Below are 144,179 nucleotides of genomic sequence, written 5' to 3'. Positions count from 1 at the left end.
GGCGTTTCTAGATATCCGATCCATTGACATACAGATTAAGTGTGAGGCAGCCACTACGGCTATGAGACTTAAGGCGATGGGAGAATGGATTGAGGTTGGGAGCTGCTCATACCATCGCGGTATAATCGAGGCGACGATAGGAAACCTGGAAGGAAGGGAAGAAGTTTCCGATCGGATACCTGAAATGATCCTTAAAGTCGAGGCTCTGCTGCCATCGGCACAGTCTTGGATTTACGGAACCCTAGTATTGCCATCTGGAAGACTATGTTACACGGTTGGATCAAAGCTAGAGGACAGAGTGGGCCTGGGGGCTTACATTTAGAACTCAGGGACTGAGATCTGTTTTAGACTGCCTGACCATAATACGGTCTTACAGGCGGAGATCCGGCGATCACGGAATGCGTGAAGTGGTGTGGTGCTTACGCGAGGACGTCGAGTGTGAACATCTTTACCGACAGCAAAATTGCCATAAGGGCAATAACAACCAGGACGGTAAGGTCACGAACAGTCTTACAGTGTAAGAAGGAGATTAACACCATCTCTGAGGATGGCAAAATCCGCATCGTTTGGATGACGAGCCATAACGGAGAAGAGGGAAATGAAAGGGCAGACGATTTGGCGGTGAAGGCCAGAGGACTGCCGTCAATAAACTTGGTTAACCCGAAGCCTTTCGGGTCGACACAGACCGATTTAAGGGAGGGGCGACGAATGCGTATAACATTATATATAACATGGGGGGGTCCAGATCGTGAGAAGACGAATCTATTACTGAAAGGAAGCAAGAAGGAGGTCAGTATAGCTATTGGTCTCATAAGTGATAGCATGTTTAGGGCATGTGGGGAAGGTGATGAGACGTTGGAGCATATCTTTTGTCATTGCCCGGCTTTCGCGTCTAACAGATACCGGTACTTAGGTGGAGACACAATATCAGACATGAACCAACTTAGAGGAGTGGTATTGAAAACAATTAAGGATTTTGTAGGTAGCACGGAATTCCTAACTTAACAATTTTCTTTTTAGAGGTTACTTTCTAGTTTTTAGAGCGCACAACAAGTCGATTTCTGGCTTAGGTGTATGTCCATAGTGGCATGGTGCGGATTAATATCCGCTCTCTCTTTTCAACCTAACCTAACCTAACCTAATCATTCAAAGAATTGCTCAGCAAAGATTTTTCAAAAGTAAGGCAAAATGAATGATGTTATTTCAAAGCATCTGACCGGCTATCTGTATCACGATTTATGTTTCGCCAAGAATCTCCATCAGCACAATTAGTCAAATGGATCATGGTGCTTTACATACCAACCCTACTAGAGTAGGTTGCAAAACACACATCTAAATTTGAACAGGCCTCTTAAAGCCGAACTTATTTTTTCTCCGAAATTCTGAATAAAGTTTTTTGTTTCGTCTTCCAACAACTATGTCAAGTATAGTGCTCTCATATTAAACGATCTCCCGATTCTTATCCGATTTTGCTCAAATTATAACCTGATATAGCTTTATTACTATGACAATTTGTATCTATTATCCTGTGCTTGACAAATGCGATCCATGGTGGAGGTATATAAGATTCGGCCCGGCCAAACATAGCACTATTTTTTACCGGTTTATTGTTGTGTTCGTTTGATATGGTAAATGTTTTTTAATCGATTTACAAAATGGCGGTAGTAAAATTGGAACAATGAGTGCAGTTCGATTCAAGTTTAAGTGCAATGATAAGTGGCCTCCTTTTTATAGACGAGTCCGAACGGCGTGCCGCAGTGCGACAACTTTTTGGAGAGAAGTTTTACATGGCATAGTACCTCACAAATGGTGCCAGCATTAGGAGGGGAAAACCAGCGCTGAACATTTTTATACCCACCACGGAAGGATGGGGGGATATTCATTTTATCATTCCGTTTGCAACACATCAAAATATCCATTTCCGACCCTATAAAGTATATTGATCAGGGTAAAAGTCTAAGACGATCCATCCGTCTGTCTGTTGAAATCACGCTACAGTCTTTAAAAGTAGAGATATTAAGTTGAAACTTTGCACAGATTCTTTTTTTTTTTTTTTTTGTCTATAAACAGATTAAGTTCGAAGATGGGCTATATAGGACTATATCTTCATTTAGCCCCCATATAGACCCATCCGCCGATTTAGGGTCTTAGGCCCATAAAACTCACATTTATTATCCGATTCTGCTGAAATTTGGGACAGTGAGTTATGTTAGGCTCCTCGACATTCTTCTTTAATTTGGCTCAGATCGGTCCAGATTTGGATATAGCTGCCATATAACCGATCCTCCGATTTAGGGTCTTAGGCCCATAAAAGCCACATTTATTATCCGATTTTGCTGAAATTTGGGACAGTGAGTTGTCTTAGGCTCTTCGACACATTTCTTGTCCGATGTCGTCGAAATTTGGGACATTGAGCTAGGTTAAGCCCCTTGACATTTTTCTGCAACTTGGCCCAAATCGGTCTAGATTTGGATATAGCTGGCAAATAGACCGATCTCTCGGTTTAAGGTTTTGGGTCCATAAAATTCGGATTTATTGTCCGATTTCGCCGAAATTAGGTTCTTCGACATTTTTCTAAAACTTGACCCAAATCAGTCCATTTGGAAATAGCTGCCGATATCTTGATTTTAAGTCCTGGCCTCATAAAAGGCGCATTTATAATCAGATTTCACTGAAATTTGACACAGTGGATTATGTTAGGCTTTTCGACATCTGTGTCGTATATGGTTCAGATCGGTTTATTTTTATATATAGCTAGTTAAAATACCAATATTTTTTTATACGCAACTGAACAATGACTTGTAATTACAAGTATTTGGGCATTCTATAGAGCTGCTATGGGGCATAAGGAATGCATTTCTCACCTGATTTTGACGAAAGGTGGTTTACATAAAGGGTGATTTTTTTGAGGTTAGGATTTTCATGCATTAGTATTTGACAGATCACGTGGGATTTCAGACATGGTGTCAAAGAGAAAGATGCTCAGTATGCTTTGACATTTCATCATGAATAGACTTACTAACGAGCAACGCTTGCAAATCATTGAATTTTATTACCAAAATCAGTGTTCGGTTCGAAATGTGTTCATTCACCGTAACGTTGCGTCCAACAGCATCTTTGAAAAAATACGGTCCAATGATTCCACCAGCGTACAAACCACACCAAACAGTGCATTTTTCGGGATGCATGGGCAGTTCTTGAACGGCTTCTGGTTGCTCTTCACTCCAAATGCGGCAATTTTGCTTATTTACGTAGCCATTCAACCAGAAATGAGCCTCATCGCTGAACGGTGAATGAACACATTTCGAACCGAACACTGATTTTGGTAATAAAATTCAATGATTTGCAAGCGTTGCTCGTTAGTAAGTCTATTCATGATGAAATGTCAAAGCATACTGAGCATCTTTCTCTTTGACACCATGTCTGAAATCCCACGTGATCTGTCAAATACTAATGCATGAAAATCCTAACCTCAAAAAAATCACCCTTTATATAGCCGAGGTGGTGGGTATCCAAAGTTCGGCCCGGCCGAACTTTATGCCTTTTCACTTGATTTCTTATGGTCTCGCCAGGATTCGAATCCAGGCGTTCAGCGTCATAGGAGGACATGCTAACTTCTGCGCCGCGGTGGCCTCAGGCGGTAGTACGCACCATAAAGTCGGCATAGAAAAAAATTACCAAAGAAACTACAACTGACCAAAAATTCAGCAAGAGTATGGTAAAACCCCTTTTAAGCACCTAACTCAAATAACCAAAAATTGTGAATAGAACATACAACACTCAATCAAGGGTTTGTCGATTTGAAACTACAAAAAATACGATCCATTCATGATTGCTCCATTCTGTGTTCCATAAAAGCACTTAAACTTGGCTTATTCAATGCTATTCTACGTTATTTCTCAAGATGTAGAAATAGAATAAACTTTAAAAGTGCATAAAATGCTGTTCCATTTGAATAACTTCCATTTTATTTTGCTGTTAAACTTTCTTACATTAGTATTGACGTCTAGAAACTCCAACTCCTTCATGATTGACATCGGTTTTACATTATTGAAATCACATTCCATATCAATAAATGCTACCATTGTGTTTTCCTTGACAACGAGAGAACCCTCCATGCAGACGACCAGGTCTTGAAAGGCTTTTTCAGTCGTCTTGCCCTTACGATATGAAGGCTGTTGCCGGGACAGGAGATCTCCAGGGATCTTCGCTCTTTGATGTAAAGGATGACAGACTAATAGGAAGAAAATCTTTCGTCTTAGTGTGGTGAGGTATTCCTGCCTGGTAAGGTATTCCTGCTTCCTGGTAAGGTATTCGTCTTAGTCTGGTAAGGTATACGACTTGCAAGAGGGGGTACCCTACGATGAACATTTTTTCTTAAGTTCTTGCTAGGATTCGAACCCAGGGGTTCAGCGTAATAGGCGGACATGCTAAACTCTGCTCTACAGTGGCCGCCCTCTTGTAAAATTTCAAAATTCATAAATAAATCAGTCAGTTACGAATATACATTTATTATGAAGTAAGCTACATGCATAATAAATGTATATGACCGTTTGGGCCCAGTATAAATAATTTCCTCCTCACTTCATGTTCAACGCAATTGGTTGTAAGCTCGCTAGATGTTCCTTTGCACAAGTGTACACCACACCCCATCATTATCACTTTCACCACAATCACAAATTCTTAATTAATGCACGTCCAACAAGTCCAACGTTAGAAAGCGTGTACTTCACATATGCACGAGTCTTTCTTGTTGATGAGTGTGGGAATAGCACCCTTAATGTGAGTGAACGAATTAGTTTTCTGTTGACGCGTGATAAATGAAACGAATTACAAAATTCATATAAACATTTTTCGTTTATATGTCTGTGCATATATTCTCATCCATTTTCCTTCAAATGCCAAGCTGCAGGCCCACTTTTCAGAAAGCCACATTGATTCATTCACTCGAACATTATCTGATAATGTTGCTTCATTTGTGGTAAATCCCTTATGCCCTAATCCGACAATGGGGGATTTTCGGTAGTAAATTTGAAACGGATTAATTCTCTCCGATAGACGCAGCCAAGAGCCGAATGGGCGATGAATTTGTGGAAAAAATTGAGCAATTATCAAAACGTTTTGTTATGATCTTTGTGGCATTTCGTCAATACGGGGATTACATCTCGGCCGTAATGAAAGCAAATGGACCACAATCTGCCAACACATATGCATGCTCAACGACGATGATGACGGCATTTGCTAATGTTTCCCATTTCTTCCTTCCTTCAAGGAAGCAATCAATTATTGTTGATGCTGTTGAAGGTTTAATGTTTGAGGGGGGGGATAAAAGAAAATACATTTCCGATGGATCAAATATTACAAAAAGGATTTATAAGACGTGACATGCATCCTTGGATGTTGTGAATAATTTCCAATGCGTTTTGTGTACATAATCTGTCATTATTCGTAATAGGAAAGAGTAAAACACAAAAACAGAAATGTGTCTTGGCTTTAAAAACATTAAAATCGAATAGATTCATTTCTATTCTTGCTATTCGGGTTTCATATTGCTTGGATGTTAAAGGTCCGTCATTGAAAGAGTTTGTACCCCACTCCAAAAATTAAAGCTTCTAGGAACCGAATAACGATAATCGCGGGACCGGTTTACACGGGAGCAATACCCAGTTGTAGACTGATTTGGAACGTATTTGGCACAGTTGTTGGAAGTCAAATCGGACAAAAATTGCGGCTTGTAAGGACTCAAGAAATCAAATTGGGATATTGGTTTCTATGGGAGCTGTATCAGGTTATAGACCGATTTGGAACGTTCTTGGCACAGTTATTGGAAGTCATTACAAAATACTACTTGCAAAATTTCAGCCAAATCGGACGTGTAAGGGCTCAAAAACTCAAATCGGGATATCGGTTTATATGGGAGCTATATCTAAATCTGAACCGATTTGGCTCATTTGCAAATTCCACGACCTACATAAATATTAAGTATCTGTGCAAAATTTCAAGCTGCTAGCTTTACACGTTCGACCGCTATCGTGATTTCGACAAGCTGACGGACGGACATAGCTAGATCGACTTAGAATGTGGAGACGATCAAGAATATATAAATTTTATATAGTCTTAGATGAATATTTCGAGGTAGTACAAATGGAATGACCTCCACCATCCTATGGTGGTGGGAAAGTTTTGTCATTATTGAATATTACTCTGATATTTTGTCTTTGTCATTAAAATTTGTTTAGAAAAATTTTTATTACCATTTTGTTTTTACTAAAAATTTCATAACAATTGTCCTTAGAAAAAAATTTAAGGCGGCCCTGGCCTAAGCAAAATATTGTCTTTGAAGAATATTACGTGCTGAGCTTTAAAAAATGCCAACCAAGCTTTGTCGCCTAAAAGGTATAAACATCTTTCCTCTGTGGGATCTAGCGAACTTGATTATTTTAAAGTTTTTTTTAGTTGTAATTCCATGAAGAATGTCGTCTCTTCTTTCTCGACGTCCTCACAGTCGTTATTGGGCAACCTTCAGCCCGTCAGCATGTTTTCCGCTCAGACAGTGACCAGTCATGACGGACACAATGACTGAGACTTTTGGTCTAGCTAGCAACAGCAAAGCGGTAGACCTCTTCAAGTCTAGATTAGGCCACATAGTTTTGGAATGTTTACAACCTCCCTTTGTGATCATCTGTCATTCGTTGCCCTTCCTGAAAACTTAGCTTAAGTCTTCATGATCAGGCTAACGGCATACCCACATCGCTAAGGCATACCCACAGATTCCAGTTCCCCTGGAATGTGTTTCTAGTCTTGCTCTACAACTTCCTGGGATATCTCTGTGCCCCGGCGCCCAAAACACGTGAATTTTGAAATGTACAGCCATCCCGTTGAGAGATCTGCGACAGTCGAGAGCGGTTTTTGTGTTCGGAAATACGTTCTCGGGGGATTTAATGGTTGCCTGGCCATCTGAGAAGATATTTATGACAATCGTCGTTATGACATTATATCTTAGCCATTCCACCACTTCCGTAATTGCAAGGATCTCCGCCTGATACACACTGCAATGGTCGGGTAATTTCTCGATATGGCCATTTCTAGATCTTTAGTGTACACCACAAAGCGCACCTGGTCGTTTAGTTTGGACATCTATGTAACTTCTATTACCAAAGATATCGTAGTTCCAATCGATTCTATCAGGAATATTGGTACAGTACTTTTTATCACAAAGTAGCTCAGGTAGGGAATAATCCATACTGCCTGGAAAATCGGATATTGTATCAAGGATAACACATTGTCAGTAGCCGCTCTATTAGCCTCGCGGCAGTGGTAGCTGCAATTTGTCTAGCAACAATGTTCAGAAGCATTAGATTTTGCATTAATTTCAGTGCATCAGATGGTGCACCATATAGCATTATAGGTCTGACAACTGCAGTAGATATCCAATGCATGACCCGCGTTCTAAGCCCCCAACTTTTGCCAATGGTTCTCTTGCAGGTGTATAGGGCAAGAGTCGCCTTTCTTGCCCTTTCCAAAATGTTGGATTTGAAGTTCAATTTCGTGTCCAGCCAAACACCCAAATACTTTGCGCTTTCTGTAAATGAAACATTCTCTCCTCCCAGGGAGACAGATGTCATTGCAGGTAACTTGTATCTTTTGATGAAGAGAATTACTTCTGTCTTGCACGGATTTATACCTAGAGCACTTTCGGTAGCCCACTTTGCTGTTGCACGTAGAGCTTCCTGAAGTATATTTCTTAGAGTGCTGAGAGACTTTCCCCTAACCGCAATTGCCATGTCATCAGCATACGCGACCACTTTTACGACTTTTTCTTCCAGAGACAATAATATATTGTTAATGGCTATATTCCAAAGTAGAGGAGACAGTACACCTCCTTGAGGTGTTCCTCTGCTAACCCATCTTTGACCCAAATCTCAAGCCTAACGTAATGCATCTTTAAGTAAGTGAGTTATTAATAAACTTTCTTAAGGTAGAGTTGATGCCTAAAAACTTCAACTCCTTCATGATTGACGTCGGTTTTACATTATTGAAAGCACCTTCAACGTTAAGAAATGCTATCATTTTATATTCCTTGACAGCGAGAGAACCCTCTATGTAGCCGACTAGGTCGTGATGGGCTGTTTCAGTGGATTTGCCTTTACTATTTGCATGCTGCTGCCGCGACAGGCTATCCCCAGGGATCTTTGCCCTAAGATATGTTTTTATCAACCTCTCAAGAGACTTCCGCATAAAGGAAGACAGACTATATAAGATGAAAATCTTTCGCCTTCGTGTGGTAAGGTTTTCCTGCTTTGGGAAAGAAAATGACCTTCGTATCCCTCAGGTATATATGACATGCTGATACAAGCAGAATATATCTCCCAAAGCCAAAGAACCAGTTTATCAGACAGAGCTTGTAATTCAACCGGTGATCCGTCATCAAGACCGGTGATCCGTCATCAAGATTTGAAGTTCAATTTCGTGTCCAGCCAAACACCCAGATACTTTGCGCTTTCTGTAAATGAAACATTCTCTCCTCCCAGGGAGACAGATGTCATTGCAGGTAACTTGTATCTTTTGATGAAGAGAATTACTTCTGTCTTGCACGGATTTATACCTAGAGCACTTTCGGTAGCCCACTTTGCTGTTGCACGTAGAGCTTCCTGAAGTATATTTCTTAGGGTGCTGAGAGACTTTCCCCTAACCGCAATTGCCATGTCATCAGCATACGCGACCACTTTTACGACTTTTTCTTCCAGAGACAATAATATATTGTTAATGGCTATATTCCAAAGTAGAGGAGACAGTACACCTCCTTGAGGTGTTCCTCTGCTAACCCATCTTTGACCCAAATCTCAAGCCTAACGTAATGCATCTTTAAGTAAATGAGTTATTAATAAACTTTCTTAAGGTAGAGTTGATGCCTAAAAACTTCAACTCCTTCATGATTGACGTCGGTTTTACATTATTGAAAGCACCTTCAATGTTAAGAAATGCTATCATTTTATATTCCTTGACAGCGAAAGAACCCTCTATGTAGCCGACTAGGTCGTGATGGGCTGTTTCAGTGGATTTGCCTTTACTATTTGCATGCTGCTGCCGCGACAGGCTATCCCCAGGGATCTTTGCCCTAAGATATGTTTCTATCAACCTCTCAAGAGACTTCCGCATAAAGGAAGACAGACTATATAAGATGAAAATCTTTCGCCTTCATGTGGTAAGGTTTTCCTGCTTTGGGAAAGAAAATGACCTTCGTATCCCACAGGTATATATGACATGCTGATACAAGCAGAATATATCTCCCAAAGCCAAAGAACCAGTCTATCAGACAGAGCTTGTAATTCAACCGGTGATCCGTCATCAAGACCTGGCGACTTAAAGGAGTCGAAGCTCTTTTTGGCCCAAAAGATGTTTGAATCAGATACAAATTCCTCAACAACCTCCGACGAATACATACCAATGACAACCTCTTCTGGCGCCAAGTTGTCCATTGGACAATTTCCCGGGAAATGTGTATCAACGAGTAGTTCAAGTGTTTCCTTACTAGCCATTGTAACGGGTTGCTTCATACGAGTATATGCATTCAAATATGAATTTAATGGTTGAAATTTATTGCTCCCATATTCGAGACGTATGCTAAATGCTCATGGAAGAAGCCGTTGTACAAAATTTCAGCCAAATCGGATAATATTGCGGCCTTTAGAAGCTCAAGAAGTCAAGATCCCATATCGGTTTATTTGGCAGCTACATCAGGTTATGGATCGATTTGAACTATTCTTAGCATAGTTGTTGAAAGTCATAATAAAATACCTCATGCAAAATTTCAACTAAATCGGATAATAATTGCGCCCTCTAGTGGTTCAAGATGTCAAGACCCCAGATCGGTTTATATGGTAGCTATATCAGGTTATGGACCGATATAAACCATTATTAATACAGTTGTTGGAAGTCACAACAAAACACCTCATGCAAAATTTCAGCTAAGTCGGATAATAATTGTGCCCTCGAGTGACTCAAGAAGTCAGCACCCCAGATCGGATTATATGGCAGCTATATCAAAACGTGGAACGATTTGAATTATTCTTAGCACAGTTGTTGAAAGTCATATTTCAGCCAAAGCGGAGAGGAATTGCTCCCTGTAGAGGCTCAAGAAATCAAGACCCCAAATCGGTTTATATGACAGCTATATCAGAACGTGGACCGATTTGAACTATTCTTTGCACAGTTGTTGGAAGTCATAGCAAAACACCTCATGTAAAATTTCAGCCAAATGGGATAATAATTGCGCCCTCTAGTGGCTCAAAAAAGTCAGGATCCCCGATCGGTTTATATGGCAGCTATATAAAAATGTGAACCGATATAGCCCAACAATCCCAACTGACCTACACTAATAACAAGTATATGTGCAAAATTTTAAGCGGCTAGCTTTACTCCTTCGAATGTTAGCGTGCTTTCGACAGACAGACGGACGGACGGACATGGCTAGATCGACATAAAATGTCACGACGATCACAAATATATACACTTTATGGGGTCCTAGACGAATATTTCGAGTAGTTACAAACAGAATGACGAAATTTGTATACCCCTATCTTATGGTGGAGGGTATAAAAAGGATAAAAGAAAAGATTTGCTCCGCTATTGGAGCGATATCAATATATGATCCAGTTCGAACCACAATTAAATTATATGTTGGAGACCTGTGTAAAATGTCAGTCAATTTGAGTAAGAATTGCGCCCTTTGGGGGCGCAAAAAGTAAAATAGAGAGATCGATTAATATGGGAGCTGTATTAAGCTATCGACCGATTCAGACTATAATAAACACGAATGTTGATGGTCATGAGATGATCCGTCGTACAAAATTTCAGGAAAATCGGATAATAATTGCGACATTTAGAGGCTCAAAAGCTCAAGGTTATGAACCGATTTGAACCTTATTTGACACAGTTGTTGAATAAAAGAAAATAAAATACGTCTTAAAAAATTTCAGCCAAATCAGATAATAATTGCGCCCTCTAGAAGCTCAAGAAGTCAAGTCCCCAGATCTGTTTATATGACAGCTATATCAGTTTATAGACCGATTTGAACTATACTTGGCACAGTTGTTTGATACCATAACAAAACACGTCGTGCAAAATTTCATTTAAATCGGATAAGAATTGCGCCTTCTAATGGCTCAAGAAGTCAAGATCTAAAATCGGTTTATATGGCAGCTATATCAGGTTATTAACCGATGTGGCCCATTTACAATCCCATCCGACCTGCACTAACAAGAAGTATTTGTACAAAATTTCAAGCGGCTACCTTTACTCCTTCGAATGTTAGCGTGCTTCGACAACCAGACGGACGGACGGACAGACGAACGGACGGACAGACGAATGGACGGACAGACGAACGGACGGACGGACATGGCTAGATCGACATAAAATGTCACGACGATCAAGAATATATATACTTTATGGGGTCTCAGACGAATCTTTCGAGTAGTTACAAACAGAATGACGAAATTAGTATACCCCCATCCTATGGTATAAAAAATTAGTTAATATCAATTTGCTGAAACGTGTACTCATCAATATGACTTTCTTACTACAATACAGATTTTTCCAGAATATAATAAATACTACTCAAGTAGAACTTAATGAAATTCCAAATATACCTCTAAGAAAGCACCTGAGGGTGATTCGAATCATTTTTTCCCTAATCTTACGTAAATAGTTAAAGAGCATTTTAGTTAAAAATTAACTAAACCACAAAAATTAACGCCTCTAAGGGATAACTACCACTTTTGCTTTAGACTAAATGATACGTCGAGTTAGCGGGCGAGTGAATAAAATGCATACTAACATGATACACAAGCATTATTTGACTGGGTATACTTGAAAACACATCAGTCAACAGCAAGGCGGTGGCACCCATGTAACTGTCGCTCATGGTGCTGCATGTAGTGTTACTGTGCTTGCTTAATCACCACTGGCTGACCAACGAACCGAAATCCCTTGGGGTGGTCACTGAAGCGTTTAGTTACCGAAAAACGTTAAATGTTCATTTCAACCTGGGATCTTTAGACTTTAAATTCACCTGTCAAAAATCTACCAAAAATTCATTTGTCTTAAGGGACTGACTGTCCCATCACATACTGGCGCACGTAAATCATCCACACAAAGAAAGAGTTCGTCAATTCTCCAAACTCACTTTCTCCCAAGGGTGAGGAAGTTGACATACGTATGTAAGTAACCCACAAAGAGAAAATAATCAAAAAGACTGGTCAGCACAGTCACAGTGTCACCTGTCACATTCCTCTGGTGTCGTTGGGCATTCCGTTCCTTTTTTTAATGTTAAATGTGCTAATGAACTGCTCGAAAATATCTAACGAAGTTATGAAAACTGTTTTTTAATTAGGCCAAGGGAAATAAAGGAAAAACTATTCGAATTATACATTTCGGTAGGCAGCCAGCCGGTGGCACTCTTATCACGGATTTCTTACTAAATTGCCCACAAAATTTATATATAATTTAATTGCTTTTGGAGAAAATTTTATGAATTGTTATTCAGTTATGACAGAAGAAGACCATAACATGTTTATAATAAGCGCATTAGTTAGTGGCTTTAAGCCATATACTTTAGGAAAATATAGGTATGCAGTGTTACCAGATGAATAGACGAAAATTCGTTAAGACTGTTTTGCATTTCTTTTTTTACATACATACTTCCCAAGCCTGGGAGGGGTGTATACTGTAAAATCCCGACAGTTTGTTGTGGCAAGTGAACTCAATTTGTAATGATTTCGATATAAGCGGATACAGTAAGAAACAAGTAAAAAGGCGTTAAATTCGGCCGGGCCGAACTTTAGATACCCACCACCTCGGGTATCTATGTAAAGCACTTTTCATCAAAATCCAGTGAAATTTGCAAACGTTTTGTCCTATAGCAGTTATATCGAAATATGATCCGATTTGGACTAAATACTAATAAGTACAAGTCAATGCTTAATTATGTATAACAAAATATTCGTCTTTTTAGTAGCTATATCTAAAAATAAACCGATCTGAACCATATACAACATGGATGTCGAAAAGCCTAATATAAGTCAACGTGTCAAATTTCAGTTAAATCGGATTATAATGCGTCTTTTTTGGGACCAAGACTTTAAATCGAGATATCGGTCTATATGGCAGCTATATCCAAATATTGATCAGTCTGAGTGAAATTGAAAAAGGATTTCGAAGGGCCCAACACAACTCACTGTCCCAAATTGAGGCGACATCGGACAATAAATGCGCTTTTTCTGGCCCCAAAACCTAAAACCGAGAGATCGGTCTATATGGCAACTATATCCAAATCTTGACCGATCTGTGCCATAATGTAGAACTATGTCAAGCGATTTAACCTAACTCAATGTCCCAAATTCCGGCAACATCGGATAATAAATGCCCCTTGTATGGGCCTAAGACCCTCAATCTGAGGATCGGTCTATATGGCAGTTACATCCAAATCTGGACCGATCTGGACCAAATTTACGAAGGATGTCGAGGAGCATAACACTACTCCATGTCTTAAATTTCAGCAAAATCGGATAATAAATGTGGCTTTTATGGGCCTAAGACCCTAAATCGGAGGATCGGTCTATATGGCAGCTATATCCAAATCTGGACCGATCTAGGCGAAATTGACGGAGGATGTCGAAGGGCCTAGCAAAACTCACTGTCCCAAATTTAAGCAAAATCGGATAATAAATGTGGCTTTTATGGGCCAAAGACCCTAAATCGGCGGATCGGTCTATATGGGGGCTATATCAAGATATAGTCCGATATCATCTTCGAACTTAACCTTCTTAGGGACAAAAAAAGACTCTGTGCAAAATTTCAGCTCAATATCTCTATTTTTGAAGACTGTAGCGTGATTTCAACAGACGGACGGACATGTCTAGATCGTCTTAGATTCTTACGCTGATCACGAATATATATACTTTATAGGGTCGGAAAAGGATATTTCGATGTGTTGCAAACGGAATGACAAAATGAATTTACCCCCATCCTTCGGTGGTGGGTATAAAAAATAGACTCAAAGGAACCGACACCCTGTGAGCGAAATGGTTGATTTAGTACCTCTAAACTTGTAGCTCATAGGGTCCTTCTTCTGTTTAACATATGATTTTTTTTTTTTTTTGGTTGAGAATAGATTAAACCATAATAAAAACAAAATTGTATTTAAATTTTTATACCCACCACCATAGGTATACTAATCTCATTCCGGTTGTAACACCTCGAAATATTGATCTAGGATTAAGAACCAGCCATGTCTGTCCGTCCGTCTGTCAAAATCACGATAGAGGTCGAACGCGTAAAGCTAGCAGCTTGAAAATTTGCACAGATACTTAATATTGAAGTAGGTCGTTGAGCATTTCAAATTGGCCACATCAGTTCAGACGTAGCTCAAACATAAACCGAGTCCCGATTTGATTTGAATTCTTGATCCCCCGGAAGAAGCAATTCTTGTCCGATTTGGATGAAATTTTGCACGAAATGTTCTGTTATGACTCTCAATAACTGTGCCAAGTACGGTCCAAATCGGTCAAGAACATGATATAGCTCCCATATAAACCAATCTTCCGATTTGATTTCTTGAGGCCTTGCAAACCTTGATTTTTATACGATCAAGAACAAGAACGGTCAAGAACATGATATAGCTCCCATATAAACCAATCTTCCGATTTGATTTCTTGAGGCCTTGCAAGCCGTGATTTTTATACGATTTCACTGGAAATTTGCATAAAGTACTCTGTTTTGACTCTTAACAACTATCCCAAGTACGGTTCATGTCGGTCTATAAGCAGATATAGTGACAGTGATATATCTGTATTAAGTTCCTTCCCCTTGAATTTCTAGCAAAACTCAGTCTATTGTAAAACTATGTTGGCTTATGTGTCTGAATTTATTTTATGTAAAACTATCACAGACTTATATATAGTACTTTTAAAGTAGCATTTTTAGTACTTTTAAGGCGAAATAGGATACTCTGTCAAATGTTTTCAACCCATTATATAGCGTATTGCGTTATTAAATGTAGTCTGGATCTTTTTTTTTCAGATGATTTCCAACCCGTGAAGATTTCTGTGGCATAAAGAAGAGTCGGCAGAACATAGCCTTTAACAGGTAGTATACGGACTTTCAAAGGTGTTAAGTATTGAGTATCCCATAGAAATCGAAGTATGGAATATACTTTGCCGCAAGTGGAAGTTATATGATCTGACCAGTTGAAAAGCTTATTGAATATTACACAAAGAATCTTCACTTTTCAACAATTTCCATTGGTGTTGTTCCAATGCGCTGGAAAATCTCGTCTCTAATGTGAGTATTTCTATTGCGAATTATAATCGCCTTAAACTTGCTGGGGTTTAATAACAAAACGTTTTTTGTAGCCCACATCTGAATTATGGAAAGATCAGCATTAATATTCGACACACTGCACGTGGTCGGCATACATTTGAACGTTAACAAATTTGACCTGATCTGGAAAATCATTGGAGTATTTTGAGTAGAGGAGAGATCCAAGAATAGAGCCCTGTGGAATCCCCGGTTGTAGTAGCAGTAAAAATGATTCATGAATTCCATCGAAGGTATATTGCGATCGTCGCGTTAGATATGGTGTTATGAGCCGTGTGGTAGTGGCACAAAAATTTAGGTTTTTCCTCAGTTTGGCGCAGAGTGTTGTGTGAAGAACACAGTCGAACGCTTTCGAGTGGTCAAGAAGAATCAGGAAGAGATTTTCGCTATTATCGAGGCCTGCACGTATTATTTCAACTACATCAGTAAGGTAGCAGCGGTTTGATCTAAACCCAAATTGTCATGAAGTTAAAAGCTGATTTTCTGATATATAGTTTTAAAATTGAATATACAGGAATTTCTCGAAAACTTTAGACGCAAACGGCAATATTCGCCATTGCTTGTGAAATGACTATAGCAATTTTCTATGCCTATGGATAGGAACTGGTCACAATAATGGTCAAATATATTGTAGTACGAGGGTTGCCTTTTATATTTCGGGAATGTACAACCCTTAGTCAAGTGCAGGCGAAACACACTGAAGCAAAAAAACTTGCCTTTATGTAATACGAGGGTTGCCTTTTATATTTCAGGATTGGACAACCTTTGTGTTGCAATCTGTCAACTGACAGCTCTATCGTAAAGCTTGACATTTTTGAGGTTATGCGTACTCAGAACGTTTTGAGATACGAGCGCTATATGTGTTGTTTACTGTAACTTGAAAGATTCATCTCGCCCAAAAAATGGAATTAAATCGTTAACATTTTCGTGAGATTATTTTTACAACTTTCGACGTGGATTAACTCAACAACAGTACATCGATGAACTTAAATCAATTTTTGGCGATGGAGCTCCATCAAGGACCAGTGTTTATAGATGGTATGGTGAATTCAACCGAGGTCGTAGATCACTCCAAGACGAATTTCGTGAAGGTCGTCCAAAATCGGCAATTGTTCCAAAAGCTATGGATACTGTGCCCCAACTGATATTGCAAGACCGTCATGTGACCTATGGTCAGATTGAAACAACCTTAGGCATTAGTGGGACCAGCATACATTCAACATTGCATGAACATTTGACGGTCCAAAAAATTTGTTCCCGCTGGATCCCACACAATTTGTCAATCGCTCAAAAAAAGGCTCGAGTCGATTGGTCAAAAGAAGTGCTCCAAAAATACGAAACAACTGCATTTTTGAGCAATAACAAGTAAAAGCGTGCTAAGTTCGGCCGGGCCGAATCTTATATACCCTCCACCATGGATCGCATTTGTCGAGTTCTTTTCCCGGCATCTCTTCTTAGGCAAAAAGGGATATAAGAAAAGAGTTGCTCTGCTATTTAAACGATATCAAGATATGGTCCAGTTCGGACCACAATTAAATTATATGTTGGAGACCTGTGTAAAATTTCAGCCAATTCGTATAAGAATTGGTCCCATTGGGGCTCATGAAGTAAAATAGAGAGAACGATTTATATGGGATCTGTATCGGGCTATAGACCGATTCAGACCATAATAAACACGTTTGTTGATGGTCATGAGAGGATCCGTCGTACAAAAGTTCAGGCATATCGGAAAATAATGGCGACCTCTAGGGGTCTAGAAGCCAAGATCCCAGATCGGTTTATATAGCAGCTATATCAGGTTATGAACCGATTTGAACCTTATTTGACACAGTTGTTGAAAGAAAAAATAAAATACGTCATGCAAAATTTCAGCCAAATCGGATAGGAATTGCGCCCTCTAAAAGCTCAAGAAGTCAAATCCCCAGATCTGTTTATATGACAGCTATATCAGGTTATGGACCGATTTGAACCATACTTGGCACAGTTGTTGGATATCATAACGAAATACTTCGTGCAAAAATTCATTCAAATCGGATAAGAATTGTGCCCTCTAGAGGCTCAAGAAGTCAAGACCCAAGATCGGTTTATATGACAGCTATATCAGGTTATAGACCGATTTAAACCATACTTGGCACAGTTGTTGGATATAATAACAAAACACGTCGTGCAAAATTTCATTCCAATCGGATAAGAATTGCGCACTCTAGAGGCTCAAGAAGTCAAGACCCAAGATCGGTTTATATGGCAGCTATATCAGGTTATAAACCGATTTGAACCATACTTGGCACAGTTGTTAGATATAATAACAAAACACGTCGTGCAAAATTTCATTCCAATCGGATAAGAATTGCGCACTTTAGAGGCTCAAGAAGTCAAGACCCAAGATCGGTTTATATGGCAGCTATATCAAAACATGGACCGATATGGCCCATTTACAATACCAACCGACCTACACTAATAAGAAGTATTTGTGCAAAATTTCAAGCGGCTAGCTTTACTCCTTCGGAAGTTAGCGTGCTTTCGACAGACAGACGGACGGACGGACGGACGGACGGACGGACAGACGGACGGACATGGCTAGATCGACATAAAATGTCACGACGATCAAGAATATATATACTTTATGGGGTCTCAGACGAATATTTCGAGTAGTTACAAACAGAATGACGAAATTAGTATACCCCCCATCTTATGGTGGAGGGTATAAAAACATCGATTTGATGAGTCATCAGCCCTATAGTATAGCCCGAATGACTTCTTTTAATTCCTGTACGTAAAAAATAAAATGAGATGTCAGATCCTAGCCAAAATTGGTTCAAAATTAGGTTTGTGTCCATATAATGACATCGCCCGATTTACACTTATAGGGTAGGAATAGGCTAACCATGGGTACTATGAAATTGAGTACCAAATATGCTGATATCATAAACTCAGCCTTTAAACCAGATTTAATGTAAACATGCGACAAATTATGTCATCGCATGAGTAGTTGGTAACAAATAAAATATTGTCTATAATAATTGAATAAAGTGATACCATAAATTATGTCCACAAAAGAAAAACACAAAACAAAAGTGAGGATTATTTTCATTACACACATTATCAAAGAAAACTTTCCCATTTCCCAACTTGTATAATGCATAGGAAAATTATATTCTATTACCTTTATAGGAAAGTTGAAGTAATTAAATCCCATTAACTAGTGTATATGTGTCTACTTGGGGACGCATATCATCAAAAAACTACCAACACAAAATTGTGTGGTTTTATTGAACTAACTCATCAATTACTTGTATAGAACAATTAATAGCTTTAATAAATATCATTAAGTTGTGCAAACTCCGATGGGGTAGAGAACTAGACATTTTGTCATAATATCGAAATAGAACTTTTAATTGATAACCGTATTTGGTCTAAGTCACTAATTGTGTAGTCATAGAACCCAGCAGTCATAGTAGCATTGAAGTTATATAAAAATAGTAAGTTTTTGTCGATTACGTTATTAAATATTAAGTGAACATTTAATAGTTTCATTATTTTTGTTACGCAGCGTAAAAGAAAAGCAATGCTGCATTGGAATGACTTCTGAACCTCTGCACAAGACAATTTAATGATATTTAATGACTTAAGTTTTTGGAAGTGACCGCACAAACGTCATCTGTGAAAGTGAAAAGTTTGCAGTATACTCTGTCATTTCATAATGGAGAAATTCACAAACAAACAATGACATCAAAGCATTGAATTTTTTTATCCAAATTCGTGATTTGTGGCTAGTTCGACTTATAATGTCATGACGATCAAGAATATATATACTTTATTGGGTTTTAGACGCATATTTCGAGGTGTTACAAACAGAATGACGAAATTAGTATACCCCCATCGCATGGTGGAGGGTATAAAAATAGAAACAGTGAGCTGAAACTTTGCACCGATTCTTTTTTTGTTCATAAGCAGGTTAAGTTCGAAGATGGGCCATATCGGACTATATCTTGATATAGCCCCCATTTAGACCGATCCGCCAATTTAGGGTCTCAGGCTCACAAAAGCCACATTTATTATCCAATTTTGCTGAAATTTGGGACGCTGCGTTGTTTTAGGCCTGTTTGACCCTGATCCGTCCAGGTTTGGATACAGCTGCCATATAGACCGATCTTAGGCCCATAAGAGACACACTTATTATCCGATTTTGCTGAAATTTGGGACAGTGAGTTGTGTTAGGCCCTTCGACGTCCTTCTTCAAGTTGGTTCAGATCAGTCCAGATTCGGATATAGCTGCCATATAGACCGATCACTCAATTTAAGGTTTTGGGCCCATAAAACTCGCATTTTTTATCCGATGTCGCCGAAATTTGGGACAATGAGTTGTGTTAGGTCCTCCGACATTCTTTTTTAATTTGGCCCAGATCGGTCCAGATTTAGATATAGCTGCCATATAGACCGATCTCTCTATTTAAGGTTTTGGGCCTATAAAACTCGCATTTTTTATCCGATGTCGCCGAAATTTGGGATAATGAGTTGTGTTAGGCCCTCCGACATTCTTTTTTAATTTGGCCCAGATCAGTCCAGATTTAGATATAGCTGCCATATAGACCGATCTCTCAATTTAAGGTTTTGGGCCCATAAAACTCGCATTTTTTATCCGATGTCGCCGAAATTTGGGACAATGAGTTGTGTTAGACCTTCCGACATTCTTTTTTAATTTGGCCCAGATCGGTCCAGATTTGGATATAGCTGCCATATAGACGATCTCACGATTTAAGGTTTTGGTCCATAAAAGGCGCATTTATTGCCCGATTTTTCCGAAATTTTGGGACAGTGAGTTGTGCTAGGCCCTTTGACGTCCATCTTCAATTTGGCCCAAATCGGTCCAGATTTTGATATAGCTGCCATATAGACCGATCCGACGATTTAGGGTCTAAGGCCCATAAAAGCCGCATTTATTATCCGATTTTGCTGAAATTTTGGACAGGGAGTTGTGGGAGGCCCTTCAAAATCCTTCACCAATTTGGTTCAGATCGGTCTAGATTTGGATATAGCTGCCATATAGACCGATTTCTCGATTTAAAGTCTTGGGCCCAAAAGGCGCATTTATTGTCCGATTCCGCCGAAATTTGGTACCGTGAGTTGCGCTAGGCTTATCGACATCTTTCTGCAATCTGTACCAGATCAGTTTAGATTTGGATATAGCTACCATATAGACGCATCTCTCGATGTAAAATCTTGGCCCCATAAAAGGCACAGTGACTTATGTTAGGCTTTTCGACATTCGTGTTGTGTATGGTTGAAATCGGTCTATATTTAGATATAGCTACCAAAAAGACCAATATTTTGTTCTACAAAATTGAACAATGACTTGTACTTATTAGACCACTCAATGTTCGCGCCGAATTTGGTTCATATAGCTGCTGTGGAGTCATTAATTATGCATTTTTCACCGGATTATGATGAAAGGTGGTTTACACATATACCCGAGGTGGTGATATCCAAAGTTCGGCCGGGCCGAACTTAACTCCTTTTTACTTGTTTTTTCATTCAACAGGATTGGTTGTGAATGAAATAGAATGTGACCATGCCTTTCTTAGAATCTTTGCACACCAAGGTGGATTTAAAAAGGTGGTCTCACGCGAACAGCTGTTAACAGCAGGCCAGGTTTAACGGTAATAAGATGACAGATTTTTGTTTGCATTCTCTTTGTTGTTATCTTTCTTGCATATTCTCCGCTCATGCACGCACACGTATACACACACGCATATAAATTTGATTGCGTGTGTTGACAAAACGACGATCAGCTTGATGGCAAAATGGCGGATTGCACCATATGATTTGTGGTTGTTGTAAATACAAATGAGACCAACTTTTATTGTTTCGCCATGGATTATGCCGTTTTTAGTATAATGAAATGATTTATTCCTACCAAACTGTTTCTGATAAAATACACAGCCTCAAAATGTTGCCAAAAGATAAACCCATTTTACACGAATTATAAAAATAAAACAATTAATGGATTAATTTAGTTGGTTCTTTTCCGATATATAGTTGTAATATATATATATTTTTCTTTATTTATAAAATATGAAACATTTATTACCTTTTCTTATTCATTGTTGTTTTCTAATTCTAGAGATCTTTTTGGTAAATAAGTGTTAGATGAAATGTTAAGTGTTAGTTTTCTTTCGAAATTTTATTTGTCTCATACTTATTGCATTGTTTCTCACTTTTGGTGTGTGTGCTTTTGTTTTTGTCATTAATTCTAAATTGTTATTATTTATAATAACCAACATCTTAATTGTTCCTACACGCGTTTTTTGATTCAATATGATGTCTAGCAGAGTGTTTCTTATCCTTCTTCGAGATGTCACAAAAGGTGGTTTAAGTTAAGAAACATTGACTTATAAGGCTGTCAATGCAGGAGTGTTCTTTGAACTTTGAATTGAATTATTTCTCAAAATTAATGTTGAACTAACATAAGAAGAAAGTTAAAGCAACATTTCCTAGCTTTATTGTAATTTCTCAAATGAACTTCATTAAGATCTTAGCTCGTATGCTAGCACGAAAATGAGCAGGATTGTAATAACAGCCAATTGAGGAGTCAATGTCAATACCATTTGATAGCAAAATATCATTAGTTTTCTTTCCAGTTAGAACTTCAATCACTGAATAAGGTATATATCGCCTGCAGCCAATTCTGAAAATTCTTTAAATCTTTACTGTTGAATTTCCATTAACATAGATAGATACATAAAATAAAATATTTGGTCAAATTTAATTTCGATTGTAAGTGAAATGAAATTTAAATAATAGATAATTATCAAAATAATTTACATTTTGTCATCATTACTTCAAATTCACATAATACGTACTTCTAAGAGAAACTTCAGATTTGTTTTCCACCAAATTATAGTGACCAACGTCGATAATTGCACATATTGCACAAAAAATACATTCCTTGTTTTATTAAAAGCTTCATCTATTGCTCTTTCTTTATTTCAATGATTCGAATTAATATCATCTTCTTCTTCAACGGCGACATTAATGAGGTACTATGTCATGAGATGGGTTTATATGGTCCAATTTAGATCATATTTGGTACTGATACCGGATGACAAAAGATAATAATTGCATCCTCAAGAGGCACAAGAAACAAAATGGGGAGATACAATTATTTGAGAGCTATATCAAAACATATGCATAAGTCAGTGGTTGTTTTTATACCCTCCACCATAGGATGGGGTATACTAATTTCGTCATTCTGTTTGTAACAACTCGAAATTTGCGCCTGAGACCCCATAAAGTATCTATATTCTTAATCGTCATATCATTTAAAGTCGATGTAGCCATGTCCGCACGTCCGTCTGTCTGTCGAAAGCACGCTAACTTTCGAAGGAGTAAAGCAAGGCTCCTGAAATCTTTTGATATAGCTGCCATATTAACCGATCTTGGGTCTTGACTTCTTGAGCCTCTAGAGGGCGCAGTTCTAGTCCGATTTGACTGAAATTATGCACGTGGTATTTTGGTATCACTTCCAACAACTGTATTAAGTATGATCCAAATCTTAATCTTAATCTTAATCTTAACTTCTGAGCCTCTAAAGGACGCAATTATCATCCGATTTGGCAGAAATTTTGTACAAAGGCTTCTCTCATGACCTTCAATATACGTGTCTAATATGGTCTGAAACGATCAAAAGCTTGATACAGCTCCCATATAAACCTATCTCCCGATTTTGTTTCTTGAGCCCCTTCAAGGCGCATATCTTATCCGAATGAACTGAAATATTACACAATGACTTCTACAGTGTTCAGCATTCATTTATGGTCCGAATCGGACTATAGCACAACAGTTCTTATTCCATATTCTTTGTTTGCCCAAAAAGAGATACCGCGCATAAAACTCGACAAATGCGATGCTTGATGGAGGGTATATAAGACTCGGCCCGACCGAACTTAGCACGCTCTTACTTGTTCTCTTTTAAATCGCCCGGCACTAATAATGTTTCATCGGTTGCAGGCCGTGTCCTTTGGACTGGCTCCTTAACGTAAGGAGATAACTTCTGCTTGCATCAGCATGTCATATATATCTGTGGTATGGAGAGACACAGATCATTTTCATTCCAAAGCAGGAAAACCTCACCACACATAGACAAAAGATTTTTGTCCTATTTGCCTGTCATCCTATCGACTCTAGAGAGGTTGATAGAACTATATCTTAAGGCAACAACATGCATAGACTAGTCCACTGAAACAGCCCTTGCAGAGAGGGATATCTCGCCGTCAAAGCATATACTCGTGCAATGGCCATCATTGATATTAAGGATCCTTTCAATAATGTACAACTGATGTCAAAAGAGAGAGAGCTGGAGGCTATTGGCATCAATGATTAGGTTAGGTTTAAGTGGCAGTTTGCCATCAATCTCACGTGGACGTCTTCTTCCATTACAAACCTCTGGAACAAGATAAGGAAAATGCCTTCTGGTTTCTACCGCTGAAACATCCAGATCGCTTAAAAAAAGCCCAACAACTTGCGAATGTTCACATCCGTTAATTCAGCCAAGTTCTGAAAGTAATGAGAACCTAAAGTGGAACTCCTTCTGCCTGCCAGTGCGGGATACACATCCAGCAGATGTACTATAGTCTCCCATTTCTCAATGTCTTTATAGTTTTTGCAGAAATCGTTACTTCCAACCTTCAGTCTGTCAGCAAGCTTACTGATTAGACAGTGACCTGTCATGACGGGCACAGGGCACAGCCTGCGACAGCAAAGCGACATACCTCTTAAAGTCTGGATTGGGCCACATTATTTTAGAGTGCTCACAACCACCATTTTGTGATCATCTCTCATTCGTTACCCTTTGGATCTTATCCTGAAGACTTAGCTTGCATGACGCTAGAGGAATACCCACATATTCCAGTTCCCTGAAATTTGAAAAGTAGTTCCTAGTGTCGCAAGCTTGTATGCTTTACAATATCCTGTAATTTCAACAGCGTCCAACTGATCAATATCTCTCATCTGGACTACGTCTGTTTATCCACTTTACAAATAAAGTTTTAAATAAAACAAGTAAAAAGGAGTTAAGTTCAGCCGGGCCGAACTTTAGATACCCACCACCTCGGGTATATATCTTAACCACCTTTCGTCAAAATCCCGCGAAAAATGCATACCTAATGCCCCATAGCAAAAATGCAAATTTTGCCCATGAACATTCCACTAAGGAACAGGGGCAAACTTCTCACCTGCCAATGAGTGCAGTCCGATTCGAGTTTAAGCACAATGATAAGGGGCCAGAATTAGGAGGGGAAAGCCACCGCTGAAAATTTTTTCTGATGGTCCCGCTAGGATTCGAACCCAGGCGCTAGGTCCCCTTCATTTGCCCCATAGCAGCTATATCGAAATATGTTCCGATCTGGACAAACTACTAATAAATAAAAATTTTTTCCAAAATTTGGGACAGTGAGTTGTGTTAGGTTCTTCGACATTCTTCTTCAATTTGGCTCAGATCGGTCCAGATTTTGACATAGCTGCCATATAGACCGATCTCTCGATTTAAGGTTTTGGGCCCATAAAAGGCCGATTTCGCGAACTTAACGCCTTTTACTTGTTTGTTTTCAAATTTCTTCATATTCACAGGCAATGGGACAAGTTATATAGTAATTTTGTCATTACATTTATAACACCAAGCAATTTTCAACTCCGATATTCTTGTTCTTGATCGCCGTCTATATTGGACTATATCTTTATAAAACGCCCATATAAACCGATCTACCGCATAGATTTCATGAACATCAAGAGGACGTAATTGTCATCCGATTTCTTTTATGACTTCCAACATTCGTGTCAAGTGTAGTCTCAATTGGTCCATAACAGTATATAACTCCTATATATACCGATCTCCCGATTGCACTCTTTAAGCCCCTATGGATACACACCACCATGGATTTATTTATTATCCTATTTTATTATAAAACTACTACAATATATCTACATCAATGTCTACGTATAGGCCGATTTTGATCATATTCGGTTCAGGCGCCGAGAAGCCTTATACAAGTCACAGTTTCTAATTTCAGATCAAAATCATAGATCGGTCCATTTGGCAACTATATACAAATATGGTCTGATATGGACCGTAAGCGGTTCGGATACCGGATGGCCTAGTGCAACTCCATATTCCAAATTTATATCAAAATATGGTCTGATCTGGAACAAATTTTGTTCGGCCAAATAAGAAAATTAGTCCAGCTCACTGTTCTAAATTTCAATACTGCTATTTATGATATTAACACCCTAAATCGGACTATGTTCAGTCCGGACAACAAATGGCATAGACCAATTCACTGCCTCAAATTTCAACGAAATCGCGTAATAAATGGTGCTTTTGTGGGCTTAAAAACCTGATTCAGCAAATCTTATATAACAACTATATCCTAACATGTACCGATCTGGACCATATTCGGTTTGGATGTCAATGGTCATAATAAAACTCACTGTTGCAAATTTTATCGAAACCTGGTAATAAATGGGCTTAAGACCTATAAAAACAGTCCGATATGGACCATACTCGTTCCGTACGTCGATAGGACAAATAAAACTCACTGCTCTAAATTTTAATAAAATCGGGTGGTAAGCGCGTCTATTAAGGACTTAAGATCCAAAATCACTAGCTCGGTCTATATGGCAGCTGTATCTAAAAATGGCCCGATATGGGCCATATTCCGTTCATTTATCGGCGGGCCTAGTGCAACTCGCGGTCTCAAATTTCAGCGAAATCGGACAATAAAAGCGGCTTCTTTGTGCTTAAGACCCATAACCAGGATATCGGTTAAAAGTCCACCTACTCTTCAATACTCGGCTGGATTTAAAGGATGACTTATTTGTGCATCATACATAGAATTTGATGTTACACCTAAAGCATCTGGACATTAAAGGTAGACAAATTGCTGCCACCACTGTTACGAGGCTATGGAAACAATCATTCTGGTCATGCGGCAGCTATGGACACTGTGTTATATTTAATACAATGCTCAATGTTGCAGGTAGTGTAGATACACAATGTCTGAGCCGATATTTGATACGAATTACTTTACCTGATGGAACCGCTTGGAACTACAATAGCCCTGGTAGTAGAAGTTATATAGACTTCTATATGAATTGTTCCAAACTGACCGTCTAGTTTCGGCTTTGGGGTATACTCTGAAAAACTAGGGCTGGTCAGGTTACGCGTCCACTGTAGTGTGTATCAAGTGGAGATCCTTGCAATTATAGAAGTGATGGAATGGCTAAGATATAAGATCATAACTGCTATTGGCATAAATATCTTCTCAGACTGCCAGACAGCCATTTAATCTCTGAGTAACATATTTCTGAATTCAAAAACCTCCCTCGACTGTCTGAGGTCTCTCAACGAAATGGCTGAACTCTAAATTCACCTGTCCTGAGTGACGGGCTACAAAGATATCCCAGGGAATTATAAAGGAGATAAGGAGATCTACCTTACACATTCCAGGGGAACTGGAATTTGTCTTATGTCAGACCCATAGGGCAACGAATGACAGATGGCCACAAAGTGCTGGTTGAAAACACTTCAAAATTTTGTGGCCCATTATGGACTTGAGGAAGTCTACCACCTTGTTTTCGTTGGCAGAAACTATGTCACACAGTGAAATAGAATCGAAACAAGTAAAAGCGTGCTAAGTTCGGCCGGGCCGAATCAGGCAAATCGGATAATAATTGCGACCTCTAGAGTCTCAAGAAGTCAAGATCCCAGATCGGTTTATATGTCAGCTATATCAGATTATGGACCGATTTGAACCATACTTAGCACAGTTTTTGGATATCATAACATGGACCTATATAGCCCATTTACAATACCAACAAACCTAACAAGAAGTATATGTGCAAAATTTCAAGCGGCTAGCTTTACTCCTTCGGAAGTTAGCGTGCTTTCGACAGACAGACGGACGGACATGGCTAGATCGACATAAAATGTCACGACGATCAAGAATATATATACTTTATGGGGTCTCAGACGAATATTTCGAGTAGTTACAAACAGAATGACGAAATTAGTATACCCCCCATCTTATGGTGGAAGGTATAAAAAGGTAGTAAAAATGTGCCGTTTGAAAAGTGGTAGAGATATCTCTTTGAGATATTCTCAAGCAAGCTATCGATATTCACTCCATTCGATAGTTTCGATATATTTTTTATAACTATCGATACTAAAGGGTGACTTTTTAGCTTTACCTTTTTGGTAACAATGGTTTAAGCAGCTCACGCACGTATCGTGATTTGTTTCACTGTCAAACATTTTCAGTTTGGTCTATAACTTAACCAAGAATCGTCTTACAAACGAATAAGGCTACCAAATTATTGAATTTTATTATCAAAATGCTTGCTCTATGAAGAAAGTTAATCGCGCGAAGCTAATTTTTGGCTCGATGGATATGTAAATAAGCAGAATTGTCGATTTTGGAGTAAAGATAAGACAGAAGCATTGCAAAAGCTACCTATGCACCCGGTGCGGTTTACGGTCTGGTGGCATCATTGGACCGTACTATTTCAAAGAAGATGCGAATTATTCAACTTCCAACTTTTTTTTGCCCAAAATGCAAGAACTTGACCATGCAGGTCAGGAGACGTGGTTTCAACAAGATGGTGCCACATGCCACACAGCACGCGTAACAATGGACTTATTGAGAGGCGAGAGGTGAACACTTTATATCACGTTCGTGACCGGTCAATTGGCCAGATCGTGTGATTTAACGCCTTTAGACTTTTTTTTGTGGGGCTATGTTAAAGCTTATGTCTATACAGACTATCTCGCTTCAATTGACGCATTGGAAGACAACATTGAAGAATTTTTCGTGGGATACTGGACGAAATATTTTAAAGAGTATGCCAAAATTGGACTAAGCGGATGGACCATTTGAGACGCACTGTCAACATTTGCATGAAATAATTTTCAAACTTGAAATTATATGGACCGTACTATCGATTTAGATAAAAATTTCATGAATTTTTCTGAATTTCATGTGTTTTTTTAACTTTCCTATAGCTTTTAAAAAAAGTCACTCTTTATTTATATTATCGAAAAACTTGTTTAATACGCATATTTTCAAAGAAACCACGAAATAACGTGTAAATCCAAACATACAAAATTGTATTATATTGCAGTATTCAACATATCGAGTGTTTTCATACCCACCACCATGAGATGGGGGTATACTAATCTAGTCATTCCGTTTGTAACACCTCGAAATATTGATCTGTGACCCCCTAAAGTATATACATTCTGGATCCTCTCGACATTCTGATGCGATCTGACCATGCCCGTCCATCCATCCGTCCGACTGTCAAAATCACGATAGCGGTCGAACGCGTAAAGCTAGCCGCTTGAAATTACTTAATATTGATATAGATCGTTGGGGATTGCAAATGGGTCATATCGGTTCAGCTTTGTATATAGCTCCCATATAAACAGATCTACCGGTTTCACATCTTAAACCTCTGCAAGCCGCAATTGTTATTCGATTTGGCTGAAATTTTGCACATAGCATTCTGTTATGACCTCCAACATCTGTGTCGAGTACGGTCCAAATCGGTTTATAACCTAATATAGCTCCCATATAAATCGGTCTCTCGATTATCCTTGTTCGGTTCCTCGTAGCTTTAATTTTGCTGGTTTAGCACAAGATTGGTATGTAGAATAAAATTATGGCCTTCAACTAAATTTAGTTTGTATAAATTTTTAGCGGAATCCATGGTGGTGGGTCCTCCGGTTTCGGTCTGGCCGAACTTAGCACGCTTTTACTTGTTTTATATTCCGCTGAAGTTGAAATATCGACGAATGCCACAAAATGAGCAAATATAGTACAATTTCGTGTCATATTGTAATTTTGTCTTAATTTTGAAGACTTTCTATTAATCCAATAATTTTTTATCAAAAAGAGGCACATTTCAACAAAATAAATAAATTTTACTGATAACTTCGATGGTGTTATCAAGTGAAAAGGCCGGGCCGATTTTTTGATACCCACCACTTTAGATATATATATTTTACCCCCTTTCGTCGTAATACGATGAAAAATAAATTATTTATAAACCAATTTGGACCAAACTCGGCGCGGACATCGTGGGATCTAATACAAAAAAATCACTGTTCAAACGGTAAAACATCGATAGTGTTATCGATAGTTTCTCAGCTCTAGCCCGGACCACCTAGGGCCTTAATATTTTGCACATGATCTCGGTAACAGCTCAGCTGTAAAGCTAACACCTTAACTTTAAAATTTCAAACGGCAGGTGTTTTACTTGTTTTTTCGATTCTGCTTCACAGTGCGTCAATCATTGTGTCGTTCATGATAGGTGACAGTCTTTGCGGAAAACAGTCTGATAGACTTTAGGACGCATGTAACGTTTTCTGCTGAAGATGTGCGAACGTCTACGAAAAGGAGGATATAGGACATCTGATGTGTATAAGTACGCACAGGTAAACAGAAGGAGTTCCACTTTAGGTTCCCATTTCTTTAAGGACTTGTCTGAATTAACGGATTTAAACATTCGCAAGCTGGCAATCGGTTAAAAGCTATCTGAATGGTTCAACGGTGGGAAGTACATGTCTGTATCCTTATTATAACTTCAAAACACAAATCTGATTAAATTTTGGTTCAAGTACCTGGGTGAAACGACCCACCAAGAAGGACAAATGTGATCCTCCACCATGGATTGCATTTGTCGAGCTCTTTTCCCGGTATCTCTTTTTAGGAAAACAAAGCTTAAAAGAAATGAATTGCTATGTTATGGGAAAAATATCAAGTTATGGATCATTTCGGACCATAATTGAATTGAATTTTAGAGACCATAGTAGAAGTCATTTTGTAAAATTTCAGTCAAATCTAGTAAGAATTATGCTCTTTAGGGGCTGAAAAAGTAAAATAGAGAGATCGGTTTATAGGGGAGCTGTATAAACCGATTGAGACCATATTCGACACGTATATTGAAGGTCTTGGGAGAAGCCGTTGTACAAAATTTCAGCCAATTAATAATTGCTCCCTTTAGAGGCTCAAGAAGTCAAAATTCCAGATCGGTTTATATGACAGCTATATCAGGTAATGGGCTGTCTTGAATCATACTTAGCACATCTGTTTAAAGTCATAGCAAAACATCTCATGCAAACTTTCAGCTAAATCGGATAATAATTGTGCCCTCCAGTGGCTCAAGAAGTCAAGACCCCAGATCGGTTTATAGGGCAACCATATCACCGGCCGATTTGAACTATTCTCAATACAGTTGTTGGAAGTCATAACAAAACACGTCATGCAAAATTTCAGCCAAATCGGATAAGAATTGAGCCTTCTAGTGGCACAAGTAGTCAAGACCCAAGATCGGTTTATATGGCAGCCATATCAAGCTAGCTTTACTCCTTCGAAAGTTAGCTTGCTTTCGACAGACAGACGGATATGGCTAGATCGATTTAAAATGTCACGACGATCAAGAATATATATGCTTAATGGTGTCTTAGACGAATATTTCGAGGAGTTACAAACAGAAAGACGAAATTAGTATACCCCCATCCTATGGTGGAGGGTATAGAAACATTCAAACGGTCATATATACCGATCGGTACAATATGGGACTTATATTAAAAGTACTTGGGAGAAGAGTACGACTTTGATAACAAAATTAAAAGACAAGTGTTAAAACCTATCTGAACGGCCATATCTAAGATCAGATCCATATGGATCTCAAATAGAAGATATGCACAAAGGAATACGAATCTGATATTTATATATATTTTGAAGTATCAGGGGGAGCCCATAACCCCGAAAATTAACCCAAGTGGACGTATATAGATCAATTAGAACTATAAATTTTCGTCGTCATTCTTGTCTTGGAACACTTTACTACTCCGCCAACATATTTCCGCAAGTAAAATTGTAACACTCGGTGACTTTTTTGCTTTATATGTACCTCGTTTCAAATGGCATAACAACTTAATGATATCATTGGACTTGTTTACCTGATTCAGTGGCCAATTGTTTACTGAAGAAGTCCAGATTATGATGCAAATAAAAGATTTTTAGAAATATGTGGACACCAATTTTCGAGAATAATATTAACATCCCATCGACATATATACTGTAGAACTACATTTTCCCAACAATAAAATATAAATGATTCTTGCCAACTTTACTGAATTGCAAAACACATACTATCTTTTTCACCAAATTTAATGAAGCCTTAAAATAGGTTTATTTGACAATTCTATAAAGGAAATCTGTCAAATAAACATATTTCAAATTTACATTAAGTTTTGTGGAAAAGGCCGTTGAATTTGAAAGTGTACTTTTATTCATATCTACAATTTCCTGTGCCCCAGATCATGACCTTGAAATTGTTGCAGAGTATAATGGTTTCAATAATACAATAATTAATTGGTCTTTCTATAATTTCAACTTTTTAAAACATTTGTTGAAGTCATATTCTTGATCATCTTAATCGGTGTTTAAACACAGTTTCCTTATTGGTTTACAGGTGTTTCAAAAAATTTACTTACTTTCTATCAGAAAAAAATAATAAAAGAAACATCATTTCCAGAAAATAATAAAATATATGCTAATTCAATTTTTTACAAATGTTTTTTTTTATTATATGTTGCTAATAAAACATTTCTGCATAAAATTTAACAGAATAATTACTCATATTTGTAATAGAATCATTTTGTCTGACACTCGATTCAATGGATATATCGACATACATACATTAGAATAATCACAAAAAATCGTAATCCTCATGGCCACCGCAGGGATGGTCCATGAGATAGTTTCTGCCAATATTTGCACTACTTCATCTAAATATGCAACAAGTGGCAATAGGTAACGCACTGGGCTTAGTAAATTGGTTTGGAGTATATGCGCACACATGTGGATATATAGTGGATGTGGATGAATGCAAGTGGAAGTCATTGCCTATGTACGACTCGTACTTCGTTTCACTTTGCTTTATTAGTTCATTTGTTACAATTGTTTATTATCACTGTTTATATGTTTGTTTTTCTGTTTTATTTATAAATACTTCATATTATTATTCATGATCAATTGGTTTTGTTAGGATTAAAAGTATATAATTTTCTTTTTAAATAATACAAAAATTAGTTATTATTAAAATACTACAAAAAAATAATATTGTTTTAGATATCTTTTGGGTTTTCTTTTGTTTGTTACTAAAAAATAAGTTCAAAAAGATCGTTTTTGTTTTCCTCCTCCGGTCCTATTGTCCGTAGTGTAAAGTCAAAGTCAATGTCAAGAATGGTCGAATAAAATGGTCTCATTACTAGGTCACTAGGTGTTTGTTTTTTGTTTTTTTTTCCTTTTTCTTTAAATTTTACATAATTATAAATAGTATTTGTTATGTGTTACATTATTATTGTTGTTGTTATAAATATAGTCGTATTGTTATATATATATGTATATGTACGTAGGTATAATTTGGTTTCGGGGATTTTGTTATGTTTCGTTTTGCTCCTGTCTAGTAAGGATATAGACATTTGCGTTTAAGTTCCATATCAAGGTCAGCCAATTGTTGTAAGAAACCATCATTGGGATGAATGTCACGGTGCATGCGCACCTTGCGTATGGCATCAACAGCTGACATTTTTCGACAGATCATCAGATAGGCCAGCACACATGTGGCCGAACGGGACATGCCCACCAAACAATGTACCAATACTTTACCTAGGAAACAGATGAACAGAAAATTTTTAATTAACATTACTTTAACGATTAATAAATGAAACAATAAATTAAAATTTAAGAAGATGCACAACTTTGATAGACTTTTTCGCTTGCATATGTACTTGGAAAACTAAGCTCATTCAAAATTAAACTAAACGCAAACAAACTCAATCAATTACACATCTTTGAGATAAGACATGTGTACCAATATAAAACAAAACAAGTAAAAAGGAGATAAGTTCGGCCAAGCCGAACTTTGGATACCCACCACCTCGGGTATATATGTAAACCACCATTCTTCAAAATCCGGTGAAAAAAGCATACCTTATGCCGCATAGCAGTTATAATAAAATATGTACCGATTTGAGGTTTGGATTTTCATGCATTAGTATTTGACAGATCACGTGGGATTTCAGACATGGTGTCGAAGAGAAAGATGCTCAGTAAGCTTTGACATTTCATCATGAATAGACTTACTAACGAGCAACGCTTGCAAATCATTGAATTTTATTACCAAAATCAGTGTTCGGTTCGAAATGTGTTCAAATTTTGACAAATTTTGTTCAGCGAATATCTGTCAAATACTAATGCATGAAAATCCTAACCTCAAAAAAATCACCCTTTATAAGTCTAAGTCATTGTTCAATTGTGTATAACAAAATATTGATCTTTTTAGTAGCTATATCTAAAAATAAACCGATCTGAACCATATACCACATGGATGTCGAAAAGCCTAACATAGACAATGTCTCAAATTTCAGTGAAATCGGATTATAAATGCGCCTTTTATGGGGCCAAACTTTAAAGCGAGATATCGGTCTATATGGCAGCTATATCCAAATCTTGACCGATCTGAGCCAAATTGAAGAAGAATGGCGAAGGGCCAAACACAACTCACTGTCCCAAAATTCCGACGACATCGGACAATAAATGCGCCTCTTATGGGCCCAAAACTTTAAATCGAGAGATCGGTCTTCATGGCAGCTATATCCAAATCTGGACCGATCTGAGCCAAATTGCAGAAGTATGTCAAGGAGCTTAACTTAACTCACAGTCCCAATTCTCGGTGACATCGGACAATAATTGCGCCATTTATAGACGCAAAACCTTAAATCGAGAGATCGGTCTATATGGCAACTATATCCAAATCTGGACCGATTTTGGCGAAATTTACAAAAGATGTCGTACGGCCTAACATAACTCACTGTCTTAATTTCGGCGATATCGGAGAATAAATGTGGCTTTTATGGGCCTAAGACCCTAAATCGGCGGATCGGTCTTTATGGCAGCTATATCCAAATCTGGACTGATCTGGGCCAAATTGCAAAAGTATGTCGAAAGGCCTAACACAACTCAGTGTCCCAAATTTCAGCAAAATTGGACAATAATTGCGCCATTTATAGACGCAAGACCTTAAATCGAGAGATAGGTCTATATGGCAGCTATACCCAAATCTGGATCGATCTGGGCCAAATTGATGAAAGATGTCGTAGAGCCTAACGCAACTCACCCAAATTTCAGCAAAATCGGATAATAAATGGGGCTTTTATGGGCCTAAGACCGTAAAACGTCGGATCGGTCTACATGGCAGCTATATCCAAATCTGAATCGATCTGGACCAAATTAAAGAAAAATGTCGAGTGGTTTAACATAACTCACTGTCAAAATTTAAGCAAAATCGGATAATAAATGTGGCTTTTATTGGCCTAAGACCTCAAATCGGCTGATCGGTCTATATGGCAGCTATATCAAGATATAGTCCGATATAGCCCATCTTCGAATTTAACCTGTTTATGGATAAAAAAAGATCATTTTCCCCGCATGCCCTACACATGCTATCACTTGTCGCACTGATTTTACATAAGTGAGCTTGAGTCCTATGTGTCCCATTATGATACCAATAGCTATACTGTCCTCCTTCTTGCTTCCTTTCAGTAATAGCCTCGTCTTCTCACGATCTGTTTCTCCCCATATGATTTTCGCCGTCCTACCGACCGTTTCGCTGTTCCACAATGTTGCATGCGCATTCGTCGCCCACTCCCTTAACTCGCATTGCGTCGACCCGAAAGGCTTCGTGTTAACCAAGTTTATTGATGGCAACCTTCTGGCCTTCACCGCCAAATCGTCTGCCCTTTCCTTTCCCCTTACTCCGTTATGGCCCGTCACCCAAACGATGCGGATTTTGCCATCCTCGGAGAAGGCGTAATCTCCATCTTACTCTGAAAGACTGTTCGTGACCTTGCCATCCTGGTTGTTATTGCCCTTATGGCAATTTTACTGGCGATAAAGATGTTCACACTCGACGTCCTCGCGTTAGCACCACACCACTTCACGCATTCCGTGATCGCCCGGATCTCCGCCTGCAGGATCGTATTATGGTCAGGCAGCCTAAAACAGATCTCAGTCCCTTAGTTCTCAATGTAGATTCGCTGGCCCACTCTGTCTTCTAGCTTTGATCCATCCGTGTAACATGATCTTCCAGATGGCAATACTAGGGTTCCGTCAATCCAAGACTGTGCCGATGCCAGCAATGCCTCGCACTCGACTTCAAGGTTCATCTCAGGTACCGATCGAACACATCTTCCCTTCCTTCCAGGTTTCCTATCGCCGCCTCGATTATACCGCGATGGTATGAGCTGCTCCCATCCTCAATCCATTCTCCCATCGCCATAAGTCTCATAGCCGCCGTGGCTGCCTCACACTTAATCTATATGTCAATGGGTCGTATATCTCCAGTGCCCTATTGGGCGTGGTCCTCATCGCTCCGCCTATGCCAAGACAACATGCTTTCTGAACCTGTTGTATGATTCTTATGTTGCACTTTTTCTCCTTAGCAGTCCACCAAACTACTGAGGCGTGAGTAAGTATTGGTCTAATCACGCTCTTGTAAAGCCAGTGGGCTATCCTAGGATTCAGGCCCCATTTTGAGCCAACGGCCCGTCTACATAGTGCCCAACATCTGTGAGCCTTTTCTCCTGAATATGACACTTCCAATTCAGTTTCCTGTCCAAGATCACAACTAAATATTTGCCTTGTAAGCTCAATGATAAGGGTCTCCTATTTATAGCCGAATCCAAGACACCTCTTTGGGAGAAGTTTTTTCATGGTATAGTACCTAACAAAAGTCCCCAATATTCTGAGAGGAAAACCACCGATGAAAATTTTTTATGATGGCCTCGGCAGGATTCGAACACAAGCGTTCAGCGTCATAGGAGGACATGCTAAACTCTGCGTTACCGTAAAAGAAGTTTCCCTTCTATTTCTTAAGGGAATGTTCATGGGCAAATTAACTATTTTATGTACGAATTTCGTATATCCTTCATCATTTAGGTAACGGTAAGAAACCACATTCAAATTTCGTTTTTGATTTCAATAACATCACAATATTATACTCCAAATTCAAATTGATCCGCTATACTAAACTTAACAAGACAAAGCGTGCTAAGTTCGGCCGGGCCGAATCTTGGGAACCCACCCCCATGGATTCTCCTAAAAATGTATTCAAAATTTATTTAGTTGTAGGGCACAATTTTATTCTACATACCAAACTTATGTTAAACCAGCAAATATTAAAGCTTCTAGGAACCGAACAAGGATGATCGAGAGACCGGTTTACATGGGAGCTGTATGAGGTTATATAAGTCGTAACAGAACACCGCATGCAAAATTTCAGCCAAATTCGATAAAAATTGCTGCTTGTATGGGCTCAAGAAGTCAAATCGGAAGATCGGTATGTATGGGAGCTATATCAGGTTATAGACCGATTTGGCATACTTGGCACAGAGTTTGAAAGTCATAAGAGAACACCATGTGCAAAATTTCAGCCAAATAGAATAGGGGCTCAAGAAGTCAAATCGGAAGATCGGCTTATATGGAAGGCTATATATGAGGTTATAGACCGATTCGAACAGTTGTTGGAAGTCATAAGAGAACACCATGTGCAAAATTTCAGCCAAATAGAACAAAAATTGCGGCTTCCTGGGTCCAAGAAGTTAAATTGAGAGATCGGTTTATATGGGAGCTATATCAAGTTGTGGACCGATTTGAACCATATCTGGCACAGTGTTTGAAAGTCATAAGACAAATATTGCGGCTTTTAGGGGCTCAGGAAGTCAATCGGGAGATCGGCTTACATGGACGTACATGGTTCAGTTGTTGGAAGTCATAGCAGAACACTATGTGCAAAATTTCAGCCAAATCGGACCAAAATTGCGGCTTCCAGGGACTCAAGAAGTAAAATCGGGAGATCGGTTTATATGAGAGCTGTATATAAATCTAAACCGATATGGTCCATTTGCAATCCCCAATGACCTATATCGATATTTAATTTCTGTGCAAAATTTCTAGCGACTAGCTTTACCCGTTCGACCGCTTTCGTGATTTCGACAGACGGACGAACGGACACGGTTAGATCGAATCAGAATGACGAGACGATACAGAATATATATACTTTATGGGGTCGCAGATCAATATTTCGAGCTGTTACAAACGGAATGACTAGGTGGTGAGTAGTAAAACTTATTTTTAGAATAAATTCTATGGTGATGGGTAGTAAAACTTATTTTTAGAATACAGCTATTAATATTTGCGCATATCTCTTTAAAATTATTTTTATCCATACAACTACTGAGAATGGGGTTTAAATTATGCGTCTATCCACGAAACGTAAGATTTTGTAGACTCTTCTGCTGAACACGTTTATTGTTATAACAATGCGATAGCTAATTAAAGCCTCTTGATTAAAGAGGCTTTGTATGGACGCCATGCCATATGTATATAAAAAATATTTCAAAAAATTTGATTTTATATAAAAATGAGAAACACTCAGTAAAAAACTCAAATCAATGTCTATCTCCTAAGATCAAAAAGAGCTTTATAATGCCAACTATTGTACATATCATTTTATGTGGTGATATAGAAAATATTTTCAAATTTTTATACAATACCATTAATGTATATAAGAAATTAAACATATGTATATTTATTACCTCCGCTGCTAATGGCACTATCGATGAATTTGGCAGCCACATAGAAATAACGCGAAATATCTGTTGTGGGAGCATCAACCATTGGAAAGCCCATGTATCTGAAATAAGTAGTTTTGTTGTCTCTTCCGCTGTCACATTTTTTAACACACATATAATTTTCAAAATGATTTCTCGCACCAGATGTTAAAGTGTAATTTGGAGCAAAATTTTGAAAGTGTGATATTGACAAGGCATGATGGAATAAATAAAATGCCAAGCAAAAAATCATAATGAATAGCTCGGAATGGTGAAAATTGTGCCGATGGTAATGGTGGTGTTGGTGGTGGTGGTGGTAGTGGTAAGCGGCCGCAGAAAATTGTTGTTTTTAAACGAAGGATAAATTTAAAAATAAATTATTAAAACAAAATGATAAATAAATGACACCAGTTTGCAAGCATTTATTGATGCAGTTTTGTTATCACAAAAGTTATAAGTCAAACTTCAACAATATATGTTTGTTTGGAAAGTATGTTTAGGACTGTGAATTCGTAGAGGTGGTACCACTACGAATTATATAAATTCACTAATACGCAAATCCCTCGAATCACTCTTCACTATTACTAAACTTTCAAAGATTCTTTCTGTTCTCAATCCTCCATAAAGTGAAGCATTAAAATTAAATTTTACGTTTCAAGCCAACTAATGTAGATATATCGATTTGAATAGAATTTGGCAGAAATAAACAGATGAATAAAAAAACGAGTCATACCATAATTCATTCTGATCGGTTGAATAGTTTGATATGTGGGGCTTTATAAGTGCAAATCTAGCAATGAATTAATATATTTATTTAATATAATATATACATCTTACACGAAATTGGATTTCCCTAAAATCAATAGCAGTCGCTCTTAAATTAAAAGATGGGTGTCCAATTAAATATTATTAGTCAACATATTCGATCAATACCTTCACTACAGATAGACAGAAAGACACCAATTAATCGAATCAGGAAGTAATTTTTAACCGATCTGTTTATTTTAAAGTGGGTGTACCTTGATACTATACTAGCCGAACTCAGCCCGCTCCGCTGCGCCTTCTTTATCTCTCTAATATCATTTTAGAATGAGGAGCCTTCGCCCTGAATGCGGATATCGAATTCGTGCCATTGTAGCCTATGATGCTGAACTTGTTCGAATCCTGGCGAGAACATCGGATAAAGCAGTGTTTATCCCTTCTTATTGTTAGCGACATTTGCGAGGTACAATGCCATGCATGGTCATTTAAAAAATTTTCCCCAAAAAGGTGTCGCACTGCGGGACGCCGTTCGGACTAGGCTATGAAAAAAGGTCCCTTATCATTGAGTTTAAACTTGAATCGGAAAGCACTCAATGATGTGTAAGAATTTGCCCCTTCTCGGTTCCTGGTGATAATGTTCTTCCTAGGGTAATGTTCTCAGACATTTCGATTCAAATATGGATATCAAATTCGCGCTTCACTTCCAATTACCTTTAATTTGAGCCCCATATTGTCATGGCTGGTAAATATGAACCGTTTGGAGGGTGTTTTGGGGCTGGGGCGGCCCGATGGGCACTTAGACTCAAATTTTAATACAATATTCATATTCTACTCTCCAATACCTTTCATTTGATACCTATATTGTCCCGATCGGTTCACTTTTGATTTTGGGTTATGTTTTTGGCATAAGGGGGAGGGTCCGTTCTCCTTCCGATACCGAAAATTTATATAACCTATGTTTCCTTCCAAACCAACCTACACAATATGCGAAAATTTCGAGAAAATCGGTTCGCCGTTTTTAAGTCTATACGGAACAAACAAACCGAGTCCCATGTATCCGTAATTGGCCAATGTGCCCATTTTGGGCGTTTTTGTGGGGGTGGGGTGACCCCCTATACTTCGACAGGAATTTGAAGTCTACTTCCGCATACTTTTCATTTGATACCCATATTGTTCTTATCGGTCCACTTTTGATTTTCGGTGGTGTTTTTGGGGTAACGGTGGAGGGTCCGCCCCCTTCCCCTAACAATAAATTCTTGACCATATTAGTAATCTACTCCCGAATACCTTTCATTTGAGTCCCATATTGTCATGATCGTCAAATAACCCCATTTTAAGGGGTTTTGGGGCTGGGGCGGTCCCCATGTACTTGGACCCAACTTTTATTATGAAATTCGTACTCTACTCTTGAACACCTTTGATTTGAATCCCATACTATCCCGATCGGTCCACTTTTATTTTTGGGTAGTACTTTTGGGGTAAGGGGGAGGGTCTGCCCCCCTCCCGATATTTAAAAAATTATATAGCCTATGTTTCCTTCCAGACCAACCTACACAATCTGTGAAAATTTCAAAGTAATCGGTTCAGCCGTTTTTGAGTCTATGGGGTACAAACAAACAAACACAAATTGAATTTTATTGTCTACATAAGTAAACAACTTTACATTCATAATCTACTTCGACTAAATAACTTTATTCATAAAAAAATAACGTTGTAAACTGGTGTATATAATTAAAATAAAATAATTATGAAAATTTAATTTTGTCAAATGTTGATTAAAATGAATCTGAATTAATGATATGTGATGAGGTATGGTTTCTTAATGTTATTAGGAACTTCAATTTAAACTAACCTTATGCTTGGCATATCACGATAATAACTATGACCCGTATCCACCTGGCCATATCGACAGCCTTCGGCTGCATTCAAGACATGTGTAATACCTTTCATGCGCAGGAAAGTCTTATTTTTCGCTGATGCTCTATAGATTGAGAATGGATATTAAATCATATGTCTGTCCAAAATGTATATTTTTAGGAACTTATAACTTACGCATCACCAATGTAAATTCCTGGATAAACTTCATCGCAATCCACTTCGTGCAGAGCACATTCCGATCTCAAAACGCCGGCCATGCATGGTGTCATCGAATAATGCAATACCCGCTGCAACTGACGTCCTGTGGTATGTTCGCTAGAGGTACCGGCCGCTGATTCCAGACGACTGGGCGACTATAAAGACAAAACAAGGTATACCATATAGTGAAAAATTTGATATATTTATATTTTGTGTTATTATTCAAAGATTTTTGCAAATGGGCTGTTAACTGTACACTTAAAAAAAAAAACTTTCTAACACAACACAAAAGTTCACTATATTTACAGACATGCGACAAAAAATATACCCACTTACTCGGTATTGCATTATCAGCACATTATCAAATTGAACAATAAAACAAGTAAGAGAGTGCTAAGTATGGCCGGGCCGAATCTTATATATCCTCCACCATGGGTCGCATTTGGTGAGTTCTTGGCGCGGTATTTCTTTTTAGTCAAACAAAGAATAATGCATAACAATTGTTATGCTATTGGAGCTATATCAAGTTATAGTCTGGTTCGGACCATAAATGAATTGAATGTTGAAAACCATAGTCGAAGTCATTGGGTAATATTTCAGTCCATTCGGATATGAATTGCGCATTGTAGAGGCTCAAGGATCATAATCGGGAGATCGGTCTATATGGGAGCTGTATCAGGCTATGTTGTATGTATGTGTTGAAGGTCATGGAAAAAGCCGTTTTACAAAATGTATGCCAAATCGGATAAGAAATGCGCCCTCTAGAGGCTTAAGTAGTCAAAATCCCAGATGGGTTTGTGTGGCAGCTATATCAGGATATAGACCGATTTAAACCATACTTAGCACAGTTGTTGAAAGTCATAAAAAACCACCACATGCCATGGATTCAGCTAAAATATGGGCGATATATCTGGTTATAGACCCATTTGGACCGTACTTGACACAGTTATTGAAAGTCATAACAGAACACTATATGCAAAATTTCAACCAAATCATATAAAAATCGAGGCTTGTTAGGGAGGTATATCAGGCTAGAGACCGATTTGAACCAAACTTAGCACAGTTATTAGAAGTCATAACAAAACGCAATATGCAAAATTTCAGCCAAATTTGATGAAAACTGCGGTTTTCAAGAGCTCAAGAAGTCAAATCCGGAGATCGGTTTATATGGGAGCTATATCAGGTTCTTGACCGATTTAAATTGCATTTGGCATAGTTGTTGGAAGTCATTCAGTTGAATAATTGAAGCTTCCAAGGGCGCAAGAAGTCAAATAGGGAGATCTGTTTATATGGGAGCTATATATAAACCGATTTAGACAGTACTTGGCACACTTCTTCAGCCTCTAGATTTTGGTATCGGAAGTGCACTTATGCCCGTTAGCGTAACCAGTTCTTTTTTCTACTTTACTTAATTTACTTTAATTGGATATTACAGAATATTTGTTCCACTAGCCGCACGTTCGAGGTGTCTCCCTCAACTTGATCTTTCCATCGGGCTTTTGGTCTTCCCGGTTTGCGTGTACCACCGTGTTTGCCTTCAAAAGACTTCTTTGCTTTGCCATTCTGACAACATGACCTAGCCAACGCAGTCGTTGTATTTTGATGCGTGTAACTATGCTATCGTCGTCATACACTTCATACAGCTCGTGGTTCATACGTCGCCTATATTCTCCGTTAACGCAAACTGGTCCATATATTTTACGAAGAATCTTTCTCTCAAATACTCCAAGCACTGCCTCATCTGCTTTCACAAGTACCCATGCTTCAGAACCTTATTTTTTTCCTTCCTCCTTTTTCTATGTGACTCAAACCTTTTGAGAAGCAATGAAACTACCAAATTTTGTCTAAAACTATGTAGTTTTCCAAGTTCTAGGGGAGGAGTTAAAACTATTCCGGAAGGTACTTAGCCCACATCTCAGATGCTTTTTTCTACGATTATGCCTTTCAGCATCAATATCAAATAAATTCCAGATAAGACCTTAAGTAAGAATATGCTCCAAACAAACGAAAATTGGACAAAGTACATGCAGCAGGCAATATGACGACATATTCTTTAGTCAAAATAATAATTCATAGATTCTCTCCCCTTTCTCCTCTGCCTACGATGCCAACACATTCAAGCGAGTGAATGCAAAAAGATTTCCCAATTCGCCACATGCAACACTAAAGACTAAACAGCCTTGTCCCTCACACATGACACTGCGACATGGACATTGGGACGACGAAGCTTTAGGTTTCCGGCCAAACAATAGCAAAATGAAAGCATTTCAGCATTTCATGTACAAAGATTTAGTGGCAATGACAGTGACTGTCATTGAAAAGGCAATTATAAATAATTTTGAGAGAAATATCAATAATTACAGAGAGATTTATGACGCACATAAAGATGAGATGTTGGAAGTTTGTAACATAAATTTGTTCTGGATGCAGCACAGTTTTTGTATAATATATACATCTATTGAGAACTCTGAAGACAAACCATAACTACAAATTCTCGAAGTAGAACAGAATGAAACTTAATTTTATTGCTAAAGTAGTGATAAATGTTGTTGCCCCATCAAGAAAATCATCACAGTCAATGTTGCACGAAGAAGTAGAAAACTTCGGTCCAAAAATAAGTTAGGGAAGACTTCTCAAAACTTCATGTGAAGAAGGAGCTAAAATAAGGTTTGGTCCAGGCAATGTTGTCTAGACATTGACTGAATCATAATTGGATTAAAAGCACTGTGCCACTATACCTAATAGGACCCATTGCAGTTACAATATACCTGTTAATAAATGGTGCACAGACTTCTATACGGCCCCAGACTAGATGATCATGATTCGAGGTGTACTCTGGAGTACCTGGCCAGACTATATCAAAAAGGTCACTAAATAGCTGTAGTTTGTATTATGCGGAGAACCTAGCAATAAAAGCAACGGAGGAATGGCTAAGATATAATGTATTAACGATAGTTGGCATATGTATCTTCTCAGATAGTTGACATAAATGAATTCAGAAGATTCAAAGCCTATCTCGAATGTTGTAGACCTCTCACCGAGATATCTGAACAGTTCAAAATTTACCTGCTCTGTGTGGTGAACCACAGAGATTTCAAATGTAATTGTAGAGCAGACAAGCTTGCAAGGCCAGAGACTTACTTACAAATCCCTGGGAAACTTTTAATTGTAGGTATGCCTCTACCGACACTTATGCTTATTCTTTGAGATGAGGCCCAAAGAACAACGGATAACAGTAGCTCACGAATTAGAGGCTGTGAATGCAGCAAAATTAGTTAGTCCAATCTAAAGTTTAAAAGGGTACGGTTTCGCTGGTGTTGGCCAGAAGAGAAGTCTCACCCATGGTGTCCATCATGGCAGGTCACCGTCTAATTGAAAATATAATGTTAGAATGAAGATTGCAAGTAACGATTTCTGCTGAAGCTGTGAAGACGTCGAAGAAGCAGAAACAAAGAACATCTAGTGTGAGCCCGCCCTGAACTGCCAAGAAGAAGAATTTCCAGTTTAAGTTCTTATTTTATTGACGACTTGTCTGAACTAGCGGAAGAACAAATGTATTGTACAAGGTTTTTTAAGCAATCTCGCTGGTTTAACAGTTGGAACAATGATGCATTCTTCTGCTCCTGTGGTATCATGACTAAGTGAGTCTGGTCGAACCTAAGATAGAGTTCGGCTAGAGAAATAAACAAGTAAAAGTGTGCATAAATATAAGGAGAAAATGGCACAAGGCACTCCACAGGGGGGTATTTTATCGCCACTCCTATGGGTGACCACCATTAGTGACCTATTACGGATGCTGACTGAGGAGGGATTTGATCCCGTCTGCTAGGCAGACGATGCTATGATACTTCTAAGGGGTAAGGATCCGAACCAGCTATGCAAAAGGGCCGAAAGGGTCTTGCATATGGCATATGACTGGACTACACCCAGAGGTCTCAATGTTAACCCAGAGAAGACTGAAATATGCCTGTTCACGAGGAAGACAAAGGTGGGCCAATTTAACGCACCACGTTTCCTCAATAAGACGATTTCGATATCTGACAAGGTCAAATACTTAAGTGTGTTCTTGGACAAAAAAATGAATTGGAAGTGTCACATTCAGGAGCGAACTTAGAAGGCTCATAGATGTTGGGCACTATGAAGACCGGTCGTAGGCTCGAAATGGGGCCTGAGTCCGAGGATAGTCCACTGGCTTTACAGGGGCGTGATTAGATCAATACTTACTTACGCCTCAGTAGTTTGATGGACTGCTATGGAGAAAAAGTGCAACATAAGAACCATACAACAGGTACAGAGAACATGTTGTCTAGGCATAGGCGGAGCGATGAGGACCACGCCCACTAGGGCACTGGAGACTATTTTAGATATCCGACCCATTGACATACAGATTAAGTGTGAGGCAGCGACAGCGGCTATGAGACTTATGGCGATGGGGAATGGATTGAGGATGGGAGCAGCTCATACCATCGCGGTATAATCGTGGCGGCGATACGAAAGCTGGAAGGAAGGGAAGAAGTGTCCGATCGGATACCTGAGATGAACCTTGAAGTCGAGTGCGAGTGAACCCTAGTATTGCCATCTGGAAGATCATGTTACACAGATGGATCAAAGTTACAGGACAGAGTCGGTCTGGGAGTCTACTTTGAGAACCCAGGGTCTGAGATTTGTTTTAGACTGCCTGACCATAATACGATCCTGCAGGCAGAGATCCGGGCGATTACGGAATGCGTGAAGTGGTGTAGTGCTTACGCGAGGACGTCGATTGTGAACATCTTTACCGACAGTAAAATTGCCATAAGGTTATAAACAGATTTGGACTGTACTTATCACAGTTGTTGGAAATCGTAACAGAACAACGCATGCAAAATTTCAGTCGAATCGAAAAAATATTGAGGCTTGTAAGGACTCAGGAATTCAAATCGGGTGATCAGTTTGTATGGGAGCTATATCAGGTTATAGACCGATTTGGACCGTATTTGGCACACTTGTTGGAAATCGAAACAGAACATCGCATGCAAATTTTCAGCCAAATAGAACAAAAATTGCGGTTTGTAAGTACTCAGAAAGTAAAATCGGGAGATCGTTTTATATGGAAGCTACATCAGGTTAAAGACCGATTTGGACCGTACTTACCACAGTTGTTGGAAGTCATAACAGAACTCTAAATTCAAAATTTCAGCCTATTTGGACAAAAATTGCTGCTTTCAAGGACTCAAGAAGTCAAATCAGGAGGTCGGTTTATATGGAAACTATATCAGGTTATAGACCGATTCAGACAGTGCTTGGCAATGTTGTTGGAAGTCATAACAAAACACTACATGCTAAAGTTAAGCCAAATCGGACACAAATTGTGGCTTGTAAAGGCTCAAGAATCAAATCTGGTGATCGGTTTATATGGGAGCTATATCTAAGTCTGAACCGATATGGCCCATTTGCAATCCTCAACAACCTACATCAATATTAAGTATCTGTGCAACATTTTAAGCGGCTAGCTTTACACTTCCGATCTCTATCGTGATTTCGACAAACGGACGGACGGATAGACTGGCATGGCTAGATCGATTCAGAATTTATGGGGTCTTAGACGAATATTTCGAGGTGTTGCAAACGAATAGTATACCCCCATCCTATGGTTGAGGGTATAAAAATAATCTGTAATTACCACCTAAGTCATATAGATTTCGCTTTATAAACTTTAATACAAAATTTACATATTTGTGTGCGACCCCACTATGCACTGCAAGATTAGGTAGGAAACAAAGCAATGCAACATTTCATTTATACACTTTTACTTTCTATTGTTTCTGGTGACCATGAAAAATCTCATCTGCACTAGATTGTTTATACAATTCTATTTTCGTTGTTGCATGGTATTCCCGTTTTGGCTCTCTTAAATTGCATTTAAAAAATTTGTGTTATTTCTTTGGTTTCGAAGTAAAGGCACACCGGCACAATGCCCCTTATTGGCTTCAGTCCAAATAAAATAGCAATTAAAAAATCAGCTTTATAAGTACAAAATAAGTGGAAGTGGATGAACAATATTGCAATTGAAGATTACCAAAAATAATATATCAAGTTGATAGGAAAAATGTAGCATATATACACATTTATGTAAATTCTTTGTTTAATTTTTACTTCCACGTGTAGCTTGCGAACTGTTAATTCAGAAAAAATATAAAAACTAAATTTTATTATTCTTATTAGTTTACAGAAAACGTATTCCTCTAGCCGAAAGTAGAATAGACGTCAAAGCGCCCCGATTTTCTCTGACACCCAGTTTCAAGATGTCGCTCTCCACTTGGTCACTCCAACAGAGTTTTGGTTTTCCTTTGCGTTTTCTTTTCTGCTCGCCTTGAAAGACTACTTTACTGGAGCTTCTTCATCCATTCTGACAACATGACCTAGCCAACGCAACCGTTTTATGTGCTATCGCCATCATACAACTGGTGGGTCATATTTCTCCATTAACGCAGACTGGTCCATATATTTTACGAAGGATTTGTCTCTCAAACACTCCATGTACCGCCTCATCGGATTTCATAAGTACCCATGCTTCTGAGCCATACAGCAGCACGAGTAGTATCAATGTCTTGTATAGTATAATTTTCGTCTGTCGAGAGGTGGCTTTACTCCTCATCTGCTTGCTAAACTTAAAGTAGCATCTGTTTGACAATATAATCCTCCAGTTCATTTCAAAACTGTTGTCATTTACTTCAGTTGCGGCGGTACCGCGGTAGATAAAGTTGCTGGCTATCTCAAAGTTGTAGTTCCAAACTTTCTCCATTTTTTTATCTGCTCAGAATTGCAGGGCTTTTCAGGAATTAATATCATGTACTTTATCTTATCGCCATTTACAGCCAAACCCGCTTTCGTTGATTCTCTTTCAATACTTTTAAATAAATTCGTATTTATAAATTTGTATTGGGAAATTGTCTACGCAATCTGGCTAGAAGAACGCATGCCTAATAATTGGAACCTCATCACAAGCAAGTGAAAGTGTGCTAAGTTCGGCCAGGCAGCATCTTATATACCCTCCACCATGGATCCCATTTGTCGAATTCCTTTTCCGGTATCTCTTTTTAGGCCAACAAAGGATAAAAGAAAATAATTGCTATGCTATTGGAGCTATATCAAGTTTTGCTCCGATTTAGACCATAATCGAGCTTAATGCTGGAGACCATAGTAAAAGTCATTGTGTAGAAGTTCAGCCAATTTTAATAAGAATTGCGTCCTTTAGGGGCTCAAGAAGTGAAATAGGGTGATCTGTATATATGGGAGCTATATCAGGCTATAGACCGATTCAGACCATATTTATCACGTATATTTAAGTCATAGAACCCGTTGTATAAAATTTCAGCCAAATCGGATAATAATTGCGCCCTCCAGATTCTCAAGAAGTCAAAATCCCAGTTCGGTTTACATAGCAACTATATCAGGTTATTGACCGATTTATGCCATATTTAACACAGTTGTTAGGAGTCATAACAAAACATGTTTCCCAAAATTGCAGCCAAATCGGATATGAATTGCGCCCTCTAGAGGCTCAAGAAATAAAGCCCCAGATCGGATTATATGACTGCTATATCAGGTTAAAGTCCATTTTGAGCCAAATTTGTCACAGTTGTTGGAAGTCTTAACAAAACACGTCATGTTAAATTTCAGCCAAATCGGATAAGAATTGTGCCCCCTAGTGGCTCAAGAAGTCAAGATCCAAGATCGGTTTATATGACAGCTATAACAGGTTTAGGACCAATTTGATTCATATTTAGCACAGTTGTTGGAAGTCTAACACAACACGTCATGCAAAATTTCAGCCAAATCTGATAAGAATAGCGTCCTCTAGTGGCTCAAGAAGTCAAGATCCAGGATAGGCTTATATGACAGCTATATCAAAACATGGACCGATTTGAGCCATTTACAATCCCAACTGACCTACACTAGTAAGAAGTGTTTTTGCAAAACTTCAAGCGGCTAGCTTTACTCCTTCGGAAGTTAGCGTGCTTTCAACAGACAGACGGAAGGACATGGCTAGATTGACTTAAAATGTCATGACGATCAAGAATATATATACTTTATGGGGTCTTAGTCGAATATTTCGAGGAGTTACAATCAGAATGACGAAATTAGTATACCCCCATCCAATGGTGGAGGCTATAAAAAGGAGACAAAATGCCAATGCCAACTCAAGGAGTGGAACAAGTTGCTTTGCTATCGCAGACAAGATACTTTTGAGCGGTTTGTGTGAGACTAAAATCTTAACTCAAAGAAATAATTGGCCCTTATCCTTGAAAAGGATTAAGGCATTACTGAATTTGGCAACCTTGCAAAATTAATTCCACTTTGTAGCATGAAACCAGCTGACCTCCAAAATGTGTTCAATATCAAGCAATGTCTTAGGCAGGGAAATAGAACATACTGCAAATATCTTTAATACAGGGTAGCTGACACGAAGTGTTACCAATTTAAATTACCACATTTTTGTTCGAATATATTTTTCATTGATTCAAATGATAAAATGTCTAGAGGTATCAAAAATTCTGAATCCATTCACTTTTGCTTAATATAATCATCATTTGCTCTAAGTCGGTCAAAAAACGAGTTGTACTCTAATCTGCCGGTATTTTGATTCATTCTTCAGCGCATACATATTGGCATTATTTTTATACCCCCCACCATAGGATGGGTGTATACTAATCTAATCATTCCATTTTTAACACCTCGAAATATTCGTCTAAGACCCCATAAAGTACACTATATCTAAATCAGGATCAATCTGGGCAAATTGATGAAAGATGTCGAAGGGCCTAACATAACTCACTGTCCCAAATTTCAGCAAAATCGGATAACAAATGTGGCTTTTATGAGCCTAAGACCCTAAATCAGCGGATCGGTCTATAAAGCAGCTATATGCAAATATGGACCGATCTGGGCCAAAGTGAAGAAGGATGTCGAAGGACCTAACACAACTCACTATCCCAAATTTCAGCAAGTCGGATAATAAATGTCGCTTTTATGGGCCTTAGACCCTAAATTGGCGTATCGGTCTATATGGGGACTACATCAAGATATAGTTCGATATAGCCCATCTTCGAACTAAACCTGCTTATTGATAAAAAAAAAAATCTGAGCAAAGTTTCAGCTCAATATCTATATTTTTAAAGACTGTAGGGTGTTTTTAACAGACAGACGGACGGACATGGCTAGATCATCGTAGATTTTTACGCTGATCAAGAATGCATATATAGAGTCGGAAATTGATATTTCGATGTGTTGCAAACGGAATGACAAAATGAATATCACCCATCCTTCGGTGATGGTTTATTGCATTAATATTTCTTTTCTTAAAATGAAATGATGAAATCAGTATGCTAGAGGATGTGTGCAAGGCTACCAAGCATGAGATCATGAGTTCTCAATACCAAAATTATTAAAATTTGTTTTTAAGGGTAATAGTAGAGAGTGACAGGGGAAAACCTGAGCGCAGCAGTAAAACGAACAAGACAAAGCAGCGCGAGCCGAACAAAGAAAACAGAAACACCACCACCCGAAGCAAAGGTCGTGCGTTTGCTGGTTAGATGGTTTTTTGCCTTGCTTATCTATATATTATTGTTCTTGTTATATTTTGGCTTGCAAAGAGTGCATTTCAACAACAAATTTGTATTTGGGGTCGTTGAGATTCAAAGTTAATTGTTGCAGAAAAATTAACAAATTTCGCAGTCGCTTTTTCGACCAAAGTTTTTGTTTTTCAAAATTATTTTTATTTGTGTACTATCGATTCACACAAAGGTTTCATGTATTTTTCTGAATTTTATGTGTGTGTGTGTGTTTTTTTTTTTTTGAAAGCCCTTACTATAGCTCTTAAAAATCACTCTTTATTATCTACAGACTTAAGAATAATAAAAAAAAAACATGGCCCGTATTCTATACCAATACTGTTGCAAGAATTGTGTTTTTCATTTCACATTTAATACGGATATTATTTCGCATTTTGCTTATTGAGACCAAATGGAAAAACATCGGACTCAAAGAAGAAAACATGTACTATATACACCTTATGGTTTCTTGCATAAATATTTCTAGGCTTTTTAAATGAAATGATGAAGTCAGTATACTTTTCATCCTATGGTGGTAGACATAAGAATTGTCGTGTTCTTTTCGAAATAATAATTTGGGGGGAATGGTACAATAGATTCAACGCGATTCCTAAATAAAAAATAGATATGTATTTCTCTACCCACAATAAATGCGTCATCATATTGTTACACCATACTATAATCATTTCAAGCTTGTCAATAAAACATGCAATTTTCTGGTAAACAACATTTAACAGCTCATTAGTAATTTTATTTATCGTCGACGAACTGTTACCCTTACGATCCATAGTTTGCTTTGACACGCCCACAGTCACAAGCCAGTGAGAGAGAACGTGTGTTTTCTTCCTTGTATGTATCATCGTTATTTGTTTTATTACCATACCTCATACAATTACTGCCATTGAATTAAGCCAATTAGTGTATTCTTCAAAATGACAAAAAGAAATGAAAACAACTACGGATTACGGAGGAACGAACGACTTTTAAACACATCGGGGTAAGGTACGCCAATGAACACAACCTTAAGAATGAAATATTTCAAGTACAACGTCTGTTAGCATTTAAGCGCCTATAAGTAGACCTTTGTTATTTTTAACATTATAAGCTTAAGAGAAGAGCACCGCAATGGCAAAGACAGACAAACAACATTTTACCATAAATTCAAATAAATAACATATACAAATAGCATTATAATTGAGCACTCAATGCCAGACACAACACACACACACACATATGCAAATAAGACACACAACTAAGTGTATAGCTAGTTTGTTCATAGTTAATGGAACATAAATGTCTTCTTTGATTAATTTAAACATGCCAGAATGCAAAGCAAAACAAAAAATAAATAATAATCAAGAACAAGAAAAAACGAAACATCAAAACTATTTTCAAATCGCCAACCTGATAGTACAAATTTCTGTATCTGTCGCTAACGGGAGTGTAGGATCTTTCATAGGGAAGCTGCAAAAAAATAATCCAAGTAAAAAGATAAATAAATTTAATAAAATAAAATAAAAAAAAGAAAATAAAAATTTTTAAGATAAAAAAAAATAAATTGTTAAAGATAACAAAAATACTTTTCTAAAACAAAAAATAATGGGATTGCAGTGGTATTGAATTGGTTGATTAATTACTTTGGATTAAATTATGATATGTGAAATAGTGAATTGATTTTGTAAATATGAATATCGTTTATAAGCAAGCTTATTCTAAATCATAAAAATAAATCGTTTTTTGATTTTTACACCCTCCACCATAGGATGGGTGTATACTGATTTCGTCATTCTGTTTGTAACTACTCGTAATATTCGTCTGAGTCCCAATAAGGTATATATATTCTTGATCGTTGTGACATTTTATTTCGATCTAGCCATGTCTGTCCATCTGTCCGTCCATCCGTCCGTCCGTCTGTTTGTCGAAAGCACTCTAACTTCCGAAGCAGTTAAGCTAGCCGCTTGAAATTTTGCACAAATACTTCTTATTAGTTAGGTCGGTTGGGATTGTAAATGGACCATATCGGTCCATGTTTTCATATAGCTGCCATATAAACCGATCTTGGGTCTTGACTTCTTCACCCTCTAGAGTGCGCAATTTTTATCCGATTGGTATGAAATTTTACACGGCCTGTTTTGTTACGATATCCAATAACTGTGCCAAGCATGGTTCAAATCGGTCCGTAACCTGATACAGCTGCCATATAAACGGATCTTGGGTCTTGACTTCTTAAGCCTCTAGAGGGCGCAATTCTTATCCGATTTGAATGAAATTTTGAGCCTCTAGAGGGCCTCTAGAGGGCGTAATTCTTGATTTTATTTTTTGACCCAATAGAGCGCGCAATTCTCATCCGATTTAGCTGAAATTTTGCATGAGGTGTTTTGTTGTGACTTCCAATAAATGTCCTAAGTATGGCTCAAATCAGTAAATAACCTGATAAAGCTGCCATATAAACCGATCTGAGATCTTGTGTTATTGAGCTTCTAGAGAGCGTAATTCTCATCTGACTTGGCATAAATTTTGTACAACGGCTTCTCCCATGGCCTTCAACATACGTGTGCAATATGGTCTGAATCGATCTATAGCTTGACACAGCTCCCATATAATCCGATCTCCCGATTTTGCTTCTTGAGCCCCGAATCGGACTATAACTTGATATAGCTCCTCCTCCTCCGTCCATATTCATTATTCTTTGAGTGGAGGGTATATAAGATTCGGCCCGGCCGAACTTAGCACGCTCTTTCTTGTTTATTTTAAGATGGACGCAATGACTAAGGCTCCTGTTCTCGCCAAACGGCAGCAAAGTGGCACTAGACACTACAGTTTTAGGTTGGTCCACATTATCTTGGAGCATTTACAGCCACCAATTAGTGACCATCTGTCATCCATTGCCCTTCGAGCCTTATCTCGAAGAATTAGCTTTCATGTCGCTAGAGACATATCCACAGATTCCAGTTTTCCTGGAATGTGTAAGAGAGTTCCTAGTCATGTAGCATGTTTACACTAAATGCAAATTTACTACGATATTTTGGAAAACTCGTGTTTTGCAACGAAGTTTCGCATACATTTTTAGTGTGAGCAAATCAACTTAAAAGGGTTAAAGGGAGGTCAAGAAATTCCCTTTATTTTTTTACATGCTTGGATAACAATTGTGTTCTCTAGAGGCTCCAGAAGTATATACGGGAGATCGATTTCTTTAGGAGCTATATTAGGGTTTTGACCCAGCAACACCATGTTGGTAGATCTGTTTAAGGTCATAGGAAAATTCAACACGCAAAATCAGCCAAATAGGGAAAGAATTGCGCCTTCTGGAGGCTACAGAAGTATATTTGGCAGATCGGTTTATATGGGAGCTTTATCTAAACGTGGACCAATTTGGCTCATTTACAATCCCAACCGATATAAATTAATAAGAATTATTTGTGCAAAAGTTTAGGCGCCTAGCTTTATTTCTTCGAAAGTTAGCGCACTTTCGACAAACGGATTAACGGACATGGCTAATTTGGCTTAAATGTCATGACGATCAAGAATATATAAACTTTATGGAGTCTTAGACATATATTTTGAGGTGTTACAAACGGAATAACGATATTATACCCTCCCTCCTAGGGCGCAGATACCGAAAAGAAGTCCAAACGGCTAGAAATCTGCATCGTCAGTCATCCCAAGCCCTTACATAACTCCAAAAGGACTCGGGGATCGGAAGACTGTAATCCTACGACTTCTTCGCCATTGCGTGGTATTGGCACGGCAGATGCTAGACCGTATCGAATTACTCCTCATCACCACAGACGCTGCAGAAATTCTCATTGCCCTTAACCCTGACATGCCAGTTACCGCTCAGGACTTCCACCAACAATACAAGGTCGCTCTTATCCAGCTCAAAGAAAATCGACGCCTTCTTTCCAGAGTACTTCAGCTACCGGACCATGTCAACCTTGCAGCCTCTAACTCTAGCCCACGACAAGTCTGCGCATTTGCAGTAGTAGGTATCCACCCATTCCATACCCAAACCAGCACAGAGGAAAGTTCAGCATCGGCATTGCACTTGCAGAATACATTCGCGATCCAAATCCGCCATCTCTTGATGTCCTGGAACCCAGCACAAGCCCCTAAGCGTCGGAGAAGTTCCTTGGAATTCCCCATAAACCACGACTTCACATCAACCGAAATCGTGACACTGTGACAGCGCTGCCGCTCCTAACTGGATCACGTCCAAGGATCTGAGGATCGCAAAAACCTCAACCTGAAAGACACTGCACCCGTACAGAAGTCTATGTGACTCCTTAATTCCTTGTAATTCAACAAAAACCCTTGCACCGTTGCCCTTATCCAGCGCAGGGACCCAATGCCAATTTGTCGTATCACGCGCTCGGCAGAATATACAATATTTATTAATAAAAATATCGAAACGGTCGACTTTTGCGATTATCGATTGTAGTATCGCATTCAGTGCTGTTCTTGGAGCACTCCTGCTTGCCACCGATATCGGCACCGACGCAATACCCAGTATTTTCTCAATGCTACCGCGTATACCCATACTCTCAAAGATCTGGTGCCACACAGGCAGCCATAGGTGGGGATCTACCGATCCACAGCACTGTCAGACGTTTCTTGTCTGAGTCCCCCACTCCTACCTATAGAGTTGTGACATGAGAAGAGCGTATTTAGCCTCCGTGTGACTCTCTCCTCAACGTTTCTACTTCAGTTCTATTTCTGGCCAAGAATAATGACCGAGAGAGCGGCAAGGACTGGTTCCCTGATCTTGCAATACGTCCTCCTTCTTGTGACAAACATTTGTCTTTCTGGGATTTATGCCAAGCCCATTGGTTCTCGCCTATAAAGACAGCTTCCTAAGCGTGCCCTGAAGTATATACATGATAGTGCTGAGAGAGGGACCTCCATTAAAAATGACGACTTCATCACCATAGACAACCATCTTCATTCTTTGCTCCTCGAACGACCTGAGAATTCTTTTCATAACCAATAGCCACAAGATAGGGAATAAAACCCCTCCAAGCAGTGTTCTTTTCATCACAATCTTTCTCACCGAGCCCTCAACCATTGATACATTAATTATTCTGCCCTTCAGCATAATATGAATCCAATTCACCAGGAGAGGGGGTCTCTCATACCAATCAGGGAACGATGTATGGACCCACCTTCAAAGTAAAGTCGCCTGTAGCCAAGTTCACCTCTATATAACCCACCACCTTGTGAAGGGCGCTATCAACTGACCGACCCTTGGTTAAGGCATGTTGGTTTAGGCGATGAGTCAAAAAAACCTCTGACGTACCCGTCCAACAGTCTCCCAACTGTCATCTAGACGAAATACTGATTAAGGGGAGAGGCTGGTACAGAGGAACCAAAATGAAGCGATCTGTATGACTCAATGGTAGGATCTAGAAGGCATCTTCCATCTCCTGTTCCTGTGGTATCACAATGGATAAAAACGTCTAAGTGAGTCTAATGGCAGACTGACACTTAAACCTATCCTAACCTAAACAAGAACTCACATTCACAACATGACGAGCACATTTAAACTAAATGTAACCTATAATAAAAATACTAAAAAGCTCTCAACTTAAGTTTGGAAAATTCGAACTCCAAATCACTTTCAATTTAGTGTAAACGGGTTTGGAAAATTTACTCAATTTCAATGGATTTGGGCCCATAACCAGGGCTGCGGAGTCAAGCTTTGAGGCCGGAGTCGAGGTGGGAGTCGAACTATTGAGCCGTAGTCGGAGTTTGGCTCGGAGTTAGGCATACTTGCTTAGACTGCGACCCAGAGTCGGAGTCCAAGTCAGAGTAGCTGCCATATAAACCGATCTTGGGTCATGACTTCTTGAGCCTCTAGAGGGCGCAATTCTTATCCTATTTGAATGAATTTTTGCACGATATCCAACAATTGTGCCAAGCATGGTTCAAATCGGTTCATAACCTGATATAGCTGCCATATAAACAGATCTCGGGACTTGACTTCTTGAGCTTCCTATCCGATTTGGCTGAAATTTTTCATGACGTATTTTATTCTTACTTTAAACAACTGTGTCAAATGAGGTTCAAATCGGTTCATAACCTGATATAGCTGCCATATAAACCGACCTGGGATCTTGACTTCTTGTGCCTCTAGAGGTCACAATTATTATCCGATTTGCCTGAAATTTTGTATTACGGATCCTCTCATGATCATCAACATACGTGTTTATTATGATCTGAATCGGTGTATAGCCTGATACTGCTCCCATATAATTCGATCTCTCTATTTTACTTCTTGAGCCCCCAAAGGGCGCAATTCTATTTCGAATTGGCTGACATTTTATACAGGTCTCCAACATATAATTTAATTGTGGTCCAAAGCAGACCATATCTTGATATCGCTCTAATAGCAGAGCAAATCTTTTCTTATATACTTTTTGCCTAAGAAGAGATGCCGGGAAAATAACTCGACAAATGCGATCCATGGTGGAGGGTATATAAGATTCGGCCCTGCCGAACTTAGCAAGCTTTTACTTGTTCAATATCAAGTATCTTTGCTAGATACACACTACAGTGATCGTCCACCAGACCACAAGACCATATAGAATTATAAGTCGAATAACTACAGCATGCAGTGTGCCTGACATGCGATTTAAGCCACTTAAAATTTCCAAATCCAGTTGTATTTGTAGAGGTCAACAGTGTCCTCTTTCGCCATTTCAAAAAATTTGAATTTCATGTTTATTTTCCCTCCAACTTTCGGTAAATGAAAACGATTGCAGCAGTAATGTTTTCATACCCACCACCATAGGATGGGGATATACTTATCTAGTCATTTCGTTTGTAACACCTCGAAATATTCGACCCCATAAAGTATATATATTCTTGATCGTCTCGACGTTCTGAGTCGATCTAACCTTGTTCGTCCGTCTGAAGAAATCACGATAGTGGTCGAGCGCGTAAAACTAGCCACTAGCCACATCGGTTCAGATGTAGATACCGCTCCCATATAAACCGATCTCCCGATTAGACTTCTTGAGCCTCTGAAAGCCGTAATTTTTGTTCGATTTGGCGAAAATTTTCCATGCGATGTTCTCTTACAACTTCCAAACACTGAGCCAAATAAGGTCCAAATCAATCTATAACCTCGATCACCCTTGTTCGGTTCCTAGAAGCTTTAATTTTTGCAGGTTTGACAGAAGTTTTGTATGTAGAATAAAATTATGCGCTTCAACTAAATTTATTTTGTATGAATTTTTAGCAGTATCCATGGTGGTGGGTTGCCAAGATTCCACCCGAAGCTTTTACTTGTTCTTCCAGTGATTCGATCCTCACAGTTTTAAAGCATCTTAGTTTAGAGATGCTAAGGCATATCCTACTTTTTATGGTGGTATCCACTATAAGTTTTCATTTTGTGGTCTTAAGAAGCATGTTAAAATTAAAGCTCTATAGATATTTGGTGCTGCATAGCTTGCCTTGTCCTGCCAGGCTTTTGGAATATATACGAGCTTTAGGCAAATCGCTAAGTAGTAATTGAATAAAATTGGAATTGGTTTTGATAAATTTTTTCAAAACTATCTTTAATTACTTCAATGTATGAATTGTTTTTAATATTTTCATGTACCGAACAAAAACTTTAAATAATATGCATCATATATAAGGAACAAATCGCCAACCTGATAACACAAATCGCTGTATCTGTCGCTAACGGGAGTATAGGATCTTTTGTAGGGAAGCTGCAAAAAACAATCCAGTTAAAAATATAAATATCTTTTTTTTTCAATTTAAAGAATAACAAAAAATTCATAACATAAAAAAATAGTAATAAAAAACAAACACACTTTCTTAAAAAAACCATGGATGAAACAAGTAAAAACATGCTAAGATCGCACGGTTTCTCTTTACAGGCAGAAAAATATAATATGGGTTAAACAATAAACCCCATTGTTTTTTTTTTTTTTTTTTTTTTTTGATGTTCAAGATCTCAAATCAAGAGATAGATTAATATGGGGGTGTATCTCCATGCCCTTGCCATACTGGGTATGGAGATTGGCTGTTAAAGCAGAAATCATAGTGCGAAACTACATTCAAATCGGATAATAATTGCACCATATAGAGGCTTAAGAAGTACAATCGGGAGATCGGTTGATATGTGAGGTATTAGCTGGCCCGGTGCACTTTGCTACATCGCACTCCACACTAATTGAATTGTTTAGTATATTGGTTTTATACTTTCAAAATCAGCTCGCAGACACTTGTAATTGGATACCAGTTTCGAACTTCACTCCCACAGGCCCGCTCCGCTGCGACTTCTTTAACTCTCTTATATCTTCTTAGTGTGGGGACACGTCGCCCTGAATGTGGATATCGAATTCGTGCCATTATAGCCTATGACGCTGAACGCGTTCGAATCCTGGCGAGAACATCGGACATAGCGGTGGTTGGCGACATTTGCGAGGTACATGCATGGTAATTCGCACTGCGGGACGCCGTTCGGACTCGGCTATAAAAAAGGTCCCTTATCATTGAGTTTAAACTTGAATCGGAAAGCACTCATTGATGTGTAAGAAGTTTGAGCCTGCTCGGTTCCTGGTGTTTTTAAAAATTAGGGTAATGAGAAGAGCATTTTAGGGGGGAAGGCACCTCAGACAGTTCGACTCAAATATGGATATCAAATTCGTGCTGCACTTCCGAATCCCTTTAATTTGAACCCCATATTGCCATGGCCAGTAAATATGAACCGTTTGGAGGGTTTTTTGGGGCTGAAGTTCAGTTTGAGGGGGTGCTTTGGGGCGTACCTCAAAACACTTGACTCCAAAATTGGAAATCAAATTCGTTTTCTTTCATTTGAGTCCCATATTGTCATAATAGGTCAAATAACCCATTTATGTATCTTTAGGAGGAAAAGCGCCTCCTTGACTTTAACGCAAATTTTAATGTCATATTCGTAATATACTCCCAAATACCTTTCATTTGAGTCCCCTATAACCATGGTCGGCTAATATGCCGTTTTGGGGGTATTTGGGGTTGGGCGACCTCAGATTACTTGGACCTAATGTTTTATGACATATTTGTAATCTACTGTACCATGTTCGTTTTCTGGTCTCCAATACCTTTCATTTGATAACCTTGTTGTGCCCATCGGACTACCTTCGGATATGGGTGGTGTTTTTGGGGTAAGGGTGGGGGGGTCCGCCTCCACCCGATGTCTAACAAGTAAAAGCGTGCTAAGTTCGGCCGGGCCGAATCTTATATACCCTCCACCATGGATCGCATTTGTCGAGTTCTCTTCCCGGCATCTCTTCTTAGGCAAAAAAAGGATAAAAGAAAAGATTTGCTCTGCTATTAGAGCGATGTCACGATATGGTCCGGTACGGACCACAATTCAATAATATGTTGGAGACCTGTATATAATGTCAGTCAATTCGTATAAGAATTTGGGGGCTCAAGAAGTAAAATAGAGAGATCGATTTATATGGGAGCTGTACCAGGCAAAAGACCGATTCAGACCTTAATAAACACTTATGTTGATGGTCATGAGAGGATCCGCCGTACAAAATTTCAGGCAAATCGAATAATAACTGCGACCTCTAGAGGCTCAAGAAGTCAAGATCCCAGAACGGTTTATATGGCAGCTATATCAGGTTATGAACCGATTTGAACCTTATTTGGTACAGTTGTTGAAAGTCATTTAAAATACGTCATGCTAACTTTCAGCCAAATCGGATAGGAATTGCTCCCCCTAGAAGCTCAAGAAGTCGTGGACCAATTTGAACCAATTTGAAGTTTATGGACCAATTTGAACCATAATTACCACGGTTGTTGGAAGTTATAGGGAAAAATGTCGTGCAAAATTTCATCCCAAAAAAAATTTTATTCCACGTTGTGCAAAATTTTATTCCAATCGGGTAAGAATTCCGCCCTCTAGAGGCTCAAGATGTCAAAACCCAAGATGGGTTTATATGGCAGCTATATCAGGTTATGGACCGATTTGTACCATACTTTGCACAGTTGTTGGAAGTCATAGCGAAACACGTCTTGCAAAATTTCATTCCAATAGGATAAAAATCGCGCCCTCTAGAGGCTCAAGAAGTCAAGACCCAAGATCGGTTTATATGGCAGCTATATCAGGTTATGGACCGATTTGAACCATACTTGGCACAGTTGTTGCAAGTCATATCTAAACATGTCGTGCAAAATTTCATTCCAATCAGGTAAGAATTGCGCCCTCCAGAGGCTCAAGAAGTCAAGACCCAAGATCGGTTTATATGGCTGCTATATCAAAACATGGACCGATATGGCCCATTTACAATCCTAACCAACCTACACAAATAAGAAGTATTCGTGCAAAATTTCAAGTAGCTAGCTTTACTCCTTCGAAAGTTAGCGTGCTTTCGACAGACAGACGGACGGACGGACAGACGGACGGATTTGACTAGATCGATATAAAATGTCACGACGATCAATATTTGGGGTCTCAGACGTATATTTGGAGTAGTTACAAACAGAATGACGAAATTAGTATACCCCCATCCTATGGTGGAGGGTATACAAATGAGATGTGTTTGTTTATTTCACAATGCAATTTATAAAATTGATTTCTCGATATTTTTCGTAGTTGTGGCCCACAGAGCAAAGGTTTAGTTTTTAACCTACGGCTCTCTAATGCAGTGACCAACAATTGAGCTATATCCATATGTATGGCATCGTATATGTCACTTCCAGTTCAGTACCCTATTCTAGGACACGTTATTGTTGTTTCTCCTTTTGAACATTCAATTCAATTCAATTCATTTATTCATCCAATCATTAAGGTACTATTTACAAATTTAATTACAATAGTTTATGAGATCTATCTTAATTTAGATATTACAGCATATAATTCTTGTGCGTTTGTTTCAGGTACTTGTGATTTTAGGCAATGAAAGACATGTTAAGGTAAAAATTGGGATGGAAAAACCTTATCTAACAAAAATAAAGGGATTTTCAAACATAATTTGGAAATTTAATGCTTATAACTAGGTTATTTATATACAATAATCTACTATAAACAAAATTTTCCAGTTTGTTGATGAAATAGTTATACATAATTATTCTATGCATTCTCTAATTATTTCATAAAAAGAGTTTCTTACTTTTGTAAAAAAATTTAAATTTTGTCTTTCTATGAAATCGCGATATTTTTCATAGCCAGTTTCATCATGTAGAGATTGTGTTGGGAATCTCCAGTGTTTATTGTGTATCATTTTCAAACATTTGTTCTGAATGATTTGCATTTTTTTGATGTGGCATCTAGCAGCCTTATACCAAACGGGTGATGCATATGATAAAATAGGTCTAATGACGCATTTATAAATAAGATTTTTGTTTTTCAGATTAAGTGGTGAGCGACGATTTAATATGGGCCACAGTGCTCGCAATGACTTAACCGCTTTTTCGCAGGCGCTATTTATATGTTTGCTAAACAGAAGTTTATGGTCAAAAGTAACACCAAGATATTTAACAATCTTTTGTATCTCTATATTGTTTCCATTAAAAATAATTGGACGGGCTGGATTCCTTTTTGGGGATTTATTATAGGGAAATATTATAGCTTGTGTCTTCGCATGATTGATTTTAATTTTCCACTTCGTGAAATATTTGTTGCAGCTTTCTAAACTTTTCTCCATCTTTTTGAGTAGTGCACTGGTAAGTTTGCTGCTCGAGATTAGTGCCGTGTCGTCAGCGTAGTAGGCAACGTTGAATGATCTAGTGTGTTTGAAGTCAGATGTGTACAGAGAGTATAATATTGGCGATAATATTGAGCCTTGCGGTAGACCTGCAGGGATACTTTTGAACGATGAAGATCTGTTGTTGACGGATACACAGAAGCTACGATTTTTTAAATAATCGGCAATAATTTTGCACAAGTATTCCGGAAAATTCATGGAAATTAATTTATAGATTAGCCCATTGTGCCACACAGTGTCGAATGCTTTCTCGATGTCTAACAAAACCATACCTGTGGACTTTTTGCATGATTTGTTTAATAGAATTTTATTGCAGATCCGTTTCGTTTGGTGGACTGTGCTATGGTCTCTTTTGAATCCAAATTGTTCTTTAATTATAAGATTATTTGCTACAGCAAATTCGTTCATTCTGTAGAGAATACATTTTTCATAAATTTTGCCTAGATTACTTAATAGACTTATAGGTCTGTAGCTGCTGGGATTGTTCCTGGGCTTGGAAGCTTTATGTACAGCCACAACTTTAGCTTTTTTGAATTCCGACGGAAAATAATTTAGCTTCATACAACTATTAAATATTCGTACTAGAAGTTTGACTGCTTCTTCAGGCAAATTTTTTAGCAAAATATTGGGAATGTTGTCCAGTCCTGGAGCTTTCGTGGCTTTAATTTGGAGCAGAATAGATGTTAATTCGCTTTCGGTAATAAGCACCACATTACTCCCATCAGGCGGGTTTGAATTGAAATTTTCCACAGTTCTCAAGATATTATGTTCTGAGGGATGTTTGTAATTTTGAGTAAGTATATGACTGTTTAAAAATGTGTTAGCAAGAATTTCAGCCTTTTCTTCATCTGACACCAATTTATCATTACCAACTTCAAGGGGAGGTAATTGCATTTTTCGTTTTCCTCTCAGACTTCTACTTACTTTCCAAAATTTTTTGTCTCCTGGGGTCATGTTCTCCAGTAAATATGACCATTGTCGGTTTCGCTCTTTATTTATTTGCCTGTTTATCGTCTTAGTTAAGAACCTGATGCATTGATTGTATACTAACGTGGCTCGATCATCAGAGGAGCGATTTGCCTTTCTCTTGAATTTATTCCTTTCACGTATATTCCTCATTGTACAAGCTGGAAGGGAAGCTACTTTGGAATGAAATTTTCGAGGAACTGCTCTATCTCTTGCTCTTAGAATCAAATGCTTAAAAGCTTCTAATTCTCTATTAATGGCACATGTCGTGTGGTAAGAATTGGTCGAAAATCTAATATGACTACGGACTTCCCGCTTAAATAATCTCCAATTGCATTGCGCGTAGTCATAACCACTAGTTTCAACAGAATTGAAGGCTGAACATCTTATAGTACACATGACTGGGCGGTGATCTGATGGAATCTCATATCCAAGGGTTTTGAGATGCATCGAGAGAGAGGTGTTACTCAAAACTAAGTCTACAGTAGAAGGGGTTCTATTGTTTTGGTGTGGATAGAGAGTGGGGCTGTCAGAATGAAAAACGAAGAAGTTGCACTGGTGTTGTAAAGAATTTAGAACGGTGCCTGCGCGATTATTTGATTCACACCTCCATGAAGTGTGTTTCGACTTTAAATCGCCAAGTAGAATAAATTCTCTACTGCATTGAGTTAAAGCTATCACGTCGTTCTTAAAGTTGGCCGTATACCTGGGGCAGTAAGCGGTGCATAAAACTATACGTCTCTGATTTATTGTAACTTCTATTGATAAGTTCTCAATATTTGTGGTACGCGTTAATGGTAAAAGTCTGTGTTCAATAGACCTATGAACCAAGAGAGCCACACCTCCTCCTCTTGTATCAGTTCTATCGTTTCTGTATAACAGATAATTGCAGAAGTATGGCCTGTGGTCCGAAGTGAAAAAAGTTTCATTAAGTGACGCTACATGAATACTGTGCTTTTCAAGTAACACTTCAAATTGCTTTAGAGTAGAATAGTTCGAAATTCCATTTGAATTCCAGTGAAGAATGCGAAATTGCTGATTATTTAATGTCATAAGCGTGTTTTACCATGGACATTACTACATACATTTGCTGCACCTTATTAGTGCATTGACTAAGCTCACTAAGAGCTGAGTTGAATATATCAAACAACTCATCGATAGAAAAGAGATCATTTTGATTGTTATCTCTTAAATGTGCTGCGTAAGAGCTTCGTTCATTGCGAAGACTATTAAAGTTATTAGACGGGTTTCTGCTGGTGGTAGTTTGCTGCTCTGGGACGTGCGCAGTTCTACGAGGCGGTGGTGATTTTCTCTTACGAAAATTTGTAGCTCTCTCTCTGATCTCTAAATAATGAGCACGGTGTGGGCAATTGATGTCATTGGCGGAATGATCGGTTCTCTCATTTCCGTACTTTTTGCAATTAAAGCAAGAGAATGCTGCAGGTCTCTTGTCGTTCTTTTTGAACGGACAGTTGTCGGTGGGATGATTGTTCGCACAAATCATGCATGCCGAACGTCTGTTGCAGTGCTCCCCTCCGTGGCCATACATTAGGCAGTTCCAGCACTGCGTTGGTTTATTCTTTTGTTTTGGTTTTTGTTTTCTCCACGATACAACAACATTTCTAATTGCGTAAATGTTTTGTAAATGCGCTGGGTTGAAATTCTTTCGTACAAACTGTACTTTGTAAACGGCGTCGTCTACTGAGCTATACTTCGTATTTATCTCTGTCACAGAGGTTGGAGTGAGGTTGTAGTCTTTAAGGTCTTCAATGATTTCAGACGTTGGCATTTTTGGCAAACCGTGAAGAAACACAGTGTATGAACGATTTTCCCTTGAATTGAAGGAATGGAATTCTATGTCACTCTCTTTAAGAGTTTTTATACAAAAGTCATATTTTTCACTATTTTTTGGAAAGATCTTAGTTCCAATAGATGTACGTTTGAAAACACAATCGTTTCCCAATAAATGTTGAATCTCTCGTAAGGGGACTGAAGCGTCAGCGACAATTGGAGGGGGTTTTGGTACCCTTTCCTCGTCTACAATGTTTGACTCGATGGCCACTTCCATGTCATCTGGAGTGGATAAAATGCCGTATCTGTTTCGGCACGTAGTGGTGGCTCGGTCAGAACCAGTAGTACCCCCAAACGTAAACATTGGTTTGGGGCGCTTAAGAACGTTAGTCTTGCTCTTGAAACGAGCGCCAGACCTGGCCGGCCCTCGGGCCATGATGGATTTGTTTAACTTGTTTTCCAAAATTGGATGAAACTCGCGTAACCAATTTTAAGCAAGAAAAAAAAAATAGAAACTTAACGAGAGTTTTAAGGGAACACAGACTATTCGCAATGACACTGCTTTTATTCTTAATGCGCTCTTTATGACCGTACAGAACGAAAGCCGAAAACGAACTGGTCTCCTTTTGAACATTGAAATCGCTTCCTTAAAGAAACGTGGCGTATCGTATTGCCCAGTTTTAGTCAACATTCAAATTCCTTGGTCTAGCCCAGACTCTCTCGAACTTTTTATTCAATTATTGTGGATTCTTGTGCCTTAGAAGTAGCAATGTACGTGTAGAAAACAGGACTAAGAACATGGAATCCCCAGTTTTTTCATCTATTCCTTATACAGTCTCCGAGGGCGAGGTCCAACCTGGTATTTTTCTACAGGTTGTATCGGAATTTCATCCTCGAGAGTACCTTATCTTGGTTTGGGGAGGATTCTTAGTAAAAAAGAATGTAAACTTTTAATTTATATGCGTGTTATATGCATGCTGTGAATAAAGCGCTTAGTAGTAACTGCATTAAATTTCCATTGATTTCACAAATTTTGTTAAGAACTGTCTTCAAATATTTAAATGTATGCAGTGTTTTTAATATTTTTATTTCGAGCGAGAACTTTTTATAGAATAGGAACAAACATAGAAAAGCAACAAATCGCCAACCTGATATGACAAATTACTGTATCTGTCGCTAACGGGAGTGTAGGATCTTTCGTAAGGAAGCTGCAAAAAATAATCCAATTAAAAACATAAATAAATTTTTTAAATTAAAACAATAACGAAAGGGAAGGATATTAATTGTTAGGAATAACAAAAATTCTTATGAAGTTATTTGAAACATAGAATGAGAATATATAAATTAGATACACTCCCCTTCATCTGGACCCAATTCAACTGAAATTTTTTGTTGAATATTTTTGGAAGATTTATTCAAGGTTTATTATTTGAACGTTTAAGATTCTAACAAGTAAGAGCGTGCTAAGTTCGGCCGGGCCGAATCGTATATACCCTACACCATGGATCGCATTTGTCAAGTTCTATGCGCGGTATATCTTTTTACGCAAACAAAGAATATTGAATAAGAACTGTTATTCGATTGAAGCTATATCAAGTTACAGTCCGATTCGCACCTTAAATAAATGCTGAATATTGTAGAAGTCATTGTGTAATATGTCAGTTCATTTGGATAAGAACTGCGCCTTGTAGGGGCGCAAGAATCAAGCAATTCTCGCCCGATTTGACTGAGGAGTTTTGTTATGACTTCCAACAACTAAGTACGGCGCAAATCGGTATATAACCTGATATAGCTGCCATATAAACCGATCTAGGACCTTGAGCTCTTAAGCCTCTAGAGCCTCTAGAGGGCCCAATTCTCATCCGATTTGGAAGACATTTTGTACAATGGCTTCTTTCATGATCTTCAACATACGTGTCTAATATCAATAGCTTGATACAGCTCCCATATAAAGCGACCTCCCGATTTTGCTTTCTGAGCCCCAACAAGGCGCAATTCTTATTAAATATTCTTTATTTTCCGAAAAAGGGATACCGCGCATAGAACCCGACAAATGCGATCCATGGTGGAGGGTATATAAGATTCGGCCCGGCCGAACTTAGCACGCTCCTACTTGTTTTTTTTTTTAAGTCTCATCGGACTTAAATTGCCCCTTCTACACGCAAAAAAAAAATAATTCGCATTGCAAACAATTGCAATTATTTGCAAGCCTATGGGTCTGCTTGGGATTATTTTATTGTGTACGTACAAAGTAATGCGCAATAGAGTGAGTATTTTTTGCCTACCACTGGTATATACGCTCAAATACTCAACCTTTCTCTCTAGTATAGGAGACACAAGAGTATTATTATTGGCACGGTAGACGAATAATCTTTTGGGGCCATCGAAGCCCTTTTGCAATTAAGGAGTTTTTGGTACTACAACAAAAGGAAGGTCCTTTAGCTGTAGACGACCCTGCTAAAGGGTTTACAGTTAACAAAGTTAGTTACGTTCAATAATACTATGTTTATGGCTAACGTTTTGAATGTTGAAGAGAATTATTACACGGTTCTTGATAAAAGTATTTTGTTTATCGTTAAAATTTCCCAAACGTTTTATTTTTTTTTTTTTGCGTGTAAGAAGACAAATAGTGAGATCGGTTTATATGGGAGCTATATATAAACGTGGACCGAATCCGTCCATTTACAATCCCAACTGACTTACATCAATGAGAAGTACTTGTGTAAAATTTCAAGAACTTACCATGCTTTTGGACAGACGCATTATCCTTTGGTGGAAAGCATGATTTTTACACAGAAAGAAGATTTGATTGATTTTCTTAGCACTCGTATCTCTTCTATACGCGTGGGCGTATAGAACCTTATACTCAACGTATCATTTTTATACTCTTTACCACCATTGTGGTACAGGGTATTATAAATTAGTGCATATGTTTGTAGCACCCAGAAGGAAGGGAGATAGACCCATTTATAAGTATACGGATCGGCTCAGAATGATTCGATTTAGCTATGTCCGTCTGTTTGTCTGTCTATCTGTATGTCCATCTGTCCATGTTAATTTGTGTACAAACTACAGGGTGCAATTTTCATCCGATCATCTTCAAATTTGGCACATAGATTTCTCTTGGTCATTTGTTAACCGTTTCTATCGAAAATTTGCAGGAAGAGTTTTCTTTTGACTCTCAATATTACTGGTGAATTATATGGAAATCGGTTCAGATTTAGATATAGCTCTCACTTATATATATCACCCGATTTTCACTCATGGAGCCACGGCAAGCTTATTTATTGACCAATTTCTATACAACGATTTTTTCGACGACTACCACAATATATAAGAAGTTTGCTCGAAATCGGTTCCGATTTAGATATAGTTCCCATATATATGATCGTCTAATTTTGAGAAATATTGCAATAAAAAGCTTATTTTTCAACCGATTCTCTCTAAATTGGGCAAGAAGGGTTTTCTTATAATTCTTAATATTACCGGTGATTTTCATAGAAATCGGTTCAGATTTAGATATAGCTGCCATATATGTATATAGCCCGATTTTCACTCTTAGAGCCATTGCAGGCGCATTTATTGACCAATCTTCCTGAAATTTTGTACAACGCCTTCCTCGATGCCTACCACAATATCTATAAAGTTTGGTCGAAATCAGTTCAGATTTAGATATAGCTCCCATATATATATTCATCAGATTGTGAGAAGTATTGTAATAAAGTGCTCATTTGTTAACCGATTCTCTCTAAATTTGTCAGAAAGAATTTTGTCTAGACTCTCGACATTACTGGTGAATTTCATCCAAATCGGTTCAGATTTAGATATAGCTCTCATATATGTATATCGCCCGATTTTCACTCTTAGAGCCATTGCAAGCGCATTTATTGACCAATCTTCTTGAAATTTTGTACAACGCCTTCCTCGATGCCTACCACAATATCCATAAACTTTATTCGAAATCGGTTTAGATTGAGATATAGCTCGCATATATATGTTCATCAGATTGTGAGAAATATTGCAATAAAGTGCTCATTTGTTAACCGATTCTCTCGAAATTTAGCAGCAATGATTTTCTTATGACTTTTAATATTACTGGTGAATTTCATAGAAATTGGTTCAGATTTAGATATAGCTGTCATATATGTATACCGCCCGATTTTCACTCCAAGAGCCACTGCCAGCGTATTTACAGGCCAATCTTACTAAAATGTTGTCCTTTCCTCGACGACTACTACAATATCTAAGAAGTTTCGTCAAAATCGGTTCAGATTTAGATACAGCTCCCATATACATGTTCGTCAGATTTTGGGTAATTTGCAGCAATGTTGTCATTTGTCAACCGTATTTATTACAATTTGAACAAATTTGTTACGGATTGTTTAAAACTCATCTGAAAACATCCGCCGAGTTCTATCAAAATTGGTTCGAAATAAGATATAGCTCCCACTTTGTCCCTATAGGGTAGGTGTAGTGTATTATATAGTCGGCACCGTCCAACTGGTTTTATTTAAAACTTTTATCCAAATCCTTAAACATGTGCATGGTTTTCATAGTCTTTGTTGCCACCCCACGAACTTTAAAATAGAATGCGTCATATATGCATATAAATAGAGAACACTTTGCTAAAAATATCACTTTCCTTCAAAAAGAAAAAAAAATTGATTTTCATTACCCAAATACTGTGGCAGTGTGCGTTTTGTTGAAGAATGTCCAAAGCTAATTTCTATTTCTTGACATTAAAAAACTAAAACTAATGTTCACATGCATTCTCAGGTAAAAGCTTTTACAAGCTCCCCATCGCATCATACACCTTGAGGTGTTCGTAAACAACAACAAATCAAAAAACATGTGTTGACCTTTAAACGGCTCATTCTCGTGGCTATACTCACACACAAGAGGTGTTGCTTTGGGTAACACACAAATGGACACACACCATTAACAAATGTTTGCCATATCGAAATTAACGATTCCTTTTAATATGCTTGCTTCAAATTAGACAATATCCACCCACAACAGATGCTCTTAAGGGGTTAAGCATTCTTCATTTCCCACCTTTAGTATTTGAAAATCTATTTAAAATGTTGAAAAAAGAAAATTTTACGTTGGCGTTAATGTGTGGCATTAGTTGCAGACTTTTTTAATGATGCTGACGGAGGATAATGACGTTGTCGCAGTGGTGATGATGATGATGATAATGACGATTTTATGATAGTGCTAATGAAAATTCTGGCTATTGTACATCAACAGCCAAATGGTATTTTTTTAAGAATCAAATTTTTTGAGTAGTTGTGCCTTTGCTGTAATTGTTCTATTTATTTTATTCTGGCTATAATTAACTATATGAAAATGTACAAACAACATTCTTGTTACACGTAGAAAAGTTCTGGTATGTTGCTGAATTTTCCGATAGAATGTTTTGGCAAAAAAAAATAGCCAATTGATATAAACTTTTTATTATACCCTACGCGACCACTGTGGACAGGGTACTATAGATTTGTGCATTTGTTTGTTTGCAACGCTAAGAAGGAGAAGAACTAGACCCATCGATAAGAATACGGATGGGCTTAGAATCACTTCCTGATTCGATTTAGCTATGTCCGTCTGTCTGTCTATCCATATATTCTTGTAATGCAGTCTCTTCTCTGCTCCAAGGACGATATTGATTTTGAAAAAATCGGTCCAGATTTTAATATAGCTCCCATATATATCTTTCATCCGATGAGCCCTTTTAAAGATGTAGAAGACACAGTTTTTTCCCGATCTTTACAAAACTTGGCACAAGGTTGACGTCCCAATATGTGTGCAAAATTTCATTGAAATCAATTCTTTCATCCGATATGCCCTTTTAAAGCTGTAGGAGCCACAATTTTGGTCCGATCTTTACCAAATTTAGCATGAGATGTTTCGTGTTACGTCTTAATACGTGTGCAAAATTTCATCTAAATCGGTTTAGATAGATATGCCCTTTTAAAGCTTCCTTCTCTGCGAATAGCACTATCTGCATCGTTTAGGCGCCGTGCCATAGCGAAGTAATTGAGAATGAAAAAGCAGCCGATTTGGCAGTGAAGGCCAGAGAACTACCGTCAATAAATTTGGTGAACCCCAAGCCTTTCGGCTCGACGCAATCCGAGTTAGGGGCGTGGGCGACGAATGCGCATGTAACCCTGTGGAAAATCCCGACGAAAATCCTATGGGGAGTTGGATTGTGAGAAGACGAAGCTTTTACTGAAAGGAAGTAAGAAGGAGGGCAGTATAGCTTTTGGTATCATAACGGGACACATAGGACTACGAGCTGACTTATGCAAAAGCGTTACGGCAAATGATAGCATGTGTAGGGCATGCGGGGAGATGGTAAGACGTTGGAGCATTTCCTATGTCCGACTTTCGCGGCTAACAGATATCGGCATTAAGGTGGGAACACAATACTAGACATGAACAAACTTAGGGGCGGAGCATGGAAAACAGTTAAGGATTTTGTAAGTAGCACGGAATTTCAAACTTAGATTTCCTTTTTCGAGGTTACATTTTTAAATTTAAAGCGCACAACAAGCCAATTACTGGCATAGGTGTATATTCATAGTTTTCAACCTAACCTTACCTAACTCAACCTTCCCAATAAATACCCCGTATTGAAAATTTACGAGGTTTTTACTGGATAAGTTCCCAATTAATTCATATACATGGGATATTCATCAGTTAAAATCGTTTAATACCCACCACGATAGGATGGAGGGTATACTAATCTTATCATTCCGTTTGTAACACCTCGAAATACTGATCTGCGACCCCATAAAGCATATATATTCTTGATCGTCACGACATTCAAAATCAATTAAGCCATGTCCGTCAGTTTTTCCGTTTATCTGTCTTTCTTTTCGTCCGTCTGTCCATCCGTTTGTTCGTCCGTTCGTCTGTCCCTATTACTGTCTGTCTGTTCATCCGTCCGTCTGCCTGTCTTTTCATCTGTCCGTCCGACCGTCCGTGGAAATAACGGTAGTAGTCGAAAGCGTAAATCTAGCCGCTTAGTAGACAGTTAGGGATTAAAAATAGGTCACATCGGTTCAGATTTGGATACAGCTCCCCTAAAAAGTTGTCCTTCGCCTTGAGTTCTTGAGGCGCTAGATGTCACAATTGTTGTCTGTTATGACTTCCAACAATCGTAACAAGCATGGTCTATAACGTGATATAACTCCAATATAAAATGACTTCTTGAACCCCTGGAACCGCAAATGTTAACCAATTTGGATAAAATTTTGCAGATAGTGTTTTGTTATAACTTCCAACATCCATGGCAAGTATTGTCTAAGTAGATTTATAACCTGGTATATCTGCCATATAAACAGATCTCCTGATTAGCCTTCTACAGCCCCAAAAACTTAAAATTTTGGTTAATTTGGCAGAAATTTGGTATGTTCAAATTTCTAGGTAAACTTATCGCAAACTTTTACTTATTCTATTTATAGCTGATGCAATATGCGGACAATTCTAAAAACATTAACTAAGGTATCATATCTCGTATTGAAGTAGTAGTGTAGGGTACAATTATATTGTATTTATTTATAAGAAAAATAATTTTTATTTTTCTGTTCTGTTAGAATGTTTCCTTGCCAAATGTTTGTTTTTTTTTTTTTAATTTACCAGTCATAGCATTTAAATTCGAAAGTGATTCATGTCCATTGTCTAAGATTTATTTTATCATTCATCTTATTATCATTCTAACATCTGCACATTAAACCACCACAAGTATGGAATACATTTTTATTTTATTCATGTTAAATTAAATTATTAAATTAATTATTAAATTATTATTAATTAAATTAATTAATTAATTAATTAAATTAATTATTAAATTATTATTATTAAATAGAAAAAAAGTTATTACATTTTTTTTTGGTAGCGGCTTTCATCAGCCACCCTATATATGTATATTGTACATATACCTGTTCGATATAAGGTAAATATCTATAAGTAAAAATGCACAAAAATCTATTCTATAATTTTGCGCCTTTTTATACCCTCCACCATAGGATGGGCATACTAATTTCGTCATTCTGTTTGCAACACCTCGAAATATGCGTTTAAGACCCCATGAAGTATATATATTCTTGATCGTCATGTCATTTTAAGTCGATCTAGCCATGTCCGTCCGTCCGTCTGTTTGCCGCTAGCCGCTTGAATTTTTGCTTGAATACTTTTTATGGGTGTGGGTCGGTTGGTATTGTAAATGGGCCAAATCGGTCCATGTTTTGGTATAGCTGCCCTATAAACCGATCTTGGGTCTTGACTTCTTGAGCCTCTAGAAGGCGCAATTCTTATCCGATTTTATTGAAATTTTGCACGTAGTGTTTTGGTATCACTTTCAACAATTGTGCTAAGTATGATTTAAATCGGTTCATAATCTGGTATAGCTGTCATATAAACCGATCTTGGATCTTGGCTTCTCGAGCCAAAAGAGTGCGCAATTCTCATCCGATTTGGCTGAAATTCTGCATGAGGTGTTTTGTTATGACTTTCAATAACTGTGCTAAGTATGGCGTAAATGGGTATAGAACCTGATATAGCTGCCATATAAACCGATCTGGGATCTTGATTTCTTGAACCTCTAGAGGGCGCAATTCTCATCCGAATGAACTGAAATATTACACAATGACTTCTACAATGTTCAGCATTCATTAATGGTCCGAATCGGACAATAACTTGATATAGCTCCAATAGCATAAGAGTTTGTCTAAACAGAGATACCGCGCATAGAACTCGACAAATGCGATCAATGGTGGAGGGTACATAAGATTCGGCCAGGCCGAACTAAGCACGTTTTTACTTGTTTTCTATTTGTTTACTGCTAAACTTTAAAATTGTTTACACTTTGTATACATTAATAATACACAGTGTCGTACAAAAAAAGCAACCCTCAATATTTGTGTATGAAATAAATTTTTTACAACCCACATAGGATTAGGCGGGAAAGATTGACACTTCCGAAATGTATGTATAAAGCAAAAGCAATACCATAAACATTTCGTTAAAGCAATACCAAATTTTAGAAAAAAATTTTGTATTAAAATTGTATGTTATTAATCGGATCAACCACTCTATTTAGTATTAACTTGTTAAACAAATAAAAACGCATTAAGTACGGCCAGGCCGAACTTTGGGTACCCACCACCTCGGAAAAACATACATATCGTATTAACCTCATTACATCAAATCCGGTAAAACCCTAGCAGCTATGTCGAAATATGTTCTGATCTGGACCAAAGCCACCAGAGACATCGAGGGGTCTAATACAACCATAAAACGGGAGATTGATCTTTAAGCTCGCTTCATACTTATATCTAAATATACTCCGTACTATAATATATTCAGGAAGGAAGGGAAGAGGTTTCCGATCGGATACCTGAGATGAACCTTGAAGTCGGGTGAGAGGCACTGCTGCCATTGGCACAGTCTTGAATTGACGGAACCCTAGTGTTGCCATCAGGAAGATCATGTTACATGGATCAAAACTAGAAGACAGAGTGGGCCTGGGGGTTTACATTCAGAAACCGGGGACTGAGATCTGTTTTATACTGTCTGACCATAATACGGTCCTGCAGGAGGAGATCCGGGCGATCACGGAATGTGAACATCTTTACGGAAAGTAAAATTGCCATAAGGGCAATAACAACCAGGACGGTAAGATCACGAATAGTTTTGCAGTGTAAGAAGGAGGTTAACGCCTTCTCTGAGGATGGGCCCGTTTGGGTGCCGGGCCATAACGGATTAAGGGAAAATAAATGGGCAAACGATTTGGCGGTGAAGGCCAGAGGACTGCCGTCAATAAACTTGGTTAATCCGAAGCCTTTCGGGTCGACGCAGTCCGAGTTAAAGGAGTGGCGACGAATGCACATGGAACATTGTGGAACAGCAAAACGGTCGGTAGGACGGCGAAAATCCTATGGGTTGATCCAGATCGTGAGAAGACGAAACTATTACTGAAAGGAAGCAAGAAGGAGGTCAGTATAGCTATTGGTATCATAACTATTGCAATCCCAACGACCTACATTTAGTATGAGTGCAAAATTTCAAGTAGCTAGCTTTACGCGTTAGACCCCTTTCGTGATTAAGAAAGATGATAGGACGGACGAACGGACATGGCTAGATCGACGCGAATGTCGAGACGATGAAGATATATATTTACTTTATGGAGTCTCATAACATTATTTTTAGGGTGTTACAAGGGAATGAATAGAATATAGTACCCCATTCTATGGTGGTGGATATAACAAACTCCCTCGACTGTCGCAGATATCTCAACGTGGTACAAAATTTACCTGTTCTGGGTGCCGGGCTACAGAGATATCCCAAGGAATTGTGGAGTAGACCATCTCACGAGATAGGAACTACAACACACATTCCAGAGGAAGTAGAATCTGTGAGGATGTCTCTAGCGAAATGTAAACTGAGTCTTCAGGATGAGCCCCGAAGGGCAGGGAATGTCAGATGGACACAAACTGCAGGTCATTAACACACCATTAGTATTTAGCCCAATCTAGACTTGAAAAGTTATACCGCTTTGCTGGCGTTGGTTAGAACCGACTGTCTAATCGCAAAACTTGTTGCTATACTTAAGGTTGAAAGAAACGACTTCTGCAGAAGCTATGAGGAAGAAGACACTATACGCTGATAGAAAAAGTCGTTGCAAAATCATGCATCAATGTAATCATTATCTATACAGACGTTGTTGAAAATATTGTTAACAAGCGTGGATAATTTTGTGACCACTGGTTTTTGGCAATATATTATGGCGATTAGTAAACGATAAGCCATGTCGCCTAGACGTACTAAGTTGGATGTAGTGCTTTCGAAGGAATGCAGTTGAGTTATTTAGGTCCTAGCATGAAATTGGTAAACTAAATACGCATTTATATCAAATTTATTACAAAAATACAAACTTCACCCTACACAACGACTGTGGCTGTGATAAAATACATAATTTGACTCACAAATTCGTCTTGATTCAGCTTAGTTATGTCCGTCTGTCTGCATACCATATCTCAACTGATAGTCCGCCTGTTGGTTTTTATACCCTCCACCATAGGATGGGGGTATACTGATTTCGTCATTCTGTTTGTTACACCTCGAAATATGCGTCTAAGACCCCATAAAGTATATATATATTCTCTTGATCGTCATGACATTTTAAGTCGATCTAGCCATGTCCGTCCGTCGGTCTGTCGAAAGCACGCTTACTTTCGAAGGAGTAAAGCTAGGCTCTTGAAATTTTGCACTAATACTTCTTATTAGTGTAGGTCAGATGGGATTATAAATGGGCCATATCGGTCCATGTTTTGATATAGGTGCCATATAAACCGATCTTAAAGTGGCCACTTGGGCCACTTCTTGGGCGCAATTCTTATCCGATTTGGCAGAAATTTTGCACGAAACAACTATGCTAAGTATGGTTCAAATCGGTCAATAACCCAACATAGCTGTCATATGAACCGATCTGGGGTCTTGAATTTTTTAGCCTCTCCAGGGCGCAAAACCTACCCGATTTAGTTGAAATTCTGCACGACGTGTTTTGTTACGACTTTCAACAATTGTGCTAAGTATGGTTGAAATCGGTCCATAACCGATATAGCTGCCATATAAACCGATTTTAAAGCTTGACTTCTTGAGCCAATAGAGGGCGCATTTCGTATCAAAGTTGGCTGAAATTTCGTACAACAGCTTCTCTCATGACCTTCAACATACGTCTCAAATATGATTTGAATGGCTTATAGCCTGATACAGCTCCCATATAAACTGATTTCCCTATTTTACTTCTTGAGCCACTAAAGGGCGCAATTCTTATCCGAATTGGCTGAAATTTTACACAATGACTTCCACTATGGTCTCTAACATTCATTTCGATTATGGTCCGAATCGCATCATAACTTGATAAAGCTCAAATACCATAGCAATTCTTTTCTTCTTTGCCCAAAAAGAGATACCGGGAAAAGAACTCGACAAATGCAATCCATGGTGGAAGGTATATAAGATTCGGCTGCACGCTCTTACTTGTTTCAAATTAGATGGAAGTCGAATTTGTTACCCAATCATCACGAAATTTGTCATTTCATATCACATATCACTTTTTTAGCCTAAAAAAAACGCTATGACTATTGGTAAAAATCGGATCATATTTGTTTTTTTAAAAACTCCTTCTAACTTCTACACTGCGGTGGCCTCAAATAGATATAGCAACAACAAAAAGTCGATCAGCGAATTTGACTTTTTAAGAGCTACAAAAAGAGTCAGTCTTTATCCAATTTCTTCCTCATACTAGTCTCACGGTGGTGAGACTAAAGATTCTGCCCAATCGAACTTTGCACTTTTTACTTGTTTTTTTATATGTAATGCACGAATATTTTGATTGATTATAATATTGTCACTTCACTTTTGCCCACCACTGTATGTATATGTGTAAGAATAAACTTGACAACAAACATCAGTGAATAATTCTTTAATGAATCATTTCATAAACAAAAATGATTCGTCAAAAATGAGTGTTTGTTTATTTCGAGGGAAATTAATTAAATAAATTTTCCAAATTTTTACTTTAGGTGAATGACAGCGTCGTTTTTATTTTCGTGGACATTGTGGGAATCTTTATCGACCACCATCAATCGTCTGTAGAGTAGAATGGATTTAAGGAGACCTTAAAAGAGTACTCTGTTCTGCTTTCGCATCCTACGTAAAGACGATGTATAAAAAATATGGAAAATAATAAAATTTTTAAAATGCTCCAAGCAGGAAAGTAGGAAGTAGCCAATCCAATTGCCCCATTTTTATCATTGCAGTCCAGCTCGGATTCAACCTTAAAGGCGTTCAAGCATAATCCAACGGACGTAGCGTCATACCACTGTTCGTTCGAACAAGTATTGTGCCATAGATCCATACCTGCGGTTCCTCTCGTTGTTGCAGGAGCTGTCGCAACAACATATGTCATTAGTAGTTTAGGACTAACCTGTCTCACGACTGTCTAAACCCAGTTCACGTTCCCTTGCATGAGTGAACAATCCAACGCTTGGTGAATTTTGCTTCCCATTGATTGGAAGAGCCGACATCGAAGGATCAAAAAGCGACATCGCTATGAACGCTTGGCCGCCACAAGCCAGTTATCCCTGTGGTAACTTTTCTGACAGCTCTTGTTAAAAACTCATTAAACCAAAAGGATCGATAGGAAGAGCTTTTGCTGTCCCTGTGTGTGCTGAATACCGAGATAACGTCAGCATTTGCCCTTTTGCTCTATGTGTAGTTTCTGCCTGCACTTAACTGGCCTTGGGACACTTCCGTTATTATTTGCGAGATGTTAGAGAGGTGTTATACCAAATTTTAAATACGGCAATGGTACCGAAATGCCATCATCTCATCGAGATTTGTTTACAATTATATAACAAACACTTAGTAGTTTGATCAAATAGATTGCATCAAAACCCAATACCATAAGATATTTAAATATATCCGTATAAAGGCTAAGAAATGATACACGTTCCGCATAGTCAAGTAAATAAGGAAACAATAAGAGTAGTGGTATTTCATTATCAATAAAGGCCCGAAGGCCAATATCTCCCACTCATTCTACACCTCTTATATCTCCTTACACTGCCAGATTAGAGTCAAGCTCAACAGGGTCTCTTTCCCTGCTAATTATTCCAAACCCGTTCCCTTGGCTTTGGTATCGTTAGATAGTAGATAAGGACAAGCCCAAATGGTGTTTTATGCAGGCACGTGCCACGATGGCTTAATCCTGCAGGGCTCTTAATCCCGGGTGAAAACGATGCGTCCACCAACGCCCCCATACATAGCCGAAGCTACCATGAGTACCTCTTCGAGTTCACGTTGTCTGGATATGTCCTCCCCCTTGGCTAAGAGCAGAGCACAATCCAAACTCTTTACGTTTCATGGGTCACGGCACCCCGTTTAGTACATGTAACTCCACACCGAGCATCGAAATGCCCTTCCTGCGATTTTAGGTGTTAAACCTCAACAGGGACCTCACCAATAGTCAGGATGTTTCAGGGTCTCCAGACTCCCTACTACCAATTGAAATACAGACAGTTCCGGACTGGTCACCTAATGGGATGATGCAAGCAACATCCCGTAGCAACACGTCATTCAAAAATTAGATGGCATTAACCAAAATAACTCAGCACAAATCTGAACCAAAACAGGAGTGCCGCCGAAACATTCACACACACGGTATGCATAATGTTAGTCACAAGGAATAACAGCGACACCGTGTTAAAACTTTGAAAACATCAGAACTTCACACACCCACTCGACCAGCTCCAAGATTTGTTCCAGCCGTCTTCAGCTCAACGTCCTTCCTGTCATAAACATAAAAAAAAATTCAGCAGCGGCATAAAAATCATTGAGCTTTAACTTTAATCGGACTAAACGCATTGATATAAGAGAAGTATCTCCTTTTACTTAATGGAATGCTCATGGGAAATTTAGTAGTACTTTTTAAGTTCTTCCAGAAACCAACTTCAGGCAAAGTGGTACATTTTTGAAGCCCTCATACATTCATTTTGTCATTCCGTTCGCAACACATCGAAATATTCGTCTAAGGGACCATAAGCGTAAAAATCTTGATCAGGGTAAAAATCTAAGACGATCTAGACATGTCCGTCCGTCTGTTGAAATCTCACTACAGTCCTTAAAAATAGGGATAATGAACTGAAACTATGCACAGATTCTTTTTTTAGAAACAAGGCCAGTTTAGAAACAAGGCCAGTTTAGAAACAAGGCCAGTTTAGAAACAAGGCCACCTCTCGACAGACGAAGATTACACTATACAAGACACTGATACTACCCGTGCTGTTATATGGTTCTGAAGCATGGGTACTTGTGAAAGCAGATGAGGCAGTGCTTGGATTTGAGAGAAAGAATCTTCGTAAAATATATGGACCAGTTTGCGTTAATGGAGAATATAGGGGACGTATGAACCGCGAGCTGTATGACTACGATAGCATAGCTACACGCATCAAAATACAACGGCTGCGATGGCTAGGTCATGTTGTCAGAATGGATGAAGAAGCACCAGCAAAGAAGTACACGGAAATAGGGAAGACCAGAAGTCCGATAGAAAGATCAAGTGGCGGTAGACACCTCGAAACTTGGTGTCAGAGATTTTAGAATGAGCGCAGAAGATCGAGGCGCTTGGAACGCTATTCTACGTTCGGCTAGTGGAACAAATATTCTGTCATAGCCAATTAAAGTAAAGTAAGAGTTGTATTAGGTCCCTCGACATCTTTCTGCAATATAGCACAGATCGGTCCAGATTTCGATTTAGCTGCCACATAGACCGATCTCTCGATTTGAGACCCTATAAAGTATATATATTCTTGATCAGCATAAAAATCTAAGACGATCTAGTCATGTCCGTCTGTCTGTCTGTTGAAATCACGCTACAATCTTTAAGAGATATTGAGCTGAAACTTTGCACAGATTCTTTATTTGTCCATAAGCAGGTTAAGTTCAAAGATGGGCTATATCGGACTATATCTTGATATACCCCCCATATACACCGATTAAAGGTCTTAGGCCCATAAAAGCCACATTTATTTTCCGATTTTGTTGAAATTTAGGACAGTGATTTGTGTGTTTGAAAGAATCCAAAGAGAGTCAGTGAAAATGGGTCTGGCAGTAAATGGAGATAAGACGAAATGGATGGTTTCAACTCCCAAAAAGCCTTGCACAACCGAGCAGATAAAGAAAATGGAGAATGTTGGGAACCACAACTTTGAAACAGTCAGTAACCTTATCTACCTCGGCACCGCCGTAACCGCAACGAATAACACCAGTTTTGAGATAAGGTGAAGAATAATACTGGCAAACAGATGCTACTTTGGACTAAGTAAGCAGTTTAGAAACAAGGCCACCTCTCGACAGACGAAGATTACACTATACAAAACACTGATACTACCCGTGCTGTTATATGGTTCTGTAGCGTGGGTACTTGTGAACGCAGATGAGGCAGTGCTTTGAGTATTTGAGAGAAAGATTCTTCGTAAAATATATTGACCAGTTTGCGTTAATGGAGAATATAGGGGACGTATGAACCGCGAGCTGTATGACGACCATAGCATAGTTACACCCATCAAAATACAACGGTTGCGTTCGCTAGGTCATATTGTCAAAATGGATGAAGAAGCTCCAGCAAAGAAGTACACGGAAACATGGAAGACCAGAAGCCCGATGAAAAGATCAAGTGGCGGGAGACACCTCGAAACTTAGTGTCAGAGATTTTAGAATGAGCGCCGAAAATCGAGGCGCTTGGATCGCTATTCTACGTTTGGCTAGTGGAACATATATTCTGTCATAGCCAATTAAAGTAAAGTAAGAGTTGTGTTAGGTCCCTCGACATCTTTCTGCAAATCTTTCCAGATTTCGATTTAGCTGCCATATAGACCGATCTCTCGATTTGAGGTTTTTGGGACATAAAAGGCTTATTTATTGTCCGATGTCGCCGAAATTTGGGAGAGTGAGTTGTGTTAGGACCTTCAACATCCTCCTACAATTTGGTCTAGATCGGTTCAAAATTTAATATAGCTGCCATATAGACCGATCTCTAGATTTAAAGTTTTTGGCCCATAAAAGGCGCATTTATTGTCCGATGTCGCCGAAATTTGAGACAGTGAGTTTTGTTAGGCTCTTCAACATTTTGCTGCAATTTGGCCCAGGTCAGTCCAGATTTGGATATAGCTGCCATATAGACCGATCTCTCGATTTAAAATTCCGGGCCCATAAAAGGCATATTTATAATGCGATTTCGCAGAAATTTGGGACAGTGAGTTGTGTTAGGCCCTTCGACATTCTTCTTCAGTTTGGCTCAGATCGGTCCATATTTGGATATAGCTGCCATATAGACCGATCTCTCGATTTATGGTCTTGGGGCCATAAAAGGCACGTTTATATTCCGATTTCACTGAAATTTGACACAGTGACTTATGTTAGGCTTTTCAACATCCGTATCATATATGGTTCATATCGGTCTATATTTGGATATGGCTACCAAAAACACAAATATTTTTACCCTACACCACTACTGTGGTACAGGGTATTATAACTTATTGAATTAGTTTGTACCACCCAAAAGGTAGAGAGATCGACTCATTGATAAGTATACCGAACGACTCAGAATCACTTTCTAACTGTCTGTCCGTCTGTCCATGTTAATTTGTGTACAAACTACAGGTCGCAATTTTGATCCGATCGTCTTAAAATTTGCTATGGACACGTTTTTCGGCCTAGAGACGAAGCCTATTGAAATTGCAAAAAATCGTTTCAGATTTGGATATAGCTCCCATATATATGTTCGTTCGATTTGCAGTAATACTGCAATAAAATGATTATTTTTTAACCGATTCTCTCGAAATTTGGCAGGAAGGATTTTTTATGACTTCCAACATTACTGGTGAATTTCATGGAAATCGGTTCAGATTCAGATATAACTATTATAGATGTATATCGCCCGATTTTCACTATCAGAGGCATTGCAATCGGATTTTTTGACCAATCTTGCTAAAATTTTGCACAACGGTTTCATCGTCTACTACTAAAATATCTGAGAAGATTGCTCTTAATCGGTTCAAATTTAGATACAGCTTCCATGTACATGTTCATCAGATTTTGGGTAATTTGCATTAATGTTGTCATTTTTCAACCGTAGTTATTGCAGGAAATTTGATACGGATTGTTTAACAACCCATCTGAAAACATCCGGCGAGATCCATCAAAATTAGTTCAGAATTGGATATAGCACCCATACTTAAAGGGGTAGGTATAGGGTATTATACAGTCGGCACCGCCCGACTTTTGCCCTTGTTTGTTCTGCAAAATTGAAAAATGTCTTGTACTTCTTAAAACACTCAATATCAGTGTAGGATTTGATCCAAATCGGACCATATTTCGATATAGTTGCTATGAGGGTATAAATTACCGAATTATGACGAATGTTGGTTTACATATACATTCGAGGTGGTGATTATCCAAAGTTCGGCCGAACTTAACACCTTTTTACTTGTTTGTTTTTGATTTAAATAGATCCATAAATACTCACGATATCTCAACTAAAACACTTTCAGAAAATTCTATAGGAAAAATATTCGACTCTTGACAACTTAAGAAAATCTCAATTAATTCATTTATTCATTCTTCCTACACTTTTCAAAGTATTGAGATGAATTTTTCCACTTATTCTACAGTCGGCTTTGTTGTATATGGTGTCTAAGTATTATAAATTGAATAACAATGTCAAACATTTTTCACTTTTCGCTGCATTATAATATACACACATACATTCATACATATTACTTTTTGCATTGTCTTTGTTCTTTGTTATTTACTCAATATAGAAAATTTCCTTTTATTTTGATACTGTTAATATCTAATGAGAAGGGAAAAGCATAAGTCATTTATGGCTCACCATATGACTCACCAAATCTCACCAAAGTTTATACAAATAATATGGTGGGATTGATACTATTTAAAATCAAAAGCGAAATTCCGCCGCAAAGTTTCAAACTGCCAACAGTGGTATTCGTGTGTGTTTAAATCGCAAACAAAATTAAATAGCGAAAATAATGAAAAAGTACTAGCAACGTAATATTAACCATATTATCTGCAGCTGCCAAAATAAATTATAGATTAGAACATGCTTTTGGGAGAATTCGGGTGCAATGACTTAATTTGAATCATATACAAAACCTTGCAATTTATTCTAATATTTTTGGTTTTTCATATTACATATCGCAGCTATGCTAAAATGCTTGTATGCGGTCATAAATTTAACTCTAACAATGAAATCATGATTTTATGGGTTTCCATTCAATGCGTCATAAGTATAAGAAAATCTATATGGGCTTTATAAATAATTCTTTATTGCTGTGGGAAAAATATATAAATGAGTTCGAACAGAATTATAGGATGAAATCTAAGCAATAAGAACTGTAAGGAAAATTCAAATGTGCTAAATTTGCCAAGACTGAATATTGCTAAAATTTTGGAGAAGTTAGCTTAACTTTATTGTGCTTTATTCTGATGTAAGCAAATCAACAGCTGGCTAAGACTTTCATAATTCAAGAAATCAAATTGGGTAATCGATTTTAATTTTATTACTCTGCTAAAACAAAATAAATTGTATACAACAAAGTTTAAATACATATTCCACCATTTAACAGAGAACACTTGTTATAATTATGAAGAGAATACGTAATAAATGGACTAAGTTCGGCTGGATAGTAAAAACGTGTAGAGTTCGGCCGTGTCGAACTTTGAACTCATAGAAATTTGTAAGTAAAAACAGTAAAAATGTTTGCTGAAACAGCAGAAAGTCTGCTGAAAATGGGACAGCAGTAATTTGTTGCTAAAACAGCAACAATTTTCAGCTGTTTTCAAATTTAAAAAAGTTAAAGAGAGACAAAAAATGTCGTTAAAATATCAACAATTTTTATACTCCATCTTGTTTTTCTATATATTTTACTAGCATATAATTTAAAATTTTCTCACATTTTGTACAATTTGCTCATTTTTGATCGAATTTAAATAACATCCAACAAAAACAAGTAAAAAGACGTTAAGTTCGACCGGGCCGAACTTAGAATAACCACCATCTCGGGTATATATGTAAACCACCTTTCATTAAAATCCGGTGAAAATTGCATACCTCTTGTCCCATAGCAGTTATATCGAAATATGATCCGATTTGGACCAAATACTAATAAGTACAAGTCAATGCTCAGTTATGTATAACAAAATATTGGTCTTTTTAGTAGCTATATCTAAAAATAAACCGATCTGAACCATATACAACATGGATGTCGAAAAGCCTAACATAAGTCAATGTGTCAAATTTAAGTCAAATCGGATTATAAATTCGCCATTTTTGGGACCTAGACTTTAAATCGAGATATCGGTCTATATGGCAGCTATATGCAAATCTTGATCGATCAAGACCAAATTGCAGAAATATGTGGAGGGGCTTAACTTAACCCTCTGTCCCAAATTTCGGCAACATCGGACAATAAATGCGCCATTTATGGGCCCAAAGCATTAAATCGAGAGATCGGTCTATATGGCAGCTATATCCAAATCTGAACCGAGTTGGGCCAAATTGCAGAAGGATGTCGAAGGGCCTAACACAATTCACTGTGCCAAATTGCGGCGACATCGGACAATTCATGCGCTTTTTATGGCCCCAAAACCTAAAACCGAGAGATCGGTCTATATGGCAGCTATATCCAAATCTGGACCGATCTGCGCGATACTGCAGAAGTATGTCAAGGGATTTAACGTTACACACTGTCCCAAATTTCGGCGACATCGGAAAATAAATGCGCCTTTTATGGTCCCAAAATCTTAAATCGGGGGATCGGTCTATATGGCAGCTATATCCAAATCTGAACCGATCAGAGCCAAATTGAAAAAAGATGTCGAAAGCCTAAGAGAACTTACTGTCCCAAATTTCAGCAAAATCGGATAATAAATGTGGCTTTTAGGGGCCTTAGATCCTAATCGGAGGATCGGTCTATATGGCAGCTATCTCCAAATCTGGACCGATCTGAGCCAAATTGAAGAAGGTTGTCGAAGGGTTTAACACAACTCACAGTCCCAAATTTCAGCAAAATCGGATATAAAATGTAGCTTTTAAGGACCTAAGACCCTTAATCGGAGAATCGGTCTATATGGCAGCTTTAACCAAACCGATCCGGGCCAAATTAACGAAGGATGTCAAAGGGCCTAACACAACTCACTGTCCTAAATTTCAGCAAAATCGAATAATAAACATGGCTTTTTCTAGGCCTAAGACCCTAAATCGGCGGATCGGTCTATATGGGGGCTATATCAAGATATAGTCCGATATAGCCAATCTTCGAACTTAACCTGCTTACGGAAAAAAAAGGAATCTGTGCATAGTTTCAGCTCAATATCTCTATTTTTAAAGACTGTAGCGTGATTTCAACAGACAGACGAACAGACAGATATCTAGATCGTCTTAGATTTTTACGCTAATCAGAAATATATATACTTTATACGGTCGGTAATGGATATTTCGATGTATTGCAAACGGAACGACATTATTAGTATACCCCCATCCATCGATGGTATACAAAAATGGTCTAAGTTCAGTCGATTCGAATCTCGGGTTCTCTCCGCCATAGATAGATTCTGCCAAAATGGTATACTAATTAATTAAATGATAAACTAAAGATTTTGAAAACCAAGGTGTTCCATGTGAAGCAGGTGTGCAAATACCATCTAAAAATTTACGTGGCATATTACAAAAATAGGAAGCTGAGTTTGGGTTCTATACGCATTTGAGGACCTAACAAGAATGTACTCAGTGTTGATATTGAAGGCCATCAGTTTACATCACATAGTAAATTTGCGTCAAATCTAGAAAAATTGAGGACTTGAAAGGCTCAAAAATGTGGATTACACATTTTTCGAGGTGGTATTTTATAAAAAGTACTAAAACATTATACCCGATAAGCCAATGTGGAACTATAACATCCTTGCAGACTGTACAAGTTCTCGATAGGGAATGATACAATTGGATTAGATGGGACAGGCCATCGTTTGGAATCCGGCTTTGTATTGAACAGCAGGTGGCCTTTTTAGGCGTAGTGCATGACACGTGGCTTAAATCCCAATGGCTCAGTTGCAGAAATATAGCTCTAGAGTTGCCATTCCAAAATGTTGTTTAAGTTCAGTTTTCTGTCTAGCAAAACACCCAGGTATTTAACGCGTTCAGTAGTTGGAAAGTACTCTCCTACCGAGGAGACAAGTGCCACTGTAGTTAACTTGTATCTCCTGCTGAAAAGCACAACTTCTGTTTTCCACGGATTAACCCCTAGTCCACTTTCGGTAGCTGACTTCCCTGTCGTACGCAGGGCTTCCTGAAGTATATCTCTACGAGCGCCGGGAAATCTTAGGACAAGGACAAGGTTCGGTGAATTAAAGGAGTAGAACCTTTTGTCGCCCAAAAGATGTTTGAATCAGACACAATTTCCCCAACAACAACAACAACAACGAATGCATATCAGTGACAACCTCTTTTGGCGCCAAGTTGTCCATTGGAGATTTTCCCGGAACATGTATATCAACGAGTAGTTCTGTTGTTTTCCTACTTACCATTCTCCATACTTTAGAGTGTACAGATGATAGTCCATTGACTAATCCACACAACTTGCTCCTAGGTACGCAGCGTTTTTTTTTTCTCCCTTGTTCGACAACCCTTATCACCAAGTTGTACTTAGGGACATTAGCAAAGGTTCTATGATCAATATTACTTTTAATCGCCTTAGTTCTTTTGGGGATGGGATGCCCGTCTGATGACCGCACTCTTTTAGCTGATTGCTGTGCAGTCTAAGAATCAGGACGTGGAAGTAGGAGGGAGAGTAAGAATCTTAGGATCAGTCGCACCAAGCCTATCATTAAACCTGTAAACGAGGCGATTAGTATATATTGGGTTGCCCAAAAAGTAATTGTGGATTTTTCATATAGTCGGCGTTGACAAATTTATTTACAGCTTGTGACTCTGTAATTGCATTTTTTCGTCTGTCAGTTATCAGCTGTTACTTTTAGTTTACTTTAGAAAAAAAGTGTAAAAAAGTATATTTGATTAAAGTTCATTCTAAGTTTTATTAAAAATGCATTTACTTTCTTTTAAAAAATCCGCAATTACTTTTTGGGCAACCCAATACTATTCCACGCCTTCAAAAAACGTATTCGCCTTCAAATACGTTCGTTTTGCGAGAGAAATCCGATGGCTTAGTCAAATTATATGTAAGCATGCAAAAATGAGATAAGATCGGTCTTGTCCTCAAGACTCGAGCCAGGTGTGTTCGACCAATGCCCCTACAGGCCAGTTGCCTATCGGCATGTGGAGCTGGACACTGCCGCTTCTGCTTCGATGTTACTCCGTATTGATTCTGAAACTTCATTCATGCATGGCGATGATACAACTATGGTCACCAAGAAAACCTGACTGCATGTCGGTCAACAACGATATTTGTGAACGATAAACAGACATCTGTTTATGTATGATTTTTTAAAAACTGTTGAAGGGTAACAAATAATAACTTGTTAGGCTAAACTCCATATTAGGAATTGGAACGGATACAATCATAACATGTCTCCAAGAATTAGTAGCTCAGAGTTGCACATATTATAAAATGGTCAATTTGTAATAATAAACCGGATCAAAAACAGTCAAGTCTAATGTATTTGGACTTAACATGTGTGAAACAAGTACTTCCTCAGGAGTAACAAAATATAAGTCAAATACTGTCATTAGGCGTACAATCTGCTGCTTTATAATCGTAGCAGTTAAAGGAGCGATCTTAATAAATGTACTCGTATCAATAAGTTCTTCCACATCACCGTTATGGCAACCCATGCATTATCGTTTTGTATAGGAGCTATCTATAAATATAAACTTATGTGGAGTATTTGCAACATCTTACGATCTTCACCACTAAGAAGTATCTGAGCAAAATTTCAAGGAGTATCTAAGCAAAATTTCCGTTTGTCGGCTTAAGTGACCTTGACAACATCGATCTTTAATTTTTGTTTGTTTCTCTTTCGAAACGAGTTCAAAGATCGAAGATTGCAAATGACAAAGGAAAGCCAAAGATAGCATCACACACCAACCACTATTGGACGCGTTTCGTCTTTGGTTAGAAGACTTTTCAACCATATTAGGTATGATGGCTTCAAGGGACGTGCGTTGGTATGTTGTATTTGAATGGTATTAATTGCGAAAACGCATCTAGCATACAATTACCACATTAACCACGCTCGACAACCCTGTCTATTAGCTGTACTTTTCCCAATGCATGTATTTTTGTGTAATGTCAAACGTTTTTTCTGTGGCGTGTAATTGCCGTAGTACACATGATTCTGTGTATCTGTTGGAAGTTGTATTGATGGCTTCGAACGCTAGACAACGGCAACGGCTCTCGCTGTTGCTCCGTTTGCTCAGGTTCGAATGACGGCTGGGCTCTGCCGCATTTTTTCATTTTTCAAGTTTTTTGCCTGTTAGAGCAATGATCATTAAATTTTACAATGTCAATACTATCGAGTATACATCTGCATACGTTAAGGGTTCGCAGATCGTTATTTAGAATGGTAACAAATTTCGAGATCATTATACCCCCATCTAATGGTATTGGTTACAAAATTCTTTACAAAACTAGTGTGCAACTTTCTTAGCTAATGTTTACCTTTGAAAAGAAAAAACAATTTCACGATACTCACACGTAGAATAAAAATTCAAATACATTCTCGTAACACTAATTTGCTATATAAACTTTGTTATATATTTGCGAATTCAATTATAGAGTTAATTTATATTTGCCATAAAGAGGCATTGAACAACAGCTGTTGTCTGTTTCGAATAAAACGACAACAGGAAAGCACCGCCAATGAGCATGGCGTAATTTTTAACTACACTTAAAGAAAAAATCAAACAAGCTTAATACTTTAATGCAAGGGTAAAACATTTCTAGCCTAAGGACGAAGAATGACAGCTTATCACAACATAAATCAATAACATAAATAGTTTGTTTTACATCACATCTTAAGCAAATACGTAAAAAATTGATTATTTTTCAAATTGTAGATTAAAATGATTTCCGTCACATTGTCTGTGTTTGAAGCACACAAAGATTTGACATTCTATGCAAATAAGCAAATGAATGAAGCATATTGATATAAGAATACTTATAACTACGAGCAGCCACTTCATAGGTTAAAATACAAAATAAGCTAACGATTTTTTTTTTCTTATATGACAGAGCAGATCAAAAAATACAACAAATTTCGCTCATTAATTGTCACTACGAGTATTATACATCATTTCCCGTTTGATTTGACTTCCATTTCTATTCTTATAATATTTGGCATTTGAACAGAAATTTTAGTTTTACAAATGAAAAAGCAATGTCGATAATTAGAAGACACCTAATGTCAATGTCACTGGCACTGCCACTGCAATGGCAGCCGAACAAACTGTGCATGAGAATGTTTCAGATATCTATTAGATATTTTGTGTGCAACGGAGAACAATGATGAAAAACGAAGGCAAAAAACCCAAACTAATTATGGGTAATCGATGATTGTGGGCGCGTCAATGAATATGAACGTTTTCGAGCAATGCTGCTACTTGATATTGGCGATTCCTCCTAACTAGAACCACACAAAAGTATGCCTTAGCTAAAAAGAGCAGTTTGTATGTACATTTTACCTATTGTTGAGAAATGATTTTTATGGGCGAAAAGTCACAGCACAATAGCATTTTTTATTTGAATTTTTTTTTATATGGCTATACAAAGCAAAAATGTGTAATTTACCCAACAGATGATCATTACCTATGTAGTATTAGGAAAAAGTCATGAAAAAGGTGTCAGATTAAATAAATTTCTATTAAAATATAAAAACAAGTAAAAGCGTGCCAAGTTCGGCCGTGCCGAATCTTATATATCCTCCACCATGAATCGCTTTTGTCAAATTCTTTGAATGACTTTTTAAAGTACATATGAGCTATATCAAGTTATGACCGATATGGTCCGTAGTTGCCACGGCTGTAAGCTGTCATAGAAAACATCATCTCCAAAATTTCAGGCAAATCGAGTAATAATTGCGCCCTTCAGAGGCTCAAAAATTCAAATTGGGAGATCGGTTTATAGGCAGCTATATCAGGTTATATATCGATTTACACCACACTTTAAACAGTTATTGGAAGTCATATCAAAACGACATATGTAAAATTTCAACCATATTGGATAAGAATTGCGCACTCTAGAAGCCCAAGAAGGTAAATCGGGATAACGGTTTATATTGTGGCTATATCAGGATATCGACTAATGTAGACCATACTTTACACAATTGTTGGAAATAAAAAAACCCTTTATGCAAAATTTCGGCCAAATCGGATAAGAATTGCGCCCTCCAGAAGCTCAAGAAGTTAGGACCCGAGATGAGTTTATATGGCAGCTATATCAGATTATCAACCAATTTAGACCATTCTTGAAACAGTTTTGGAAACCAAAATAAAACGACATATGCAAAATTTCAAGCATATTGAATAAGAAGAAGACCAAGAAGTCTAATCTGGAGATCGGTTTATATGGCGGCTATATCAGGTAATGGACTGATTAATATCATACTTAGACAGTTATTGAGATTCATACCAAAACACTTCATGCAAAATTTCAGCCAAATCGGATAAGAATTGTGCTCTCTAGAAATCAGGTTTATATGGCAGCTATATCAGATTATGGATCGATTTGGCACAGTTGTGAGAAGTCATAACAAAGCACCTCATGAGAAATTTCAGCCAAATCGGATAAAAATTGCGTCCTCTAGTGGCTCAAGAAGTTAGGATTCAAGATCGGTTTATATGGCAGCGATATGAGGTTATGGACCGATTTAAACCATACTTATCACAGTTGTTGGAAGTCATAACTTAACACGTAGTGCAAAATTTCAGCCAAATCAGATAGGAATTACGCCCTCAAGAAGTCAAGATCCAAAATCGATTTATATGGCAGCTATATCGAAGAATGGGCCGATATAGCCCATTTGCAATCTCAACCGACCTACACTAATAAGAAATATTTGTACAAAATTTCAAGAGGCTAGCTTTACTCCTTCGAAAGACAGACGGACGGATGGGGGGACAGACGGACGGACAGATGGGCGGACGGACAGGCTAGATCGACTTAAAATGTCATGACGATCAAGAATATGAATAATTTATGGTGTCTTAGACGAATATTTCGAGGAGTTACAAAATGAATGACGAAATTAGTATACTCCCATCCTATGATGGAGGGTATAAAAATGCAGCCAGAACAAATGGGTTACAAACGGAACTTGCATCAGTTTGTTTATGCAATCTGGCTAGAAGGGTAACATAACCGATACCTGGAATCTCAGATTTATATGCCCAGTGGCAAAGAATAAAGGTCTAACCATTTGTGCCAACTACAGCCAAATTAGATTTCTTTCCATCCCACCATCAGGAATCCTAGGAGAATTCACTAGGACCCCTATGCCGAGAGTGTCGATGATTGATGATATTGACGGCAGTCCTCCGCCAAATCGTCTGCCCTTTCATTCCCCCTTAATCCATTATGGCCCAGCATCCAAACGACGAATTTCCGACGTTACGGATGCCGCTCGGATACAAAACAGAGCTGAGGCGCTGTCAATTGTTGAAGGGATAATATCAGAAGGAAGGATAATTCGTTTGAGGCCTAGAAATCAACCGGACCCGATTGAATATCGCCTGGCATTTTGCAAGGATCGAGGCCGTATACCAAGGGCTTCTGCAGCGAATTTTTAGGGCTTTCATTTTGCCTGACATTGTGTCGACAGCGTGATGGGAGGTTAGGTTTGTTCTCATTCCCAAGGCGGGGAAACCGGGTCACTTCCGTCCCAAGGACCTTAGACTGATCAGTCTTTCGTCTTGAAGACACTTGAGATTGTTTGATGCGTATATAACTGATTTTCTTGACCCATCCTTGGTAACCGACTACCAGCAATGTGTTGGTCCCTACACCGACCCTTGGTGCAAGGACCTACACCAAGGGTCATTCTGTTTATAGTCCCCTTCAAGACGTGGTGGGTTACATAGAGGGGAACTTTGCGACAGGTGACTTTACTTTGACGGCCTGCTTGGGTATAGCAGGGGTTTTTAACAGTGGAGTTAGGATTCATTCATCGTTCACTGGTGGATAGGAAGTCCCTCTTCTCTCTCCCTCTTCTGATGAACTAGATTGATGTTATGCTCTAGGGCAGAATTATCAATGCATTACTGTATGAAGTTTCGGTTAGGAAGAATACGACTAGGAGGACAACGCATGTGCGTGGGCGGTTATCTCCCCTCTCTACGTAAAGATGTTCAAACTCGAAGTGCTCGCGATTAAACCATACCTCCTCACTCATTCCGCATCTCCACCTACAGGACCGTATTATGGTCAGTCACTCAGAAATAGATCTCAATTCCTGGGTTCTTAATGTAGAAACCCAGGCCCACTCTGTACTCTAGCTTTACTCCATTCGAGTAGCATGAACTTCCAGGCGGCAATAACAAAATTCCGTCAATCCAAGACTGTGTCGCTGGCAGTGGTGCCTCGCACTGGATCCCAAAAGTCCCCTCAGGTATCAGATGGGAAACCTTTTCCAACCCTTGCAGGTTTCCTATTGTCGCCACGACTATACCACGATGGTGTGATCTGTTCCTATCCTCTATTAATTATCCCATAGTCTTAGGTTTCATAGTCGCACCGCCTCATATTTAATCTGTATGTCTATGTGTCGAATATCTAAAATGGCCTCCAATGCCCTAGAGGGCGTGATCCTCATCACCCCGCCTATGTCATATTCTCTGAATCGGTTGTATTATCATTACGTTACCCTTTTTCTCCACCGCAGTCCACCAAACTATTGAGGCGTAAACAAGTATTGATCTTGTCACGCTCCTGTAGATCCAGTGGACTATCCTTGGATTCAGGCCCTATTTCGAGCCTACGATCCATCTACGTGGTACCCAAAATCTGTGAGCCCTATCGGTACGGTTCTGAATGCTTCGAATTAAATTTCTTTTTCAAGATCACTCCTAAGTATTTGACCTTGTCTGATATCGAAATCGTTCTATTGAGGAAACGTTATGTGTCACCTTCGTCTTTCTCGTGAACAGGCAGATGTCAGTCTTCTCTGGGTTACATTGAAACCCTTATGTCTACCCCAGTCATATGCCGTCTGCAGGTCCTTACGGCCCTTCCGCATAGCTGATTCGGATCCTTACCCCTTAGAAGCGTTCAAAACCCTCCTCAGTCAGCATCCGTAATAGGTTATTTGTGGTGGTCACCCTTAAGAGTGGCGATAAAGTCGATCTAGCCATGTCCGTCGGTATGTCTGTCTGTCGAAAGCACGCTAACTTTCGAAGGAGTAAAGCTATCCGCTTGAATTTTGCTCAAATACTTTTTATTGGTGTAGGTTGGTTGGGATTGTAAATTGGCTAAATTGGTCCATGTTTTTTCATATAGCTGCCATATAAACCTATCTTGAGTCTTGACTTCTTGAGCCTCTAGAGGGCACAATCCTCGTCCGATTTGTCTGAAATTTTGCACGATGTGTTTAATTATAACTTTCAACTACTGTGCTAGGTATGGTTCAAATCGGTTCATAATCTGGAATAGCTGTCTATAAACCGATCTTGGGTCTTGACTTCTTGAGCCAATATCACTTCCAACACCTACATTATATATAATTTAAATCGGTTTATAATCTGGTATGGCTGTCATATAAACCGATCTAGGATCTTGACTTCTTGAGCTAATAGAGCTAGAAATTCTCATCTGATTTGGCTGAAATTTTGCATGAGGTGTTTTGTTATGAATTCCAATAACTGCGCTAAGTATGGCGCAAATCGGCACATAACCTGATATAGCTGTCATATCAACCGATCTGGGATCTTCACTTCTTGAGCCTCTAGAGGGCGTAATTCTCATCCGATTTGGCAGAAATGTTGTACAACGGTTTCTCTTATGACCTTCAACATAGGTGTCTAATATGGTCTGAATCGATCAATAGCTTGATACATCTCCCATATAAACCTATCGCCCGATTTTGCTTCTTGAGCCCCTACAAGGCGCAATTCTTATCCGAATTAACTGAAATATTACACAATGACTTCTACAATAATCAGCATTCATGTATGGTCCGAATCGGACTTTAACTTGATATAGCTCCAATAGCATAACAGTTCTTATTCAATATTCTTTGTTTGGATCCATGGTGGAGGGTATATAAGTTTCGGCCTGGCCGAACTTACCACGCTCTTACTTGTTTAGCCTATGGTTTATCCAGCCTCTGAGGGCCCGGTCTACCTGATACTGGTCTAAGAACTGGATCAGTGTATCTGTCCGCACATTGTAAATAGCCCCCTCTATAACCTCGATGCCTTTTACCTAGTGTTCAAATTGATGTTCCAGTGATATTCCACAGATTAAAATGATTTTACTAATGATTTTCAAAATTAAATGTAAATCACGCACACTTACTCACATTGTTACCAAATTATTTAAATACCATTAAGCGTTCGATAGGCAGGTAATGTAACATACCTTAACAACATTGTGCAATATCGTACGAGTACAACACCAAACTGCGCAAAACCTAGAAAACGAAATAATGCTAAAAAAATTACCATGTGAATTTGGGTAATTGAAACCATTGATACCGTTTCCTATTCATCCTATTTTCGTGTAGAACGTTGTTGACGAAATTATTGGCAACAAAGCCGACACAGATTTATCAACAACAGTAGAAACATCGACATGAAATGCAAATATGCGCCAATTCTCGGTGCAGTTGAGTCACGTCGCTTCGGAACCAGGTAAATTGCATTTATTTTTTCTTTAGAATATATTGCCCTCATGATCCGGCCTAGGCTTCCAATAAACATACCATACTACATACTGCACGGATAATCGAAGCAACACCCGTCCGCTCGCCCATCTTCCGTTTCTGTTTTCCTTTTTTCAATACATAACGAGTATACTGTTGATCCACTGACCAACATTTGCTTGCCTCAAATAAATGGCCACTTAATGTAAATAAAGTCAAAGCAAGAGTCCAACAAATTGTATTTAGATACAAACTCGTACATTGCTTTGCCTTAGACCTTACTTAACTCTTGATAAGTTATTGGCATAGGCCTTTAAAAAAAAACTGAACTGAACTAAATTAAAATGGCTTTGGTATAGGATTTGTTCACCTTGCAGCAGAGATGAGTGTTTGGCTTTCGTTGTTTATTCAAATGAAACCCCAAAGAGGCCAACAACAATTCAATTATATTAATTCGATACGTAATGTACAATAGGTCATTGCCCTATGAAGGACGAAAGTAGCGGAATTTTGAAATTATCCCTTCCTTTAAGTAAAACATCTTTATTAATTGAAATATACGCATTCAAATGAAGGGTTTCTTTGATGTTCTAATTTAACAACTCTCTAAAGGTGATTGCCTTTGAAGACAGATGCCAATGATGTCTACGGAAGCAGAACTTCTTCTAGCGCCAGGACTATATGCTTCGTCACTACAATAACAGATAGTCGTAGGTTATACACAGTTTTGATTTAATGTCATTGCAGTGCTGGCTTCTCTTTAAGGGCAATTAGCGGAGCATCCTATACAAATACTTAACATGATGTCATAACATAACATGACCAGCAAAATTAGTTAGAATCCCGCACTGTGAGAAAAACTGTCGATTTAGCGCGAAATAAATCGAAAATTGACTTATGTACTCTTTTCAACGTCATTTAAAAATTAGCAAGTAAAAGCGTGCAAAGTTCGGCGCGGTCGGGCCGAATCTTGAAAACCTTTTTATTCTATATCCCAAACTTCTGTTAAACCAGCAAAAATTAGAGCTTCTAGAAACCGAACAAGGATGATTGAGAAACCGGTTTACATGGGAGCTATATCAGTTTATAGACGGATTGGGTCATATTTGGCATGTTTGTTGGAAGAAGTAACAGAACGCCGCATGCGAAGTTTCAACCAAATCAGACGAAATTTGCGGCTTGTAAAGACTCAAGAAATCAGTTCGGGAGATCGGTTTGTATAGGAGCTATATCAGGTTATAGACCGATCCAGACTGCACTTGGCACAGATGTTGAAAGTCATAACAGAACACCACATGCAAAATTTCAGCCAAATAAGCCGAAACTTGTTGCTGCCAGGGGCTCATGAAGTCAAATCGGGAGATCGGTTTATACGGGAGCTATATCAGGTTAGAAACCGATTTGAACCGTACTTGCCACTGTTGTTTGAAGTCATAACAGAACACTTCACGCAAACTTTCAGCCAAATCGGACAAAAATTGCGGTTTCCCGGTTTCTAAATCTGATGCGATATGGCCCATTTGCAATCCCCAACGACCTTTATCAATATTAAATATCCGTGCAAAATTTCAAGCGGCTAGCTTTACGCTTTCGATCGCTATCGTGATTTCGACAGACGAACGGAGGGACGGACATGGCTAGATTAAATCAGAATGTCGAGACGATCCAGAATATATATACTTTATGGGGTCGCAGATCAATATTTCGAGGTGTTACAAACGGAAAGGCTAAGTTAGTATACCCAGTTCAGTCTATATTTAGATATAGTTGTCATATAGACCGATCTCCCGATTAAATGTTTTGGACATATAAAGTGCGCAATTTTTGTCCGATTTCGCTGAAACTTGATACAGTGAGCTCTTCGACATCCGTTCAGATCGGTCTATTTTTGGATATAGCCGCCATACACATATACCGATCTCCTGATATAAGTTCTTAGGCCCATAAAAGGTGAATTTTGTAACCGATGAATTTAGTACAATGGGTTGTGTAATACCCTTAGGTAGCCATCCTGAATATGGTGGAGATCGGACTTTATTTACATATAGCTGCCTATGGGTTCATAAATGATGCATTTTTCACCGTATTATGACAAAAGGTGAATACCCGAGTTGGTGGGTATACAAAGTGCCTTTTACTTTATTTCGTCATTCTGTTTGTAACACCACGAAATATGCGTCTGAGACCCCATAAAGTATATATATTCTTGATCGTCATGTCATTTTAAGTCGATGTAGCCATGTCCGTCCGTCTGTCTGTCGAAAGCACGCTAACTTTCGAAGAAGTAAAGCTAGCCGCTTGAAATTTTGCACAAATACTTTTTATTGATGTAGGTCGGTTGGGATTGTAAATGGGTCAAATCGGTCCATCTTTTGATATAGCTGCCATATTAACCGATCTTGGGTCTTGACTTCTTGAAGCTCTAGAGGGCGCCGTTCTAGTCCGATTTGACTGAAATTTTGCACGTGGTGTTTTGGTATCACTTTCAACAACTGCACTAAGCATGATTTAAATCGGTCTATGTTTTGATATAGCTGCCATATAAACCGATCTTGGGTCTTGACTTCTTGAACCTCTAGAGGGCACAATTCTTGTCCGATTTGACTGAAATTTTGCATGTAGTGTTTTGGTATCACTTCCAACAACTATGTTAAGTATGATTTAAATCGGTTTATAATCTAGTATAGCTGTCATATAAACCGATCTAGGATCTTGACTTCTTGAGCCTCTAGAGGGCGTAATTCTCATCCCGTTTGGCACAAATTTTGTACAACGGCTTCTCTCATGACCTACAACATACGTGTTTAATATGGCCTGAATCGATCAATAGCTTGATACAGCTCCCATATAAACCGATCTCCCGATTTTGCTTCTTGAGCCTCTACAAGGTGCAATTCTTATCCGAAAGAACTGAAATATTACACAATGACTTCTACAATGTTCAGCATTCATTTATGGTCCGAATCGGACTATAACTTGATAGCATAACAGTTCTTATTCAATATTCTTTGTTTGCCTAAAAAGAGATACCGCGCATAGAACTTTGACAAAGTCCCATAAAAGATTTCTATATTGCTCCACATATATAAATATTTCCGACAAATATAGAAAAAGCTATCTGAATCAAGCATCCAGATTTGGCAAGCCGATCAAACTGGGGAATAAAAATTAGGTGCCTTGTCATTGTGCTTAAACTTGTATCAGACAGCACTCATTGATAGGAGAGGAGTATCCCCGCTGTGCCAATTTTTTCAACTTCTTTAAGAATACATAAGGAAAAACAGAAAAAAGTAAAATATTTTTTTGGTCCAATACAACGGAAATCTATGTAAAAATTATGCTTCCTAAGCCTAGATTTTGGAATAAGGTTCCAATTTCAAATAGAAACTCGAAAAAAATCCGAGCAGACAGCGTTTTTTCTTCGTTTTGTTGGCCAGTGTTATTTGTTGCATCTGGTAAATCGGAATACGAGTGATTTGTCACCAATCTCGTATGCGCATTCACTAACACACAAACTTGCACCTGTTCACACATTTACACCACAAACTCATACTCACACACACACACACAAAAACAACCACTTTGCGCATATTTGTCAGATGAGACAAAAGCATTGTTTTCTCTACTACATTGAAGCACATAGCCACAATGCAAAACTACAAGACAATTAAAATGTGTCAAACAAACTAACACACCGGCAGCCAAACAAAGATGCGAACACATCACATATTACCTTCCACCTGAATGCAACACTTCGAGGACACTTCAGATATCACAATGCAAGCTCTTTTAGCATAGAGAAATGCAAAGTTTTTCCCCTGAGATACTTTCAGAAAAAAAGAAAACAACAATAACCCATAAGCTAGAGACGGTTAAATCAGAGCATCCCTTGGAAACTAGTGCTTGATGAATGCCCTCAATCTGCCAAGATGAGTTCATAAAAATTGAAGTAACATTCAGTGCCACTGTGGCACACTGATTGACTATCGATGATGACATGGAAAAAATGAGTTTAGTATCAATTACAAGAGAAGCTGGAAAAAAGGTCGAACCAAATACATACATATATTCCATGGCTATTGGAAATTTAAATTGAACTCCACATAAAGCTTAAAACAAATTTCTATTTTAAGAACATGGAAGCAAACTATGCCTCCACGTGAATGTCGCTTTTTATACCTGAACTATGACACCGACAAAAGCACACCAAATTAGTTGTAAATTTTTTGCCAAAGCTCTACTAAAACAATTTAAAACCATTTATTATATAGAGGTCTATAAATATAAACTTTATTTTTATTATATTAAACTATTAAGGTCATAACCACTGGCCTTTTTCGTTTGACTGTGACTTGCAAATTAAATGGCAACATTTGAAGTGGATAAAGAAATGCAAAAATATGACTTCCGCAGGAAATAAGGCTACCAGCTGGTAGAAATAATGTAAGGGTAAAATTAGAATTGGTATAAACTGACATACATTATAAAAAGTCCATCTTGCGGTAGGTAACTATAGCAAAGAGTTTAAAAATAATAAGCCATTCAAATTCATTTGTAGCTCTATTGCCCTTAATTGATATCTGACAGTGAACTCTGCGGAAGAATACTTTATAACCAAAAAGACACATTCCGAAATTGGATGTTTACGCGGTCCCCACGGGACCGCCCCTAGCTACCAAGGGCAGACTTCCCCTTGGTAGCCAGGGGCGGATACTGGGGCTTACGAATGAAGGTTAGGTTAGGTCGAAAAGAGGATGCAGATATTAATCCTCCCCATGCCATTATGGACATACACCTAAGCCAGTCATCGGCTTGATGTGCGCTCTAAAAACTATAAAGTAATCTCTAAAAAGAAAATTTTATGTTAGGAATTCCGTGCTACTTACAAAATCCTTAATTGTTTTCAATATCACTCCCCTAAGTTGGTTCATATCTGGTATTGTGTCTCCACCTAAGTGCCGGTATCTGTTAGGCGCGAAAGCCGGGCAATGACAAAGGCCTTTACCAGGCCTAGTATGTTTACGTTGTAGGGTTGAAAATGTATAATTTGATGTGTTGCAAATGGAATGGAAAAATGGGAACTTCTTGGTGGGTATAAAAACGTATGCCCCAATTTTAGCTTGAAGAACATTTGGTGGGTTTTGGTAGGATTTATCTCAAATTCTGGTTGGAAATAATTTTTGAAGTGGCAACACTGCTCCCATTTAATGGCAAAAAACCTTTGCACTTGGGTGCTTATGTTTACTTTTCGATAACGCTCTCACATGTCATGCGTCATACGCCACCTTGTTTGACCATGTGTGCAACGCTTTATGGTGAGTATAAAAGGATGGGGGTAAACTAATCTGGTGATTCCGTTTGAAAAACCTCGAAATAATGATCTGCGACCCCTTGATCGTCTCGACATTCTGAGTCGATCTATACATCTCGGTCCATCTGTCCATCGCTCTGTGGAAATCATAAGATCGGTTGAACGCTTGAAGCTAGCCGCTTTAAACTTTGCACAGATGCGTCTTATTGATGTAGGTCATTATTGATTCCAAATGGGTCATATCGGTTCACATTTGGATATAGCTCCCACATAAACCGAACTCCTGATTTGACTTCATAAGCCTAGGGAGAAGAAGCATTTGTTATCCGATTTGGCTGAAATTTTGCAAGTAAAATTCTGTTACGACCCCCAACAATGGTAAGTTAGGTTAGATATAATTGAAAAAGGTTACGGATATTAATCCGCTCCATGCCACTATGGACTTATATTTAATCGAGTAATCGGCTTGTTGTGCGCTTTAAACAAGCCGATTACTGGTTTACACTCGTACTATGTATGGTCCTAATCGGTATATAACCTGATATAGGTCCTATATAAACCGATCTCCCGATTAGACATCCTGAGCCCCTAGAAGACGCAATTGCTGGGCTAACATTTACCTTGAGTGTTTTGTTACGACTTCCAATAGTCATGGCAAGTCTGGTCTAAATCAGTTTATTAGTTAAATTTTTGCCTGATTTGGTAGAAATTTAATATGTAGAAATTTTTAGCAGAATCCATGGTGGTGAGCTCCCAGGTTTCGCCCCGGCCAAACTTAGCACTTTTTTACTTGTTTTCTCTGGGTTTTTCAGTGGTTCTATCTCAAGTCGGCACTTGATTTCCAAGTCCGATGACGGACTTAGGGTTGTAATGTAAGATTTTTACCCAGATTTTCTATATTTTGGACACTAAAAAATATTTGATAGTAGTTTTTCGAATTGAATTCGCAAGGAGGATGTATGCTTGATCCAAATAGTTTTTGCTATATTCGAGGTGATTATAGAAATTTGAAATATGTAAAAACCTATGTCAGACTTTAAGAAAGTTGTGTAGTAGCAATACTTTAAAATAGAGCTACGTCAAAACGTAACATTATATGGCGGAAAACATCTGACCAAGCATTTCTTATTAAATTTATTGGTCATGGGTGCGTATGTTACCCTCATTGGCCATAACTCATACGCCACCTTGTTCAAACATTTTCCACATAAAAAAAAAATAATTATTTATAAATCAAATCGCCTAATCATGGGTGCTACTGACTTAATGGTATGACTTTTGGAACTAACTGGAACCGTAAACAAGCCACGCATTTCTGAAATACAGTATGAAGAACCCATTGCTTGTCCCACTTTAAAGTAATGTTTTGTAAGCAATTTTGAAAATCGCAATATAGCAAAAACCTATTTAGATCAAGCGCACAACATATTTTGTGTGAAATTCATATCGGGAAACAACTATAACATATTTTTATTGTCCAGAATAACGAAAGTCTGGGGAAAAATCGTAAATAATGACTCAAAGCCAAACATAACATTAAGGAACAGGGGCAAACTTCTCACATATCAATGAGAGCTGTCCGATTCAAGTTTAAGCTCAATGATAAGGGGCCTCCTTTGTATAGCCGAGTCCGAACGGCGTGCCGCAGTGCGACACCTATTTGGGGAGAAGTTTTTACATGGCATAGTACCTCACAAACGTTGCCAGCATTAAAAGGGGATAACCACCGCTGAAAAAATTTTCTGATGTTCTCGCCAGGATCGGAACGCAGGCGTTCAGCATCATAGGCGGACAGGCTAACCTCTGCGCTGAAGTGTTTGAAAAAAAAAACCTTTAACTAACCAATGGCAAATATCAGCGTCTGTTCCCAAGTAGGAGTAACTGGGAGAAGACTCGGATCTTGAAGCAAGTAGTTCGATATCAGGGGACGCATTTGTGGTCCCACATGACCCACCATGGATTCTATTTGAAGTAATTTAGACTGCACATACAATATTATAGATCCAAATGAATACAATAGAAGTATTTCTTGACATTTGGGGTGCCTTCATTAATTTAGGACCAGGGCTTTAATATTGGGTAGCTGATACAAACTGTATCAATCCTAAAGACCACTTTTTTTGCCAGCTGCACGGATGTATTCTGCCGCATCTATACTGGCATATTTTTATACCAACCACCAAAGGATGGGGGTGTATTCTTTTTGTCAGTCTTTCTATCTGTCTGTCCGTCGGTCTTTCCGTCGAAATCACGGTACATTCTTTACAACTGAAGATAGAGCTGAAACTTTGCACATATTACTTTTTTTGACCCTAGGCAGGATAAGTTCGAAGACGGGCTATATCGGATTATTCTTAAAATAGCCCCCATATTGATCGCCCGCCGATTTAAGGTCTTAGGCCCATAAAAGTCATTTTTATTATCCGATTTTGCAGAAATTTGGAACAGTGAGTTATGTTAAGCTACTCGATATGCTTTGGCCCCGATCGGTCCAGATTTTTCTATAAAGGTCATATAGACCTAGCTCTCGATTTAAGGTCTTGGGTCCATAAAAGCCACATTTAATATCTGATTTCGCTGAAATTTGGGACAGTGACTTTTATTAGGCCCCTCGACATCCTTCTTCATTTTGGCCTTGATCGATCCAGTTTTCTATATAGTGCCATATAGACCGAGCTCTCGATTTAAGGCCTTAGGCCCATAAAAGGCGCATTTATTATCCGATTTTGCCAAACATTGGCTCACATCGCCCCAGATTTGGATATTGCTGTCATACAGACCGATCTGTCGATTTAAGGTCTTGGGCCAATAAAAGGAGCATATATTGTTCGATGTCGCCGGAATTTGGGACAGTTGGGAAGTTGTGTTAGGCCCTTCGATACCTTCTTCAATTTAGCCCAGATCGGTCCAGATTTGAATATAGCTGCCATATACACCGACCTCTAGATTTAAGTTTTGGGCTCATAAAAGATGCATTTATTGTCCGATATCGCCGAAATTCGGGACCAAAAAAAGACCAATATTTTGTTCTACAAAATTTGACAAAGATTTGTACTTATTCGACCACTCAATGTCTGTGCCGAATTTGGTCCAAATCGGACCATATTTCGATATAGCTGTTATGGGGGCATAAGTTATGCATTTTTCACCGGACTATGACGAAAGATGGTTTACATATATACCCGAGGTGGTGGGTATCCAAAGTTCGGCCCAGCCGAACTTAACGCCTTTTTACTTGTTTTGAATAAACCCTGAAGCAAATACTTTGGGAGCTTGTGAACAATATAATGAGCTGTAAAATATCATAAAGCTGTTGTGTTTGGTTTGACAGTTACGCTAGTGTGAACTTGGTAATATTTCCTATCAGCTACCTTATTAAACAGGAGGTCACGGTAGTGTTAATGTTAGCATGTCCTCTACGGTTCCGCTTAGGTTCAAATTCTCGCGAGAACAAATAAAAATGTTTTTCAGCTGTGGTTATCCACTCGGAATGCTGGCGACCACCGATGTGTGTATCAAGTAGAGGTCCTTGCAATTAAGAAAGTGGTGGAATGGCTAAGATATAATGACATTACGACGATTGGCATAAATATCATCTCAGACAGCCAGGCGGCCATTAAATCCCTGGATAACGTATTTCTGAACACAAAAACCGCCCCCGACTGTCGCAGATCTCTCAGCGAGATGACTGTTCAAAATTCACATTTTCTGGGTGCCGGGCCACAAAAATATCCCACTGAATTGTAAAGAGGACGAGCTTGCGAGAGTAGGAACTACCCTAAAAATCCTAAATTACTGGAAACTGTGGGTATGTCTCGAACGACATGTAAGTCGCCCGTAGGGCAACGAATGATAGATGGTCGCAAAGAGGGGGCGGTGAGCATTCCAAAACTATGTGGCCTAATCTAAACTTGAAGACGTCTACTGCTTTGCTGTCATTGGCTAGAACAGACGTCTCAGTAATTGTGTCCGTCATGACAGGTCACTGTCTAATCGTAAAACATGCTGACAGACTGAAGGTTGCCAGCAACGGCTTTTGTAGAAGCTGTAGGGACATCGAGGAAGAAGAGACTATAAAACACCTTATGTGTGTGTATCCCGCACTAGCAGTCAGAAGGAGTTCCACTTTAGGTTCTCATTTCTTTGAGAACCGGTGTGATTTAGCGGAATTGAACATTCGCAAGTTATTGGGCTTTTTAAAGCGATCTGGATGATTTAACGGTAGGAACTAGGAAGCATCTTCCTTCTTCTGTTCCTGTGGTATCACAATGAACGAAAACGTCTAAGTGAGTCTGATGGCAGACTGCCACTTAAACCTAACCTACCCTAACCTAATGCTGGCGACATATGTCAGGTACTATGCCATGTAAAAACTTCTTCCCAAACAGGTGGCGCGCTGGCACGCCGTTCGGACTAGGTTATAAAAAGAAAGCCCCTTATCATTTAGACTATTTTTGTCTAAGCTCATAACATTGATGATTGACTGGGTAATTCTTCGAAGAACACCACTGATGAAGGGATGGAATCCCGGTTAGCCCATTGACCAAATTTTTAATTAAAAACCAAATGATGCTTTATTAACTAATAAAATCACCCACTGTTGTCAACTAATAAATAAGTTGGACAACCATTGGTTTGGTAGTTACACCTGTGGTAAATGCCAGCCAAAAACAACTTATCTGGAAAGCATAGACAACAAAAGGAACTATTGAGCTTTAACTTGAATCAGACAGCTCACATTGATATGTGAGAAGTTTGTCCCTTCTCCTTAATGGAGTTCATAGGTTGCCCAAAAAGTAATTGCGGATTTTTTAAAAGAAAGTAAATGCATTTTTAACAAAACTTAGAATGAACTTTACTCAAATATACTTTTTTTACACTTTTTTGCTAAAAGAAAGTAAATGCATTTTTAATAAAACTTAGAATGAACTTTACTCAAATATACTTTTTTACACTTTTTTGCTAAAGCAAGCAAAAAGTAACAGCTGATAACTGACAGAAGAAAGAATGCAATTACAGAGTCACAAGCTGTGAAAAAATTTGTCAACGTCGACTATATGAAAAATCCGCAATTACTTTTTGGGCAACCCAATACTTTGTTTAACATATATAGGTAACAATATTGATCCTTTCGGCATACCATGCCCAGCATCTGATAAAATTAAATCTTATATGTATATTATATGTATCTTATACATCTTATATTCCTTCAATAAGGAATTAATTTGCACACTTTGATACATATGACGAAAATTAATGAAATTGAAATTAAAGATGAAAAGTGAAAAAAATTTACAAACATTTTTTTCCCCAAAAAATGCACCGACATAAGCATTGCACCTTATACTCATTCGTGTACATACTCAAAGTAAGCCAGTGTATGATGCATTCATGTATATATGGACAAATTTAGGTCATCGGAACAGAGAAATCAAGGTCAATTTATTTTTGTATATGTAGGTGGGTAGCATTTTGCATCGGTGTGCATTCGAATAAATGCAACCCCCTCACCACTATATATTCTCATTCACAAATATTGACAAACACAAATGCCCCATAGACATGGACAAGATATCCACATATACATTTGTGTTTATAGAAAGGAAATGCATGCGAATATATGTGTGGTAGCAAAATTATTTGTGATTCTTTAGGCTATTTAAATTAAAAATTCCCTTTTCACAAGCAGAAATTGCAAAGAAGTTTTCTTATCCAAACTGCAATGCTTTAGATCAGTGATGGGCAAATACACACACACACACAGAACTGCAAATTATACTGTATGCACATTAGAACGCAAGCCCATGGGTTTGGAAATAGTTTGCACATGTTTTAATGTGCCCACCACTGCTTTAAATGTACACAAGTTCTATGTTTATCTTGGCTATCTATGATTCACCAAATCAATATCTGTTGGCAGAGTCTTGTCAGATCTTCGCACGCCTTTGTAGAGAAAAAAGCAAAACCAAGACATTAAGTTTTTCTTGCAGAAAGCCCTTAGCCATTAACAAGACATTTCATTTAGAAAATCTTACGAAAAAAAGTTTTGACTCTTAAGGAGTTGTTGAATGATTTAAGAAATGTGACAAAACCTAGATAGAACCGAGGGGGAGGCTTAGAATGGATTCCAAAGGCCCAGCAGCTGCGGTGGTGGTGGCAGACCGTTAACAGTTATCTGCTACTAAGACCTAGAGCGGGCAAAATATCAATGGCACTATCAATAATATCGATAGTTTATTTTTTTTTTTTGAATATCGATTGATATTTTTCCTATCGGTACTATCGGCAAAGTAAAATTTTTTGCAAAATTGGAAAAAAATGCGACACTGAATGTGTCCTTTAAGACACATTGCGCCTATAGAGGGCGCTATTTTCATCTGATTGGGCTAAAATTTGGTACAATGATTTCTCCTGTGACTCCAACTGCCTTTATTATATTTGCTTTTATTTGGTCTGTGTATTAAATATGGCTTCTATATAAAAAGACCTCCTGATTTTATCTTCTCGTTTTCGTTTGAAATGTTGGTGATGGGAAATTAGCGATATTATCGATACTATCGATATTTATTTCAATATTTCAAGCCATGTCAGTCTATGGTTCCCTGCAAAACTGATACGACTTTACAGGATGACAATTGCTGATACACGCTCCTCAGTTAAAATAGAAAAGAATCTCTCCGAACCATTCTATACCAAACGAGGTTTCAGACAGGGAGAAGGCCTATGTGTTATATTTTTAATATCCTGCTGGAGAAGATTATACGAGAAGTAGGTGTGAATAGGCATGGCACACTACTCACAAGAGAACATCGCCTATGCCGACGACATCGATATTATGGGATGATCAATAGCAGAAGCAATTACAGACTTTGAAAGTATCGAAAGAGAATCAGTGAAAGTGAGTTTGACAGTAAATTGAGATAAGGTAAAGTGAATGATATCAATTCCCACAAAGCCCTGTAAGCCCGAGCAGACAAAGAAAATGGCGAAAGTTGGGAACGAGAGATAGAAATAGTCGGCAACTTTATCTACCACGACATCGCTGAAACCGAAACAAATGACTCCAGTTCTGCAATGAAACGAAGGATAATATTAGCTAACAGGTGGTACTTTGAATTAAGCAAGCAGTTTAAGAGTTAAGCCACTCCTCGAAAGACAAAAATTACACTTTACAAAATACTGATACTATCTGCGCTATTGTATGGGTCTGAAGCATGTGCACTTGCGAAATCAAAAGAGGCGGTACTTGGAGTGTTTGAGAGAAAAATCCTTCGTAAAATATATGGCCTAGTATGCCGTAATGGAGAATATAGGCGAGGTATGATTCACGAGCTGCATGGCAACCATAGAATAGAGGAACGCATCAAAGTATAACTGTTATGTTAGCTAGGTCATGGAAGAAGGGAAGAAGAAGCTCCAGTAAAGAAGTATTTTGAAGGCGACCGTAATAGAACACTCAAAAGGGAAAGACCAAAACTCCGATGGAATGACCAAAGGGAGAAAGAGAGAGATATATTTTGGAACAGGGTGTCGAAGATTGGAGAAGAAGTGTAGAAGATCGAGTCGCTTGGTAATCCATTCTACGTTCGGCTAAAGGAATAAATGTTCCGTAATGACCAACTAAAGTAAAGTAACTCCTTATTAATGTAGGTCTTTGGGGTTTGCAAATCGTCCATATCGGTTCAGATTGTGACATAGTCCTTCGATTTGAACTCTTGAGCATCCAAAAGTCACGATTATGCTAAAATTTAGCAAGTAGTTATATTACGACTTCCACCAACCGTGCTAAGTATCTTTCTAATCGGCCTATAACCTGATATAGCTCGCATATAAATCGATCTACCGATTTCACGTCTTGAGCCCATGGAAGTCGCAACTGTCCAATTCAATTTTGCATGTAATGTTCTATTACGACTTCCAACAACAGTGCAAAGTACCGTTCAAATCGGTCTATAACCTGGTATAGCTCACGTCTTGAGCTCCTGGAAGCCGCAATTTTTGTCCGATGTAGGTAAAATTTTTCACGTAGTCTTCTATTATGGCTTCCAACTGTGCCAACTACAGTTCAAATCGGTCTATAACCTGATATAGCTCTTATTTAAACCGGTCTTTCGATTATCCTTGTTCGGCTCCTACAAGCTTTAATTTATGCCTGGTTTGGCAGAAATTTGGCTCAAATCGGTCTATAACATGAAATAGCTGTCATATAAGCCGATCTGGGGTTTTGAGCCTCTAAAGGGCGCATTTCCTATCCCATTTGGCAGAAATTTAACATGACGTGTTTCGATACAACATCCAACAACTGTGCTAAGTATCGTCCAATTCGGTCCATAACCTGAAATAGCTGTCATATATACCGATCTGAGGTTTGACTTCTTGAGCCTCCAGAGGGCGCAATTCCTATCCGATTTGGCTTAAATTTGGCATGACGTGTTTTGTTATGACATCCAACAACTGTGCTAAGTATGGGTTAAATCGGTCTATAACCTGATATAGCTGTCATATAAACCGATCTTGGGTCTTGACTTCTTGAGCCTCTAGGCGCAATTCTTATTCGAATTGGCTCACATTTTACACAGGTCTCCAACATATTATTTAATTGTGGTCCACACCGGACCATAACTTGATATCGCTCTAATAGCACAGCAAATCTTTTCTTATATCCTGTTCTGCCTAAGAAGAGATGCCGGGAAAAGAACTCGACAAATGCGATCCATGGTGGAGGGTATATTTGATTCGGCCCGGCCGAACTTAGCACGCTTTTACTTGTTTTTCAACTGATATGGCCTTTTAAGGCTGAAGAAGCCATAGTTTTGGTCATATCTTTACAATATGGGGCGTTAGATGATCTATTTGACATTCCAGTATGTGTGCAAAATTTCATCAAAATCGCCACATATTTCGATATAGTAGTTTCCATATATATCTTTAATCTGATATGGACTTTAGCTGTATAAATCCACAATTTTTGTACTATCGTAAGAAAATCTTACAAGGTTCTGTTCTGATGTTTTAATAGGTATTAAAACTAAAAGTCTGACTAGATTTGGAGATAAGTTCTACACTACCACTGTAGTACAGGGAATTATACATTTGTGCATTTGTTAGCAACGCTAAAAAGAAGAAGAGCTAGACCCATACATAAGTATACCGATCGACTCAGAATCACTTTCTCATTCGATTTAGCCATGTCCGTCTGTGCGTTTGTCTGTCTGTGAGTCCATGCATTCATGTAATCAAAGTGCAGGTCGTATTTGTTGTCCAATCATCACGAAATTCTGCACATATCACTTTTTTGGTCCAAGGACGAACTCTATTGATTTTGATAAAAATTGGTTCAGATTTAAATATAGCTCCCATATATATGTATTGCCCGATTTGCACTTAAATTGCCGTAGTAAGGACAATTTTCAACCGATCTGCACAATTGGGCATGGATTGTTTCGTTACTGTTTTTAACATATCTGCTAAATTTCATCAAAATCGGTTCAGATTTAGATATAGCTCCCATATACAATATATGTGTCGCCCGATTTGCACTTAAATGGCCCTAGTAGCTTCAATTTTCAACCGATTTGCACAAAATGGTTGCAAATTTTCATCGAAATTGGTTCAGATTTAGATATAGCTCCCATATATAAGTATCGCCCGATTAGCACTTAAATGGCTGTAGAAGCTAAAATTTTTAAACGATCTGCACAAAATTGGGCATGGATTGTTCTGTTACTGATTTTAACATATCTGTAAAATTTCATTAAAATCGGTTAAGATTTGGATATAGCTCCAATACATATGTATCGCCCGATTTACACTTATAAGGCTGTAATAAACACAATTTGTAACCGATCTGCACAAAATTTGGCACGGATTATTTTGTTACTGGTCTTAACTTATGTGCGAGATTTCATTAAAATCGGTTTAGATTTGGATATAGCACCCATACATATTTATCGCCAGATTTGCACTTATATGGCCGTAGTAACAACAATTTTCAAACGATCTGTTTAATAGTCGATTCAGATTTAGATATAGCTCTCATATACATATATTTTTATATATTGCCCGAATTTATAATTGTAGGGTAGTTGTAGGGTATTATATAGTCGGCTCCGCCCGAATTTTGCCTTTCCTTACTGGTTTTTAACATATGATTAATCTCTCTAAACTAACACGCAACTGTGTGAAATGGAAAATAAATCTATTTGTAAGTGTGAAAAGTGTGAACACGAATAATGAAATATAACACAACAAAGTATATAGACGTAAGGCTTTGGGAAGTTTTCTTAAATTCGTAATTCAACTATAGTTAATACATACTCTTAGGTGTAGTAACTCTAGCAACTCCCGCTAACATATTTACTAAAATTAGGTCGAAATACCACCACTAGTTTATATACTAACCAAAATTACATAAACAATTTGATTATTGCATTATGATTTATGCTCTGCACTGTCAATATGACCCGCTTTAATGTACATGCATATGTGCCACATATAAAACCATATACATATGTATATTAAGATATATAGAGATTTGATATATATAAGAAAAAATGTTTTATTTACTTTTGGCATAACCATATGCACAAACATCTACAACAATACACAATCATCTCTGGATCACTAATAAAAATAGGAAACCCACAAAATTGGAATCTACCATAGCGAAATTGTGCGTTTATAGCATGCATTTACATACAAAAGTAGTAGTAGTATGCGTACATCTGCCTAGTGCTACGCAAGTGTTGGTTTTTGCTCGGATCTGTATTAGTGCGTGGGTGTTGGTTGTTGCTAGTGTTTAATATCCCTATCCATTCTATGTAAGTGGGTGCAAATCTGTTGTAGGTAAACCTCTCTCTCTCTCTCACACTCTCTCGCACTCATAGTCACCACACTACTCGTAAAAGGGAATGGCAAGGTCTTGGCGGCCCAAGTACTTAGAGACTATGTAATATGTATTAACAACGGACGTAGGCCATTTAGTCTAGTTTCTATGTGTGTGTGTGTGTGTGCGATATCTGGCTGCACACAATATTTATAGATGTGTGTGCATGATGTACTTATTTATGTACTTAAAAAATACTTAAAATTTGGCTTGGTACTCGCATGTGCTGGTATCAACCTACCGCATATCTCCATGACATTTTGCTAAAGGCTTGTTGGTTGGTTGGTTTGTTTGTTGTTATTAGTTGCTAATTACTTTGGAGAAGTTGCCTCTTATGTGGCTTTGGGCTCTCCTTGAATATGTAAGTTGGGGTAGAACTTTTGATTTATGGCTTCGTTCGCAGGACCTCGTTGTTTCCTTGTTTTTGTTTTTTTATTGGTTGTCCTTGGTAATCGCAATTGTTGATATAAAAAAAAACTATTTGTGTATGTCGTATAGAGGGGAACGCCAAGGATGAGTCGTTTGCAAAATTTAATCAAAGAAATTTTATTTCGTTAAAAAACGCGCAATTCATACATTCGTTGCATGTGTTTGTGTGTAAGTGTATTTAAGGGGTATTTTGTTGTTTAATGCACTTTTGTCGTTTTGTAGAAAATGTAGAAATTTTTATAAATTTTTGTTTTTTTTTTAATCGTTTCGCTATGTATCTCGTTGTGGTAAGCGCAGTGTGTTTTTTGATCACTTTATTGATTGATTGATAGATTCTTTTTTTTATTTCGTTTAAAACAGCTCTCAAATAAAATTCGTTTGACAACGAAATCGTTTTAAAACTAGAATTTAGCACAATTAACTGGAATAACAAAATCGGCACGGATTCGTTTTTAATTTCGCAATAACAAACAATCAAAAATTGTTGGCAAAATAAGGGAAATAAATGAAGTTTATATATTTTTGCAGCTTTATTTTCGTTTTCTTTTTTTGTTTGTTTTTTTAAGAGTATTGGCTTTTGATTGTTTTGTTAAAATTCGCGTGGCGTTCTTTTTGCGACTAACTGATTTACTTGGCGGCTGTGAACAACATAGGGTTTGATTCGATTTGATTTCGTCTCTGCTTAGCTGCTTAGTTCTGCCGGCGTCATTCTCTGTATCGCTATTTCATAGTCAGTCGACTATGTACCGAGTATTTTCACTTCAGAAGTACGACAGCTGTTTCGCTCGTTAACGTGAGACTCCCACCAACAACATCGGAAAAGCTTTTCAGAGCAGTTTCCTCTGAGAGTTCTTTCTTCCACTATTTGTGTAAATGCAAAAAATCTTTAATGGTTTGCTTTCGCTCTCTCTCTCTCTCTCTCTCAACCATTCTCATAGTGATGTGTTTGTGTTATGCTTTGTTTGGGCACAGTTTGTGTTTCATTTAGCATTTCGCATTTCAATTTTGGCATTTTATTAGATACTGACTGACTGACTGACTGAGCGGCGATGTTTTTTTCATATTCAACTCATAGGTGCCCACACGTACCAGCGCATGGCGCGCATTGCTTTCATTTGTGACGTAGTTGATTACAAGCTTTATTAATAGCCTACCTGTATTTGGTCTGACGTGCAAATCAGTGTTGCCAGTATTGAGATTTTTCCACAAATGGGGAATTTTGTGAAAAGGTGGGTCTATAATTGGTTAACTATATATAGCTATAATAATTATATCCGGTTATGGACCGATTTGGACCATACTTGGCATATATGTTAATAAGCACAAAAGGAATAATTAAACGTTTTAGAAAACATGGGTTGCATTGGCTAAGTCATGTTGTCAGAATGAATGAAAAAGCTCCAGCTTAGAAGCATTTTAAGGCAACCATAATGGAGTACTCAAAAGGGGAAGACGAAATCATCGAGGGAAGGTTAGGTCATTTAGATTATGATTAAGTGACATTCTGCCATCAGACTCACTTAGACGTTATCGTCCATTGTGATACAACAGGAACAACAGAAGGAAGATGCCTTCTCGTTCCTACCGTTGAACCATCCAGATCGCTTTAAAAATCCCAACACTTGCGAATGTTCACATCCGCTAAATCAGACAGGTTCCCAAAGAAATGATAACCTAAAGTGCATCTCCTTCTGACTGCCAGTGCGAGACCCATACACAGAAGGTGTTTTATAGTCTCTTCTTTGATGTCTTCACAGCTTCGGTAAAAGTCGTTACCGGTAACCTGCAGTGTGTCAGCATGTTTTCCGATTAGACAGTGATATTTCATGACGGGCACAATGACTGAGACGTCTGTTCTAGCAAATGACAGCAAAGCATTAGACGTCTTCAAGTCTAGATTAGGCCACATAATTTTGAAATGCTCTCTGTGACAATCCATCATTCGTTGTCCTTCGAACCTTATCGCGAAAACTTAGCTTACATGTCGCTAGAGGCATACCCACAGATTCCAGTTTCCCTGGAATGTGTAAGGTAGTTCCTAGTCTCGGAAGCTCATCCGCTTTACAATTCCCTGGGATATCACTGTCGCCCGCCACCCAGAACAGGTGAATTTTAAATTGTTCAGCCAAAAACCTGCGACAGTCGAGGGCGGTTTTTGTGTTCAGAATTATTGGGTTGCCCTAAAAGTAATAGCGGATTTTTTAAAAGAAAGTAAATGCATTTTTAATAGAACTTAGAATGAACTTTAATCAAATATACTTTTTTTACACTTTTTTTCTAAAGCAAGCTAAGAGTAACAGCTGATAACTGACAGAAGAAAGCATGCAATTACAGAGTCACAAGCGGTGAAAAAATTTGTCAACGCCGACTATATGAAAAATCCGCAATTACTTGTTGGGCAATCCAATACGTTCTCCAATAATTCAATGGCTGCCTGGCTGTCTGAGAAGATATTTATGCCAATCGTAGTTGATATTAATGCCAATCGTGGCGGGGTAATCTTTTCGATATGACCAGTTCTAGATATTTAGAGTACACCCCAAAGCCCACCTGGTGTTCTAGTTTGGAAACATCCGGACAGAAGTCTATGTCACTTTTATTACCAGGGATATCGTAGTTCCAATCGGTTCAATCAGGAATAGTGGTACAGCACTTTCTACCAAAACCGGCTAAGGTAGGGTGTAATCCACACTACCTGAAACATCGGACATTGTATCAAGGATACTGTGTTATCCATGATGTAGCCGCCACATGACCAAAGAGAAATCTCCCTTAGACTCGCAGCAGTGGTCGCAGCAGTTTGTCTAGCAACAATGTCCATAGGCATTAGATGTAGCATTAAATTCTGTGCATCAGATGGTGTCGTCCTCAGTGCTACTATGATGCACAAACAAGGCATCCTTTCGTTTGAAAGCCGTCCACGAGACCACAATACCATATATGACCATGGCAGCCGGTTGTACGTACCGGATTGACTCGATGGAGTCCTTCAACGCAGGGGCCTCAGTGTACAACACAGACAACTGCAGCATAAACCGAGTGCATGACTAGCGGTCTAAACCTCCAACTTTTGCGAATGGCTCTCTTGCAGGTGTATAGGGCAAGAGTGGCTTTTCTTGCCCTTTCCAAAATGTTGGATTTGAAGTTCAATTTCCTGTCCAGCAAAACACACAGGCTTTCTGTAAATGGAACATACTCTCCACCCAAGGAGACAGGTGCCACGGTCTTGAACGGATTTATACCCAGACCACTTTCGGTAACCCACTTCGCTGATGCACGTAGAGCTTCCTGAAGTATATCTCTAACAGTGCTAGGAAACTTCCCTAACCGCAATTGGCACGTCATCAGCATAGTTTTACACCATTTTCTTCCAAAGACAATAATATATTGTTAATGGCTTCATTTCAAAATAGAGGAGACAATACACCCACTTGAGGTGTTCCTCAGCTGACCCATCCTTTTAGATTCACAGATCGCAAGCCTGCCATAATGCATCTTTTAGTAAGTAAGTTATTGATAAACCGTCTAACTGTAGTGTTTATGTAGTGTTAACCGTCTAACTGTAGTGTTAGAAACTCCAACTTCTTCATGAAAGACGTCAGTTTTACATTATTGAAAGCACCTTCAATGTCAAGAAATGCTGACAGCGAGAGAACCCTCTATGTAGTCGACTAGGTCATGAGAGGCTATTTCAATGGACTTGCCTTTACTATATGCATGCTGCTGCCGAGACAGGTGATCTCCAGATATTTTTTTCCAAGATATGTTTCTACGAGTATCAACCTTTAACAGTCTTCAGCATAAAGGACGACAAACTATCGCCTTAGTGACCCTCCATCCCACAGGTATATATGGCATGCTGATACAAGCAATGTATATCTCCCTAAGCCAAGGAGCCTAGTCAACCGGTGAAATTATCACCGGTGAAAAAAAAATATCATCAGGGCGTGGCGACTTAAAGGAGTCGTATCTTATTATTGCCCAAATGATTTTCGGCTCAGACACAATTTCGTTGTCTCTTGGTGAATTTCCCGGAAAATGTGTATCAACGAGTATGGCTAGTGTTTCCTTACTAGTCATTGTCCATACACTCTACACTCTCTGATTTCAGAATATACCCCACCATAACAGGTCTAGAGGACAGAATCTTCCTCAGCCTAGAGGTCTCAGATGTATCCTCCACGGAGCTACAGAATTCTACCCAGGATTTTTTTGGAGCATTTCCCAGCTCGCCCTTATATTTTCTTAGCTCAGCCTTTTATATGTCCCAATGGTGTGGTGCTCTTGTGTCTTTCGCCCTGTTGAAGAGTATTCTGTAGTCCTTCCTTAGACCAACCAACTCTGGAGTCCACCATGGCGGTCGCTGTTTGCCCCTTGGCCTGGCACTAGGGCTTGAAAACACATCATCACCATCATGTCTATATCCTCCCCAGTTTTCACTTTCTTTCCTGGTCTAGAAGGGATAGACGTGCAGAATTTGTGCCGAAATTTATCACAATCCGCCTTTCTACTATTTAGCCATAGAACCACTTCTGCAGTATTTTCTCCAAGGCTGAAACTAATGTAACGATGATCAGAGAAACTGTGGTCATCCAACACTTCCCAGTCGCATATTCTTCCGCTTATATCTTCCGATGCAAAGGTAATATCTAGTACCTCCTGTCTATTCCTGTTAATAAAGATCGGTTTATCCCCTTCGTTACAAATCGCCAGAATGCAACTTATAATATATTCAATAAGCAGATCACCCCTTTCGTTGGCATAAGGACTTCCCCATATCTGGTGATGTGCATTAGCATCACTTCCTACCATGAGGCTTTTCATCCCTACAGAAGCAGCTTCAATCAGGGACTTAACGTTTGACGGCGGCATCTCTGAATCGTGTGCCATATATAGGGAAGCCAGCCAGTAATGAGACTTGTTTATTTCAAGGCTGGCTACTACTAAATCTTCGGTGCTTACCGACGGAAGAAGAAAAACATTTAGACTACCCTTTGCAAGAATACAGGCTCTGTGTCTCCCATTCCCCGTACCCTTGAGAAGTTTAAATCCCGGAATTCTTAGTGCACGTACCATCCCTCCACACACCCATGGTTCCTGGATAAGAACCACGTCAAATCCCCCAGCCATCAGGAGGACCTTTAATGCCGCCGAAGCGGGCTTACAATGGTGGGCATTTATCTGTTCAAACCGGACCATAGTCTGAATTCAGAACTTCCACCACTGTTGTGTTAGTCTCGTCTTCTGACTCCACCAGGAGCTCATCCTCACAAGATTCGTTAGAACTTGTCATGATGAGCTTCCGTACGCATCCAGGAGCAGGTGAGAAAGCTGTGGAACCACTCTTCCTCAGGACACTGGGCTCTTGCGGTGTGGACGATTTCTCCTTTGATTCTTCACTAACTACTGCTGTCGAAGTACTTTCTGAGTTCCGTCCTTCCCCCGTCCAACCGGATGACCCAAACGCACAGGGCTTGTCGGGTCCCCTTTCGATGCTTTCCCCTCCTGTTTCGATTGTGACAGGGGGATTTCCAGTCTTCTGCAATCCGCCAGACTTTGGCGGTGTGGTCGATAGTTCCTCAGGCAAGTGTTCAGCAACAACTGTTTAGTCGTCTCCTGCTTCCCCAAACCCTACACTTCTACAGACCTTCAGTTTCAACTTGATGAATCCGTAGGATACAACTCCTTCAAACTTGTTGAGGTCTGCATGTATCCGGTCACTGCATGTCTCCGGTCACTGCATGTCTCCGGTCACTGCATGTCTCTGGTTATCATCAGTCTCATCAGGTAGTTGAAAAATTGGGATTACATTCCCTTAGTCTTCCAAGTATCGATTAAGGATCTGAGGGAAACCTTGATAACCAAGCATGCGCCATTGGTCGAGAAGGAATACCTACCTTCTTGACTAAACCCAGTGCTGCACCTGGCCAGATCTCACGAATCTTTTTTTTTAAACGCAACGATACATTTCAATTGAGCATTGATCCTCGTAGCCAATTAGTTTGTGCCGGCCTCGATACCAGCCTGCATCGTCACAAACTGGAGAAGACCCAGGAAATTCCGCAAGAACATTGGAGTATACTGATGATAAACCATTGACTATCCCACTCCAATTATTCCAAGGTATGCTACCCTGTTCTTCTCCCTTATCGACAACTGCCATCACCAAACTGTCCCTAGCGACATTAGCAAAGGTTCTTGAATTCATCTTACTATTATTTGCCCTAGTTCTTTTAGGCATGGGATGCCCTCCAGGGAGCGAAACTGCACCGCGGTTCCCGAATCTCGACGCGTAGTCTTTGGCATAGATTGTGAAGCCAGTCCACGAGCCCAATTTATGGAGTCTCTCTCCCTATCAGTGAGAGTCTTAGGATCATTCACACCAAGCTTCTCAATAAACCTGAGAGCGAAGCGCCTTCTAACATTTCAATCTCTTAAAAACGAGCGTATTGGTTTGTCGGGGATGGCCATCGGCCAGAACACTTGCCTGAGGATCTATCGAACTATAAACCTAGGATAGAATAGGCTCAGCTTTGTCCTTAGGACTCGAACCAGGTGTCTTCGTCAAAAGCCCCTGCAGACCAGTCTTCTGTCGGCTGTTGGAGCCTGGAGCAGCCGCTCCACCGGTCGAGGTTTCAGTAGCTACCCTGTTCTTCTCCCTTATCGACAACTGCCATCACCAAACTGTCCCTAGCGACATTAGCAAAGGTTCTTGAATTCATCTTACTATTATTTGTCCTAGTTCCTTTAGGCATGGGATGCCCTCCAGGGAGCGAAACTGCACCGCGGTTCCCGAATCTCGACGCGTAGTCTTTGGCATAGATTGTGAAGCCAGTCCACGAGCCCAATTTATGGAGTCTCTCTCCCTATCAGTGAGAGTCTTAGGATCATTCACATCAAGCTTCTCAATAAACCTGAGAGCGAAGCGCCTTCTAACATTTCAATCTCTTAAAAACGAGCGTGTTGGTTTGTCGGGGAAGGCCATCGGCCAGAACACTTGCCTGAGGATCTATCGAACTATAAACCTAGGATAGAATAGGCTCAGCTTTGCCCTTAGGACTCGAACCAGGTGTCTTCGTCAAAAGCCCCTGCAGACCAGTCTTCTGTCGGCTGTTGGAGCCTGGAGCAGCCGCTCCACCGGTCGAGGTTTCAGTAGCAGACAACATGCTACGGCCTAATACCACCACCGCAGCTCTTGGGTCTTTGGAGTCTATTCTAAGTCTTCTCCCCGACTCTAGATCTGCCACTCCACTGGAAACAGACGCAGATCATCAACCGCCTAATGAATATCTCTATCGCAGCTACCCTTGAGTGAATTTACTTTTTCTTCCAAAAATAATGACCTATTACGATTTACAGAAAAATTCTTGCGGAGCGAAATAGCAAAACGTCCGCTCCACTCAACGGTTCAACGGTCTTCTAAAAAATTCATTGAAATTTTGTCTTTATAAAAAAAAGTATATGAAATTTTTTCTTTAAAAAATAATTTAGGGGAAGTCCACCTAGGCCATTTTTTGTCTTTACAGAAATTTTCACTGTAATTTTGTCCTACGAGATCTTTACAAAAAATTCATTGAAATTTTTAGACTTAGATATAGCTGCCATATAGACCGATCTCTCGATTTAAGGTCTTAGGCCCATAAAAAGCTCATTTATTGTCCGATTTTGTAAAATTTCGGACGGTGAGTTGTGTTAGGCCCCTTGACATAATTTGCAATTTGGCTCAGATCCGTTCAGATTTGGATATAGCTGCCATATAGACCGATCTCTTGATTTAAGGTCTTGGGCCTATAAAAGCCGCATTAATTGTCCGATGTGGCCAAAATTTGGGACAGTGAGTTATGTTACGCCCCTCGACATTTGTGCAATATGGCATTGATCGGTTCAGATTTGGATATAACTGTCATATAGACTGGTCTCTCGATTTAAGGTTTTAGACCCATAAAAGGCGCATTTATTGTCCGATTTCGCCGAAATTTGGGACAGTGAGTTTCGTTAGGCTCTTCGACAACTTTCTGCAATTTGGTTCGGATCAGATTTGGGTGCCACATAGACCGATCTCTCGATTTAAGGTCTTGGGCCTATAAAAGGCGCATTTATTGTCCGATTTCGCCGAAATTTGGAACAGGGAGTTGTGTTAGGCCGTTCGACAGCCTTCTTCAATTTGGCCCAGATCGGCTCAGATTTGGATATAGCTGCCATAAAGACCGATCTCTCGATTTAAAATCTTGGCCCCATCCGATTTGGCTGAAATTTGACACAGTGACTTATGTTAGGCTTTTCGACAACCGTGTCGTATATGGTTCAGATCGGTCTATGTATGGATATGGCTACCAAAAAGACCAATATTTTGTTCCACAAAACTGAACAATGACTTGTACTTGTTAGACCTCTCAATATCCGTGTCGAATTTGGTCCATATCGGACCATATTTCGATAAAGCTGCTATGGCCGCATAAATTATTCATTTTTAATCGGATTGTGACCAAAGGTGGTGGACTAAAGGCTATCCAAAGAACTTAACACCTTTTTATTTGCTTTATTCCATTTGTTTCACTTTATATTTGATTTTATTTGTTCTACTCTCCTCCTAACGACCCCATATAAATTGAGCAGCAGACATTTTCAGCAAACAATGGACTTTTTAGCAGGAAACCTGCAGGCACGGCAAGGCTATTACTGAAGGCTATTACTAAAGGCTATTACTGAAAGGAAGTAAGAAGAAGGTTAGTATTGCTTATGACACCATAACGGCACACATAGGACTACGAGCTCACTTATGCAAAATAGGTGCGACAAGTGATAGCATGTGTAGGCCATGTGGGGAAGAGAGAGAGGCGATTAGACGTTGGAGCATTTCCTATGTCGTAGCCCCTCTTTCGCGGCTAACATACACCAGCACTTAGGGGACACAATGCCAGATATGAACTGACAGGGGTATGGTATGAACAATTAGGGATTTTGTTAGTAGCACAGAATTCCGGACATAGATTTTCTATTTCGATGTTATTTTTTCGTAGTTGGAGAATTTGTGGCATGGGGCGGATTAATAACTCTTTTCAACCTAACCTATCTTATCTCTTAACGTTGATGTTATTAAGAGCCCTTGATTTTACTAAATTTCAACAATTTTATAATTTTTTAACTATTTTAAATAACAGCAGAAACAAGTAAAAGCGTGCTAAGTTCGGCCGGGCCGAATCTTATATACCCTCCACCATGGATCGCATTTGTCGAGTTCTTTTCCCGGCATCTCTTCTTAGGCAAAAAAGGATAAAAGAAAAGATTTGCTCTGCCATTAGAGCGATATCGAGAAGGTATGATCCGGTTCGGACCACAGTTAAATTATATGTTGGAGGCCTGTGTAAAATGTCAGCCAATTCGAATAAGATTTGCGCCCTTTGGGGGCTCACGAAGTAAAATAGAGAGTTCGATTTATATGGGAGCTGTATCAGGCTATAGACCGATTCAGACCATAACAAAGACGTATGTTAATGGTCATGCGAGGATCCGCCGTACAAAATTTCAGGCAAATCGGATAATAATTGCGACCTCTGGAGGCTCAAGAAGAAAAGGTCCCAGATCGGTTTATATGGCAGCTATATTAGGTTATAAACCGATTTGAACCATACTTGGCACAGTTGTTACATATCATAACGAAACACGTCGTGCAAAATTTCTTTCCAATCGGATAAGAATTGCGACCTCTAGAGATTTAAGAAGTCAAGACCCCAGAACGGTTTATATGGCAGCTATATCAAAACATAAACCGAAATGACCCATTTACAATCCCATATTTGTGCAAAATTTCAAGCGGCTAGCTGTAATCCTTCGAAAGTTAGTGTGCTTTCGACAGACTGACGGACATGGCTACATCGACATAAAATGTCACGACGATCAAGAATATATATATTGTACTTTATGGGGTCTCAGACAAATATTTCGAGTAGTTACAAACAGAATGACGAAATTAGTATACCCCCATCCTATGGTGGAGGGTGTAAAAATAAGTACTAAATCATTCCAATGGCAGCCGGTTGTAAGTGCCGGATTGATCCGATGGAAACCCCCATCGGCAGCGGCTGCCGCTTCAGTGTACAACACACTGCAACAACAACAGCAACTACTACTACAACTATTAAAATAATATTGTTCCTAGCAAACTAATGATTTTGGGTGCACGTTTTTATACCCTCCACCATAGGGAGTATACTAATTTCATCATTCTGTTTGTGACTCCTCGAAATATTCATCTAAGACCCCATAAAGTATATATATTCTTGACCGTCATGACATTTTAACTCGATCTAGCCACGTCCGTCTGTCTGTCGAAAGCACGCTAACTTTCGAAAGAGTGCTAGCCGTTTGAAATTTTGAACAAATACTTCTTATTAGTTTAGGTCGGTTGGGATTGTAAATGGGCTATATCGGTCCATGTTTTGATATAGCTGCCATATAAACCGATCTTGGATTTTGACTTCTTGAGCCACTACAGGGCACAATACTTATCCGATTTGGCTGAAATTTTGCATGAGGTGTTTTATTATGACTTCCAACAACTGTGCTGAGTATGGTTTAAATCGGTTCATAACCTGTTATAGCTGCCATATAAACCTATCTTGAATCTTAACTTCTTAAGCCAATTTGGCTGAAATTTCGCATGACGTGTTTTGTTAGAACTTCTATAACTGTGCCAAAAATGGTTCAAATCGATCCATAACCTGATACCGATCTGGTATCATGATTTCTTGAGCCTACAGAGGGCGTAATTATTATCCAATTTTGCTGAATCTTTGTAGAACGGCTTCTCCCATGACCTTAAAATATGGTCCAAATCGGTCTATAGACTGATACAGCTCCCATATAAACCGATCTCCCTATTTTACTTCTTGAGCCCCTAAAGGGCGCAATTCTTACTCGAATTGGCTTACATTTTACCCAATGACTTCTACTATGGTCTTCGACATTCAATCCAATTATGGTCCGAATTGGACCATAACTTGATACTTACTTACATTAATTGGCTATGACAGAATATTTGTTGCACTAGCCGAACGTAGAATAGCGTTCTAAGCGCCTCGATCTTCTGTGATCATTCTAAAATCTCTGACACCAAGTTTCGAGGTGTCTCCCACAACTTGATCTTTCCATCAAGCTTTTGGTCTTCCCGATTTGCGTGTACCACAGTGTTCGCCTTCAAAAGACTTCTTTGCTGGAGCTTCTAAAGGGTGATTTTTTTGAGGTTAGGATTTTCATGCATTAGTATTTGACATGGTGTCAAAGAGAAAAATGCTCAGTATGCTTTGACATTTCATCATGAATAGACTTACTAACGAGCAACGCTTGCAAATCATTGAATTTTATTACCAAAATCAGTGTTCGGTTCACCGTAACGTTGCGTCCAACAGCATCTTTGAAAAAAAAAGAGAAAAATGCTCAGTATGCTTTGACATTTCATCATGAATAGACTTACTAACGAGCAACGCTTGCAAATCATTGAATTTTATTACCAAAATCAGTGTTCGGTTCGAAATGTGTTCATTCACCGTAACGTTGCGTCCAACAGCATCTTTGAAAAAATACGGTCCAATGATTCCACCAGCGTACAAACCACACCAAACAGTGCATTTTTCGGGATGCATGGGCAGTTCTTGAACGGCTTCTGGTTGCTCTTCACTTCAAATGCGGCAATTTTGTTTATTTACGTAGCCATTCAACCAGAAATGAGCCTCATCGCTGAACAAAATTTGTCAAAATTTGAACACATTTCGAACCGAACACTGATTTTGGTAATAAAATTCAATGATTTGCAAGCGTTGCTCGTTAGTAAGTCTATTCATGATGAAATGTCAAAGCATACTGAGCATCTTTCTCTTTGACACCATGTCTGAAATCCCACGTGATCTGTCAAATACTAATGCATGAAAATCCTAACCTCAAAAAAATCACCCTTTACATCCATTCTGACAACATGACCTAGCCAACGCAGGCGTTTTATTATAATGCGTGTAACTATACTATCGTCGTCATACAGCTCGTGGTTCATACGTCGCCTATATTCTCCATTTTCGCAAACTGGTCCACATATTTTACGAAGAATCTTTCTCTCAAATACTCCAAGCACTGCCTCATCTGCTTTCACAAGTACCCATGCTCCAGACCCATTTAACAGCACTGGCAGTATCAGTGTCTTGTATAGTGTAATCTTCGTCTGTCTAGAGGTGGCCTTGTTTCTAAACTGTTTACTTAGTCCAAAGTAGCATCTGTTTGCCAGTATTATTATTCGCTTGATCTCAAAACTGGTGTCATTCGTTTCGGTTACGGCGGTGCCGAGGTAGATGAAGTTGTCTTAAAGTTGTGGTTCCCAACTTTCTCCATTTTCTTTATCTGTTCGGTTGTGCAAGGCTTTTTGGGAGTTGAAACCATCCATTTCGTCTTATCTCCATTTACTGCCAGACCCATTTTCACTGACTTTCTTTCGATTCTTTCAAAGGCTGCAGTTTCTACTTCCGATGACTAACCTATGATATCGATGTCGTCGACATAAGCAAGTAGCATGTGTTCTCTTGTGATTAGTGTGCCATATCTATTCACATCTGCATTTCGTATAATCTTCTCCAACAGGATATTAAAGAGATCACACGAAACCTTGTCTGAAACCTCGTTTGGTATTACCATAACTTGATTAAGCTCCAATATTATACCAATTCTTTTCTTTTGTCCTTTGTTTGCCTAAAAAGAGATATCGGGAAAAGAACTCGACAAATGCGGTCTATGGTGGAGCGTATATAAGATTCAGCCCGGCCGAACTTAGCACGCTTTTACTGGTTACTTTTTTATTTGTCGCAAAGTCTTGCATCAATTTATCATAAACCAACACAATCTTGGCCAAAACTTATTTCCACAAATCAAATTTATTTCTTTAAAATGGTTTGTAGTTACTTAATTGGAAACGTTCCGTTTCGATGTTTCTTGAAAACAATAATGGGCATTCCTACCTGTCGCTGAATGTTAACAATTTTATGGTACATCATTTACTGGCAGTTGTAAAAGTTTGCTAGATTCCTTTTTGCAAAGGTTTCGCAAACGTCTGTTCCTATTACGTTCGTCGATACACGTGTTACAAGCTTTATTTCAGCAATAAGTATTGAATCGCAAAGCTTTGCGACTCTCAGTCACTCTTTTTGCGTTGCAAACAATTTAAAAGCTTTACATTTGCAAATGCGAGCACGAAGTCAGTCTCTGAAAGCTGTTCCGTGGTTTGTTTAACAATGTGGGCGGTGTAGCCAAGAATGGATTTTCCTATGCATGTTACTCATACGTCACAGTGGACAAGGTTATTTGTTTCTCAGTGTTGCCAAATGCACATATTTTGATTTTTTTGTTATTTTATTGCATTTTCATTAGGTACGAAAAAAGTAAAAAGTAGAAACCAAAGCTGCATTTTGGTTATGCTTAAACAGCTAGTCGACATCAAAAAGCGTAAACAAAATTTTGTTAAGAGTTATTTTTACTCGTTTCGTAAGGCTTAATGCCAACCTCATCAGGAGATACTATTTTAACGAAATAACTGTTAATTAATTCAAAAATTGTGTTTCATAAAGAATTATTTCGATATGAAATAAGCAGAAGTATTCCCTGATAAATATACCGTCACTTAGGCTACTTTCTTCGTTAATGTAATGACATTGTCATGTAAAGAAGACATCATATAAAACCTAAATGGTTCACTTTGCCAAAACTTGATAACTCAAATTGTCTAACCAAATTTGGTTGGAAAATGGCAACACCTTCTTTTACTTCAGCCCCCTTTTATTCTCTTTTACACACACACACGGCGCTCGCATCATCAACCTCATTATGCCACACTGCCTCTCTCAATTTGTCAACTTTATATTTAGCATCGTTTTTATCGCGTGAATCACTTTCGGCCGTGCCATTCTTCAATAATAAAATTTCAGCACTCTTGTAAAATTAAATTTCCATTTCTTTCAATTTCGAATTGGATTTGCATTTCATGGTCAAAATTTCTGTTTTCCATTGAAACGAATGTCATCCAATGTTGTCTTTGCGCTTGGCCTCGGTTTTGTTCTGCGATGCTGCTAATGTTGTTACTGCTACCGTTGACGTAGTTTGCCACACTCAATGGCAGTGTGGTGAATTGATTGCCAAAATAATATTTTATTGATTTATATGTATATGTACATACATATGTATGTATGCTGTGACGAAGATGGCGACAAGTTGTGCCACTGACATTGTTTCTCCACTCACTCTTTCTCTTTATCTCATGCACATCTTAGTTTGAGGGTCTTTAGCATGAGTTTGTTTCTCGATTTGAGTGTGTGTGCGTTTGCCCCCAGTTTAGTCTGTGTGTGCAAACATGTATCAAGAGAAGTTCAAGTATTATTATGTCTTTGGTAAATGTGACGCCATAATAATTACATCTGTTGTACTTAGCAGGATAGGTGCATTTAAGAATATGTACGAGTATGTATGTATGAGTAAAAAAATAATAATTACACATATACGAAATTTTAGATTTCGTTTAACGCTTTGTAAAAAATATGAAATACTTTACCCGCATAGTTCTTTCGGATGGTTCAGACACCAATATAAGAGGAGAAAACGTTCTCGAATTATCCGATTTTGCTGAATCTTTGTGCAACGGCTCCTCCCATGACCTTCAACGTACTTGTCAAATATGGTCCAAATCGGTCTATAGCCTGATACAGCTCCCCTATAAACCGATCTCCCTATTTTACTTCTTGAGCCTTTAGAGGGCGCAATTCTTACTCGAATTGGCTTACATTTTACACAATGACTTCTACTATGGTCTTCAACATTCAATTCAATTATACTTAGCAGGATAGGTGCATTTAAGAATATCTATGTATATATGTATAAGTAAAAAAATAATAATAACACATATACGAAATTTTAGATTTCGTTTAACGCTTTGTAAAAAATATGAAATACTTAACCCGCATAGTTCTTTCGGATGGTTCAAACACCAACATAAGAGGAGAAAACGTTCTCGAATTTATTTTGAAGAATGGTTTAAGCCCCCATAATAGGGAAAAGGTCGCTACTCTTGAAAAACCTATTAGAAAGTAAATTCTTAATTTTACATTTGATAACATTCACGATTATGAGATCAATGATTGGGCCGTATCGAAGGAGGCTAGTTTCTCGGACCATAAGTACATATTGTTCAGGATTGGGGAAGTCGCCCAAACTTGTTCCCATTTAGAAACCCCAGGAAAACTCGATTGGGAAAGTTCAAATTGACAATTAGTAAAAGGGTGCAGGACATTCCTATTGGAATTCGTGGCTCAAAGGATACAAATCTCCAGGTGGAGCAGGGAACAGTGCGCACAAGGATTTTAGGTCGATCAGTATCTCCTCCTTATTCTTTGTTATGACAATTTAGAGAATTTTTAATTTCCTCATAAGGAGTAAACTTGGGGGGTCCCACTTCTCTAGATGCCAGTATGCGTTTATTAAAGGCAGATCTTTGGACTCTGCTCTACAAAGTGTGGTGCATCACCTAGATATGGCACTTGATTATAAGGAATTCACCTTGGGACATTTTTGCATATTGAAGAAGCCTTTACCAATGTGCAAGTGTCTGCGATAGAAAGGAAGGCAGGTGTGAATGGTAGCGTGATAGTCTGGATAATGAGAAAGAAGGCTTTCGCGATCATGGACAGTATTGGTCAAATGTCGGTAAGGGTAAATGCGAACAGGGGTACACCTCAGGGCGTCGTCTTCTCACCGCTACTGTGATTATGTTCAGATTGGTGCCAAAAGGAGTAAGGGTGTGACATATGCAGACTCGTAAATTTCTTAACACTATATCGGACGTTCCTAGTGATGCTCTTTTGTGTACGGCATCTTAGGCTACGGATTGCGGGCTCAGGGTCAATGATAAGAAGACGGAACTGACTCATGTGAGTGAAGATAAATTCCGAATTTAACTAATAGATACACAAACCACTGACGAAACAGCCCTCTTTTACTGGCATTAGCAGAACACTGTAAAGCATGTTTAAACACAATTAACTTATAACTACGAAAAAAATATAAATTTTTATGATAACTTTTGAAACGCTTGAAATTTTGCACAAATACTTCTTATTAGTGTATGTCGGTTGGGATTGTAAATGGGCCATATCGGTCCATGTTTTGATATAGCTGTCATATAAACCGATCTTGGGTCTTGACTACTTGAGCCTCTAGAAGGCGCAATTCTTATACTATTGGAATGAAATTTAGCATGACGTGTTTCGTTATGATGTCCAACATCTGAGTCAAGTACGGTCCAAATCGGTCAATAACCTGATATAGCTCCCATATAAACCGATCTACCGATTTGATTTCTTGAGCCCCTGGGGGTCGCAATTTTTGTCAGATTTAGCTGTTATGATTTCCAACAAATGTGCCGAGTATGGTCTACATCGGTCTATAACCTGATATAGCTCCCATATAAACCGATCACCCGATTCAACTCAGAACGTCGAGACGATCAAGAATATATGTATATACTTTATGGAGTCTGAGTCGAATATTTCGAGGTTTTACAAACGGTGTGACTAGAATAGTATAATCCCATCCTATTGTGTATACGTTCCTCAGTTTTAATACTGGCCTACCTAACTGTTTAAATAGATGTTTATGCATTTTATTTGTCAAAACTTTTTAAAACTAGCCGAACCGGGCCCGCTCCGCTGAGCCTTCTTTAACTTTCGAATATCTTTTTAGGTTGAGGACACTTCGCCTGAATGTGGATATTGAATTCGTGCCATTGTAGCCTATGACGCTGAATGCGTTCGAATCCTGGCGAGAACATCGGACAAAGCGGTGTTTATTCCCTCTTAATGTTGGCGACATTTGCGTGGTACAATGCCATGCTTGGTTATTTAAAAAATTTTCCCTAAGAGGTGTCGCACTGCGGGACGCCGTTCGGACTAGGCTGTAAAAAAAGGTCTCTTATCATTGTGTTTAAACTGGAATCGGAAAGCACTCATTGATGTGTGAGAATTTACCCCTTCTTGGTTCCTGTTGGTAATGTTCTTCCTTAGGGTAATGTTTTCATTAAGGAAGGAAAGGCACCTCAGACATTTCGACTCAAATATGGATATAAAATTCGAGCTGCAATTGGCCAGTAAATATGAACCGTTTGGAGGATGTTTTGGGGCTGGGGAGGCCACCGGCACTTTGCACTGAAAAAAGATATCAATTTCGTTCTTTATTCCCAAAGGAAATGAAGTTCAGGTTAGGGGGTGCTTTAGGACGTACCCCAAAACACTTGGCTCCAAATCGGGGTATCAAATTCGTGTTCTACTCTCAAATACCTTTCATTTGAGTCCCATATTGTCGTAATGGGTCAAATAACCCATTTGACGTATCTTTAGGAGGAAAAGCGCCACCTAGACTTTAACGCAAATTTTAATGTCATATTCGAAATCTACTCCCTAATATCTTTCATTTGAGTCCCATATAGCCATGGTTGGCTAATATGCCCATTTGGGCGTATTCGGAGGTGGGCGACCTCCCATTACTTGGACCTAATGTTTTATGCCATATTTGTAATCTACTGCCTAATACTTTTCATTTGAGTCCCATATTCACGTGGACTTCGAATATATCTGTTTAGACGGGTTTTTGGGTTGGGGGGAGGGGTGGTGCGCGCTGCGCACTTGGATCATTTGTTTTATTTTAGTCCTATCTATTGCAAGTTAGATGCTCTGGATAGAATATCAGTCCAAACTTGTACTGGTAAGTTATCGATATCATGCGATAACAGATAATAAAAAACGATAAAAAATAATTTGCACTATGTAGTACTAAAAAAAGACACAGCAATTGTAGGTTTTTATTTAAAACACAATTTTTGACATTTAGTTTTAATCGTACAGAACTTGTGTATGTATTTTCTTGAATTCTCTACTTTTGATCATCTGTACTCGCTGGTAGTTGTGATTAGTGGACTTCCTTCTTATTTAAAATTGCCCATTGTATTGTTGCGGTCTTATTTCGTATTACATCCATGCCCCAACAAGATTTCAGTTGTCTTGTAATAAATTATACTAAAGTTATGAGGGGAATCTTCCATTGCTAGCCAAGTATTCTTAGATGTGCTCCTAGTGCATCGAATAGCAAACCCAAAGCAATGAGCCAAACGGCAGGCTTCCAAAAACAGTTCGCACATCTATCCATTGCCTACGCCGGGCAAAGGCGATCTGACCGCAACAAAGCTTTAACAGTAAATAAGTTTCATTTCTCTAATTTGCTAAAATCATAAAAATCCAATAAAAGTCGTGATCGTTGATAATGTGGAATTGTTTATGTTTTGACCGGTTTTAGTATTGCTGCCTTTTTCCTTCCTCCTTTTGATCTACACGCAAAAAATAAGTAAGTAAGACTTTTTATACCCTACGCCACTACTGTAGTACAGGGTGTTATAACTTAGTGAATTAATTTGTAACACCCAAAAGGAAGAGAGATAGTCCCATGATAAGTATACCGATCGACTTAGAGTCACTATCTGATTCGATTTAGCTATGTCCGTATGTCTGTCTGTCTATGTTATTGTAATTTTTGTACAAACTACAGGTCGCAATTTTCATCCGATCGTCTTCAAACTTGGTATGGGCATGTTTTTCGGCCTAGAGACGAAGCCTATTGAAAATGTAAAAAATCGGATTTTGATATAGCTCCTATATATATGTTCGTCCGATTTGCAGAAATACTGCAATAAAATGGTCATTTGTTAACCGATTTTCTTGGAATTTGTTAGGAAAGATTTTCTCTTGACTCTCGACATTATTAATAAATTTCATGGAAATCGGTTCCGATTTAGATATAGCTCTCATATATATATATATATAACGCCCGATTGTCACTCCTTGAGCCACTGCAAGCGCATTTATTTTTGTACAACGCTTTTCTCGACAACATCCACAACGTCTATTAAGTTTTCTCGAAGTCGGATCAGATTTAGACATAGCTCCTATATATATGTTCGTTCGATTTGCAGTAATAATGCAATAAAATACTTATTTGATAACCAATTTTCTCGAAATTTGGCAGAAAGGATTTTCTTATGACTCCCGACGTTACAAGTGAATTTCGTAGAAATTGGTTCAGATTTGGATATAGCTCTCATATATATGTTCGTCCGATTTGCAGTAATAATGAAATAAAATGGTCATTTGTTAACCGATTCTCTCGAAATTTGGCACGAAGGATTTTCTCTTGACTCTCGACATTATAGACAAATTTCATAGAAATTGGTTCGTATTTAGATTTAGATTTATCGCCCGATATTCACTTCTAGAGCCAATGCAATAGCATATTTTGGCTAATCTTGCCAAAATTTGGCACTTTTTCAACGAGTACCACCTTATCTAAGAAGTTTACTCGAAATCGGTTTAGAATTAGATATAGCTCCCATTTGTATGTTCGTCAAATTTTGGGTAATTTACAATAATGTTGTCATTTGTGAACCGTAGTTATTACGGTTTGAACATATTTGCTCGAAATGTGATACGGATTGTTTAACAACCCATTTAAAAACATGCGGCGAGGTCCATCAAAATTGTTTCAGAATTAGACATAACTCCCACTTTGTACCTATAGGGTAGGTGTAGGGTATTATAAAGTCGGCACCGCCCGACTTTTGCCTTTCCTTACTGGTTTTATCAGTAAATTTATTTTGTTTGTTGGGGCTTTCTTTTCTTTGGTCTCAAAATTTTTTTGAAATTCCATTCGGAATATTCTTCTAGCTATCGACGATTAGAAAATGCTTAAGTTTGGGTATTATTACATATTATTATTAATGGTAGGTTAGGTTAGGTTAGGTTGAAAAGAGGGTGCAGATATTAATCCGCCCCAAGCCACTATAAGCCAGTAATCGGCTTATTGTGCGCCCTAAAAACTATAAAGTAACCTCTACAAAGAAAATTTTAAGTTAGGAATTCCGTGCTACTTACAAAATTCCTAATTGTTTTCAATACCACTCCCCTAAGTTGGCTCATATCTGGTATTGTGTATCCACCTAAGTGCCGGTATTGTTCGACGCGAAAGCCGGACAATGACAAATGAAATGCTCCAACGTCTCATCATCTTCCTCACATGCCCTACACATGCTATCACTTGCCGCACCGATTTTACCTTAGTGAGCTCATAGTCCTTTGTGTACAGTTATGATACCAATAGCTATACTGACCCCCTCCTTGCTTCCTTTCAGTAATAGCCTCGTCCTCCCACGATCTGGATCCCCCCATAGGATTTTCGCCGTCCTAACGATCGTTTCGCTGTTCCACAATGTTGCATGCGCATTCGTCGCCCTTAACTCGGACTGCGTCGATCCGAAAGGCTTCAGGTTAACCAAGTTTATTGACGGCAGTCCCCTGTCTGCCTTTCATTTCCCCCTACTCCGTTATGGTCCGGCATCCAAACGATGCGGATTTTTCCGTCCTCAGAGAAGGCCTTAACCTTCTTCTAACACTGCAAGAATGTTCTTGACCTCATCGTCGTGGTTGTTATTGCCCTTATGGCAAATTTACTGTCCGTAAAGATGTTCACAATCGACGTCCTCGCGTTAGTACCACACCACCTCGCGCATTGCGTGATCGCCCGGATATCCGCCTGCAGGACCGTATTATGGTCAGGTAGTCTCAGTCCCTGGGTTCTCAATGCAAACCCCCAGGCCAATTCCATCCTCTAGCTTTGATCCATCCGTGTAACATGATCTTCCAGATTTCAATACTAGGGTTCCGTCAATTCAAGACTGTGCCGATGGCAACAGAGCCTCGCACTAGACTTCAAGGTTCATCTCAGGTTTCCGATCGGAAACCTCTTCCCTTCTTTCTAGGTTTCCTATCGTCGCCTCGATTATACCGCGATGGTATGAGCTGCTCCCATCCTCAATACATTCCCCATCGCCTTAAGTCTCATAGCCGCAGTGGCTACCTCTCACTTAATCTGTATGTCAATGGGTCTGATATCTAGAATAGTCTCCAGTGCCCTAGTGGGCGTGGTCCTCATCGCTCCGCCTATGCCAAGACAACATGTTCTCTGAACCTGTTGTATCGTCCTTATGTTGCACTTTTTCTCCATAGCAGTCCCCCAAACTACTGAGTATTGGTCTAATCACGCTCCTGTAGAGCCAGTGGACTATCCTATGATTCAGGCCCTATTTCGAGGCTACGGCCCGTCTACATAATACCCAACATCTGTGGGCCTTCTCAGTACGCTCCTGAATGTGACACTTCCAATTCAGTTTCCGTGGTGCGTTAAATTCGCCCACCTTCGTCTTCCCCGTGAATAGGCATATTTCAGTCTACTCTGGGTTAACATTGAGATCTCTGAGTCTCGCCCAGTCATATGCCATATGCAAGACCCTTTCGGCCCTTCTGCATAGCTCGTCCGGATCCTTACCCCTTAGGAGTATTATAAAAGCCACCTCGATGTCAATGCATACCGTCAGTGTGTACGTTTTGGCATCGAAAAATTCTTCTATTTTATGCACAACCTCGAGCAGGGCAGTCTCCACCGACCTTCCCTTCCCTTACCTTCTTTAACAATCTCTATGGTTTTTTTTTGTCTAGGAAAAAAATTTAAGGTTTTATGGGTTCAAGAAGTTAAATCAGATGATCGATTTATATGGAAGCTACATCCAGACATAAACTGATATGGCTTTTTTGGAATTAATAAGGAGTATCTGTACAAAATTTCAAGCGAATAGCATCTGTAATTCGAATACTATTTAGATTTCGACAGGTAGATGTGAGAACAGTCATGGCTAGATCGACTTAACAACATTTCGGCCGGTATCTCACGAATAAATGCTTCAATGTTGTCTTCCAATGCATCAATTGAAGTGGGCTAGTTTGTAAAAAAACAGTCTTAAGGCGTTAAATCGCACGATTTAGGCGGCCAATTAACCGGCCCCGAACGTGAAATAAAACGTTCAACGAACTCGCCCTAGACTCTATTGTGATTTCCACACATGTACAGAAGGAGGGAAGGACGGACATGACTGCGATTCGCTTAAAATATCATGACAATCAAGAATATGTATATTTTATAGGACTGCAGATCACTATTTCGAGGTGTTACAAACGGAATGACAAGATTAGAAAATGTTCATCCTATGGTGGATGTTAAAAGGAGACGAAAAATGCATATAGAAATCCACCACAGTACGGTGCAAGGCAGTAAACCGAAAGAAAAAGAAAAAAATGAAGGGAACCCGTCGGGAACAAGATGGGACCTCTCATAGGTAAGAGTTTCCTCAAGTTAGCCGCTTCAGGCTTCTACAGTAGCCCAGAATGACAAGAGGGCTAAGGGCCAGTCGGCGCTCATCAGCGATCTACCCTAGGCGAGATCGTCGGCCGCCCAGTACCCTGCCACCCCTTTATGACGAGGCTATGTATACGAAGTTTTGAGGGGTAGGGATTCGAATCAGTTATGCAGAAATGCCGACAGGGTCTTGGAAATGACATACGACTGGGCTAGACCTAGGGGTCTCAATGTTATCCCAGAGAACAATAAAATAGGCTTGTTCACGAGGAAGACGAAAGTGGGCTTATTTGACGCGCCACATTTCCTCAACAGTATAATTTCGATATCTGACAAGGCCAAGTACTTAGGTGTGATTTTGGATAGTTAACTTAACTGGCAGTTTCACATAGGGAGCGTACCAAGAAGGCTCACAGATGTTGGACAGTATGTAGGCGAGCCGTAGACTTGAAATGGAGACTAAATCCAAGGATAGTCCACTGGCTCTACAGAAGCGTGATTAGACCAATACTTACTTACGCCTCAGTAGTTTGGTGGACTGCTATAAAAAAGTACAACATAAATACCATACAACTAGTTCAGAGAACATGTTGTCTAAGCATAGGTGAGACAATGAGGAACATGCCCACTAGGGCGATGGAGACTATTCTAGATATCCTACCCAAGGACATACAGATTAAGTGTGAGGCAGTCACTGTGGCTATGAAAGTTAAGGTGACCGGAGAATGGATAGAGGATAGGAGCAGGTCACACCATCGCGTCATAATCGAGGCGACGACAAGAAACCTGAAGGAATGGAAGAGGTTTTGAATCGTATACCTGAGACGTTTGAGGTGTTGTGCGAGCCACTGCTGCCAGCCGCAGAGTCTTGCATAGACGGAACCCTGGTATTGCCATCTGGGAATTCATGCTACAGGGTTGGATCAAAGCTAAAGGACAGAGTGGGCCTGGGAGTCTACATTGAGAACCCAGGGTTCTGATATCTGTTTTCGACTGACAATGGTCAGATCACGGTCCTGCAGGCGGAGATCCCGGCGATCACGGAAAGCATGTGCTCCATCTTTACGGACAGTAAACTGGCAATCAGGGCAATAGGTTAGGTTGTAAAGAGGGTGCGGGGCAACAACCAGGACGGTAAGGTCACGAATAGGAGTGATTAACGCCTTCTCTGAGGATGACACGATTCACATCGTTTGGGTGCTGGGCCATAGCGGAGTAAGGGCGAATGAAAAAGCAGACGAATTGGCAGTGAAGGCCAGAAGACTGCCGCTAATAAACTTGGTTAACCCGAAACTTTTCGGGTCGACGCAGTCCGAGTTTAGGTGTGGGCGACGAAAGCGCATGTAACACTGTGGAACAGCGAAAAGGTCAGTAGGACGGCAAAAATTCTATGGGGAGATCTGGATTGTAAGAAAAAGAGACCATTGTTGATGAATGTAAGAAGAAGGCCAGTATAGCTTTCGGTATCATAAGGGAAACATAGGACTACGAGCTCACTTACGCAAAATTGGTGCAGCAAGTGATACCATGTGTAGGGCATGGACCGATCGGGACAACATGGGATTCAAATGAAAGGTATTCAAGAGTAGAGTATGAATTTCATGATAAAAGTTGGGTCCAAGTACCTGGGGTGCCGCCCCAGCCCTAATACCTCTTAAAATAGGGTTTTTGACGATCATGACAATATGGGACTCAAATGAAAGGTATTCTAGAGTAGCTTACGAATATGGTCAGGAAGTAGAAATAGGCTTTATAATTTATTAATATCGCAAGGGGGCGGACCCTCCACCGTTACCCCAAAAACACCATCCAAAATCAAAAATGGACCGATAGGACAATATGGTTATCAAATGAAAAGTATGCGGGAGTAGATAACGAATCTGGCATACAAATTCATGCCGAAGTACAGGGGGTCACCCCACCCCACGAAAACGCCCAAAATGGGCACATTAGCCAATCACGGATATATGGGACTCGGTTTGTTTGTTCTGTATAGACTCAATAACGGCAGAACCGTTTTTATCGAAATTTTCGCATATTGTGTAGATTGGTCGGGAAGGAAACATAATCTGTATAATATGTTTCGATCTCGGAAGGGGGACGTACCCTCCCCTTATGCCAAAAACACCACCTAAAATCAAAAGTAGACCGGTGAAGACAATATAGGTATCAAATGAAAGGTATTGGAGAGTAAAATTCAAATATTGTATTAAAATTTGAGTCTAAGTACCCATAGGGGTGCCCCAAACCCCCAAAACTCCCCCAAACAGGCATATTGGACGTTCATTTCAATATGGGGCTCAAATAAAAGGTATTCGGGAGGAGATTTCGAATCAGGCATACAAAATCAGATGGAAGTATAGGGGGTCACGCCTCCCCTCAAAAACGCCAATAGACCCATTATGACTACATTATACGCGGCTGATCCTATTTTTTTTAATTTTCATAGATTACGTACGTTTGTCTGGAAAGAAACAAAGGCTATATAATTTTTAGATACCGGATGGAGGCGGACCCTCCCACTTACCCTAAAAACACCACCCATATCCGAAAGTGGTCCGATGGGCACAATAAGGGTATCAAATGAAATGTATTGAAGACCAGAAAACGAATATGGTATTAAAATTTGGGTCCAAGTACCCAGCGGGCCCCCAACCCTAAAACTCTTCTAAACAGATATATTCAAAGTTCATGACAATGTGGGACTCAAATGAAAAGTATTACGCAGTAGATTACAAATATGGCATAAAACGTTAAGTCCAAGCACCTCCAAACGACCATATTTGTCAACCATGGCTATACGGAACTCAAATGAAAGGTATTTGGGAGTAGATTACGAATGTGATATTAAAATTTTCGTTCAAGTCTAGGTGGCGCTTTTTCTCCAAAAGATACATCAAATGGGTTAATTGACCCATTATGACAATATGGGACTCAAATGAAAGGTATTTTAGAGTAGAAAACGAAAATATCCAATTTTGGAGCCAATTGTTTTGGGGTACGCCCTAAACAACGAATTTGATATCTATTTTCAGTGCAAAGTGCCGGTGGCCGCCCCAGCACCAAAACTCTCTCCAAGCGGCTCATATTTACCGACCATGGAAATATGGGGTTAAAATTAAAGGGATTTGGAACTGCAGCACGAATTTGATATCCATATATGAGTCAAAATGTCTGAGGTACCATCCCACCCCCTAAAAAGCATTTCTTATTATCCCAACTTTTAAAAACACCAGGAACCGAGCAGGGGTAAACTTCTCACACATCAATGAGTGCTTTCCGATTCAAGTTTAAACTCAATGATAAGGGACCTTTTTTTATAGCCGAGTCCGAACGGCGTACCGCAATGCGATACTTCTTTGGGAAGTATCGCATTGCGGTCGCTCGCAAATGTCGCCAGCATTAAGAGGAATCCAATGCTCTCGCCAGGATTCCAACGCGCTCAGCGTCATAAGCTACAAAGGCACGAATTCGATATCCACCCTAAAAAGATTTAAGAGAGTTAAAGAAGGCGCAGAGGAGCGGTTTCGTTTCGGCTAGTAGTGTATATTACGAGCAAAAGATAAAGAATATGGAGAAAGCTGGGAACTACAACATTGAGATAGTCGGTAACTTTATCTACCTCGACTCCTCAGTAACTGAAAGAAATGAAGCAGATGAAGAGCAAAGCCATCTCTCGACAGACAAAAATTACACTAAACAAGACACTGATACTACCCGTGCCGTTGTATGGCTCCGAAGCATGGGTACTTACGAAATTAGATGAGACAGTACTTGGAGTGTTGGAGAGAAGAATCCTTCGTAAAATATAGAGACCAGTTGCGTTAATGAAGAATATAGGCATTGTATGAACCACAAGATGTACGACGACGATAGCATAGTTAAACGCATCAAAATACAACGGTTTCGTTGGCTAGCTCATGTCAGAATGGATGAAGAAGCTCCAGCAATGAAGTCTTTTGAAGGCGGCCATAAAAGAAAACGCAAAAGGGGAAAACCAAAACTCCGACGGAGTGACAAACTGGAGAGCGACATCTCGAAACTGGGTGTCGGAGATTGAAGAAGAAGCGCAGAAATCGAGGCGATTGGACATCTATTCTACTTTCGGCTAGAGGAATAAATTTTCAGTCCTGGCCAATTAAAGTAAAAGTAAAGTATAAACCTGGTAAACCTTATCTACCAATTCTGAGAAAAAATATGCACAGAAAAAGCTTAAGGGAAAAATCAATCCCGAATGAAACAACATGTTTGCTTGTATCTAAGATTGCAAAGAGATTTACTTCTACGAAATTTAACTATTCTCAAAATTCCAGATATTACTTTTTTGAAATTTTTGTTTTTTTTTTTTTACTTTTCCATACAAAGCATTTCTTTTTCAATTCTCCAATCTCTTTTGGGTCCATTCAATAAACCAAAAAATACGAAAAGCGTTTTTTCTTACATGTAGATAGATATAAACCTATTATTTTATTGCTATTAAAATGACCGATTTCTACTAATTTCTGCTTTTCCTTCTTCGTGGCAATACTTCAACATGCGATTTAGCGATATGAGGTGAGAGTGTCTGTGTGTGTGTTTGTGTAAATATCTTTATTGGTTTATTCATTTATTTAGGTCTTTGAATAGATACATTTTAGTTTTCATCATATAATGGAGTAGAGTCACCCAAATTCATAGAATGTGGAGAGGTATTCGTACGCGGAGTACTACGTATAGACCTAGGGCTTCGTTGGTAGTCTAATGTTCTTACTCGATTCTCTTCTACATACTGAGTGTTAGGATTTGGATAATCATTGCTTGGGGGAGGCATCGAATAATTGGGAGCTCGTATGGGTTCCGTGGGAGCAGTACGGCTGGCGGGTATGGCAGGATTGACTCGTTTTCTTCTTGCCCACGAATCCGAAGCAATTTGCCATTCAAGACTTTCATTGTTTCGTTGGGAGCGATTATTTTTATTGTACGAATTTGCATCGTATTTCTGGGAATTGCCGTGGTATCCTGATGATTCCTTTGAATTTCTCATGTTGTGAGATTGGCCATACATCAAATGCGAAGTTGAAGAGCTTGGACTAGGTGTATTGCTGCCATATCGGGGAGTTTGAGATGAGTGCGGAGTCGTATAGGGCGTCATGAATGGAGTCTGACCACTCGGGGTGTACGGTGTATTGACATAGCCTCCGTGATACCCGGGCGTACTGGAGAAGTGCGGCGTGTGAACGGAAACACTCTGTGGAATTGGATGAGAAGATCTTGAATCGGTGATTCGAGGCGTGTCGTAGCCGCTGTTGCTTATGCGTGATACTGAATTCATATGAGGTGTTGATACAGGTGTATTTGTTACTATCGGATCCGAGTAGTGATCCTTGAACCACTTGAGAAAGCCGTTAAGTGAGTCAAATATTTGTCCTCTAAAACGAAAACCTTCCGGAACTACTGTGACGTATTCATGTCGACATTTATTTTTCGGCAAGTAGGAGAGCAAGAATTTACCTGGATAATTTTTGGAGGCCGATATAAAGTAATGTATTTTTCTAGGATCTTTTTGCTTCTCTTCCTTCAACATTTCCTCCATTTTATCCTTTAGGCCTCCGCCTGTGTCACGGTAATATTTGTAGGTAAGCAATTCTCTGGCACACGCCGCCATGGGATTGACGTGTCTGGCAATAATTTCGTCCAAGTCCTCGAACTCCTCATTTCCAATCAGCAAACTTTGACCCAAACTGAAAGCATTTTCCTTTCCCTCCTCGCGAACATCTATGTGCTGATAAATGTCCTTGGTAACCTTCCATGTCACCGTTAGGTGGTCGGAGCCTTTGCTTGAGGGTCGCACAATCACTTCACCCTGATCCATTGTTTCCATAATTTTAACAACTTCGGCATAAGATTTGTTGTGAAACGAGGGATGTATTATAACTCGCTTCACGTATTGCTGTTTGGTTCGAACTTGTTTCTGATCCTTTTCCTTGCTGTTGTCCACTTCTTCTTGTTCATAGTCATAGAAAGCATCACGCCTGGGCCGCCATTCGTGGTTCTTATCCATGAGATCGGAACTTTTCGATGAGCAGTCTACGGAGAAGCGATCAGCGTCTATTTTTATGATTCTTACATGAATAGCTTGTCCTGCTTGAACTCTTTCCTCGGGATTCTTAACATGTTTGTCGGATAGATTTTTTATGTGGATGAAGCCAGACAGACCGTTGTCTAGTCTAACTTTTATGCCTGTGGCTTGGCCTGGGCAAGCACCGGCATCGAAATGATTCCATACTTCTGATAGCTCGGGGAAATCATCTTTAAGGCAAAACGGACACTGCCAATTGCCGGTATCATCATTTCGAACGGGATTTGCTTGGTCCAACTGTTCGCCTTGCGGCTTGCGATGGGAAATACCAGCAACAGTCACCAACACCATTTTGCCCACATAAAAAGATTCGGGAGTTTCTTTTGTCAACATGTCAAACAGTTCTTCAGAATTAGGTGAACGGTATGGGGATCTGAAGTCTTTGTACAGGCAATTCAGTTCCGACCGTATATCGTACAGAGTTATGCTTTTGTTTCCAAAACCCTGCCGTTCCAGTTCAACAGCAAATGCATCTAGATCAAGATCTTTGAGCCTTTCAGGACTTTCCAAAATTTCCTCTAAAGCGCCAGCTGGATTGGTTTCCTCGTCATCGTACTCCATTGCATCGATGGCCATTTTTCGAGCCCATTCGTAGGTTTCAGGATGAACCCTGGATCCGTCCAGCACTTCCACATAAGCCTCTGTACTGTCGCCCAGGGAACTGGTGTCTATTTTAATGAAACCCGAACAGTTTATAAATACCTTTGGCCCCAAGTGACACAAGGTAACGAGTTGTGTTCTGTTCTCTAGTCGCTGGTTCGTCTGTTTTAGAATTTTCACTAGGGCTAAACCTTTTCTGGGACCTAAGCCACATATAAATTGCACCAAATTCAAAGTGTATGAATTTTGAACAGCCATATTTATGTCGACACCGACCTCATTTGTCTGATTGATGAACTCAATGTATAGATGCTCTAATAGCTCTTCCTTTGGCAATTGATCCTGCAAGGAATGATAGCGCAAACATAGGATTTCTTCGTCTGGCCCGCAAAGTTGAGAATACTCTAAAAGGGGATCCTGTATCTTTCGTGCCAATGAGACAGCCTGTTTGAGCAGCGTTGGATACTCCTTGAAATCGGATGCACCTTTGTTTGAGTTTGCATAGATCTTTGCCAATTCGTTGTCTATTATCTCCACTGCTATGTTGGGAAATTGATCTTCCTCCACAAGTTCTTTTATGATTTCTTGTATGTCCGCCTGGATCATTTGTGCTTCCCGGGATTCGCCACCAATGGCCACAACGTGTGGCTTCTTACTTCTGATGAAATCCTTGAGGTTATTCAAGTCGGCCATTTTCAGTGACTTTTCGTCTGCTCTATACGAAGATTTTCGCTTTAGAATATGCGGAAGCCGTAAATAGTCACTAACATCACCCTCTGGATTGGTTATAGCGCAAAAGGCGGCCTGTGAATAGTCGGGAACAAACGCCAAACCCAATGCACGTATTCCCTTGGTTGCGCCCCAATCATCAAATGTGTATTCATCTGAAAAGTCCGGATTGAATGGAGCCACTCTCAACCAATTGGCCAATTTTTTACAGCAAGTTTTAAGTACAAATTCTTTCGACTCAGCCAAGACAATTCGCTTTAACTCTTTTTTTAAATCAGGTATAACCATTTTTTTGAGAGCCAACTCAACGCACTCGCCGCGAAGCGTGTTCCATTCCTGTACCACTTTGGAAAATTCATCGCGCTGGTAAAGCTGTTTTGCTTCTTCTATGTACGAACCCGATGTATTGCCCTCGATTTCATCGGCTATGTCAATGGTAATGAGGTTGTCGTCTTCCGCCATAACAAGCCTAAGGAATTGCTCTCCGACAAGTTCCCGTATTGGTTTATTCTTTAGATATTTCATGGGATAGCAGGCATGGTTCTCATCGATTTCCTTGATTCCTTGTTTTGTAGGACGCACAATGATCTTGGCTCTTTCGAAATAAACCTCACGAATGGTCTTCCTTAACAGCGGCTCCTTTGACAATTGTCGGGCAACAACAAACTTTGCGGCGTGGATAACCTCATCTATTATCATAAATTTTGGACACAAATACTGCTTTGCCAGATCCGTTGGGCTTATAACCTCTTGATCAACTTCATGTCTTTGATAGCTGTCGCGAATATTCTCGGCAAACTGCTCTGGAAGTAGGCCAAAATGTTTGGCAAATCCACAAATACCAGCTTTGCGACACATTGTATAGGGCCCAGAGTCCTTGGCCTGCTTTAAGTGTTCTTCCTGAATTTCCGACTCATCGCCGCTATCGTCGTCGGAGTTGATCACAACATCCTGCTCTTCACTATTTTCCAGGTTTTGCCGCCGCTTCTCCCTTCGCTGTTGCTTCCTCAGCTCTTTCTCTTTTTTGCGTTCCTCTTCTTGCATTTTTGGTATCTCATGGGAATAGTACAACAAAAAATGTAAGTGCACATCCTTGAGTTCTTCCATGGTCTGAACGTCACGCAAACGTTCAAAGTCGTCATCTTTGAGCACCCGAATATCTTCCGCCAAATCGCTATCAGTTTTCTTCATGATCTCATTGATCTGATAGTTGCGCATTTTTTCAAATAGTATTAACAGCTTATTTTTTCTGCTCAATAATTGACACCAACGCTCGTCAAAGTAGTACACCTTCCACAAATCCTCGGTTGTTAGTTCCGGCTTGACATACTCCTTGCGGTAGAACGATATGAAAGGAACCTCAAGCTGTTGATTTCTTATAAATTCGAGGGCTTGTTTTATTTTGCCCACAGCGCTGGGGGGTTTTCTACTATTCTCTCTACTGCTGTCCATATTGTCATGTTGCGAAACAGGAGGTTTGCAGAAGGCTTGCTGATATATCCATTCAGCTTCATTATCCAACTCAGAGGAACCTTCGGGAACAGCAACAACTGGAATTTGCCGCAGCTGCATGCGTTCGGGAATGTCAGTTTTCCTAATCTCATTGTCGAGATCGGTGAAATGACCTCTCTTTAGCTCACTTGGCTCGTACAAATCGAATATGGTCTTCTTGGGTACTTTTTTTGCTGATTTCTTTTTTACTCTCCCACGATCATCCTCTCCCCCCTCTTCATCGTATTCTTCTCCCTCCGAATCGTCCTCATATTCATCCTCCTCATATTTTGAAAAATCGTCATAATCAAAATCTACACCGAAAATATCTTGACCCTCTTGAAGCGACCTGGAATGAAAAAAAAGAAAACAATGTATAATCAATACTCGTTGTCCTAGACCTATCGAAGGCATTCGATACGGGTACATTCGACGTCTCTTCAATGACGTCGTCGAGCTAGGGAGTTAAAAAAGATGGATTGTGAACTACATATGAAGTCGGCTATCTGTTATGGATTTGAAAATCCCGAAGTCCAATCGTCATATAACTAAACAGGGAATCCTTTACCTTACCAGGAAGAATCAGAAAAAAGGTCAAGTCGCTATCCGGTAACCCTTTGGGTATGAGCAAAAAAGATTTCTTAAAAATCGATTGTCCGACTGGTAGCAAATTACGCTGATGCGGCATAGACCGCAGGTGTGATCAAGACGCAGTGAGGGAACCTGTTTTAAGGGAATCAATAGGACCATCACAGACTGCGGCCAGATGTCAAATAACGGCTAACATATTTAAAATTAAGAACCATTGTAAGCTCACTAAATGCTAAATTTCCCTTGAACTATTAAAGAACA

The 144,179-nt window shown here is 38.9% G+C and overlaps 2 protein-coding genes across 10 annotated transcripts in view; both read right to left on the bottom strand.

The window, feature by feature from the left end:
* Window positions 1-31,990: 31,990 nt before the first annotated feature.
* LOC106084425 (dual specificity protein phosphatase 13) lies at window positions 31,991-112,830 on the bottom strand. Of its 9 annotated transcripts, none has more exons than XM_059366244.1 (8): window positions 111,891-112,830; window positions 66,149-66,208; window positions 58,191-58,250; window positions 51,943-52,002; window positions 40,922-41,100; window positions 40,722-40,850; window positions 38,093-38,220; window positions 31,991-33,104 (listed from the first exon to the last, which is right to left on the bottom strand). In XM_059366244.1, the coding sequence occupies exons 1-8, from the start codon at window positions 111,906-111,908 to the stop codon at window positions 32,899-32,901; spliced, it is 840 nt and encodes a 279-aa protein (XP_059222227.1). In that variant the 5' UTR covers window positions 111,909-112,830; the 3' UTR covers window positions 31,991-32,898. The 9 variants fall into 9 exon arrangements, with proteins under 9 accessions (XP_059222227.1, XP_059222228.1, XP_059222231.1 ...); XM_059366245.1 differs by having other exon boundaries at window positions 38,093-38,190; window positions 111,891-112,812; XM_059366248.1 differs by lacking the exon at window positions 51,943-52,002 and having other exon boundaries at window positions 111,891-112,829.
* A 26,130-nt stretch (window positions 112,831-138,960) lies between these two features.
* LOC106093068 (transcription elongation factor SPT6) overlaps window positions 138,961-144,179 on the bottom strand; it is a 24,736-nt gene continuing 19,517 nt past the window's right edge. Inside the window, exon 6 of the mRNA XM_013260048.2 lies at window positions 138,961-143,676. Within this exon, the coding sequence (XP_013115502.1) occupies window positions 139,023-143,676 (4,654 nt within the window). The 3' untranslated portion in view covers window positions 138,961-139,022. The remainder of the gene's footprint in view (window positions 143,677-144,179) is intronic.

This window comes from Stomoxys calcitrans, chromosome 4 (assembly GCF_963082655.1).
Source record: "Stomoxys calcitrans chromosome 4, idStoCalc2.1, whole genome shotgun sequence".
Taxonomy (NCBI): domain Eukaryota; kingdom Metazoa; phylum Arthropoda; class Insecta; order Diptera; family Muscidae; genus Stomoxys; species Stomoxys calcitrans.
This window is presented reverse-complemented; position numbering and strand designations above follow the sequence as displayed.

Bases quoted from the DNA above. Each gene is read 5' to 3' on its own strand.
- LOC106084425 (XM_059366244.1), bottom strand. The intron at 38,221-40,721 runs GTTAGTTTAAAT...AAAATGTGACAG, and splicing joins CGTGATATGCCAAGCATAAG to CGGAAGAGACAACAAAACTA. The intron at 33,105-38,092 runs GTAATAAATATA...TCTGTTTCCTAG, and splicing joins TAGTGCCATTAGCAGCGGAG to GTAAAGTATTGGTACATTGT.